Consider the following 144,179-nt stretch of genomic DNA (forward strand, 5'->3'; position numbering starts at 1 on the left):
TCAACTTAATACAAAAGCATCGGTATACACAAAAATATGCAAAAGCATCGGTATCAAACAACTTCTGGAAATTAGCAAATTAAAAGTACCTTCTTGGTGGCTTAGACAATTTAACAAACAAAAATCGCATCTAAAATACACAAACTTGAAGCTTTAAAATTATTAACTAACTAAATTTTATGTTTTGAAGAGAGAGAGAGAGAGAGAGAGCTTACAACTTCACAGAAGCTCACAAGCTCTTGCTTTGTGTTCCTTGCAGAAGCTCTGAATGGCTTGTTAGAAGCCACCTCTTTTTTTTTTTCTCTCACTTTCCACTAGTGTCTCTGGGCTGTGTTAGTGAAAATACTTGGCCTTGAGGAATGGGAAAAAATGAGCTAATAATAGGAAAAGGCAAGTGAGAGTGAGAATGAAAACTAGCCCCACCACCTAAGCGGCGAGTTCTAGAACTACCTCTACGGCCGTGTATTTACTACACCAAAACCCGTTCCCTATTTTAGCTTAGGTCGATTATCGACGGCCTTATGCCATATCACGGCCGGTTTTGCAGTTCTAAATTAAGGACGGTCATGCGGTCCTAAGCTACCGCATCATTTTTTAGCAATTACGGTGTAGTGACCATTAAATTAAAACAACCGATCAAGGTTACATACTAAATAAGTACTAACAACCACATATATGAAAGAAGTCCGAGATGAGAAGGAAAGCATCTTGATTTTCCGGGACAAAATCATTACAAAAGAACCCATGTAAGAGAAGTATGATTTTGAAAAGGACTATAGGGATTCGGTCATGCAATTGTAAACTCTGCAAATCCAAACAGAAAGAAGGAAAGTAAAAGCAAAGCGATACCCTCTTTTGTACCTTTTTCAAGTACCATCAAGGCATCAAGGCATTTGCAAGGAACCGATGATCGGTTCGTTTGTTACATGTCACGCTTATAGTAACAAAAAGAAAATGGGAATTGAACAAAACAAAAAGAGAAAATAAAACACTCTTTAGTAAAAGATCATATATATATCATTCAAACACGTACAAGTACAATAGGATTTGGTCTGTTAAACCATACTTCCATCATGACCAAATCTAAAAGGAATCTCACTTACCCATCTCTTCTAAAAGCTAAATAAACAAGCTTTCTATGACAAAAACTTTAAGAATATATATGAGAGAGAGAAGAATCATAAAGTACCTTTTTTCTATTTTTTTTTCAATCAAACAAGCTTAGCTTATTATCTCAAAGAAAGAGAGAGAGTGACTCACGTGTTTGATCTTGAACTGATGATCAATCCATTTCTTATCAGATTCAGATGAACAAGAGAGATGGTAGTGGCAGAGAAGTTTTCTTGTTTGTTGATAAGGTATGCACAACTCTATTCAATTTTTTTTTTTCCTATTGTTTGCCATTATCTGTGAAGAATTAAACAAATCAGAAAAATTGAATAACAGCTAGAACTTTAAAGTTTTGAAGAAAGAAAGACAAACCTGGTTAATCCACCAAAAATTAGTATTGCGGCGGTGATGAATTAGTTTTGAGGAGTGCGAAAATTAGTTTTGAGGAGTGGATGATTTTAGGGATCTTGAAACGCGGCGGTGAGAGAGAGAGAAGAGAAAGAAAGTTATGTTTTATATTTCGAAATTTTTCGTTTCTCTCTTTCGCGAAATTTCAAGCTTTTAATTTGTAACACTTTTCCAATGCTTTTTAAGCGTTAGCAATTAATTCCAGAAATTCACCCAAATAAAGCAACGCTTTACAACATTGCCAACGCTTATTTAACGTTGGAAACTTACTAACGGTAAATAACCGTTGCAAATAAAAAAAGGTGCGTGTTGCGAATATCCTATTATGGTGTAGTGCATTGCACATTGGTCAGGGATGGTACCGTCCTGAACCCTAGGCCCCCAAAACATAAAGGTTAAGCCACAGTCTGGCTGGATTGGGTTCGCCCCAGAGCCGACATGACAGTTGCCTGATTTTACTGTAATGGTTTTCTTCTTGAAGTTCGGTGTTATTGACACGTTCATCTCCCCTTGTATATTTGTATATATAAAAAATAAAAAAAATAAAAAATGAGGGGGGTTGCATTCTGTTTTTACAAGACTCACCCCCCCCCCCCTCCAAAAATAAAAATAAAAATGTTTGAATGTGCCTTTGTCATATTCCATTGAATGACATTTTTAATGCCGATCGTTTTGACATCTCATTCGTTCAATTTGGAGTTAAAAAGAATCGAAATTCCGCGTTTGAAATTTCGGGACATTTCAGAACATAAAGGAAATTTCCGGAATTCATTTGGGCTTGGGCCAAAAATTAGAACCCGACCCAAATCACGTGTACGGTCAGATACCCAACAGTCAGATTTTCTATTATAAAATCCAACTCTCCTCATCCACTTTCACTCATCCCATTCTCTCATTCTCCACAACTTAATCTTCATATATTTTCATCTTCTCCAACGTCATGGATCCGATCAAGAAATTCAACAAGGAGCAACGTGATGGGGCTTTCACAGTGATCCTGGTAACAATATTTATTGTGGTGATACTGTTAATCATGCATAACATCATCCAGAATATCTAGTATTTCCCTTCGTCATTTTGTACATTAGTGTGGCGTATTAAATAATTCTCAAACATTTGTACGGCTTATGTATTAAATGGAGAAGTTCACTATTTAATATTTGCGTGTATTAGTTGTATTTTTTTCCTTATCATAAACATAAACAATTATCCACACCATAACAAATAAGCAAAATCAAGAACTCACAAACATAATTCAATCTTAACTCATTGGGTTCTTAGAAGCTCGCGCACGCTACACGGTACGCCTAAAACTTGTCACGCACGCTGCTCGATTTATCTATCCATCTTCCATTATTAAGGTATGATCATCAATTCAGAAAATAACTGTAGGTCTAACTATCATGTGAAACCTTCCTCCGTGTTTTCTAACATTGGAACACCTCATTAATTGTTTTTGGAAATCTGACATGAAAAGACGTACTATGGATACCCATAGTTGCTGTACATACTTATGTGAAACAACATTACATGATTCACTTGTGTTTTCAGATTTTAATTATGGATCTAACTGCACTTGGCATATTGATTCGTACAGACTCATATATTGGCTATAAATCTCTTCTTTTCAGCCAGTTTCTTCTCACGCATTCTTCACTATCCTTCCCTCACTTATCCTTCCAAATGGATCAACCAAGAAAGATAGTGCCCGAGAAGAACTACCTTAATTTTTTTGATGATGGCCGATTTTCTCCTTTTTATGACACATAAATTGTACATCGAGGATGGATGCCTCTTCTATATCATGCAGAAGCAGCTTATTCCAGAGATTTGGTCTTGATGTTCTACCAATTTAGCGGACCTGAAAATGGAAAATTCTATTTCCATGCCTATGGACAATAATTTGAATTGACTAGAGAAATTATCTCTAACATACTTCAAATTCCAATGAATAACTCGGAGTTCCATCTTTCAAAGTCCACATTTAATTCCGTCAAAAATTTACTATAGGCCACCGTATCTCATGGCGAAGTCGGAAATAAAAATCACGTTGTTTTTCAACGCTCTTTGAAACAGAATCAACGAGTTGTGCTCCACTGGTTGGGACACAATGTGGTGGGTACGTCACACCAATCTGAAGTCACCAAGCCTTAACTCCACCTACTTTGGATTATGCAGAATCAAAGAGATGATTTTTGCATAATCCAACACCTCTGGAACGGGATCACCAGGAAAACAAAAAGGTTAGCACCTCTGCCTACTTTAGTCACGAAAATTATGATGCGTTGGGGTTATCCAGCAGTTTCTCCAGAAATACCTCTTCAAAGAGCGGCTGTTACTGTACTTCACAAAGACTGTGCCGGTGGTTCTTGGATGCCAGATACTCTGCCAGATGAAATGGACGGCCAAAACTTAAACTCTACACATTTCTTTGATGAAAATGCTATGCAGAACATTTTTAATCCCATGGAAGGTATTCAATTTCTTCATCAGGACATGAGGGAACTACACGCACGTCAGGAAATTCTCATCAACTCTCTTATGGATTTCCAAGAATGTCAAGCAATACACGATGTTCAACAGGAGGAAATCTTGGGAAATCATTCTCAGACTTTGCAAAATCACGATCTCTTAATGGAGAATCAAACTTCACTCTCTGTCAACCAAGGCAACATTCAACTGCAGCTAAGCCAACAAATTGATGCACTAACAAATCTTGTGCACGATCTGCGTCTCCATAATCATCATGATCCGTGATTTTCTTCTTAAAATAATAATAATAAATAAATAAATAAATAATCTAGTAAATTATTACATTTTTCATCGTGTGCTATAATAATCTAAAATTGTTGTTATCTTTGTGTCTTCTTTTGTAAGAAATGCCTACTAGGATTGTTATATTTCAAGTTGTGATAATAACAATTTTAACGTGTTCTTTTAAACTTGATTACAGAAGGTTTTATCTTCTTGCATACTCATTCCTCCATCCAGTCAAAATTTCTTGGACATATTTCTTCTCATATCTTTCCCCATCACTCCACTCCATCAAACATGGCATCTTCATCGAACGTAGCATCTTCATCAAACAGGACACCTCCGAAACTCATCCCTGAGCAATCCTTTCAGGCTATGATGGATTCCAGTACTTATGGCGATCTCTTCCGTGACTACATCACTAACATTGGGTGGTCTTCCCTAGTTCTTCAACCTGACCAAACTTATTCTCCAAGTTTGGCTGCATAATTTCATGCTAATATGGAAGACACACCAGCATTCAACCATGCACATGGCTTCTACTTAGAGGGTTTCACAATCCTAGTTGGTGGCACACGACATATTTTTTCTGAACAACATCTTGCCCTAACTTTGGATCTTTCATATCATGAACCAGCCGCATTATGGCATTACATCTATCACAATTCTTACCATTCCTTTCATTGACATGTTTTTCGTGAAGCTTACGGTGATGGTCTTAGGATTACACGAGAAGGAGATGGCCATGTGCCATGGCGGGACATCATCATTCCCTTAGCAAGCATGACCATGAACATGCATTGGGACTGCGATGTTATTTATACTCCTGAACATCATGGGAGATTGGCACTTTTCTACTGCCAATGAGGCTGCCTGCGTAGTATTCAATGCACTGGCTCAAGGTCATACATTATTTGATATCTTAGGTTGTGTTATCTCCAATCTGAAACGAGCTCGCAATGTTTGGGATCAGTATATACTGTTACCGATAACCGCTTGCTGAATTATGAGGACACATTTTCCGCAGTTTTCAGCTACATTTCATGACTGGGTTAAGATTGATTCTATGTGTCCAGCAAACAAAATAACCCGCTCATTGAGATTTCGGCAATGGCGACATCCCGCTCGGTACCTGAGGCATGTTCGTTGTTACCCGAAGGATGAAAAAATGATGACACATTTGAACAAATCCGGAGACAAAGAATGGGCAGAAATTTGGCAGACTATTATCTTTTGGCTCGATACTAAGGAAATGCATTTCATTATAGAGGACGCCAGACCAACACGTTCTGCTAGATGGTAAATTTGAGTATGCCATTGTACATATATCTAACTATAAATAGTTATGTTTCGTGTGCTACTGTTTTTCTTTGTTTATTTTTGTATAATATATTAGGTTATCCAAACTTTGTGTTCCAGCAATCCAGCCCTAATTTTGCTCACGTTTCTCAGGTACTTTCTTTCTTTATCTATTGATACTTCGAGGACTAAGCATCATTCGGTTTGGGGGTGCTTTAAACCTGTAGCAAAAATTAGGCAACTTGTAGGCTGTATATAGTTTTTATTTTCTTGTTAATAAATGTACTTAGTGACAAAGTCTTGTTTCCTTTTCAATGATGAAAATTGTCCAGAAATCTCATATTAGCATTCGAATTAGGGTTTGTTTTTAAGAAACTTAAGATAATATATATGAAATAGTTTTTACATCTTTTCATGAGTATTCATGCACTGCGTATCATCGATTGTACATAACAGTAAGTTTCTGGAACCCACGATTAGTCTACTTACACTATCAATCCTGTGAGAATCTAACAAAAAAGCCTCGATATGTGTGATATGTGAGTAATGACACAGAGGAGTAGTGTTCCGAGTAGAGAAAATCACGCGTCTATTTACTTGATCACCATCCGAACCCTAGGCGAGAATTTAGGCCGTCTTTGGATCGACATAACCAAAAATTCATACCTGTTATAAATTCTACCGCTAGCCACTCCACTGGACCTTTCAGCAAACCTTTTACGTTCACCAAAAATTCCTTACCCATCTATTAACCAAAAATAAAATAAAATAAAATAATCTACCTATGTGATGAGTATGAGAAATATGATGAAATGTAGAAAAATAAAGAGAAACACTTGTCCCAAATAAAAGTTAGTTACCTGCTTCATGAAAGAAAAAATAGAATCAAGTTTCATAAGCCTTGAAAAAAAATTTAAAAAAAATGAAATAAGTACAAAGGCTTAAGAGCAAAGTAGAAAAACTCAGGTAAAAGTAGAAAAAGAAAACAAGGATTTCTCTAGTGTAAGTGATAAGAGCCCAAAACTGTAGTTTTAACCCTGTAACAGTCATACTTTTAGACCAATTATGTGAGTAATAATTAAGAGTTAATAATCGACACGTGTTTTATGCATTTCAGGCTTCAAAGTCCATTATGTGCAGAAATGTGCCACTTTAGCGAGATAAAGGAGCAAAGGTCGGTTGCTAAGGAATTCTGTGATTAAAGGCCAGGATTCAAGAAGACAAAGCCTTTCTAAAGCCCGGTCAAAAGCTGAAAAGTCGACGCGGGCAGAAACAACACTCAAAGTCAGCAGAACTTTCGAAGGCCGTATCTTTGGACTCATACCTCGGAATTGGGCCTACCTTATGTCAAAACGACCGGCTCAGAAAGATCTTTCCAATGGTCTAAGCCTTGACCCAATCAGAGGAGCAGAAGTGGACGAAAAGTCTGCTGAAGCCAACTGCAGCTGAAGAGGCCTTTTTGGACTGAAAGAATTGGGTTTTGGGCCTGATTCTCTGGCCCAAAACATGGCTCCAAGCCCATGCATGAATTTTGGATCTGAACATATAAAAACCAAAGCTTAGCTCTTTGTTAATGGTAGATAGTTAGACCTAGATTAGTGAGCCTCCATTAATTAGTTTGAGAATTTCAATTAGTTAATTAATTAGTTTTTTCATATCTTGTTTTAGATCTAGTTCATATTTAATTACTTTAGAACAAGTAGATTATTAATTTAGTATTTGAATAATTGTTTTATTATTTATTAGATTAATAAAGTAGTGCTCTTGGTAATCTAGTTCATTTTCCATTTACTTATTTAGTTCAATTCTTAGATTCAATTGTTTGTCATTATTAGTTAAATTCAATTATTGCATGAGTAGTTTTGAATTGAGTTTAAACAAGCAAAGTTTCAATCTTTATATCATGTCTTGTTTGAATTCCATTGGGAATGACAGCGTGATGATTCTCGGCTAAACCTCCATTGAGGGGGTTGAGAAGCCTTGATGAAAGCTTGATTCCGATTATCGTAGAGTCGTCGTAATTTCCTTTCCACTCTAGAAATGATTAGTTCACCATGAGAATGGGTGTAATCGTTCACATGCTAGTTATGAATTGGTAGAAATGCCATGTGTAATTAGGGATTAGGAGTAACCAGATTGTTCTGCGAAGCAATTCAATTTCGGATTACGACGATTCGTCGTTAGTAGGATTAAGTCGAGTTAAGGTGGAATCAATCCCCCTCTAACTCCTTATCATAGAATCGACGTAGCATTCCCATAGTTGTTCTAATAGTCGACTAGTTGCATCTTGTGGGTAGTTGCATCGTAGTCTAGTTGCCATTTCGTAAATCTCTCATTAGACTTAGAGTTAGATTACTTATACGTAGAGAACACAGCATGCGGAAGGACTAGGAATGGAACGAATCATCTACTCCACTATATCTCATAGGATTGAGAGTAGAAATCTTTGATAAATCTTAGGCTCATAAAATAGTTTTAGTTTACTTACATTTTGAGTTTTATCGTTCATTTCGTAGGTAAACTATCTTTTTATGTTTTATCAGTAAGTATCTTGAAGACCCTATTCTTTCGTACTTGTCATTTTTTATTTTCCATTTCCATTTTCTTCTACACCAGCACCTAAGCCCCACAATACCTAATAAAGACCTCTAGCTCAATTAGGAGTAGGATGGTGTGATATTAAGTAGTAGATGTGATCGATCGACCTCGGCTCCTCTGTTGTCATTAAAATGTGAGGAAAATTGTGTCACTATACACTGGAGTTAGCAAAACCTGAGTGGAAAAATTATGAGCGAATTTGTGTTTCGACACATACCTGTGAGAACCCATTTAGGGAAGCTCTCCAAAGGATCCAGAAATGGCCTTGCTTGTACATTTCAATGAAAAGTTCACTATATGCATGTTCATATGTAGATGTTTTAATTATTGTATGCATATTAACTCGAGTTTCAAAGGAAGTAATCCTCGTTCCCTGCTAAGGAAATGTATAGATATCTGAGATTAATTTAGGAAACAAGCTTTTGTTACTGAGTTGTTGTAGTATAAATGAAATTTGTGAGTATCTTCTCTGGAAAACTCTCACGAGGCTATAACTCGTCCACTAGGAAATTCTTAGTGGTTTAAGGCCTTGTTGCATACGGTCAATGCAACCGCACTCTGCGAAACGAGATTTAGTTAGTACTACACATTTTTGGCCACTTATCTGTTTTAATGTCTCTTCTTTGCTTGAGGACAAGCAAAGTGCTATTTGGGGGTAGTGTGATAAGCACCCAAAATTGTAATACTAGACTCCATAGAGACATAGCAATTTGGTTAATTATATGTTTAATAAGTAGGAAATAATCACAGTTTTATGTTTTTGAAGGTTGGAGCTATTAACATAAAAATAATGATAAAACCAGCATTCAAGCACGAAATAGGGAGTATACATAAGCTTTCCGATTAAGCCCACATGAAGCCCAACAAAATCCGGACTAAAGCCCAAAGACTCAAACAGTACAAAATCCAGTTAGAAACGGGATTACGTGCACAGAAGCGTCAAACTTCCGAATCTCATATCTCTTGAACCAGGACTCCGAATGTGACGAGTGAGCTGCCCAGACGATCAGTGCGATGAACTCTACACATAGGTAGGAATTTATAAAAATTCCAAAAGACCAGACTGCCACTGGACACTGCACATGGACCCACTAGGCGGGCCCATAAGATTTGATGAGTCATCATGAAAGTCAAGACAAAAGTGCAAATAATTGGTGCAAATTTGACACCTTGCATGAAATTAATGAAGTGGTTGGATTTAGGTGATGATTATCTAAAAAAAGGAGAGGTGCCAAATGGGGGTTAGTTTTGGATAAGAGAAAAGTAAATGAGGGGGGAGTGTTTCACGTGGGAAAAGAGAAAAATGCTCTCTTATGTAAAGGGGAAATGATTTTGGGAGTGGGCTAGCATTTACTTTCTTGACTTTTATTTTCCTTTTACACTCTTTGTCTTTATTTTTTAGTTCTTAGTTCTTAGTTTTTTTTTGTAAAAGCTTGTAACATTTTAATGGTGGAAAACACTTTCTAGTTCTTGTGATAAACTTCTTCCTTAGGTAAAAACAAGTTGTTATATCTTGTTTCTCTCTCTCTCTCTCTCTCTCTCTCTCTCTCTCTCTCTCTCTCTCTCTATCTCATTTTTACTTATCTTACTTGTAGTTTTAATTCAATCCTAGGATCATGAGCTAGAACCCTTCCTTTGTAGAGGGTTAATGATGCTCATGTGAGGAACCCCTTTTGTACTGATTTTCTAGTAGTTGTTTATGAAAAACAAACTAGACTTTATATTCTACTCCAAAATGGTAGTGGTGTAGAGTCTAGTTAGGAATTAAGTTGATGACTTAGAGATAGGTCATTTCCTTGGTTTCTCATGCTAGCAATATAATCTTAGAGATAAGTTGTGTTGTTAGGGATCAAAAATACAATCTGATTAGGATTTGTCTATGAATTCTAAAAGAATGTAAGATGTAATAAATTAGAGTCAAACAATAGAAGTTGTTTTCACATGAGGAGAACTAACTCTCCACACCTTTCTATAAATCGATTTTGACTTTGTTTTTAGTGTGCATGTTACGTAACTTTAAAGAATCTAGAAGAAAACTAAATAGTTTTAGTATAACCAACCATAAAGTATAAAAAGAAACTTACTCACTATGTTTCCTAACTTAGAGCATTAGAAATTTGTATGTTGTCCTAGAACTTAGATTGGTTCGAATCCCTACTCTAGCTATAAAAACGAAGACACGTGAGTAGGAACTTGTATTTACACTAAACGGATAATAGAAACTTTCATTCTAAAGACTCCAAAGTGTAAAGATCACGAGGCGAGTAGTGTAACAACACGTTCACGCATCTTAACCCAGGTCGAGTCCACGCGACCTGGAGATGTAAGCGAATGAGATTGGTTTCCAATGCAGGGGTATTTATTTCGGGTGGTGATTTTGTTGGCAAGTTTTAGGACTCTTTAGTTTATAGTAAGTAGCACTCTGGAAGTTGGACTCTTTAGTTTAGGGTAAGTAGCACTCTGGAAGTTGGACTCTTTAGTTTAGAGTCCAACTAGATATAACAACATAAAAAACCAAGCTGCTTTATTATATAACTAGAAATTAACCTATGGTTACACCACTCGAGTCATAACGTTATTCATTTTTTTTATTAATTAAATTAAAAGCTGCAAAAGAAACACAAAAATCTAATAACAATTATTTACAAAATTAATATTGAGTGTTTAAGGAGGGTGTATGCAACTTAGATTGTTTTGGATTAGGATGACCTTTGTTATATAAACATATGCATCAAATTCATTCATTTATCAGAAAATTTAAGAAATCATTATCCTATCAAATATTATATTTTTTTTATCTAAAAATATCGAAAAAGCAAATTCCTTTATCTAGCAAAATGCTACGACATAACAACTAGTCAATATTTCACACTCGTTGTTAGCTGATCTAGATTCAAATCCTCACATACAATGAAGGGTTCCTTATTTCCTAACCATATGTATAACACCCCGTGTTTTTTATACGTATTTTTCTATTTAATTAATTAATTTAATTGTTTATTTTAAAAATTCGTCGGATTGGACTCGGGATACGTGGGCTTGGTTTTGGGCCCGAGTCGGTGTTTGGCTTGGGTTTCGGACCCAAGTATATAAACACATTGTTCTAGAGAATAGGGTTTTGAAGATAATAAAATATAAAAAAAAATGGAGGCAGAGAAAGAAGCTGGTTTGCTGGAGAGGTGGAGCACGACGATTCGGGCTAGGAAAATTCGTCGAGCTGTTAGTTAAGGTGAGTAGTTATTTTTACTATTTCACTAAATCTACAGTTTTCCGTGTATCGGTGTATACGGAGTTTTTCTCTGTCTAAGGTTTCTGTCAGTTATTACTATTCAATTTCTTGTTTTTATTTGGCGTTTTGTTGTATTTGGTAAAATCGGCTGGTGTGTTAAAATGTTGGAAACTGTTAGATATTAAACCTTGTTAGTTGATTGAGTGAACCTGTCGAACTATACTACCTTGGGGGTGGACTGTTGAAGCTTTTAACAGGGGTTAATGGAGGCGCGAGCTCATACTATTTTCTGTAATTTATCTTGGTTGTTGTTTTTGTTGGGTTTGGTGTTGATGGAATGGTGATTAGGGAAGGGGCTGTAATGCCATCGAGATTAATTGGTGTTCCTGCTCTGCTGAAGCTCTGTAAAACTCATTAATTAATGGCGGTCAGAGAAAATCGCCCTTTAGATTTGATTTAGTTGAACTGTTTGGTTGTGTTTTTGAATGTTGTGTTGGTTGTCGATTGAAGGGGGTGTGGTTGAGGGTTGTGTGGGGCTGTCGATTTGAGCTTGGAACAAGCTCTAATGGTGGCCGAAATTCCAGATCTAGATTTAGGAATAGTTTTTGTTTTATGATTTTCAGTTTTTTTTGCTTTTGTTAAAGTCGGTTGGTTTTTGATTTGGTGTAAAACCGATGTGATGAAGTTTGGAATGGGTGGAGGCTTGTGGTGGCCGGATTTTGGTGGCTGTAGGTGGTGTGAAGATGATGAACAGTAATTTTGGATTGGGCTTGGGCCTGGGTTGGTTTATTTGGGGCCCGAGGTTATGTTGTTTGGTTGGGCGGTTTTAGTAAGTGGTTAGGGCCGGACCACATTAAGTTATTTGGGCGATTCTATTTTTGTTTGGTTGGGCCCGATTTTGGTTGGTTTGATTGGGCTGAAATCTTGTAGTTTTGTTTGGGCCCGATTTTTATTAAGTTTGTGGACCAGTTTAACTTAACAGTTTTGGGCCCGTTTCTAATATTTATTGGGTCCAGTCCATAGGACTTAAAATAGATCTAATTGGGTCTTTAAATGTTTAGACTTCCGGGTTCTAAGGTTTGGGCTTGGCCAGTTGGGTCCGAACCATGGCCTTAACCATGAGCCCATGAGCCATGCACCTTTGTCCTTAGCCATGAACCATGGCTATGACCTCGAACCTGTTGAACATGGAAACGACAGTTTGACTTCGACCATGATGGTTGACTTTGACTTTGACCAGAGTTGACTTTGACCAGGGTTGACTTTGACCAGTTGACCCAATTTGACCTTTTAACTCGGATTATGATTTGGGTTATTAAGATAGGTCTAGGGCTATTAGCATACTTGACTTTAGGCTAAGACCTCTATATATACGTGTGTATGTGTATTAACTACTATGTGATTTTGCTGTATTTTATGATATGCAACGTTATGACACTAAGACATCCCTGAAATTAATAACGCGTAAATCAAAAATACAGGAAACAAGATACTCATTCGTTATCTTAAATGATATATAAAATAAAGTTCAATAATGCATAAATAAATTTACCGCACTCTTTTAGAACTCCACGACTCAAGTTTTGGAATTGAGTTTTATATTTGCATTGATGTCATATGTTAGGTGGGCATTTATTGAATGTGCCATAAATGGCCCGTTAGCGTTATATAGGGGTATTCATTGAATGTGCCATGAATGACCCGGGTATTCATTGAATGTGCCATGAATGACCAGATTGTTTGGACTGCCCTAGAGAGGAACTAAGGTATTCGCCTTGCGGGTTAGTGGTATTAATTTGATTATGTGAGTGTTTGGGTTTTCTTTTGAATACCTAATATAATATCTACATATGATATATAGAAGTTCTAACTTTCTTTTGCAGGAGGGTAGGACTTAATAACATTTTGTGTAGGGACGCGGTCCTACCCTTATACAACGGCGGATATCGGTAAGTGTAATTCAATGGTTTAGATATTAAAAGGAGTTATTAGAATGAGTTAATACAATGGAAGTTAATAAAATGGAAGTTTTGCTTGGGAAGAAACTATGCCGGATGAGATGACGGAACTAACTGTCTTCCAAGCTGAGAATGATTAGGTTATGATAGATTTAAAGTGTTAGTTGGATAAGAAAAGTTTGAAATGTTTATTTGTGTTCAGTCTACTCATACCAGCAAATTCAATTTGCTGACCCATGTTTGCTTTGTTTTGGCAACGTGGGTGTGTTCTTGGGAACAGGAATCGCGGCGTGTGATTTGGATTCTCGCCTGGAGCAGTCTGGGAGTTTAGTTTACTAGGTCTGATCTTTTGGGAGAATGTAATAATGTAGGTTACATTTTTATATGACATGAGAATACGATGTTGGAAATTGTTATTCTTAAAGCTTGTTTATGTTTGTATTGGGATGGAAGAAAGTTTTTAATAAAGTGGTAGTTGAGGAATTTGGAGATTTTTGTTGTTAAGTTGATCCTGTGGTGATGTGGGTTTTAGGTTTTGACATGTGTTGTATCCCCCCGTCATAGCCTGGGTTTTTAGACAATTGAACCAAGTGATGTTTGAGATATTTATATTTCAAATATTCATTTTTTTTAATTGTTTAGAAAATCGGGCTGTGACAATATGTATAAAAAGATATTGAGAAATAAACATCAAAGCACAAAAGTTACGAAATACACCTTCTCTCAAACTAAAGCAGGACTTCAGGATACACGATATTAGTTGTGTGGTTTCAAGAATCAGGAGGGAGGATGGCACTGATTCGTTTTGAAGAAGTGCATCTTGATAACGCCACGTATAATTGACCATGGCTAAACACCTGGTTTCACAAATCAATACCAACGTACTTAACAGACTGCCCTTGTGATTTGTTTATCGTCATTGCAAACGACAATCGAATCGGAAACTGTCGTCTGGTCATTAGAAATGGTATTTCATTGGTCGAGGGCGTTAATGATATTCTCGGGATAAAGCGTACGTTCCCTACTTTTTCTCCAGTTAAGATTAGAACTTGCACCACGTGTGGCTTTGTGCACACAATCATTAGGCGGGTTCCGTTACAAAGTCCATCTGTTGGCCCTATATTTCTCAGCAACATTACTGGGCATCCTTTCTTGAGAGTAAGCTTGAATGGAGGCAACCCAGAAGGATCGAGTGAGTTCAAGTACTCTGTCGGATAGCTATTTGTGTTACCACTATCAACAACACTGGCAGCGCCTAACTTGTTAGCACCTAAACAAACAATTTCTTCCCCAGGAAACATATCTAGTGCAGTATCATTTATAGTGCTAACATCATCGTTGCGTGCTGAAAGGATAGTCCGCTTGGTCAAATAATTTGGGTCATCTTCATACTGCTCATTTAGATCGGGATATACATTATTTACCAAGTCATGAAGATTGCTACAATTTTGAATCTCTGGCGGCAATTGAACACTTTCTTCTGGTTTCATTCCAACCTGAAAATTTCAAATGAGAGCATATGAGATGAGTGATTGTGTATAATTTAAAATGGCCAGAAAAAAGCATTATTTTTTTCAAGAAATTAAGTAATACCTCCATCAAGAAACTGGAGAACAACACGTTCTCTGGCAAGTCACTGTCTAATCTCATATTTTGCACCAAAGATAAAACATTGACGTGTTTCCAGAGCAAAGACCTTCTCAGTGATGCACCTACAATATCCTCACGTTCACCTTGTGGTACAACTGGCAGAATTTGTCGGAAGTCACCGCCTAGAACAACAATGATTCCACCAAATGGTCTTTCATTGTTACAAACATCTCGGAGTGAACGGTTAACTGCTTTAATACAAAACCTATGCTGCATCGAGACTTCATCCCAAATTATCAGTATTGTTTCTTTAAACAGACCTGCTTGGAGCGAATCCTTTTTGAAGCCGCACATAGAGTTCTCCAACACATCAAAAGGAATAGAAAAAGTTGAATGAGCTATTCCACCACCATCTAATAAAAGTGATGCAATACCAGATGAGGTAACTGCAATCACAATATGTCCTAGATGATGACATTTAGCTGCAATCATATTATACACAAATGTCTTTCCTGTACTTGCAGCTCCATTTAAGAAGAAAATTCCCCCTGCATTTTGCATGACTGAATCAACCACGGTATCAAACGCATGGCGTTGCTCATTGTTAAGATGATCAATATTACGGTTGATTTGTTCAGCTTGTAAATCAAACTGGAGTTGGCGTTGCTCCCAAATTAGTCTATTTCCAATCCCTTTGTTCCATTTTTTGAGTGGTCGGGGCATCGGGGGAAAGTCTTCTAGAGTTTTGTTTTTAGATTCCATGATGAACTGCTCCAATAGATGCAACCCGTAATCTATCACCTACAGAAAAATTGTGTATTAATTATATAATATAGGCTACATGAAGGAGGCATTAATATAATATCTGTCACCTGCTCTTTTGATGGATTGGGAATGTTGAAGATAGTTTGTAATTTGTGCGCTAGGTCGTCGCATATACTTGTTGAGAATCTATCCCACAACAGATGTGGTTGCACTGGATTGCTTTCCAACAAAAGAATGCTGAACAATCTCCTTAGCTGATATCCAGTATTCATTATCGCCACTTCTTCTAAACAATGTACCTACTCTCCATCATCTTCAAGAAGTCCACGTGCAACACACGTAGCCTTGAATGTTGGATGAGGAATACCTTCAAATTTGCAAAGATCCTCAAATGATGTTGGGCCCTTTACGATGGTCAATAGTAGATGCAAGTAAAACCTCTCTCCCTCGTTGGGCTTGGCAAAATACATCCTACCAATAGCATAACCACTACTTCTTTTAGTCCATACCTTTTCTGTTTTGTGCTAAACAAAGTGCTAGGGGAATTCTTGGTAAGTATAGGCTCGAGCATCTGGATTTGAAGCACAACAGTCGAAGAATGAAGTGAGACTCGACTTTTGTCGTTTTGCCCTCTCAAGAATATTCTCCATCGATTCCTTAGGGAATAACACAACATGATGCATACCTAGCAACAAATCATAACTTAACAGTATGGCATTCCAGTATAACTTAATAGTATATTGATGAAATTTGTTTAATCAAGTGTTAAATACCTGGCAAGTGAAGAGATAACCTTACAACAGTTGGAAACTCTTCATGTAAGGAAAACCCAAATAGCTGCCAAGCTGCTTCTAGTGGTCCAATATATCTGGCATCAATGTACTGTTTAATCTCATTTCCGTCGTCCAACACCATTGTTGTTCTGTCATTGCCCTTGTAGATGTACTTGTGGATGTACTTAACACATTGCAATCCAGCACACACTTCGACATTAATGTGACAATTAAACATCCTCACCAACTGTGGATTATATGGGACAACATTCCTATTGTCAACCTCTTTGTCTTTCACCATATAGACACGTCCCGTGTTGCGACACATATAAAGTGGATAACCGTCTTTTTGTATGGTTGTCGCGTCTGTAAACTCATGTGGAAAATGCTTTGTGCACTTGCCATTTTCCATACATGGTGAGTTCATATTTTTAACACCACACGGTCCATGGATCATACAACTCTTTATTGTACCAAAGAGCAAGGGATCCTTATCTGGGTCGGGAAATTCTGCAGATATAATTCGATCAATTTGGGCTGCGGTACGAATTTTATCTTCATGCTTAAGGAAAAAAAGTGCATGCATGTGCGGGAGGCCACGCTTCTAAAATTCAATGGTGTACACATGAGCTACTTCACGGCCAAACACATTTTTTTTCTTGATAAATTTCATTAAAGCTCTTCTCTTCAGTTCGAAAACACGGGCAAGAACATTAGGTTGATCAAACGCATTTTGGTTCTCCAAAAGGGCTTCTTGCACTTCTAGCCAGTGAGGATTAGCTGTCATCGTAAGGAATATATCTGGATGCTTATTGTAATGTGTTATAGCCATCGACTCTTGAAAGATCTCATACATGTACCTTGGACTTCCAATGAACAATGGTGGCAAAATAAACCGCTGACCAACCTGATCAGGATCCGTACCCTCAGCTAAATCTGTCAAACTTATATACACTTCAGCATGATGATCCTTTTGGTGGGTATAATGAGAGTATAGCCGATTTTGCTCAGTGAAAGCCCAAGCATCACACAAAAACTCCTGAAATAATTTTTCACCACAGAGTATTGCTGAATATTCAGTATGACGTTCAAACAAACGATATGCATAGAACACCATCTGAGTCAATCGCCTCGAATCGTCGTCATTGACATCATAAAGTTTCATTTCGGTTGACCATCCAAGCTCACCCCGAGGGAAAAACAAAGGATAATGCAGGGGTAGATAAGCAAGATTACATTCATCAATCCGCTTCAATGCATTGCCTGATCTATAATGAAGAATGATATCTCTTGTGCTCCTGATTTCAGTTCCATCCCCAGGTATAACAACTGCAATTTCATTTGCTGAAGGAAGATTGTATCGTCGTCGGTCAGTAGATGTATTATAATGGAGATAAGCTGCCACATCATTTTCCTCAGCTGCGCGAGCACTCAATATATCATATGCTTGACAAAAAATTTCAGCAAATCTATTACAATCTGACAGTGTACTCTAAATCAAGGCCCAAAATTTCAATATCGATGCATATATCGGTGTACCCAAAAACCGATATATATTGGATATATCGGATATTTCAGATATATCCCATTTTTTGGTAACCAGTCCAAACTATTTAAAATATCGGAAATATAGGATATATTGGAAATATCGGATATATATCAGAAATATATTGGAAATATCGGATTTATATTTTAAAATGGTCAAAAAGTCAACCGATATATATCGATTATATCGAAATATCGATTATATCGGCGATATAAAGTTTCATATCGGAAATTCTGATATATATCGAAAAAAAAGGATTCAATATTCGGTGGATATATGTCGAAAATATCGATATCGGTGTACCAATTTACCGAGATATATCAGCGATATATCGGATATATCGGCGATATTTTGGGCCTTGCTCTAAATGACATCTAAAACATCACATCTCAATTATGAATTTCGGCGATGATGCACATCAAGGGCAGGCTGGGTCATAAACATAGAGCTGAGCATAAGTCAGATCTTTCTCAGGTTCTGGTAGTAAACGATCTAATTTTATGGCGTAATTCACCATGAACGGTGAATGGAATAGGACCGCTACCGCTTAATATTCAGTCATCCGGTTGACAATCGAGACTGGTAAATGCATTAGCCAAGTTATGCTGACGAAGATGTTGTCTAAATGACCTGGCTTTGGCGTCACTACCATCATATAGACCTTGAATTGCAGGAGGCAATGGACTAAGTAGAGGAAGACTGACTTTTCCTTGTTTGCAACACATCCCGAAAAAGGGTCTTTTGACTGATGTATTTGCTAGCCTTTCATCTTTCCAGTGCAGAGCTTTACAAAAGGAGCATTCCACATCCATCTTTCCAAGATCATGGCAGACATTGTTGTGCATATTAGCAGGTTCTGCCATATTGACACCAGCTGTAAGAGGCTGAAAATAATCATCGACATCCATTTCGCTTTGGGTGTCACTAATATGTAGGAAAAAAATCCTAATGAGTTAGGAATGGAAATTTTTTTTTACTGAAAACAATGCTATATAAAACACAATGAAATTCAACTTACATATATGAAGACATTGATACTGGAATATTATGAAGGTCTACTTCTAAGTTCCTTCTAGTTTGCTTGTTCATTCTATCATTATTTATGAGCTCTTTTTCTCTTTTATTGCGTTGGGCCAACTTGCGTCGAGAATTCTAAGGTGTATAAGCATTGGTCGGACTAACACTAAGATCATCCATTTCCATTTCGTTTTGGGTGTCACTAACATGTAGAAAAAATAAATTCATAATGGGCTAGGAATGGAAATATTTTTTACTCAAAACAATGCTATAGAAAACACACAAAGAAATGAAACTTACATATGGGAAGACATGGACACAGGTATATTTTGAAGGCCTACTTCTAAGTTCCTTCTTGTTCGCTTGCTGCTTCTACCACTTATGAGCTCTCTTTCTCTTCTACTGCGTTGGGCCAACTTGCACCGAGAAGGCTGAGAGGGTGTAAAAGTATTGGTCTTACTAACATTAAGAGTGGATTGTGGAGTAACTACAACCTCATTTTGCACAAGAGGTGATTGGACTTGATGGCCTTCATTTCCTTGTTTTTCCAAAACCTGCATTTTATATTTGATAAAACATAACGATCATAAGGCAGTAAACAACCACCGCATATAATGAACGTATATATGTTACATACCTTAGCAAGGGTAGCAAGCACATGGCCAATGATCCGTTGTTTATGCTCACGTACTCGATTTATATATTCCAATTCTCTTTGCTGTATGATGCAAGTACATGAAAAGCCGCATAAAAAATAAAATGAGAACGTTGTCAAATTAACAAAAGAGTTTTTCTTTGTTACAAAATTTAAAAGTTTGAAATAATGTAAGAATCAAACATAAGCAAACTGTGAAAAAGGAACTTCAAATACCTGAACAGATGCAGTAGGTTCATTGGTAGATTTAGGTGGTGCGTCGACAACAAAAACATCAAATGCACTTGCAGGTGGTGACTTATCCATGGCTGATAATCAAACATTGATAAGGAAATTGCAACAAATAAATGAAAGTGGTATACAACTATGATCAAGACCAACTATTAAGGGAGGTTCGGAGTCGTGCAAAATGCAACCATGTCACCAGTACCTCCAATTAGAGTTATCAACTTTTGTATAATTAAAATATAAAGAGTTCCGATCCACTGGAACTTCTACCAAAGCTACACGCATGTACTATATTTTAGTGTGCATAGCAAAAGGGTCTAAAAGCATAAAAGAGGCAAAAAAAGAAAGTGCAAGAATTGAATAATGGCAATGTTCGTCTCGCAAAAGAAACAAAAATAGCATATATAGTCTAAAAAGATTGCTTTCGTTTTGCCTAACTACAGCCTAACATTTTTCAGAACACGGATCGCAAGAGATACACAATGGAACACTTCAACATTGCAATCCAAATGATAAATTATAGAAAAAGTTCGTATCTCGCAAAAGAAACAAAAACAACATAGTCTAAAAACATTGCTTCCTTTCTTCATGGGAAATCGAGTTTTCTAGTATTAGATCGGTACAATTATCTCCAACATTGGCTTTCTAATCTGATGGGTCATAACTTTTTAGTTCATGCAGTTATTATTATGCTGGGACAACAGAGTATGATAAAATGTACAATGCAGTATGAACTAAATTCGTCCCTGACTAATAAGACGCCCATTAGCCTTTAGGCACACAAATTAAGATTTTACGCTTGGACAAATGAACCTCCTCAGCTGACGTTCAAAGTTTATTATAGTATGAGCGATTCGATAAGTTAATACTACTTGAAGCTTATAGGTGTGAGAATGGATAGTGTATATAGAGCAATCCTGGCAATGCATCTGGGAACACTGCCGCAAACTCACTAACTACAGGAACAAGCTCGGAAGATTCGAACTTCGGCCCTTGGAGACTAAGACCAGCTAACAATCCGTATCTATCATACTTGAAATCAGACTTGGCCTTCACCACTCGAGATACCGTATTTCTAATCCCCTCAAACACAACCTCAGGCTGTCCTGGTACTCTAAGCGTCACTGTTTTGGCAAAACAATCTACATGGGCATGATACTTCCCTAACAAATCCATCCCTATGATGATATCGAAATCTTTTAGGTCCATCACCGTTAGATCGACTATCATCTCCCTATCACCTATCTTTATCACACAATGGTGACAAACTTCAAAGAACATAGTTTTCTTTCCTAGAGGAGTAGATAGAATAAGCTTCCTCCCGGTATTAACTACATCCAACCCAAGAATTTCCACCATAGTTTTAGAAATGAAGGAATGAGTAGCACCCGTATCAAACAAGACATGCACCTTATGAGTAAACAAACATATCATACCTTCCACCACTTGATCGGTAGCACTGATATCTGCCCCCATAGCATTATATACCGTGGCTTCCTCTTGGGTGATCATGGGATCCACAACTTCTTCCTCTGGCACTAAATAATACACCTTGGCCTGTGGTCTCTGTTCCACCCCTGAAGTGGACTTGGGACAAAACCGCTTGATATGCCCAGCTTCACCGCAATTATAGCAAACCACACTCTCTCTCCCCGACTGTGTACTCTGTGGTATTACAGATTGCAATCTAGCTCTCTGACCCTGAGGCCTCAAATTCTGCACTGGTGCTCTGGTCTGAGAAGGAGCAGGTACCCTCGGTGGCCTCTGTGATCCAGTCATCGGTCTCGCAACTGGTAGACTCTGTGCTGGCCTAACCACATTCAAACCACTATGTACAGCTGGTGCCCTCCACTGTGGTGCCTGCTGAATGACTGGCCTATACATCTGTTGCGACCCTGAACCACTACCTTGGTAAACCTGCCTCTTTCCCGTATCCTGCCTACCCTGAGATGCCGACTGTCTTACCCTTCCAACCTCTTGCCTCTGTAGCAATAACTGATCATCCACTCTTTCAATACCTTGAGCCCTTCTCACAGCCTTAGCATAGGAATCGATCTGAAGGACCGACATCTTGCTCTGCATATACGGTTTCAGCCCGTCAATGAACTTCCTCGCCTTAGCTTTTTCCGTGGAAATCAACTCCTTCCCATAACGTGAAAGAACAGTGAATTTCTCTTTCATCGCCCCACTTTGTCATGTTTCCTTGTTCTAACTTGAGGAATTCCATTCGCTCTTTCTCTCACTTTGCCCTCGTAACATACCTCAAAAGGAAGAGTTCCTCAAACTTAGCCCAACTCATAGGAAACGCGTCTCCACGCCCTTAACACCGATCCACCGGTGTTTGGCTTCACCTCTAAGCATGAAGGCAGCCAAAGTAACCCGCTTCGCGATCAAGACACATCATGGAGTCCAAAGATACTAGACATGTCTAACAACCGATCTTCGGCTACTTTTACCTCGAAGACCCCACAAATTCAGGTGGGCGAAAGCGATGAAATTTGCAAGCAGAAACCCCGATTGACTTTGCACTGGTGGTCTGAACTCCTCAACTCTCACTATGGTTGGGGATGCTACCTCTGGTGTTACACCAGGTGGAATAACAGTGGATGTCAGAAGAGGTTGGGGCTCGTTCCGGCTAGCCCTCAAACTTTCGATCTCAGCTCTCATCTCATTTTCTGCTTGAGCCATTTGATTCATCATAGCGAGGAGCCTATCCATTCGGTCCTCTCGACCACGATCCGTAGCATCATCACCACTAGTACTTTCCGGATCCATGGTGACTATTCTGCACATACACAAAGAGCCAACTCAGTGTATGATACATTAGAGAGAGAGTTCTCAAAATTATGCAAGAATCGTAGGCCGCGCCCTATGGAGCTCACATGCACAGAATGAGCGCGAGTAGAATTTCAAGATATGAGCGCAGGTCGCGCTCAGGTAAGGCTTGGGCGAGCGCAGGTCGCGCCCTGCACCTCGAAATGAAAATTCATTCCGACCTAATGGTGTCCGATTTGTCAAATTTTTCTGACTCGTGTCCGCGCTCTCCGCTGTGACAAGACGACTAACCGTACGACGTCTCGACATTGCTAAGCTATTATTAACGCTTAACGTACTAACTAGGGGTAGTGTATCTAGGATTTATCGGGTTCCGATGAAACTTTTGAAACGCGTCGCGACCGAGTCCCCCACTACAGCTCCCAGACGGATCTAATAGTGGACGCTCTGATACCACGTTCTGTCACGCCCCGAGACCCAACACACATCCCGAGGACGTGGAATGAATCTCGAGGCCGACACCTATCCCGATTCTACCGAAATTTCGACAGAGTTTCCTTTGTTTAATCGACGTTCGTAAACCCTAAAAACCTGTCATAAACCTGTCATAATCCCTGGACATCTCATAATTCATTCTTCCAACCATATATATATAAACCAACCATCTAAACAACATCAAATCCCATCCACCAACTATGTAAGTGTAACTGCTACTTAAATACATCAAATATTACATCAAAATGGCCTAGCTCACTATATATACAACCAAAGGAACTAGCCTCTTACTATACAACCAAAAGAAAAGAGCTATGCTCATTATATACAGCAAAAGAATAACCTAGCTTATCTCTATACTGCCCCAAAATATAAACTTGACTCTGCTCTCTCGTCAAGCATAAGGGAATCCTCCCAAATCCCCATAACCCCTCATCGCTAGGGTTAGGAAAAAGCCTCCTCCAAGAATTGGCTCGCCACGAAATGTTAAGTAGGATGAGCAACAACGATGCCCAAGAGAGAAACACACATAACCAATACTAGACTACTTATACAAAACATTTAAAACATGCAGGTTTTTATAATAATATCCAAATATCTTGACTATACAATAAATCACTAGCTAGCATAAATCATATCGGCATGCTTCTTTAATATTCAAAATATAGTTTTCACAGTCATCATACAACTATTGTGGCCATTTGATCCTATTAGAATGGTGAGGGTACGACCGGTAATTTTGCCCGATCCGCGGGCAATCTCGGTTCAAGATTCCCAATGTGAACCATGCACCGTTGTTTTCGATTTTACCGGCAGGGAGCTGAAATGCCGTTGTTGGGTTCTGCATTACACACAAAATCCCCAAAGCTTTTAGGGCTCGGTGGACCCCGTGACCACGACCCCATATCTGGCCGTCCCCTAACTTACGGTGGTCAACCGTTCGACGACCAGCAGATCGCGGGATCGACACACATCGAGGAGTGGACTAAACTCTCACTCTCCGGCGTCTAAACCTCATCGAGGTAACATGTAACCCCACACAAGCTAATCACCATCTGGCGGACACGCACAAGCATGGTTATCTAGAAAAGTAGAAAAGGAATTCCCGGACTACATCCAATTGATGCATCCCTTTAAAGGTGGCCCACCACCTTTAAAAGGTGTACACCACCGGTTGGAATCTTTATAATAACCTGTCGCGTCTCCGAAATGCGACAACAGTTCCTTCTTTATAGGAATTCACAGTTCCTTTTCTAAATCCCCTTGTGATAAACATAGTAATATCTATATATATATACTCGTATTACCGATTGTTTTCAAATACTTTAGTTACATATCTAGTTTTTTCTTTTAAAACTGTTGATTATATAGGTGTGAGTTCCTGGATTTCCCGAAATCGAATAGAACAACCTATGACTCCCAAACGGGCCAGTCATAGTAAATAACAACCGATGATTCCCAAACGGCGAATCATCGTAAATAACACAACCATCCCGGGAACAATCCAGAACCTCCCACCTAGTTACAAACAACCGGGAAATCCTTCCCCGCATTACAAAATCCATCTCTCTGTCTCCTTACTGAGACATGAGACGCGAACTTTTCCCCAAAACCAGTTTTTCACTTTTAACAAAGAAAACAATCCCTCGCTACCCCGATTTTACAGAAAACCCATTTCACACGAAAGCTATCTATATATATAGTTTATAGCGAGGAAATACAATGCAAAACATGAATATCATATATACATGCATGGTTGATACACAACTATCTATTTCCTAGTTAAACAATTCAAATCATGCATGAAAATAAGCAAGCTATATACTGGTATGTAGGTTCCTACCTTAGCAAACTCCTTCTCCTCAAGCCCACTTAACCAAATTGAGCCCGCTTACCCGAATCAACTCGAATTCAATCCTATACAGCATATACATATACGTCGGTTGTTAGAATTGATCGAACAACGAGGAATTCTTAACTTAGTATAAGCCGAGAAGAAATCTCAACGTTAAGAATTGGGTTTCGGGTATTTTTTTTTTCCTATAACTACTGTCAACAGAGCTACAGGCCCTTTCGGGCACTATTACTCTGACAGGGCTCTGTAGTCATTTACAGCCACTGTAGGACCGCACGTCAACGCCAATCATATCTATCAATCCTACTAACTATTATGATTTTTCCCAACTCCAACTACAACAAATTCCACTCTTCAATTCACATTTAATCCAATAATACTAAGTGGGTGTTCTTTCTCACTCACTCGATACTCGACGTGATCTTAAACGAGTGTGAACTAGCATCAATGCTCTAAAATAGATTGAATATTTAAAATTCTTACCGAGTCAGCAGCAAAATCGCTCCTAGCTCGCTGCTCCACCAAAATCGCTCCACTCTATCGCCTCCAACCGAAAGCACTGCGCGAGACATCACCCCAACTCAATTAATTCCATCAATACATCACAAGTTATCGACATCGAGTTTAAATTATTTGATGGAGGCGAAATCACTCACCTTTCACTTCAATTTCGCTTGGTATGCTTGAAATTCACTAGCTTCTCCAGCTGCTACTGCCGAATTATACAACCACCCCATTTAATATCTTCAGTAACACATCCAATCCATTGAAACGAGTTTAAACTAATTGTTTGAAACAAAATTACTCACCTTTCCGCTGTGTTACGGCAAAATCCGAATTTTTGTGAGTCTCCACACTTGAATTCACTGTTGTTAGTGATTGGTTGTTCGAATTCGTGGGTTTGAATTGATTGGAGAGGAATTCACTCACCCGGCAGCGGCGATTTGGCTTCGGGATGCTCGAATTTCCAAGAGATTTCAATTCTCTCACTTCATTCTAGTGTTTCTAGGTTTGAGGGCGAAGAATTTATGGTTGGATCGATGGAAATTGAGAGAATTTTGATTTCTCTCTCCTAAGGTTTTTGAAAGGGGCAAAAATTGGGGAAGAAGAAGGTAGGTGCGCTTTTTTTTTTTGTTCTGTGCGATTTTTTTGTGCGATTTTGTCTATTTTGTTGTCAAAAGACCATCCTGCCCTTACCTTCTAATTTAGCATCCAACCCGGTTTTGAATCCCCCCCCGCGTAACGCGCCCAAGTTTATGACGCGATAGCGATACGTAATTCGCGCCGCCGGTTTAATTTGTCGACTTGTCGGTTTTTACGGTTTCGGGTTTGCGGCTGACATGACTTTTATTGACTATTAAATTATTTAGTTAGGTGCCCACGAAGTTTACTCACGATCGAATTATTTTATCACTTCTTATTTATCTTCTTTTCGATTTTTAGTATATTCTAAGTAACCAATTATATGAAATCTAAGAACTTTTCAAGTGGTTTTCCGGAACTAATTAGATTTTCTCGGTCGGTGTTAAATTAATTTACGTTACGTCAGCTAACCGTCTATCCGACTGGCCCAGTACGTAATCGCCCCTAAGGTTCAAGTGTCCTTTACTAATTTACCCTTAATAATAATTTAGAACTTTACAGAACAACGTTAATTAAGAAAAAGAAGCTGAAATTTTGAAATAAAGGAGACGTACGTTTTAATGGTTAAAAGAAGCGTTTCATAACAAATTGAGAATAGAAGAAAACATGAATTCTTTTTACAAAACTAAACAAAAAGAAGTAAACAATTTGCTTATAGTAATCTCTGGCCTACAAACACCTTTTTCTTTATTATAAATAAATTAAATAACATAGAAATATAGTTTTGGTTTGAAAAGAAAAAAGGCTCTTCAAGTCAACAACAGTGTAGTGAGTACTAAAGTATTACACCACTAGTGTTGCATCAATGAGGTGTTGATTTGCCAATAGTGATTGATGACAAACTGAGCAATTGAATTACAATACAAAAAGGTGTTAGACCGTTTACATGCATCGAGATAAAAGACAAATACAAGGTATGGCGTGGAGATGTGTGCTATGTGCAGCAGCTATTATAAAAGATTTATATAGCGTTGGATCAATCAGTATCTTTGAGTAGTAGTTTCCTAATTTGAATCAACTTAGATTAGATTTATATAGACATCAGATATAATTTAATATATATATATATATCTATGAGGATTAATATCAATGGAATCAAGACGTACTAAAAGATAAAAAGATAAAATTGTTTTTATCCTTTATAATAGCTTATTCCTCTTTAGTTTAGTTTAGAATAAGTAGGACTCTTAAAATAAATTGATTAATGACGGTAGGATCATCCCAAAACTGCTTCCTCCTCGACCGCTCGATATAACAGCATAAAAAACCAAGATGTTTTATTATATAGATTTAACTACTGATATGAGTTGTTATATTCGTATGGGTTCCTTATTGACTGGTCATTTGCATTGAAATACGTACTATGTGGATCTCGAAGTTTAGATTTTAATTTGTAAGGATGGGAGTGCAGACTCACGATGGAGTTTTGTGAGGAGAGCTCATTGGATCCTGATTCTTCATATTTTAAGGTCGGGCTAGCCTGGTCTGGTCATACCAGGGGACCAAGGCTAAGCTTCAAATTTAAGGTTAACTCAGACTATGGCCGAACCCTTGTACTCTACGTACTCTACCCTTGTACTAGCTTACCAAGGAAAAGCCAGATTAATTCAGACATTGATAGAAAAGTGTTTGAAATTATAAAAATGATTTCACACATGGTTTAAAATAATTTAATGCTTTTCATACAAAAAGAATTGTTTTAAATACAACAATTGAAAATATAAAACATAAATAAAAACTAATATGAGTGCCAAATACCAAAATTATGAAGGCTACTTGTTGGTCTTAAGGGAAAGGGATGTGTAATAACAAGGCAAGAGGGTAGTTGTAGACTTTTAGCTTCATAATCCAACTAAAAATATTCAATCGAAAAACAAGTAACAACAAAATAATATGGATGAAAAAAAGTATGGATTATGTTTCTCTAGACTTACACCCTAATTTTCTCTTAGAATCTCATGCTTTCATTGCATTGGTGGGGGTCTCAAGCAGGGGCGGATCTATAGGTTGGCTGACCGGGGCTATAGTCCCCTCCCCCCAACTTACCCAAAAAATAAATATTAGTATGAACAGTTGAATGACTGAAGCTGTTGCTAGATAATTAAGTTCCACCTGTGATATCCCAAGAACTGATTTCAAATCAGATGAATATGATGAGAAATCAAAGTTCGTCCCTGTAAATGCTTGAATCCATATTGTTGCTACTAGTATCATCCATTTTCTTGATTGTCTTGCCGTTTTTTATTGGTGATGTCATTAAAAGTATGGATTATCCATTTTTTATTGCAGCAAGGGAAAACAGAGATGATATTCTTGTTTCGTGATTCTCCGAACACCACCACCACCACCAAGGCTGCGCCACCCTCTTTTTTCCCCTGCTGCAATACGTCTCTATTGTTTTTTTCTCCTCTCCCTTGAATCTGGTTTTTTTATATAAGAAACGAGCGAAACACAAGTTTTTGAAGTTGTTAAACTTCTATTTGTTAATCGTTTGTCTGGTTTTTGGAGAGGGACTATTCAAAGACCATGGGCTTATGTTACCTAATCTGATTTGGGTATTATTGTTCAATTTTTTTTATTTCACTATATATATATAATTTTCGATAATCGCTAAAAAAATATCTTTGGATGAGTTATATACCAGCCAACCCTTAAAAGAGTGGTACCACCATATACAACTAGTATACATAGTAGTGGGGGTGTGAGCGGAGAAGGGGTGGAGAATAACAATACCAAGTCCCCGGACACTCTTTGTGAGTGCAATTACCAAAAGGGAAGAGTGGGGTTCTCTTGTCCAAAACATTCTCAAAAGAATTCTAAGAACATCTCATTTAAGAAAACTACATTATTCGTCAAGAAAATTTCAAAGTATAGCATGCCTAGAAAGTTAACTGATTGAACTAAGGCAGACTAATGCATTTTCCCACCATAAAAGGATAAAACAAGGGAACTCCCGCTCATGCTATTTACAAGGTGGTTTGCGATCATAATGTCGACTATCAATGTATATTCCTTCAAAATACTAGTTATATTAGTGTATAATTCACCCAAAAAAAAATATATGTAGTGTATGTTAGTTGCAGTAGCCCCCCTTGAGTGGCAATCCTGGATCCGCCCCTGGTCTCAAGTCATCACATTTTTAATGTCGTCATTTATGACATTGCTAGGGCTCTTGAAGAAGACGCATTTTTATCTTTTATCATATCTTATCTTATATCTTATATATAATGGGAAAACTTGCTGCCATTTATTAGTCTCCATATTTTCGGTTTTAACCCAATCTTTTGGTCCAAAAGGATACCCAAAAGTTTCAACCATGAAATTTTCTACACTTCACGTTCGAAGGTTAAATCGGTAATTTAACGCATCCCCTGAACTATAAAACTCAACGGGTCTTCACAAAACAGAGACAGTTTTGTGGTTTCCCAAATAAAAAAAAAGTAAACCTTCACAAAACAGAGACAGTTTCGTGGTTTCCCAAATAAAAAAAAAAGTAAACCGTTCGTTCGTCTTCTTCGTTCCTGATATCAATATAACAAGAACAATGGGAGGAAAGTTTTATGACCAACAACTGGAATTCCATCCTAGGGTGGGCTGAGTAGTGGCTAGGATTGCCTCGAATGTGGTGTTGGCATTAAAACCCAATGAAACCCAAATGTTTTAAATCCTTACAAAAAACCCAACAAAAAAATTAAACTCCTCAATTTTGATCTCTCTTTTAATCAAGTAAATTTTCCAGTTATTTCTTTATGATAGCAAATATAAACATAAAGATGTAAAGAATTAATCATTGTTTTCTCTATCTTCCTTCGCTGACAAGAGGTGACTGTATAGGACGTATACATGACGTAGGAGGTTAGTGGTAACAATGGGACCGGATGCGGTATAGCTAGGGGAGACAGGTTGCACATGATCAGATCCGCGGTATCCCAACCGTTCTGGAACTGCTGCGAGACGTGGAGAGATGGAGAGCGGAACCTTAACTGCAAGGTAACTGCCACGATACGTGGAAGGAGGAGAGACCATGGACGAGGGAGGGGGATAAAAAGAGAGGAGAGAGAAGAAAGAAGGAAAGAGGAGGAAAAGAAAAGGGAGATCCAGAGAGAAAAGAAGGAGAAAGAAAAAGACTAGAGAGAGACCTGTGAGATTGTAGGTTGTGATACTAGTTTGTACATTTTGGCGCCGTCTGTGGGGAACTGAGAGAAAATGGCTACGGTAATGAAGAGAGGAGTAGGAAGACCTAAGAAAGGACCAGTCAGAGAAACCATTGAGGAAGTAGAGAATGCTGAGATGGAAGGGGTAGGAGAAGAAGAAGTATCAGATGTGGCGGCAGACGCCACCAGACTTCTGCAGGAGGAGATAGTTAGGTTGAGAGAGGAGAATGATGAGTTGAGAAAGGAGAGGGAGATTACACGGGGTGGAACGGAGCATGGGGAGCCCAGGGGTAGTGAAGCGGAAGGGGAGAATATAGAGTGCCCACTACCAGACGTCGAACCAACAGTGGGCATTACTTTAGGGGTGGTTCAGGCTATGATCGGGAGAGATCGAGAAGTGAATCGCGTAGCAGAAAGAGTGAACCAGAGCGCAGCACAGGAGGAGGTGGCGAGCCTCAACAAAAATCCGCTTGCAGATTCAATATGGAATTCCGAAGTGCCTAAGAGGTTCTCTCAGCCCAGGTTTGAACGGTATGATGGGAAAGGAGACCCTACTGATCATTTGCATCATTTTCGGCAACAGATGCCGTTATGGCAAGAGAATAAGTATGATGGGCTTCGTTGTATGATGTTCCCGGCCAGCCTTAAGGGGGGAGCCTCGGACTGGTATTATCGGTTGGCGTCGCGGAGCATAAAAGGGTTTGAAGAGCTGGAACGCGCCTTTGTTGATCACTTCATTCACCAGAAGAGAAGGGTGGTTGATATCGCGGCTTTGTTCAACATTAAGCAGAGGGCCGCGGAATCATTGAGGGAGTTTTTATGCAGATTCAAGGAGGAGACGCTGAGAGTGGAAAGTCTGGATGAACATACGGGCGGTCATAGCCTTCCAAAGATGGTTTGAGATCGGAACCGAGTTCATGAGTCTGTGTCTAAGATTGAAATTACTACGTTGCATGCCCTATACCCGAAGGTAGAGAAATACATACGATATGAGGATATAATGCAGAGAACGGCAAAGGAACAGAAGAGGTCGGGAAAGGCAGTGCAGGAGGTTGAGAAAGATGATCGAAAAGGTAAAGGTAGAATAGAGGAAAGAGAAAGAGGATCTTACAGAGGGGAGAAATGAGGGCCAGAGAGAGCACTCGATCGGGGCAGAAGAGAGGTGTGAGAGAGAAGGCCATACCGCGAAATGGAACAGACTCCTCTTAACCGACCATTAGAGGAAATCTTGACTCTAATTAAGGAGCACCAATGTTATGAGGGGCCGCGAAGTATCCCAAGGGAGATAGAAGGGAAACCATTTTGCGAGTATCATCAGATCCGAAACCATGCCACGAACGAATGTTATGCCTTGAAATGGTTAGTGGAGAGGATGATTGAAAAAGGAATGCTCAGAGAGTTTGTCACTGAGGTGCGTCAAGCCGATAGAGTGCCAGCTTCGGCTAGAGTTTTGGGTACGATCAATGTCATCTATAGTGGAGAGACTCTGGGGAGGAATGCACACAGGGACAAAGTAAGGAAGACAGCAAGCCTCCGACAGGTGAATGAGGTGGTGAGTGTACCGCGGTTAGTTAGCGGAGCTGCAATGGCCGACGGAATTATTATGTTCACCCCAAAAGATTTGAATTCGATAATTTCGCCGCATGAGGACGCCTTGGTGATTACCATAGCAATGGGGAATTATCTAGTTCGGAGGGTGCTAATAGATTGCGGCAGTTCAGTTGATTTGTTGTTTAAAGGGGCCATGGAGGAGATGAACATCGACAGAAGCCAGTTGAAGGTTCCTCAAACAAATTTGTATGGGTTCAACGGCAGTATGACAGAGCCCATAGGGGAAGTTACGCTGCCAGTGATTGCTGGCCCGTCGACGGTGTTCACTAGATTCATGGTGGTGGACACGGCATCGCAGTATAACGCAATTTTAGGAAGAAAATGGATTCACGAAATGAAAGCCATTCCATCGACATATTACCAAGTGATCCGCTTCCCCACCAATGGGGGAACATATGAAATCAGGGGGGATCAAGTGGCAGCGCAGAACATCCAGCAGATCACGGTGAAGAGTTTCGTCCGAGGAACAAAGGGGAAAGGGCCATCACAGGAACAAGGATTCGCGTAGCAACTACAGGAAGCGGCAGTGACAAAAGGGTGCGAGCCGCCGTTAGGACCGAAGACATTGGATGCTATTGAAGTAGTGAACTTGGGAGCGGAAGTTGAGGAGAAATTTACATCCATTGGGACTGACTTGCGGAAGAATGGAAAAAAGCTAGTCGCGATTCTTTGACGAAAATTCAAGTGTGTTCGCGTGGGCGATTAAGGATATCGCGGGTTTAGACCCAGAGTTTGCATGTCACCATTTGCACATGAATGAAAGTGCCAAGCCGGTTAGACAAAAAATGAGAAGTTTACGTCCCAAATATGCTGAGGCTATTCGCGAGGAGGTGGCACGACTGAAAGGGGCGGGGATAATAAGGGAGGTCGAATACACAGAATGGTTGTCTAACGTAGTCGCGGTCACGAAAAAGAATGGTAAGGTCAGGATGTGTGTTGACTTCACGGATGTAAACAAGGAGTGCCCAAAGGATTGTTACCCGATGCCGCGGGTGGACGAGTTAGTGGACAGAACTGCAGGGTTCAAAGTGTTCTCCTTTATGGACGCGTCCATGGGGTATAATCAGGTCGCTATGCATGGCCCGGATCAGGACAAGACCAAGTTCGTGGTGGAGGGCGGCACGTACTGTTACACCAGGATGCCATTTGGTTTGAAAAATGCAGGGGCGACATTCCAAAGATTAGGAGAAAAAATGTTTCAAGGGAAGATTCGGAAGGGGATGGAGATATATATTGATGATATGGTGGAAAAGAGCATGTCGGAGGAGGAACACTTGGAAGGACTTCAGGAAACCTTTCATATACTGCAGGCACATAAACTGAAACTCAACCCCGAGAAGTGTACTTTTGGGGTAACTTCTGGAAAGTTCTTAGGTTACATAGTTACACACCGCGGTATAGAGGCAAATCCTGAACAGATTAGATCGCTGATAGAAATGTCGTCCCCTCAAAATGTGAAGGAGGTGCAAAGCTTAGCAGGGAGAGTAGCGGCACTTAACCGATTCATTTCAAAGTCATCGGATAAATGTCGACCACTATATCGATTATTAAGGAAAACACAAGACTTCAAGTGGACCGCGGAATGTGAAGAAGCCTTCCAAGAGTTGAAGAGTTATCTAGGGAAGGCGCCTTTATTGTCGCGACCGGAACAGGGGGAAACACTATATTTGTATTTGGGAGTTTCGGAGTACGCGGTGAGTTCGGTCTTGGTGCGCGTGGTTGACAAAGTAGAAAAGCCAGTGTACTTTCAAAGCAAAACCATGTTAGAAGCAGAGACCCGATACAGCCGAATTGAGAAATACGCTTTGGCTTTGGTATTTTCTGCCCTAAAGTTGAAACCTTATTTCGAGGCACACTCAGTGATAGTAGTAACAAATCTGCCTCTCAAGCAGGCCTTGAGGGCAGAAAAGTCAGGAAGAATGCTAAAATGGGCGGTAATGTTGAGTTGCTATGAAATTCAGTACCAAATCAGAACCGCAGAAAAGGCACAAGCAATGGCGGAGGTATTGGCAGAGTTCCCAGCCGAGGACCCGATGTGGGGTGAGGAGATGGTAATGGACCATGAAGGAGAGACTAACCACGACCCATTGGACCCATGGGATGCCCGGAATGGATGGAGAGTTTTCGCAGATGGCTCTGCTACGGATACAGGGAACGGAATAGGCGTAGTCCTGGTAACTCCGGAGAATACTAGGCTGGAGTTATCAATGAAACTGGGGTTCGCGGCTTCAAATAATGAATCAGAATATGAAGCTGTGATAGCGGGTTTAGATTTGGCAAAAGATCTGGGCGTAAGCGAATTATCTGTTTACTCTGATTCTAACCTGGTGGTGTGCCAAGTGAACGGGGGATTTGTGGCTCGCTGCCCGAGGATGACAAGATACTTGGAGGTCCTACAAAGGAAAGCGAGCAAATTCAGTAAGATCAAATTTACCCATTTAAATCGCAGAGAAAATCGACATGCCGATGCATTAGCTTATGTTGCGGCGGTATTACCAGGTTCGGAGGGGAGATCTATTGAAATAAGGGTGTTGGACAAGCCCAGTACGGCGGGAGGAGAATATGTTTGTCTTACCACCGAGATTGATCATGATTGGATAGCTCCCATCAAGACTTTCCTGATGGGGGTAGAGATTGAAAACACACAGGAGAGGCGTAGAATGGAACAGATGAGCCAAAGATACACTCTGCTAGAGGGGAACCTGTATAGAAGAAGTTTCGGAGGACCAATGTTAAAATGCATAGGGCCGCCGCATGTTCAGGAACTGCTGGCCGAAGTGCACGACGGGGATTGTGGAAGTCATTCAGCGGGGCGAACAACCACACATCGTTTGCTCTCTCAGGGATACTTTTGGCCACACATGAAGAGAGATGCCACAGAATATGCCAAAAGATGCGCAAAATGCCAGAGGTTTGCACCGCTGATTCATGCGCCGGCTGAGCCATTACACAGTGTGCTCAGCCCGTGGCCGTTCGCCATGTGGGCAATGGATATAGTTGGACCGCTGCCCACGGCAAGCGGTAAACGGAGGTTTATGTTAGCGGCAACAGATTATTTTACCAAGTGGGTTGAGGGCGTAGCGTTGCAACAGGTCAAGGAAGATAATGTGATCAAATTCCTATGGGAGAATATCATTTGCAGGTTTGGATTGCCACATACAATCATAGCGGATAATGGGACACGCCATCGGGAAAAAGTCCGAAATTTCCTTCAAGCATTCAAAGTGAAGTGAAAGGGTTCTCAGCCCCTACAATCCGAGGAAGGGAACGGACAGGCCGAGGCTTCAAACAAAGTCATTATGGATAACCTTAAGAAAAAACTGGAGGAGCGGAAGGGAGCATGGGCTGAACACTTACCTCATGTGCTGTGGGCATACCGAACTACACCAAGAACATCCACTAAAGAATCACCGTTCGTAATGGCGTACGGAGTAGAGGCCGTCATACCAGTAGAGATGATAGAGTCCACGACGAGAACAAAAGCGGTGGAAAGCGGGCTGAATGAGAAAATATTAGCCGCGGATTTGAATCTTGTGGAAGAAAAAAGAGAGATAGCCCGTATTCGGTTGGAGGAATACCATCGGACTTTGCAGAGACAATATAATAAACGAGTGAAGCCACGGAATTTCAATGTGGGTGACTATGTGTTGCGACGTGTTACTACAACCACCAAGAAAGAAAACGACGGAAAGTTGGGGCCAAACTGGGAAGGTCCATATGTCATCAGTAAGAAGGGTACATCTGGAACTTATGGATTACAGACTACAGCAGGAGAAAAGATAGACAGACCGTGGAATATCAGAATGCTAAAAGAGTTCCATGTCTAGGACCTTTCTTTAATCTTTTCATAATTGATAGCGCATCATCTGTATTGTTTATATTTATGACTATGAAATAAACAAGCACTTCTTCCAATCGAGTTGAAGTAGATAATAGAAATAAAATAAAGGGTGAATATAACTGTCCCGTCAAGCTTCAAAGCTATACAGCAAGAGAGAGCGGGGGGGACGAGCCCTTCGCGGACTTCATGTCCGAATCAAACTGGGGGCAACCCTAACTAGCTTCACAGCTATACAAATAGAGTCGGGAAGAGCCCTTCGCGGACTTCATGTCCGAATCAAACTGGTGGCAACCCTAACTAGCTTCACAGCTATACTAATGGAGCGGGGAAGAGCTATTCAGGACAACCTTAACTAGCTTCACAGCTATACAAATGGAGAGAGCGGGGGTGGGGGGGGGGGGGGGAGGGGGAAGAGCCCTTCGCGAACTTTATGTCTGAATCAAACTGGGGGCAACCCTAACTAGCTTCACAGCTATACAAATGGAGAGAGCGGGGAAGAGCCCTTCGCGGACTTCAGGTCCGAATCAAACTGGGGGCAACCCTAACTAGCTTCACGGCTATACAAATTGAGAGTGCGGGGGGGAAGAGCCCTTCGCGGACTTCATGCCTAAATCAAACTGGGGGCAACCCTAACTAGCTTCACGGCTATACAACTAGAGAGTGCGGGGGGAAGAGCCCTTCGCGGACTTCATGTCCGAATCAAACTGGTGGCAACCCTAACTAGCTTCACAGCTATACTAATGGAGTCTGCTGGGGGAAGAGCCCTTCACGGACTTTATGTCCGAATCAAACCGGGGCAACCCTAACTAGCTTCATAGCTATACAAATGGAGAGAGCGGGGGGAAGAGCCCTTCGCGGACTTCAGGTCCTAATCAAACTGGGGGCAACCCTAACTAGCTTCACGGCTATACAAATTGAGAGTGCGGGGGGGAAGAGCCCTTCGTGGACTTCATGTCCGAATCAAACTGGGGGCAACCCTAACTAGCTTCACGGCTATACAACTAGAGAGTGCGGGGGGAAGAGCCCTTCGCGGACTTCATGTCCGAATCAAACTGGGGGTAACCCTGACTAGCTTCACAGCTGTTAACAAGAGCAGGGGGGAGGCCATCGCCAGCTGTACGTCCGAATACATGGGGGCGACCCTAGCTAATCTCATGCTAACTGAGTTTGCAAATGCAAATGAAAATGAGATTTAGTCAAGGTACCATATAGTTCAATGACTCCATGGTATAACGAAGTAGAAATATGACGAAATAGAAGTACAAAAGATAGTAAATTACACTGCAAAAAGAGTACAATGCAAGTCGATTGCAACTACTACACAATAGTAATATCTCGATGAAGCATTTGTCAAAACACATAACAAAAGACATTGTTTTTCACAAAGACACAATAATTGTTCAAAGTAAATTACAAATCCAAAGGCATTAGCAAAGAAAGAAATCCGACGAGGGTCACTGTTGAGGATTAGTAGGCGGTTCTTCACGAGAAGTATTTTCATTTTCACCAACAGCCATGATGGCGTCTTCATTCGTTTCCACTGGAGAAGGGTCAGCGCTGGTCATAGGAGTCGTCACGTCAGGGGTAGGCGTCTCGGCAGCTTCAGGATGCACGGTTGGTGATACCAAGGGCGGTGTATCGCCAATGAGGAGTGGTATTTGGGAGAAGTCGGCCTACTGCCAGTGTTGCCGATCAAAGCCGCTTTGTTGTAATTCCCGTGCAATCTTCTTCGCAGCGAGGCTCCGGAATCGATCCATAGCCTCTTTGACGGCCTTATCTACAGCAGCTTGAGTGGCAAGTCTCTCCGTCTCTTTGAGGCTTTCCATTTTAGAATTGACCCCCGCTACGTAGTCGCGGTGCTTGTCTTCAGCCACCTGGAGCTCCTTGTGACTCTTGACTGCCTTGATCCGCAACTCGTCCCTTTCCTTCTCCAGCGTGGCATACTTTGCTTTCCAGCCATCAGGGCCATGTATCTCTCGCTTAGCAGATCTCAAGTTCTCCACGGTCTTTGTAAAGGTCGCAGCAAAGACATAGCCGATATCTAGACTTCACCGCGAGACATATTGGGTTAATGGGTAGCACAAAGGATAATGAGCAATAGAGACAATAACACATACCTTTTCCCATCCAGTGTAAATGGATGCCCTATGGGAAGCAACGGTACCAGAATCTCCATAAGCTTGATCCCGAGGGAGATGAGAGCTAAAAAATAAGGAGGCGGCAACAGCTGGATTTTCCAAAGCTGAGTCTCGCGTCGTGACATCGCGGTCCCTAGCCTTAAACTTGGGATGCCAGACCTCGACAGGGCCGGATGTTAAAGGACCAGCTGAAGAAGACTCATGCAGGGCGGCGAAGATATAGCAGACCGCGGAGGTTCATTGCGGCCAATGGTAGGTGGAGGAGCAGTGGAAGAAATTTTAGCCCTTTTGGTGGGAGGTCTCTTGTTCGTCACATCGACAGGTGCATCTCCATCAGAGTCGCTGTCCCAAAGCTTGTACTTGTTCACGTCCATTTTGGTAGCGAAAGAGGGGGCGGAAGTATGGACAAAATCGTCCTCCCACTTAGCCACACGGGAGTACGAAGGATGGATGTTCTCTGCGGTAGTGGTCTTAGTTTTAGCAGCAGCGGCACGTTGGGCAACTGCTCGTGAATGAGAGATTTTGGTGGTATAGTTGAAAGACTTGTAGGTCGGGCGCTTTCTTTTTTGAGGTGGGGATGGTTTGGGCTTTCTTTGGGGGGGGGACGAGGCGATAGAGGGGCCTTGGTATTTGCCAATGTCTTTTAAAGAAGGGTCAAGTAAGAGAGGAGTGGCTTTTTCCGGATCAATGCCGAGGACTTCGCACTGGGCACTCCCTAGTTCGCGGAGGGATTGGAAAATTTCTGAGTAAACACCGTTGTATATCTAGGATCGCGAATCGGGTCTCCAACCTACATCACCAAGAATAAAGACAAGTTAACGAAAAGTGAGATATAAATACCGCAACTCAAAACGGCTTACTTACAACTTGTTAGGAAATGGAGATGCCTCAGAGAAACTTCCGGAGGGAGGTCCGCGGATAAAAAACTACCGGACATATACAACGGGTACTGGTGCCACACCTTGTCAGAAGTGGTGATGTGAAGAAGGAAAGACTTCTTTTGTGGACGAGTGCAGAAGGATTGATATCCCACACTCCCCAGTTTAGTGTTTTTTTTTATATATAGAAGTGGGCAAGGATATCGCGGAGTTGGATTTTGGGGGAGTGAGTTACATTGTAGTGATTGGCGGCATACATAACACGCTAGAAGTTACTTATGCCTTAGCACGGAGGAATGTTGAAATGATTACAGACCTCGACGTCAAGAAGAGTCAAGGGGAAACGCAAACCAGCCGCTATCTGTCCTACAGTAGCGACGAGATAACCGGGGTGCGGTGGTACCAAGTGAGGAAAGTGGGTGACGCCGGACACGTGTTCAAGAATAATGTCACTAGGTATGCCATAAGCGGCTTTAACGGCATCTAGATTAGGTCTGCGGTAGTAAGATGGCGGTAGAGGCAGAGAAGGTTTCCTACCAAAAGTAGATGGAACAGCGGTGGGATCGGTAGAATCAGAAGCCGGGGACTCAGATTGGTCCATGGAGTGCTAGCTAGATCTAGGGGTAGAGGATCCAGATTTACCGGATTTGGTGGCGGAGGATTGGGTGGAGGAGATAGCCTCACATTCCGATGAAGACATAATGGAAACAGTACTAAGAGGGTAGTTTACAAACAGATAGATGCGCAATCTTAGAAAAGAAGAAACTGATGGAAGCAAACCTTCCAAAAATAGTGAATACACAAATAATGAGAGGAAAAGAAAACAGTTTAAGGGGGAAGACAAACCTGTAACGAGAGAAGGCCAAAGCAATGGAGGGCGTAGAACCAAATTGTGCTGGAGAGCTATCGAAGAAAATGATGAGGGGCGATGAGGGAAGAGTTTGAAGAAAGGGAATTTGAAGAGATGCTGAGGGTTTACTGTTTTTGTGGGTTTTGAGGGTTTTGAGAGAAGAGAGATAATTGAGCGGGATTTGAAGGGGCAGGGGCATAAGGGTACTAACCAACAAAGAACCAAGGAAATGGGGACACGTATAGTCTCGATTTTCGAAGGGGCAAGAAACGAGGCGCGTGCGCCGTATTTCCAGGTGGTAGTACAGAGGAAGCACGTGGAGCACGTGCTGGGAGAAAGAAGATAGGGGGACAGAGTGAGAGGGTCAGGAAAGAGAAGTATTCCAAGAAGGTGTATGAAATGAGACCGGGCAGTTCTCAGCCCCATTGTCGTTCGCGGACCATCAATACGACCGAGAGAGGGCATCTGTATAGGACGTATACATGACGTAGGAGGTTAGTGGTAACAATGGGACCGGATGCGGTATAGCTAGGGGAGACAGGTTGCACAGGATCAGATCCGCGGTATCCCAACCGTTCTGGAACTGTTGCGAGACGTGGAGAGATGGAGAGCGGAACCTTAACTGCAAGGTAACTGCCACGATACGTGGAAGGAGGAGAGACCATGGACGAGGGAGGGGGATAAAAAGAGAGGAGAGAGAAGAAAGAAGGAAAGAGGAGGAAAAGAAAAGGAAGATCCAGAGAGAAAAGAAGGAGAAAGAAAAAGACTAGAGAGAGACCTGTGAGATTGTAGGTTGTGATACTAGTTTATACAGTGACTACTCCGTTATCTCTACAGATTCTCTCTTTTCTCCCTTAGTCTATTGTTGGAAGGAAAATCTATCACCAACGACACAAGTTTTATTGAATATTTCATTTTTTGAAAAAAGTTTAGCATTTCAATTTTTATTGATTGATTTTACTGGATTTTAGATCTATTCTATTTCTCCTTTCCACATTCTATTGTTTGAATTGGTTTCATTTGGAAATTATATTTTCCTTTGTGTTTTTTTCGACTGTCTTTCCTTTATTGCATTTATAGTTCGACTTCTTGCATTGGCTTCACAAATCATATGTTCTCGAGGATCTTTGTAGTATATATGGATAAATACGCCCAATACTTGGTATGCAGATTCTTTTATCTTTCATGGATAAATATGTTCTTTAATTTGATTAGAATCATTTTTATTGTTCAAGACATCCAATAGTAGTCGTGATTAAACTTTCAGGATTATTGTGGGCATGAATGATTATTAAATAGTATGGCTCAATGGCATATGCTATTTCTGTTTAGTGTTTCTGTTGCTTCTTTCATTATTGTTATATCATTGGGTAGGTTTCAAAGTTAAGCCACGGTTTCAATTTTGTTCAAGTTTCCATTGAACCTTATTTCAAAAGGGTTCTCTAGCTTATTAAAACGTTATTTGCGTCTCATGGATGGTTGTAAATATGCCGCAAGTACCAATGAAACAGAGTGTAGTTTTACTGAAGGGATTCAACATTTCTAATCTGAATTCTTCCGTGGTTCCCTTCTGAAAAATCTCTATAGAAGAATCTTCTTAGAAATGATGTGACCATAGCATCCCAAGTAGGAATGGTTTTATGGTGTAAGCCATTCAGGTAAGAGTAGCACCTGTCAATGATAATGGAAATTGACGAAGGCAAAAAGCCTCACTTCTGGCTCTATCCCCACATCGATGAAGGAAGAGTACCCAATGTTTCTCTTGCTCCACTCAACTTGAACAATAAGCGGCGTTGGTAGAAGTTGTAATTTGTGATTTACGTGGGCGTGAAAGACATTGTAGGAGAGCTTAATTGGAGTTCTATCATTCTGTTCAAGTTGCTTTGTTACACCATCTACTAATTTGCATTTTATATATACTTTTTACTGTTTTGACACTAATAACTATCGTTGATTAGATTACGATGTTTCGCTATGAACGAAGTTATGGAAGAGCAAAAAGATGTAGTAAATCATTACAAAATAGGTCTGCCATTTATTTCAAATTTTAATTACACTATTTATAATTGATTTTCATTCACTAGGTTTCTTGATCTTGATTCATTGGATAATTTTCGTGTAGCATTCATGGTGAGTCGGAGCTGTTGAAGTTGATGAAGAAGGAATAGTCATAATTGCAGAATCAACTACTGTTCTAGGACCGGCAGTGCTTTCTCCGACTGTGTGAGGTTAGTTACACCAATTATTTTTCTATAGCAGTATGCCATGAAGCTTTACGCAACTTTACTAACTTCATACTAAAGTTAGTTAATTGTTTTGTTCCCTCTTTCCAAACATCATTTCTTTTGTTCCTAGGTCTCAGAATTTTTTTTTATCTTATCTTATATATAATGTGGATATTGGCTTTTCCAATTAGTTCCCGTATTCCCGATTTTAGGACAACCACTTTCTTTTTGCTCTTCACTGAAAGGGTAAATCGGTAATTTAAAGCATTCCCATCGAGTATAAAACTCAACGTCCTCACAAAACAGAGACACCGTTTTGCGTTTTCCTAATTAAAAAAAAAGTAAACCGTTCGTTCGTCTTCTCCGTTCCTAATATTCCCAATTAAAACTTCGAAAGTTCAAATCAAACACTTTGCAACCAATGAACATAAATCTAATCCCTGTTTTCGATTTTCAGAATCAAAGGTAATACTTTCTTTCATTTTCGTTTTCTAATATTCTTTAATCCTATGATATAAGTCTGCAATTCTCCAACAGTTATGTCTTCTTGCCTTTGATATGGTTGGAACAATTGCTCCGGAGATTGTTTTCGTTCTTTTCGTTTAAAATTCAAAGGTACGTCTTCTATCCCCTTTTGATTTTTTGGTGATCTCAAGTTTTAGTCCCATGATATAATTGCGTCCAATTGGTTGACTTAGAGGAGATGCTTGATAGTGAGATGCTTATTAGAATAAGCACTTTCTGCCGTCACAACTTTACTGTCAAACTTGACCCAAGTTATTCAAGCATCTTCAATTCATTTCCTATTGTTTTTTTGGTTCTATATATGTTCTTTTTCACCCATTTTTTTTTGTTTTAAGTACTCATACCTTTTTGCTTTCTAATCGAAGAGGGAGTCATACAAAGCCATGGTTTGAAGGAACAAAGTATAATGAACATTCTAACACTTTGGTGTTATTATGTTAATCTGCTTCAAACAAAGACAAAAGGCTTCTCTGTAGGGTCTGATTGTCTTTTAATGCGCTATAAAGGATTCTATATGTGTTTGGCATGGGTTTCCTTAAGGGTAACTCGAATCAGATCGATCAATGCATTATATTTTAGCCTTCTTCATATGTGTTGGTTGATTTAGTCAATATTTTTTTTATGGAAATAATTGTTGGCTTACTGTAACTGTACCTGATTCCAATGTCCGTCTCATGCAGGTAGCCTCACATTTCGAGACAACAGACTTTCAACTGCCACATTTGGGTACATATCTTTCTCTTTCTCTTATATATTTATCGACTAATATCTTGGGCTCATCTATACCTGAAACTATAAAAAAAAAATAGTAATAAATCGTTCATATACCCGATGTTAATCTATCAACTTTCATCTTCATTGATCAGTTTCTTCGTTTTTGGTTTGGTGCTTGATTTAATGTATCTACTACTCCCTATTCCACAGGATCCCGTTAGTGATGGCAAACAAAGTTCAAGATGTCACAAAAAAGGAATATGAGATTAGCTTTGTCACTTTCAGGATTGCTATCTAAGGCTAGGGCTGCAACTTCTGCATGTAGGACTTATGCAAAGTTCAAGGTACTTATCTTGGATTCTTGGCAATTTTGTCGTATTTTATTTTGTACAACTTAGATACTCATGGTTGAAAGTTTCGTGCATGATGACCTAGAATGCATACTCTGTTGTAGGCATTAACAATTCTATTTATTGACTACATTTGCAATGTTTGCAAAACCAAAAAGGTACAAAATTCTGGATTAGAACTTCTGTTCGGAGGACTGTCTCATTGTTTTAGATTAGGAAGTCCCTCAACCAAATACTGCCATCTTAGTGAAAATATTAATTAAAACTTTGTATCCATTGCCATAGATTTTGACTACCATCGTGATCTAAATTTATACTAAGCCGCTATCTAGATGTTTAAATGAGAAATCCCATTTATACTTGGTGGGCTAGTTACTTGATGCTACTTTGTCCTCTGTCTAGGGTTTATAGGCTAGGTAAGAGAATGCATATATATTTTTAGCCACATTCATTCTCACATTTCAGTGTTGAGTGTTTGTGCCCATGAGTCTGTAGTCACGCACACATTTTCCTTTACCAATACTTAATTGGTAGGAGATATGCATTAGATTCTGATAAGTTTTTTAGCAGCGTGAAGTGTTTCCTTATCAAGATTCTACAACAAGTCACATGCTCTTTGCCCCTGCGCAGCTTTAGTGCATTATAGTGCATTAGACTACCAGTGACAAGCCTATACGGTTCAATCCCTCAATCAGGCATAGCTGTTTTTATTTAGAGCATATGTATGACTGGAATGTGGACTTTAATTATATGGTGCAAGTTGAGATTAATTAGGCTATACCAAAGTCCTCGGAACGCTTAGTCCATGTTTGATTAGTTGCTGCACATTTTATGTATCAAGTAGTTATACTTGAAACTCTGTAGGCATTTTGTTGATTGTTGAATTTGCCGAGATCTCCCATGTACCATGAGATTTATTAAGTCTCCTCCCTGAATATGGATCATTTTGGATCATTTTGTATATCCTTTTATGTCAATTACTATATCTATGAGTTAATACTTTTCCTTGAATTGTAGACATTAAATTTATATCTTAAATAGTATACTGATATTTTATTTGTTTACCGGCCTATTTAAGTGTTAATTAATCAAGTTCAACTCCATTTTCTATTCCACATTATACAAAACCACCCTCTTTATTATTCACTTTCTGTGGTGGTCATTGCAGTAGTTGAGGTATTATATCATACTCAGAGTCACAATCAGACCATGGTGTGCGCGCTCTTAAACCATCTTTACAAGATGTAAAAAAGAAGAAGAAGGTTATGGTGCTCGGTAATGGATGGGCAGGGGCATTACTCTCCTGAAAGATCTGGATATTTCCTCCTATGATGTTCAGGTGGTGTCACCCCGTAATTATCGCAGCATTGTGGAGCCAGTACGGAAAATTATAAAGAAGGTATTGCAAGACTCATGGGTGGTTTTATTGTTATGGCTAGCCGTGGTTTTGTAAGAAGGGTGCCTGGTATATGAATTTGTTTGCTTTTTTTCGATTCTGTAGAAACATCTGCTGCTCTGAAAAATGTGGAATTCAATGGATATGTTGAGAAGTCCGCAAAGAGAAAAGGACGTATCAGTACAGACTATAGAGGTATCATACATCGTCCATGGGGGAAATGGGCAATAGAGATCAGGGACCCAGGAAGGGTGCAGTGTCAGGGTGTGGCTTGGAACCTTCAACACTGCTGAAGAAGCTGCAAGAGCTTATGATGCTGAGGCACACAGGATCCGTGGAAACAAAGCTAAGGTTAATTTCCCTCGAGAGAATTCCCCCACTGCTCAAACTCGCGCTGTGAAAGCAAATCCACAGAAAGCACTGCCTATTGGCAGCCACACCTTGCAGAGGCCAGTGTTTAATTAGGATTTTATTTTAATGAACTACACGAGTGATGACCTCTTGGGTAGTTGGGTTTGTGCATTTTGCACTTGCAAAATAATGCTCTAAAGCTGTTCTGATGGTTTTTACCACTAACTTTTCCATTAAGCAGTCCTATTGATGAAGGTTTTTCTCCTTTTCATTTTTTTTGGACTGCCTTCAGTGTAAATCGTTTCCTCATTTCTCCCATACTGAGCTTTTTCTAAATCTTGCAAGTAATGTCATTGGGCTTCAGCATGTCTTCTTTACAAAGTTGGATTTAAGCAGTGACTAAGCTCTTTATTCCTCTGTAGATAAGAATATAAGCCGGACATAAATCCATTCAGTATTTTAAGTATTTTACATCTCGGACAAACGAGGAACAAAAAGTCACCGATAATATCGGAACCCAACAATTTTCCACCCCTACGTACCATCTTCAATACTGAAAAAATTCAAAAGAACACGGAAAGATGCTGCTAAATTGGTTGTTCAAACCAAAGATATGCCGAAAGGTGAGTGAACAAGATTTGGAGGTCGTTTAGGATTTCAAATGTTTGCAAAAATAGCAATTGGACTTTACCTCCACTTATATGTTTTGTTAAACATTATTTCAATCAACTCGTTTCATTTATACATGCAGTAGAAGTGAAGAATTTAGAAAATGAAGTTTAATTGGTGGTGAGCAATCGTGATGTTGCAGCGTTGCTGGTCCCGTTTTAGATGGTGTCTTTGATTCTGTCTTTATTTACTTTCTGACGTGTGTAGCCTTTTTAGTTGCGTGTGAAATCTTCTCTTTTTCTTTACTCTGTTACGTGTCTTGCCTTTATTTTTTTTAAGTAAAAAGAGATACTGCTTCAAATGGTCTCAAGTGACATGCTGTGAAGTGGGTAAGCAACTAAGCAAGTCTGCAAGTGATATGTTTTGGCGTTTTGCTACTCATTCTATATTTCGAAGTATAAGTAATTAAATATGTATATAATATTATTAAACCGATTAAATCCCCGATTAGTGCCCGATTAGTCGCATATGGTTCTTATACGGATTACTTCTAAAAACCGATTTTAACTGCTTACATCTCAAGACACTAAAGTAAATGATGAGTCTATTATTACAGGCGTGTAAACGGTAAACTGATTACTAACTAATGCTAGATTGTTCTTGACTTATCCGAGAGTTATGTTTAGTCACATACTCACATATACTTGGCCTTGCTATTAAAGGCACCTTAAACCTCCTTAATGCTTGCTCAATAGCAAAGTTCGTGAAACGGGTTGTTTTTACCTCATCCATTAGTACAATGACATCTCAAGATATCGCCGAGAATATCATATCCGTAGTAGATGAATCATGCGAAACTCCGATCAAATGTGTCTGTAACAGGAAGGCAAGCGGTTGGGTAATGTGCTACTCCTTTTGCTGGTCCAAATCATTAACACTAAAAATTTGATCTGATAAATTATACCCGCTTTTACAGCTCCACCAAACAAAACATCAAAAACTCTATATACTACAAGGAACAAACTATTAATAATTTGTCCTAGCAAATTAAATGTATTTTCTTTTTGCATCTTCACCATCTCTAATCACAATTTTTTTTTCTCCCAAACTCTCTCTAGCATCTTGCAGAGTTTCTGCTGGTTAAGTAAGATTCGTTTGGCATTCTTAATCATAAAACCAATGGACTCGATTGATCATTTCAAATACAATAAGGTAAAAGTGGTGCTTATGATTCATCATATACATCTTTTACAATGTACATCGGAAAAAAAAAAGTTTATTACAAACAAACAAACTATTAACGTTTTTTCAGGACATTAATTCACTAGAATCTAATGAATTTGTTCAGTTCAATGCACAACTTCAAGAACCAAGTTATAATAGCAACAACATCAAGGTCAATTCGAGTCATTTATTCTCATTTTTTTCCTTAGTTTATATATGATTTTTTTTAATTAAATAGTTCCTTGCACAAGTACTAAAAACTTACTAATAGAAAATAGACAGCTAGATATCTTTTCAAATATTTTTGTTCAGCACGTGAAAAGGCAAACATGCGGATGACTAAAGATGAAGCTACTGTTGAGAAAAACAATTAGCATCTCCAAATTCAAATCCAAAACAATAATGCTGTCAAATTATTGTACTTACAATTATCTTATTATTTTGTCATATTAAATTCTATATAAATAAATCAACTATATGACTTACACGTGCAACGCACGTGGCCATTTACTAGTTTATATAAAATAAAAATATATATGTTAGGTTTTCCATGTCTATGAGCACCATTAGGTCCACTAGCTTGTGATTTTTGTTATTTATATGACATACAATTGAGAGGGCTATTAATGTTTCATGTTTATGGTTGACGTAATCTAGCTTACTTTTATCCAATATTTATTTTATTTTTATTGATTTTGTTTTATAGTTTTTATTTTCATATATTGGCTAAATGGAATGATAACTTTTTTGGTATATAGATTATGATGTAAATCGATTGTTCCACTAATTGTCATGTCTATGCATTCTATTGCCTACATCTCATGATTTGGACTAATTTCAACTATACGAAGCCATTCATGATCAAGGTTTTATTGCAAAATTTGAACTGTTGCACAATCTATTTTGATTTGCAATTTCATAATGTTTTGGGTTCACAAGTTTAATTTGCAGTTACATACTAATTCTATTAACTCCAACAGTTAGGATTCCACCTCAAGCAGAGAGAGAGAGAGAGAGAGAGAGAGAGAGAGAGAGAGTACCCCATCATCCCTAGCAAGAACATATCTCCTCCAATATCGATGCCTCCGCCATACCATCTCTTCCATATCATCCAATAGTACATCGTTTGTCTCCGGTACAAAGAGGCAGACGAACATAATCATTACAAGGAAATATGCTACAAAAACTACAAACACCCATTCCTTTAGAACACACATCATGAGGTATAAAAATTGAGTAAGAAATACACTTGTTGCAGCACCCGCATTCATATGTATTATAAGCCATGTCCATCTCCACGAGATAACATTAATTGCTAGTGGTAGAGGTTCATGCAGGAGGTATTATTTTTCTTAACATAATTTTATTTTTATATTTCGTACAAAATGGTCTGGATCGATCACGATGAGAATCATACTCAGGGTTTCAAAACAAAATTTAACATCACCAACATTATAACATATATGTATTGAATAAAAAAGTTGAATCAAACATCCAATTTATTAGTTGGAAATAGCTAGAAAAACAAACTAAAAGCAAAAATACAAAACATCGTGCATGATAAAATTAAATTATTTTACATTGCAGCTATACTCATGAATACAATGTCGTCATTTATGACATTGTTAGGGCACCCGAAAAAGACACATTTTTATCTTTTATTTCTATAAAAGAAATAAAAAAATATATGTTAGGTTTTTCATATTTATGATAGGTCCACTAGCTTGTGATTTTTGTTATTTATGTGAGATACGATTGAGAGGGCTATTATTACTTTTTTTTTGCATCATGTTTCATGTTTATGGTTGTCGTAATCTTGCTTATTTTTATCAAATATTTATTTTATTTTTATTGATTTTGTTTTATAATTTTTATTTTCATATTTTGGTTAAACATAATGATAACTTTTTTGGTATATAGATTATGATGTTAATCGATTGTTCCACTGATTGTCATGTATATGCATTCTAGTGACTACATCTCATGATTTGGACTAATTTCATGTCTAACAAAGACGTGTCTCTAGATGAAATGTTAATAATGCTATTATAGATAACATTAATTGCTAGTGGTAGAGGTTCACGAATGAGGTATTATTTTTCTTAACATATATGATGTCATTTTTATCTTTCATACAAAATGATCTGGATCGATCACGATAAGAATGATACTCAGGGTTTCCCAACAAAATTGAAGAAGTTGGATAATATAATAGAATCAAGTTAGAGAAAAAGAATACGTAATCCATGAATCTGTGCCAGTAATGATGTCGTCTCCAAACCCTCTCTTGCATCTCACCCAGAGGTACATCTTTAATGTAGGTACAAGATAATAAATGAAAAAAACCATTAGAATGTCAAATCTAATATAGAAGGAAAATAATAGAGCCTTGAAAACACATAATAGCTTTGGAATGAATACAACCACAATAAAGCTATCTAAAAGCTACATTCCAATTCGAAGACAACATTGATGCAGTGAAAAAAATATCTTCTTAGAACGTCGAACTTAGCCATTCAAGTGTCCTGAAGGATGTGTAGGAGATAGAAGGCATGGATATGGCAACTAGAGGAATAAGGGTTTGAGCAAGAAGAGAAGGATAATCAAGAGTCGACATATTAAACATTATCAAAGGGAGAACCTGAATACCTAATAAATAGAATCAACCCATTTAACCAATAAAGGAAAAGTAAATCTAGAAAACTTAATATAAGAAATCAATAATTTTCACATTAGATGAAATTAAACTACTTTACTTGAGCGAGCCAGAGTAATAGATATGAATTGAAGCACCAAATAATGAACCACACCCTTCTTATATTGGATAAAAAAAAATACAAACTCACCAAGCTAAACAAGCTCACCAATGTGAAGAGACAAAATACCCAGTACGTCTTATTGGGGAGCCCCAATTGTGTAACAAATGAAGGCATAGAAAACGCGATCACCTGAGACCCCAACAATACACCAGAAGACTAAGATATTGTAGAAATAATGATTGTTGGTACGTGTCTTTGTTAAAAAAATAGCCCAAAAAGCATGCTGATCGAATTGGATGACATTTTGGGATCTCAACAACTAAATATGAAGACAAACAAAGAAGTGTAGAAACAACAACAACTAGAGCAGCCTCCAATCTCCATCCCCAAGTGTGTCTAGATGACATTGCATAGTTCAATATGCTACTAGATAGGGTTCTAATAATAACTGAATAGTTGAATGCAATCTCAATTGTTCTTCTATGATGAATTGGAAATGTCGTACAAATAAACTTGCAGTATCTATAAATATTGAGACAAGTTAAAAAAGCATATAAGTTTAAAACTAACAAGATGGAAGATGGGGTACACATCTTTTTCATATGAATCATTTTTTGGAGTGTTATGTAGTACGTAAATACATAAATGCATACGAGACAAAACATGCAAATAAGATATAAATAACAAATCAATTAACTTGAGACCCTACCAACGCAATGGAAATGTTGGATGCTCGAGGAATGTAGAATGTTGGTAAGAAAATCTCAAAAACAAAATCTTAATTTACTGAAGGCCAAGATTCACATTTAAATATTATAAGAATGCTAGTATATTTTTTTTTAGCCAAACACATCATTTAGATTTATATATCTTTACCATAATATTTTCTGCATTACAATGTATTAAACGCAATACAAAACAAATAAGATATAACAAACACATCATGTGTCACAAATGCTAATCATTCATAAATATATATAAAAAAAAATGTTGTACTATGTTCATATTCTTTTGCAAACTTACTAATAAAAATAACAAAAATAACAGTCTTTCAACTAAAGTTATTGTGTTTTATGTACAAATATTGCATGTGTATATAACAAATCAATTATGTGTCTCAATATAACTTGAGACCTTGCCAACGCAATGAAAATGTGGGATGCTCGAGGAATGTAGAATGTTGGTAAGAAAATCTAAAAAAAAAAAAAAATCTTAATTTACTGAAGGCCAATATTCACATTTAAATATTACAATAAGACTAGTATAATTTTTTTTAGCCAAACACATCATTTAGATTCAGATATCTTTACTATGATATTTTTTGCATTACAATGTATTAAACGCAATACAAGACAAATAAGATATAAAAAACACATCATGTGTCACAAATACTAATCATTCATAAATATATATAAAATAAATTAAAAAAATGTTGTACTATGTTCATATTCTTTTGCAAACTTACTAATAAAAATAACAAAATTAAAATAACAGTCTTGTAACTAAAGTTATTGTGTTTTACGTACAAATGTTGAAGGTGTATTGACGATGTAGAGATTACTTTAAAAACGGGAAATGCAAACAGGTCTGTCAGAAACAGTCGCATTTCTTGATAATGTTAATTACAAACTTGGGAACGCAGATGATTTTTTATAACAACTGATTCTTTATAACGCCTCATATCTCGTGAAAGAATGCTTGGAAGAGTACACATTTTGGAGAGAGAGGCTGAAGTTGTAGAGGAAAGTGTTTTAGTGATGCATCATGAAGTTGCTGAGGAAAGACATATTATGAAGGTGCTATTTTAGTTTGGCCCAATGTCCCACTTACTCCATATCTCCAACAACAAAAAAATTAATTATCCACATATTTCGCTCAAGTAAGACCATTAGAATCAATTGATAAAATGTAAGAAGATGTGCAGTCTAATCTCACTACCTTTACCTTGAGGGAGAACACATCAACAACTTAGATTTTACAACCCAGTTTCGTTGTGATCCAAGCCCAAGCCCCAAGACCACGCCCAAGCCCAAATAGTCATCCTTTGAACTTTTGAAGGCAGTTTTTTATGTGGAGGCGTGGAGCAAAAACCCGATTTGAATGGGCTCGGTCAAAGACTGACCAAATCCAGAAAGGCACAAGCGCGCAAATAACGAACAACGACCTTTTTTAGTACTTTCGCAAAATAAGTCGAAGTTGAGAGAAATTGAGGTGACGATGAGTCATGGTGGAATTTATCATCAGATAGAAGTATAGAACTAGTAGAAACGGTGCGTCAGTGCCTGGAGTGGTTGATGTGGCTTGGAAGAGCAACAGTCAAAATGTCGAGCATGCAGCATCTAAACTCCTGATGATGTAGCCTTCCACCAATTCTTGTTTGTCTTTAATATTTTTCATTATTTAGTGTTTGTTGCATTTTATTTTTCCGAACAGTTTCTCTACTTATATAAGTAATGGGATACTTATATAAAAGAGACACTACTTGTTAGTTGCAAATATGTAAAAGAGACACTACTTGTTTTGATATTGTAAAAAATGTTTTTGAGATTCCAAAGAAATTGGAATCCTAAACCGTGCTTTCTAATCGCGTTTTATGCTAAGGCAGAACCGCAGAAGGATGATTCCTTGCTCTCTTTTAAAATGAAGAGATCAACAATCCCCATTACATAAGCTTATGAATGACATATCAAGGCAAACTAATCCAAGGCTAACTACTTGTTTAAGTTTTTTTTTTTTGGGTTAACTAGTATTACCTCCCTACTAGATGAGCCAATTAGGATTGCCCCAACTAGATGGTGAAATTAGGGTCTCCCCCCTAAGTACACACAAAAAAAAAGTCAACTTGGGTTGACTGTATTTTTTTGGTTGACTGTGTTTTTTTTTGTGTGTACTTGGGGGGGAGACCCTAATTTCTCCATCTAATTGGGGGAAATCCTAATTGGCTCATCAAGTAGGGGGTAATACTAGTTAACCCTTTTTTTTTTTGCTCTATTTAACTTTGGAGATAGGAAGAAGCTAGTCAGTGTGGCAGAAGAAGTAGAAACATGAGGAACGACATAACTGTATTGGTGGTGTTGATGTTCTTGCTCTCAACTCATATTGAGAACATTGAACCCGTAGCCACCGACTGTCATGACATGTGTTTAATTGGTTGTGTTCAAAATGACTATTAATGTCCTTAATCTCTTTATGTTTCGTGTTTCAAAAATGCACAATTGGTGTTGGTTATAAGTCGTACTGCCTTATGGATCCATAATTTATGTTATTTATAAATTCATTTTTCAAAGCATACAACAACTCAAAACATGTCTAAGAAGACAATGAAAAGAATTACAGAGCAACACCATGAACTATGACAATAACTTGACGAAAATTCCAAATCATTATCAACAAGCAATTCAAACCACACAGAATAAAAAATATACAGTAAGCACCCACATTAGTTATGATGGCACATGAAACCATATGCAGATCTAACTAATAAGCATCACAGATTAACGGTAAGTATGGATAGGTTTCTCTATTGATCAATGCTATTTATTCATAATTTTGAAGTTGAAAAACAGAGAGGCTTCATTTCACATTTATCTGATTCCCTGCATCATCACACAACCAATTAAATAATGGCCAAAATTAATCAATGTTCAAATTGTACCCCACAAAAACAGTAGTGCTTAGTCTTCACTGATCATGCATACTCCTTAACTTTCTAGTGCATACACCTTTGATAGAAAGAGTGTGAGCATCCAACACAAATATTTTGGTGTCTAATGTACAATAGAAATTTTGAGATGAATTGGTGTTCCTAGCTTGGACGTTCCACAATGTAAATACATGGTACTATTGAATTAATAACCTTTTGAATAACATTATCTCAAAGTCATGCAAAATATTAAAAATTGAGTCCATTCCTTGTGTGAGATAACCTGCCAAAACACTTATTTTAAGTTTCTGATAAGTTCAATCATACACTAATTTAGAGGCTCCATTCTAGATTGTAAAGTTGATTGATACAAAAATAATAATAATAATAATAATAATAATAATAATAATAATAAATACTCCAGCTAGCTTTCTCAAGGAATATGGTGGACTGTAGTCGCCAATCGGTATAAGTCGATGGGGTAGCATAAGTGAATTGCTAAGAAGAAGGCAATAAAGTGACAATCAAACTAAGAATTAAAGACTTTGCATAAGAATTGGATGAAAACACCTTCTATTGCCATTAGAAAATATTTTTTATATGTAAATTATTTACATGAACGTAAAGAGGTACATCTAAGATGATGATCTAAGATGCAATGTGTTATGATAACTATTATGAGCAGATTTGGTATAGGCAGAGTTTTAGAAGCTTAGGTAGGCTTTGGCGCAACCTAACTGCCTAGAGTAGCCTTAAGAAAGACGAAAAAACTCTAGCAGATTACAAATTTTATTGTTGGGCCAACTTGCGCCTAGAAAGTTGTGAAGGTATGAAAACATTGGTGGGATTGACTCCAAGAGTTAACTGTGGAGGTGTCACAACAATCTCTTGAGCTAATTGGACTTGGTGGTTCTCATGCAATTGTTTGTTTATAACCTGTACATCACAAAATTAACGTACGATAGAAAACAAACATTATATATATATAACAATATATTACATATATACCTTATCAATAATTTGGTCGGAATAACTGTAATAGTTGACTGTGGAGGTGTGAATACTACCACATGAGCTGATTGGACTTGATGTGAAGGTATTTTTGAGGTTGACGAATTAGCACTTATGCACTCTCTCTATCTTCTTGTGTGTTGAGCCAACTTGCGCTTAGAAGGAGTAACACTAAGTAGAGTTGACCATAGAGATATCTCGACAACCTCATGAGCTGATTGGACTTGATGGTTTTCATGTAACTGTTTGTTCATAACCTTTATTTTTTAATTGGTGAAAGGTTAAATACATAAAAAAAAAAAAATTAACAATATTAACGTAAGCATAAAACAAACATTGTATAGATTGTGGAGTTTTACAATTCATGTAAGAAAAAAAAAATTAAAAAAAAAAAAAAAACTTGAAAAAAACCTTGAAAAAATAAAAGAAAAAAACGGTTGAAAAAATACCTCAACAAATGCAGCACGTTCACTGGTAGAAGTAGTTTTGTGTCTTATCCATGCTGAGGAGAAAATGGAAAACAATAAAAAATTTATGAGAACATGGCAGACTACAAAATATTGATAATCAATGACTTGTTGAGCAAAAAAGAAAATAAATATGACTGCAAAGAGTTAAAGGAGACACTTTCAGTAGAAGATAACTGAATGTTAAAAATCAATGAATAGCTTAAACCAAGAAATATTAGTTTTCTACTCATCCTAATGAAGGCTAGAAGTAAACTTTGTGACAAAAGATGATGTTTCTACATGATAACCATTTATAGAATGAAACATAGTGCACAATCATCTAAATTTGCTTGGGTTGATGTCTAAGTATGGACACAATGGACACAATATATGCTCTGAAGAGCCTCCAGGAATATTATCATATAGGTTTTTTCTGTTAATGACTTGATGTAAAAATAATCACTCTCAATAGGTTTGTTAGGAACAGAGAACTACATAACAGAACAATAACCAAAAATTTGAACAACAAAACAATTCTTCCTAATAGAACTTTGTTCTTATGAAGTGTGAACAAAGGTTCAAAAATTACATAATTGCACATTTTATGGAAAATATGAAACTGAATAGAAATACACTCATTGTCAACCTTCACTCCTATGTTTACGGAATGCAAAGAATCCATGGGAATCATCATTCATACCATGCTAAGATAAACTTAAGTAATAGGGACCATGTGAGGTGCGTGGATACAGTTCATATAATAACGCCGGAATCAATTACAAATCACAGTCCAACTTATTCTAGAATTACGTGCGGCTGCCTACATTATCAGCAAAGCAACCATTCAAAGAAAAAGTAACTAAATACCTAGTTCGAGAAGTTAAGTAATGTGAAAGTAGAACAAAATATCAATTTTTAACTAAAAGCAATTTTTTCATATGAAATCAGTAGAACAAAATATAATATAATTATTTCGTTGAGGGAAGGAAGTCCTCGCTTAAACTTAGAGATGAGAGAATGTATCGAGATAGAGAGAAAAACATTTAACGTATAGGCAATATGCAGAGAAGATTGAGTGTTAAAGGTATACACATTAATAAAAATTAGTAGAGAATACAATTTAATATGTGAAATCACGTCACTACACCTGTTGAAGAAGCTTGGAGCGGTGGAGAGAACTTGGAGCAATGGAGAAGAATCACCTTTGTTGAGTTTCTGGTGGTGGAGAGTTTTTGGTGGTGGAGTCTCCTGTACGTTTGTTTCAAACGAAGGGTGAGTACGTTTTCCAAACGAAGGTTTTTTTTTTTTTTTTTTTTTTTTTTTTTAGAGTCTTTGTTTCCTAATTAAAATCAACTTGGTCTTTGTTTACTAATTAAAATCAACTTACTATTAACTCTTAATTGTACTATTAATCATCAAATGTACTAATTATATAAACTTTTAGCCGTCGGATGTAGGCTTCACACAAAGCGCTTAAAAACCAAGTTGTTTTATTATGTAGACTAGAATTTAACCCATGGCTACGTCACTCAAGTCATTATGGGTGTAAAAATTACATCTAGTATTCGTGGAGGCGATAAAAAATTACATATGTTTCCAAATAATCGTACAAAATTGATCTAACTTGAATGACATTTTTACAATACGAATGTATAGTAATGTTCTCAGCTTGGCCAGAGGCATCGTAATGTTCCCAACACTTCTCATGCCACTCATCACCCATTCTATTCTTCCCCCACTTGTCTGCAGTTTTCTCCATATATAGTAGGCCACATTTCCAGTTGCTTTGCATGAGTTTGGCCTCTGTTCAAACTAAAACGACAATATGAAGAAGTTTATTGAAGAGTTTGGCCTCAAAGAAAAGGATGTCACTGAAAACCTTGAACAAAGAATGAATGTAAATAGTTATGCTTGTCGTAGTATGTTAATTACATTCAAAGTCGCTAATGATGTGGCATAATAAGATAATTCCACCGTAAGAAAAATATTAATAACTTTAGAAGTAATTTTGTATAAACTTTAAATTTTGTATAAAAAGAAATTGAGAAATAAACATTAAAGCTCAAAAGTTACGAAATATACCTTCTCTCAAACTAAAGTAGGAATTCAAGATACACGATATTAGTTGTGTGGTTTGAAGAATCAGGAGGGAGGATGACACTGATTCGTTTTGAAGAAGTGCATCTTGATAACGCCACATATAATTGACCATGGCTAAACACCGGGTTTCGCAAATCAATACCAATGTACTTAATAGACTGCCCTTGTGATTTGTTTATCGTCATTGCAAACGACAATCGAATCGGAAACTGTCGTCTGGTCATTTGAAATGGTATTTAATAGGTCGAAGGCGTTAATGATATTCTCGGGATAAAGCGTACGTTCCCTACTTTTTCTCCAGTTAAGATTAGAACTTGCACCACGTATGGCTTTGTGCACACAATCATCAGGCGGGTGCCGTTACAAAGTCCATCTGTTGGCGCTATATTTCTCAGCAACATTACTGGCATCCCTTCTTGAGCGTAAGCTTGAATGGAGGCAATCCATAAGGATCAAGTGAGTTCAAGTACTCTGTCGGATAGCTATTTGCGTTACCACTATCAACAACACTAGCAGCACCTAACTTGTCAGCACCTAAGCAAACAATTTCTTCCCCAGGAAACGTATCTAGTGCAGTATCATTTGTAGTGCTAACATCATCGTTGTGTGCTGAAAGGATAGTCCGCTTGGTCAAATAATTTGGGTCAGCTTCATACTGCTCACTTAGATCGGGATATACATTATTTAGCAAGTCATGAAGATTGCTACAATTTTGAATCTCCGGCGGCAATTGAACACTTTCTTCTGGTTTCATTCCAACATGAAAATTTCAAATGAGAGCATATGAGATGAGTGATTGTGTATAATTTAAAATGGTTTGCAAAAAGAATTATTTTTTTCAAGAAACTAAGTAATACCTCCATCAAGAAATTGGAGAACAACACGTTCTCTGGCAAGTCACTGTCTAATCTCATATTTTGCACCAAAGATAAAATATTGACGTGTTTCCAGAGCAAAGACCTTTTCAATGATGCACCTACAATATCCTCACGTTCACCTTGTGGTAAAACTGGTAGAATTTGTCGGAAGTCACCGCCTAGAACAACAGTGATTCCACCAAATGGTCTTTAATTGTTAGAAACATCTCGGAGTGAACGATCGACTGCTTCAATACAAAATCTATGCTGCATCGAGACTTCATCCCAAATTATCAATTTTGTTTCTTTAAACAGACTTGCTTTGAGTGAATCCTTTTTGAAGCCGCACATAGAGTTCTCCAACATATCAAAAGGAATAGAAAAAGTTGAATGAGCTGTTCTACCACCATCTAATAAAAGCGACGCAATACCAGATGAGGCAACTGCAATCACAATATGTCCTAGATGACGACATTTAGCTGCAATCGTATTATACACAAATGTCTTTCCTATACCTGCAGCTCCATTTAAGAAGAAAATTCCCCCTGCATTTTGTATGACTGAATCAACCATGGTATCAAACGCATGGCGTTGCTCATTGTTAAGACGATCAATGTTACGGTTGATTTGTTCATCTTGTAAATCAAACTAGAGTTGGTGTTGCTCCCAAATTAGTCTATTTCCAATACCTTTGTTCCATTTTTTGAGTGGTCGGGGCATCGGGGGAAAGTCTTCTAGAGTTTTGTTTTTAGATTCCATGAGGAACTGCTCCAATAGATGCAACCCGTAATCTGTCACCTGTAGGAAATTTGTGTATTAATAATATAATATAGGCTACATGAAGGAGGCATTAATATAATATTTGTCACCTGCTCTTTTGATAGATTGGGAATGTTGAAGATAGTTCGTAATTTGTGCGCTAGGTCGTCGCATATACTTATTGAGAATCTATCCCACAACAGATGTGGTTGCACTGGATTGCATTCCAACATAATAATGTCGAACAATCTCCTTAGCTGATATCTAGTATTCATTATCGCCACTTCTTCTAAACAATGTATCCACTCTCCATCATCCACGTGCAACACATGCAGCCTTGAATGTTGGATGAGGAATACCTTCAAATTTGCGAAAATCCTCAAATGATGTTGGGCCCTTTACGATGGTCGATAGTAGACGCAAGTAAAACCTCTCTCCCTCGTTGGGCTTGGCAAAATACATCCTGCCAATAGCATAACCACTACTTCTTTTAGTCCATACCTTATCGGTTTTGTGAAAAACAAAATGCTCGGGAAATTCTTGGTAAGTATAGGCCCGAGCATCTGGATTTGAAGCACAACAGTCGAAGAATGCAGTGAGACTCGACTTTTGTTGTTTCGCCTTCTCAAGAATATTCTCCATCGGTTCCTTAGGTTTGAACACAACATGATGCATACTTGGCAACAAATCATAACTTAATAGTATGGCATTCCAATATAACTTAATAGTATATTGATGAAATTTGTTTAATTAGGTGTTAAATACCTGGCAAGTGAAGAGATAACCTTACAACAGTTGGAAACTCTTCATGTAAGGAAAACCCAAATAGCCGCCAAGCTGCTTCTGGTTGTCCAATATATTTGGCATCAATATACTGTTTAATCTCATTTCTGCCGTCCAACACCATTGTTGTTCTGTCATTACCCTAGTAGATGTACTTGTGGATATACTTAACACATTGCAATCCCGCACACACTTCGACATTAATGTGACAATTAAACATCCTCACCAACTGTGGATTATATGGGACAACGTTCCTATTATCAACCTCTTTGTCTTTCAGCATATAGACACATCCCGTGTTGCGACGCATATAAAGTGGATAGCCGTCTTTTTGTATGGTTGTCGCGTCTGTAAACTCATGTCAAAAATGTTTTGTGCACTTGCCATTTTCCATACACAGTGAGTTCATATTTTTAACACCACACGGTCCATGGATCATACAACTTTTTATTGTATCAAAGAGCAAGGGATCCTTATTTGGGTCGGGAAATTCTGCAAATATAATTCGATCAATTTGGGTTGCGGTACAAATTTTATCTTCATGCTTGAGGAAAAAGAGTGCATGCATGTGCGGGAGGCCACGCTTATGAAATTCAATGGTGTACACATGAGCTACTTCATAGCCAAACACATTTTTCTTCTTGATAAATTTCATTAAAGCTCTTCTCTTCAGTTCGAAAACACGACCAAGAACATCAGGTCGATCTAACGCATTTTGGTTCTCTAAAAAGGCTTCTTGCACTTCTGGCCAGTGAGAATTAGCCGTCATCGTAAGGAATATATCTAGATGCTTATTGTAATGTGTTATAGCCATCGAGTCTTGAAAGATCTCATACATGTACCTTGGACTTCCAATGAACGATGATGGCAAAATAAACCACTGACCAACCTGATTAGGATCCGTATCCTCAGCTAAATTTGTCAAACTCATGTACACTTCAGCACGAAGATCCTTTTGGTGGGTATAATGATAGTATAGCCGATTTTGCTTAGTAGAAGCCCAAGCATCACACAGAAGCTCCTAAAATAATTTTTCACCACGGAGTATTGCTGAATATTCAGTATGACGCTCAAACAAACGATATGCATAAAACGCCATCTGAGTCAATCTCCTCGAATCGTCATCATTGACATCATAAAGTTTCATTTCAGTTGACCATCTAAGCTCACCCCGAGGGAAAAACAAAGGATAATGCAGGGGTAGATAAGCGGGATTACATTCATCAATCCACTTCAGTGCATTCCACTTCAGTGCATTGCCTGATCTATAATGAAGAATGATATCTCTTGTGCTTCTGATTTCAGTTCCATCCCCAGGTATAACAACTGTAATTTCATTTGCTGAAGGGAGATTGTATCGCCGTCGGTCAGTAGATGTATTATAATGGAGATAAGCTGCCACGTCATTTTCCTTAGCTGCACGAGAACTCAATATATCATATGCCTGACAAAAAATTTCAGCAAATCTATTACAATCCGACAGTGTACTCTGAATGACATCTAAAACATCACGTCTCAATTCTGGATTTCGGCGATGACGCAAATCAAGGGCACTAGCCAGGTCATAAACGCAAATCAAGGGCACTGGCCGGGTCATAAATATAGAGTTGAGCATAAGTCGGATCTTTCTCAGGTTCTGGTAGTAACGATCCAATTTGATTGCGTAACTCACCATGAACAGTGAATGGAATAGGATCGCTACCGCTGAATATTCGGTCATCCGGTTGACAACCGAGACTAGTAAATGCATTAGCCAAGTTATACTGATGAAGATGTTGTCTAAAAGACTTGGTTTTGGCGTCACTACCATCATATATATCTTGAATCGCAAGAGGCAATGGACTAAGTAGAGGAACACTGACTTTTTCTTGTTTGCAACACGTCCCGAAAAGAGGTCTACTAAGCGATGAATTTGCAAGCCTTTCATCCATCCAGTGCAGTGCTTTACAGAAGGGACAGGCCACATCCATCTTTCCAAGATAATGTCGGGCGTGAATATGCATATCAGTAGAAGATTCCTCTAGATGAATCGTAACATTGCTAAAAATTGTTAAGTCGGGAAAGAAATAAAAAGTATGTCAGAGATAATATTTTGATCGAGAAAAAAAAACAAACCAAAAAAAAATAGACAAATAAATGAACTTACGTGTGGGACACCGCTGGAATATTCTGAAAGTTTGATGCTAAGTTTCTCCTAGTCCGATTCTTTTTAATAGTAGTCAAATCATCATTGTCTCTTTGCTTTCTTTTGCTCCTCACCTTAAAACTTGTTGCTAAGGGGAATTCTCTTGATTCAGAAACACTAATAGGAAGTGGAGTAGTTACATTTAATGCCACATTTTGAGCTCATTGTCTTTCTCTTCTTGTCCATTGTGCCAACGTTCAATCGAAAAGCGCTTTTTGAGTGTGTTTCCTCAAGCTTGAGGCTAACGAATTAGCACTTTTGCGTTCTCTATCTCTTCGTGTACGTTGGGCTAACTTGGGGTTAGAAAGCTGGGAAGGTATGAAAGCACTGGTTGGACTGAATTTAAGAGTTAACTGTGGAGGTGTGACGACAACCTCTTGAGCTGATTGGACTTGATGGTTCTCTTGCAACTGTTTGTTGACAACCTGTATTTTGTATTTGATAAAATAATAAAGACATCACAAATGAACGTAACAAATATTGCATATATTGTGAAAATATAATACATACCTTAGCATTGGTCGGACTAACAGTAATAGTTGACTGTGGAGGTGTCACCACCTCCCCATGAGCTTATTGGACTTGATGTGAATATTTTTCTAAGGTTGACATATTAGCATTTATGCGCTCTCTCTCTCTTTTCTTGTGTGTTGGGCCAACTTGCACCTAGAAAGTTACGAAGGTATGAAAACATTGGTGGGACTGACTCCAAGAGTTAACTGTGAAGGTGTCATGACAATCTCTTGAGTTAATTGGACTTGGTGGTTCTCATGCAATTGTTTGCTTATAACCTATACATCACAAAATTAGCGTACGGCAGAAAACAAATATTGTATATATATGAGAATATAATACATATATACCTTAGCATTAGGATTGGTTGGAATAACTGTAATAGTTGACTGTGGAGGTGTGACTACTACCTCATGAGCTAATTCGACTTGATGTGAAGGTATTTCTGAGGTTGACGAATTAGCACTTATGCGCTCTCTCTCTTCTTGTGTGTTGAGCCAACTTGCGCTTAGAAGGATTAACACTAAGTAGAGTTGACCGTGGAGGTATCTCGACGACCTCATAAGCTGATTGGACTTGATGGTTTTCATGTAGCTGTTTGTTCATAACCTTTATTTTGTAATTAGTGAAAGGTTAAATACATTTAAAATTAACAATATTAACGTAATCATAAAACAAACATTGTATAGATTGTGGAGTTTTACAATTCATGTAAGAATAAAAGAAAAAAAAATGTGAAAGAATAAAAGAAGATAAAAAACACTTGAAAAAATACCTCAGCAAATGCAGCATATTCACTGGTAGAAGTAGTTTGTGTCTTATCCATGCTGAGGAGAAAATGGAAAACAATAAAATATTTATGAGAACATGACATACTACAAAATATTGATAGTCAATAACTTGTTGAGCAAAAAACAAAATAAATATGACTGCAAAGAGTTAAAGAAGACACTTTCAGTAGAAGATAACTGAATGTTAAAGATCAATGAACAACTTAAACCAAGAAATATTAGTTTTCTACTCAGCCAAATGAAGGCTAGAAGTAAACTTTGTGACAAAAGATGATGTTTCTACATGATAACCATTTACATAATGCAACATAGTGCACAATCATCTCAATTTGTTTGGGTTGATGTCCAAGTATATATGGACACAATGAACACAATATATGCTTTGAAGAGCCTCCATGAATATTATCATATAGGTTTTTTCTATTAGTGACTTGATGTAAAAATAGAATCACTCTCAATAGGCTGGTTGGGAATAGAGAACTACATAACAGAACAATAACCAAAAATTTGAACAACAAAACAATTATTCCTATTAGAACTTTGTTCTTATGAAGTGTGAACAAAGGTTCAAAAATTACACAATTGTACCTTTTTTGGAAAATAACAAACTGAATAGAAATACACTCATTGTCAACCTTAACTCCTATGTTTACGGAATGCAAACAATCCATGGGAATCATCATTCATACCATGCTAAGTTAAACGGTAAGTAATAGGGACCATGTGAGGTGAACAGAATAATGAAACTTTCTAATTTAGTTTAGGTAGCAGTAAAATGTCGTTATAGGTGATGAGGTATTTGTCTAACTTTGTTCTTATGAAGTGTGAACAAAGGTTCAAAAATTACACAATTGCACCTTTTCTGGAAAATAACAAACTGAATAGAAATACACTCATTGTCAACCTTCACTCCTATGTTTACGGAATGCAAAGAATCCATAGGAATCATCATTCATACCATACTAACTTAAATGGTAAGTAATAGGGACCATGTAAGGTGAACAGAATAATGAAACTTTCTAATTTAGTTTAGGCAGCAGTAAAATGTCGTTATAGGTGATGAGGTATTTGTCATTCAATTCAAGACTTCATCTACCATTGTGACTTATGACTTGTGAGTATGCTTCCTATATGAGTTAAGAAAATGAGTATATACGGGAGATGTTGGATTACCTGACAGACAGACAGACAGAAAAATTCAGTTCTAACTCTATATTACCAACCTTCATCCTTTAATCACCACATATATATTAATCGCCTTTTCGACCTCAAAGTGCTATATGTCTAACACCCATCTTGGTGTATTGTAAATCTAGATCCATCTTGTCATGTTAGCGACCAAGCTTAGTAATAAAGAGTTATTTTATTTGAAGTCAGGATCATACTTAATTAAATGTATTGCAGATTCACAGATACCAAACATATACAATGGATATAAAAAACCTAAAAATGCTGACTAAAAGAAAGTAGTGCCGAGTGGAAGGAAAAGGATAAAACTACTTGATAAAAAATAATCAAGAATTTCTTGTGCAGTGTTGTAATATATCTCGAAGTCAAGCCCCGTCCATTAGCTAAGAGAGAGGATCAAATTTAAGTCTCAAACAGCAGTATAAAGGACAATGTGGCTCTATGCAATTTGGTCCATAAGCTCAACATTTTGCTTCAGTTGAACATCAATAACCCTAGACTAAAAGTTAACGATAAAAAAGTGATATAATCAGCCCTACCTTACTCACAAACTTCCATTTATCTCATGAGTAAAACTATATCATATATGGGAATAAAATGGCTTATTAATGTTATTATGTTGTTATAGGCGCCATAAACTTACCTTAAGTCCATAAAGCTCGAGCAAGCACTTCATTTGCAAATCTTCACCTCTACTCGGAGGCAACTCTATCTGTTTCAAAGTTATGTGTAAGTTAGTCATTAACATAGAATACATACATTAATGGCTGCAAATATGACAATCCTTTTAGTGGTGGATCATAAGAGTCGATGTACTGAACCAACCTGCAGTTGAAAAATGATAAAAAGGTGTGACAATTTTTATTTCTTAGGACACTGACAATTGAATAGTGAAATAAAACTAATCATCAGTAATCCAACGCAAAATTCATGCCTCGGTTAACCAGAACAAAGAGCTAAACATAGGAATTAATGTTACGTCAAACACTCTTTAGTCTTACCCACTCCCAAGTCTCAATCTTTCAATGTGAAGTGTCCGTGATTAAGTTTATTCATGGCTTATTCATTATGTAACAGGACATGATTCTCACTTCAAATATATTTATGGCGAAAAAAAACAAAAAACAAAAAAAAAATTATAGGCCACTAATGTAGTGTCCATGGCCCTGCTATAATCTATACTTCATTGATTGGTGTGAGTGATGATCGACACCTCTATATGATTTTACTTACCCAGGGCTTGTGCTTTGTGGTAATTGGATAGTGATTCCACTGCTTCAATTTCTTGTTTGAGTCAGGCTTCAATGCTTCTAAAGCGGGAGATTAAAGCACCGAAACTAAACTTTGAGCTTTGTATATACTAATTGGAATCAACTTAGATTAACTCTACCACATGTACTACCGTGTTGCAATAGCCAAAGACACATACTACGTCAGTCTGGATTAGATTTATATAGCGTTGGATCAATCAATATCTTGAGTAGTTTCCTAATTGGAATCAACTTAAATTAGATTTATATAGTCTTGGATCCCGTGGATATATATCCGAATGAAGATATGAGATATAATATCAATTAATATCAATCAGTATCTTTGAGTAGTTTCCTAATTGGTATCAATCAGTATATTTGAGTAGTTTCATAATTGGTATCAACTTGCTCTTCAATCGTGTCGGTCTACCGTCAGATGTACTGATTGTATTAACTGTTACCCATCCGATGTAGGCTTCACACAAAGAGCTTAAAGACCAAGCTATTTTATTAGATAGACTAGTCATGACCCGTGCCTACAGCACTCTGCTTTTACAAAAATGCATACAACATTTTTTATATTGTATAATTTCACGCTAAACAACTATATTAAACATCTTGAGAAAAAAATGATCCTCAGCATCTCCTTATGCAATTGATACTTTCACCAAATGAGGTTCTTTAAGGTGGGTTCAAAAGTTTAAGTTTAATCTCATTTGCAACCAAGACCCGCTACTAAACAAAAAAAAAATGTTTTACCAATTATTTTCTAATCCTAGAAACATACTTTTTTCGAATTTTTTTAGTACGGGTGGGAAGAGTTTCAATTCAGAAGGACTACTTTTCTAATAGAGATCCATGTGGCTATGCTACTCCGGCCATATGGTCAAGCAATCCAGCACAAATACTATGGCAACTCAAGCGAAGGATGTACGCGTCTAATGTATAATATGATATTGTTGATGTAATGGTGTTCCTAGCTTGGACATTCCACTCCATATTATTATGTTAATGAAGTGCCTCTCTACATGCCCCCTCCCAAAGCCTTTTTATTAGTGGACATACAATGTAATTCTGTCGCACACTAATTAGCTCTACATATCTTAATAATACCAGTGAAGACAGATCACTAACTTGAACCCACTGTGCAACCCTTTGAATCCTTTCATTTTGAGTTTTATCAATTTGATCAACTTAGTACAACTTTTTTAGGAGATAACAAATGAAAAGAGTGAGAGATGTGTAGTACGAAGTAACATATCAGAAAAATGAAGAGAAGAAGAATAATTACACTATGGACTAAAAGCAAGACAACTAACTGAATTTCACTTTCACAATTAGGAGTCATTACTAATGGTTCAATTACCATCCTAAAAAGAATGTAGTGGTGGATATTGAGATTCCTACGTGGGAGGTTTGTTGGCGGTATTGATCTTTGTGATGTCAAATATATATGGTACGGTTTTTATCAGGCCAGACTATAACGGTGCTTCTATTTCTAAAAGTATCCAACGGTAGCAAGTTAATTTTTTGAAGAAGGTATGCATACGGAATCACCATGGATTATGTTTTCAGGTAAAGTAAGGAATCATCTTAAGTTTAATGCTATAGACCGAGGAATGAAACTAATTGTACACACAAAAGCAAAAACATATAAATTTCATATATTATTAGATTGTTATTGTATGGAACTCCAAATTAAACATGCATCAAATATGGAATTGGATACCATAGTTATATAAAGTTATAAAAACAAACTACCAATTGACCATTGCTCGTTTAAAGATCAATACTGAGGTAGTGGATGAACTACAACTATAAGATTGTATAAAAGGGACATATTTACAAAATTGACGGACCTAGAATAAAAATTAATAATCTCCAGTTCGAATTGGTTGGGGAGAAAATTCAGGGACGTCATGCACTTTGGCAAGACATGTGTAGAACTAATTTTCATAACAATTAACGCTCACCTTGCAAACTCAATTATTAGATCTGATTTTCATCTTGAAAGAAGCTTGCCACTAGAGAAGATGAACCAAAGAACGTAAGAAGCTTTAAGCCTTTAATAAAGACTCTTAAAATAAAGTTATGGAAGAACTATCCTTCGAGTTTCTAAATCAATAAAGATTGCTTCCTAAATTATAGGATTTTAATTTTAAGAAAGTCTACCTACACAGATCCCGAGGAAATCAGGACCACCACTTAAGTCCTTATAACTTGCTTAAAAACTGAGTTGTTTTGTATTATAGACTAGAATTTAACTCGTGGCGATGCCACTCGATTGTTATTATGGGTGAATTTATTGAATCAAATGCCATTTTACATCAATTTATTTTTTAAAAATTTGGCATGATTTCCCCTTTTTTTTTTTTACATATGAAATGAACCTGTATGCGTCATATTGATATTAGACATGATATGGATTATAAATAACTTCACACGACAATGTGCCAGTTTAGTTATTTATAAATTCATTTTTCAAAGTATACAACAACTCAAAAAATTTCTAAGAAGACAATGAAAAGAATTACAGAGCAACACCATGAACTATGACAATAACTTAACAAAAATTCCAATTTGTTATCATTAAGCAATTCAAACAACCAAGAACAAAAAATATACAGTAAGCACCCACATTAGTTATGATGGCACATAAAACCATATGCAGATCAGACTAATAAGCATAGCAGATTAACGGCAAGTATATGGATAGCTTTCTCTGTTGATCAATGCTATTCATTCATAATTTTGAAGTTGAAAAACAGAGAGGCTTCATTTCATATTCATTTGATTCCCTTCATCATCACACAACCAATTAAAAAATGGCCAAAATTAATCAATGTTCAAATGGTACCACAAAAATAGTAGTGCTTAGTCTTCACTGATCATGCATACTCCTTAACTTTCTAGTGTATACACCTTTGATAGAAAGAGTGTGAGCATCCAACACAAATACCTTGGTGTCTAATGTACAATAGAAATTTTGAGATGAATTGGTGTTCCTAGCTTGGACATTCCAAAACGTAAATACATAATACTATTGAACTAATAATAACCTTTTGAACTACATTATCTCAAAGTCATACAAAGTATCAAAAATTGAGTCCATTCCTTGCATGAGATAACCTGCCAAAACACTTATTTTAAGTTTCTTAAAAGTTCAGTCATACACTCATTTAGAGGCTTCATTCTAGATTGTAAAGTTGATCGATACAAAATAATAATAAAAAAATACTCTAGCTAGCTTTCTCAAGGAATATAGTGGACTGTAGTCGCCAGTCGGTATAAGTCGACGGGGTAGCATCAGTGAATTGTTAAAAATAAGGCAATAAGGTGACAATCAAACTAAGAATTAAAGATTCACATAAGAATTGGATGAAAACACCTTCTATTGCCGTTATTGAAGAAACCCACTAAAGAGTGGAACTTGGAGTGCTCTTGGAATACTTGTAGAAACCACTAAAGAGAGTCGAACTTGCTCTAATGGGATTTTTTATTTGGGTTGTGAAGAAAAGTTTTTTGCCGGTGAAGAAAAGTAAAAACAGGGGTTGAATGAACTGTTTTTTTCTAGGTGGTTAGTAGTATGTTTGTTTTTTGGAAAGTTTTACCATACGAAGGATTCTTATTCTTATTTCCTAATTTCGTGGGTACATATATTTTTGCTCGAGTAAAGTGGGGAGAAAGAGAGTTATTTCAAATAGATGTTGCGACTTTCAATTAAGGTGCGTAGAGCAGACAACAAAAATAAATAAATAAATGGTTAAAAGACACTCATTTATAATTAGCTAACTTAAACATTTATAATCGTTTTCAAGAGGGTGGAGTCTTCTTCAATTCCATCCTTAACTAACCTGCTTTTCAAGTTCAATTGTGCGTGCATGTGCCTTTCCGACCTACTCCTCAGTAGCTACCGAGCCCTTCTTCTACATATATAGACAAACCAACAGTGTTAAGACAAAATTCGAATTACTTATTATATTTTGACCAACTATATGAAAGATTGTTGGAAGACTTCCTAAATATTTGTGGAGAAATATTGTGCTAAAACTACTGAAATATATTCATCAACCTGCATAAATAAACCCAAACTGTTTGGTCCAACATCTTAGACCCTGATAACTTCTTCGAAACCATTATTACAAAGAAATGAATTCACCGTGATACGTCAAACACCCAAAACAACAGCAATCATAACAAAAATAATTACACAATAAATATAAGCCAACTATCAATCTAGTATCGATTGAATTGATTCTCCAAAAGTTGGGCATAAAATTAAAGGTGCACGATATTTATACTCATTAAACAATAACAAATCGACATTGTAAAAATGCTACATTTATAACCAAGTAATGATTGAATAAATAATACTTAATGTCACACTAAAACGTTTACCTGAATCAAGTAAATCTCTCCCTGCAAAGATGAAATACTACCAGCTTTCTCATCAACAACCTCACAATGCTCAATGAAGTTATTAAACTGACCTAAGACAGAGATCTTAGATTTAAGTTGTTATATTTCCAATTTCGAAGATGAATCAGAAACAACATCAGATTCAATTACAATTTCTACCCCAGCATCTCCGTTAACATTAACACAAATGATAGCAAAAAAGATTGATAAAACCAACCATTTCACTTTCATAGTCGCCATTGATAGAAAAAAACTTTTTCTGGTTCCTAAAAAACTACTAAAATGAAAATCTTTTTTTTTCCCCATTATATATATATATATACCAGAAATTAGAGTAGAGTTGAACTTGGAGTGTCGATTAGCATGAAGACAAAAAAAAACTTGAGTGCTTGCGTGAAGAGAAATAACAAAGGGTTCTTACTGATGATTGCGTGGAGATCCTTGTGATTGAACGTGAGAGGGTGAGAAGAAAGGGTGTGCCGCCAGGTGTTAGCTTACTGGAAGAAAAAAGGGTTGGCGAACTTGTGAGGAAGAGGAAAAAGTGAAAGAACGAAGGGTTTTGCACTAAATGCCCGTTTCGCTAAAAGCCCGATTGTTATTATAAACTTATAATCACCGTCAGATCATCCCAAAACTATTTTCTCCCTTACTGCTTGATATAACAACATAAAAAAACCAAACTATTTTATTATATAGACCAGTACTCATACTCACATAAAACCTTTATGAAAACGTACTCAAAAACCAATCTTCCATAAACGTACTCAAATCAGAAGCAATGGAATACGCACGCAGGCTTTCTCTATCAAAATATATTTTGACATACGGCTTAATTTTAGATATATGGGTTTATCTATTGAATTGGACTATGGAATTGCAACTTAACATATATTACAAACTAAAATTTAGTTGCTAAGTTGGAGCAAAAAAGAGCACCTGGAAGGACTATGTGAAGATCCGGAAAACCAACCTTAGAAAATTTGCTGACAAAAAAAGAAAAACAATTAGGAACTACTTTGATTGACCAAATTTCTCTAGAAAGGAAACATATTAAGCAGAGAAAAGACAGTAGCAATACTCATGATGACATGGTACTTGCCGAATTTGAAAGCTGACCTTTGTTATTGCAGTTTATGTAAGCATTCTCTTTTAACAATGGCATGAAACACTATTCATTAAAACCGGAAGTTCAAAATCATAGATCATCAAAGATTTACCAAAACAAAAAGGAAATAACGTACAATAAAGTTTTCTTCCATGTGCACTAACCCGGCCAAGACTCACCAATAAGGTAACTCCGCCATGTGCTTTTTGGATCTCATTTCCTGGGAAATGACATCGATCAATTGAAGAACGATGCGAGCAGCAACTCTTGCTATCCTTTTTTTTTCTATGTAGGATTGAAGAAAGTATTGGTTTCAGAACCAGATAAGTAAGAGAATAGAATATTTTGCACCCGGGTAACTAATGGATTAACCCAATCTCTACTGAATAGGGGAAAGCAAATTTGCATACCAGCTAGGATTAGGATGACCTGACCTGTTTTGAACCATAGGCCCGGCTGCGAAGGTTGAGATTCTTGTTCTGCCTAAGAAAGAGTATAGCGGCGCAAACTTTGATTGATTAGAGGCGAGCCCCCTCCTAATAATTTCTATTTTGTACTGTCTTCAGCTTCCCATCTCATCCTGCTTTCGACTATCCTTTTAGCTTTACACACCTTTAACTATTAGTTCAGCTATAAAGAGGGGAAAGCAAGGGTTTTTGGGTTTTTATTTCGGTGGCAAGTTTTTAAGAGTAAGTAGTACTCTTAAAAGAAATTGATTTATCACCGTAGGATCATCCCAAAACTATTTTCTTCCTGACCGCTCGATATAACAGCATAAAAAACCAAACTGCTTTATTATATAGACTAGAATTTAACCTGTGGCGATGTCACTCGATTGTTATTATAGGTGAATTTATTGAATGAAACGTATGTTTAAACACACCATTTTACACCACTAAATACATGGACGCAACTGTATAGCAATTAAAAGTGTCTATTTAATCTCAATTTCAAAAGTTGAAAAGTTGACCCATGTAATATTTATTTTGTAAACAATGAAACAATTATATAATTTAGTATGTGAAATAACTGTGGAGAAGAACTGTGTTTGCGTCATATTGTCATATTGTCATATACTGATATACATATATAATAACTAAATTAATACAATTTATATATATAATTTCCTATGCTTAGCCTTTTGATTATTTTGAATAGAATATTACATTTCTCTGGATCATCATTGTTGTGCAATAGTGTGGCTTATTATTAGTGTTCCATTGGCAGGAAAAATCCATTCAGACGTGTAGTTGATTTCTAACACCATTTATAAATCTATCCATCACAGGACTTGATTCCTCGATGGACTTCCTCGTTATGAACTTTACATGCAACCACTGCATCCATGTGTTTGGATGTTGTTTTTTATGATTTTAGAGCCTCTGTACTTACCACAAATATAGAATGTTGTCTTATCCCAGTGTAGTAGATTCAGGTCATGGCCGGTTTGCATCTGATGAACTACTGCGATCTAATTGAAACTCACCCACCATTGCAGTACAGCTGAATGTGATAGCGGGCGCGGAGCTTCTATCAAGTTGGTAGGATATGCATATGCAAGACGTACTATGCCCCTCTATTTCCACAGAGCTTTTCTTAAGCATTCAATATCTCCTATATAATTACAATCTCTTTGAAGCACACTGCAACATTGTATTGTTCTTAGAGTATTCATACGATCTTTAGCATGTAACTTTATTCTTAGCTTCCATTTCTAGTGTGTGTAAATTCATCGACACTTCATTCATATTTTTCCTTTAACCTCATATTCTTTAACGTCCAGAACTACGTCCATGCAATATTCTGCATTCATTGTACACTTTTAAGTTTAAATGTGCTTGATTCTAAATCACATCCAAGAATTGTTCCTCTTCATGGATAGATAGTGCTACTGTATTGATATTCTTTACAGCTAAAATCTGTTATGAAAACCACAGAAAGAGCTTGCTTAATTATCACATTTTACTTGAAAAAATATGTTACTTATTAACAATAAGTTTAGTCGTCAGATCATACTTGGGCATCTTGAAACCCTGCATTGAAAACAGAACCGAGTGATCCCTCTGCAAGAAGGTGATCCTCGCTGAAACTGTTTGTAGTTGATTGCAGCTCTGCAACGGTATAAGTTTTAGCAGTCACCGGGTTTCTGGATCTCTTTGTAAAACATGCTCTTTTATTCGAAGTTTCCAAAGGTGTGCCATGGGAACAGAGGGTCGACTCCTCGAGCAAGCATGGGAGGAGACATATTAGGCAAGTTTTCGGAATATCTTACGGAATGTCAAAGGCATAATCTGTAATAAACCGGAGAAGCAAAGAAGTAAGAGAACATTTGTAACATTTTGTAATAGGTATTCTTGTTGAGAAAAGAAGGTCAAACGGTAATGGATGGAAGCCACGCTCATAATTATATTGTAAGTAGAAAAGATGACATGAAACAAGTATGAACCGCAGTATTATCAATTATCAATTGCTTCCCTACTTCGAGAACATGGTAATATACCAAAACATTAGGTTATAGAATGGTACGGAATCAAGGTCATGTTCCAAAAAACTTAGACTTATCGGGTTTTCGCAAAGGGGTAAATGGTATTAACTAACCATCTAAGAACCATACAAGAATTCAACCCGAGGAAAATGTATGCAATGTAAAGTATTTATAATAGCAAAATGGCTGGAACACCTACCATACGTTGTACTGACTGGTAATGAATTCCCATCACCTTCCACGTTGTGCATTTTATATTCTCTTGATCATTTTATACGAATTGCAATAATAATTGCTGAACAGGTCGCCACTAAAGCTACTCCAACAACGGTAAAAACTATTCCTGCAGGGTTACATTTGAGCAGTTTTGTCTTTAAAAGCACCTCTTCGGTGTGTTCATCCAAATGCTTCAAGTGGACCTATAAAAGTGGACGTCAATTAAAATCATAAAAGGGCAGTTGCATGATATCGTCTTTTTTCCATACATCATGATGAAAGGATCAAAGACTGCTAGATGTCATAAGCAACAAATACTGCAATTAAAGGAAAAAACTCAAATATATTCTGACCTTGTAATCTTGCATAAACTCATAATGCAGAACCGTTTCTGGCTCACTGCTGGCAGCCTTTAGGAACTTTTCTAGTCCCTTACGAGTACCATTGTCCACTAACAAAAAAAAAGGTCTTAGTATTGAACTGAAGGTTATGTATTTTTTAAGGATTCCTGATGATCTGGAGCTTCAATTACACAACTGAAAATGCTTTGATCATCTCTTAAAAAGATGTACGTACATATACTACTAAATTATATATTTACATACTCAGATTTTTCAGTCGAAAGAGACACAGATAAAGAGAATGGTAAAAACTAAAAAAATAATTTTCATTACCACAGTTGGTTCCAAGAACGCATGAGCTTTTTCCAAGTTTAAATGTTGCTCTCTCGCTCTTAATGCTTTGCAGATCATAAAGAAACCACTCTGCATTAAAATTGTGAAGTTTGTAACACGAAAATTTGAACATACAAAGGAATGTTGAGAACATAACCCATAACCTTGCACTTGGCACCCTACACCACAGAAGAGAAGCCTCTTTACACCTGCCGCCTGACATTGGAATAAAAGACAAAAAAGGTCATCTTCAAGATGATGTTAAAATGTATCCCACATTATTGAATTGTCACAATAACAGTGTGAACAAAAAACCGTAGAAAATAAAGTGCAACCACTAATCACTCATTACCAATATTCTTTACATCATAGAATGACTCTCCATGAATATATATTTATATATATGCACTTGGGGATCTTTCTTTCTAGGTTCTCATTAACTCCTTGGGAGAATTCCCCGACAATACATACATGAACCAAAATAAAGTTCTAGAGAGACTTCTAGACTTCTAGCACATTGACCATAATCCCAAAAACACCTAGATACTTCTAGTACAAACAATCATATATTACGTTTAATTTCCAATAGAAGTTCATTTCATGCTTCATAATAGAGATAAGGGAATGTAAGTAATGCACCTCCATATTACTTATAAGTTACATGTAAAATAAGTTACATATCCTATCGGTAGCTGGCGGGCTGTTGATTTTTTGGTCACTTGGGATAATCTCCTCCAATTTGGAATGCGTGCTCCCCAATCCTAACATATAGTAAAATGTAGTCAGTGCAACTGTATGAGTAATAATTCAGATACGATAAGTTGAAAGCAAGTTTTGCATCTTACCATATGTTAAGGCGTGATTCAGCTTTCCTTTACATACACAGTTGAATGGGAACTGGAAAGGGTTATTATTGGGACCGAGTTCGGCTTAGGAGTGAACTGCCTACGTATCTTGCTCTCGATTCTGAGGGGAGAGAAGAACCAGGTCTGGCATAGTTCATAGGAGGAGTATTTATAGATGTTGAGAGTGAATCCTCGCCCACCACGTGTAAAGTGTATCACAAACGTGGGGTCTAGATTAAGGAGGTGTGTGAGTACTGTCTTTATAGGTCTGCTATGATGATGTGGATTATTAGTCTGAGCAAGTAGCTTGCGGCAGTGGTCAGTAGCTGGTCGCAATGATTTGTTCATGTGCATCTCTATTCATGATTGCTTCTAGAAAATAAGCTGAGTTACGTTATAGCCTGGTTCGCGTGCTAGCGCGAACTGTTCTAGAACGTTCTCTTAGCTTGGGGACGCGATCTAATTCTACAGGTCGGTGTGGTATTTGCATCATGCTGAGTACGCGCCTGATATTCTTGAAGGAGGATATCACTCCCTTACACAACCCCCTCTCAGTAGGGCGTGCCGGTCATGGAAGCGGCTTGCTGAGAGAAAACGGTAGCGCATGCGGAGCATGTTAGAGTTGGAAATACCTGACGAGCTAAGGAGAACGACCTGTGTTATCATGTGAGCTAGTGGGCGTAGACGTTTGACACGTGTTCGTCACGTGAGAGGATCTGAGTAGTTGCAGAGAAAATGTGCCGCCCCATTTTTTCGGGATTTGAAAAGACAGGACAACTTGTTGGAAGTCGTGTGCGGTTAGGGCTAGGGTGTAATCATAATGCCTTGGAAACTGGAGGGGCGGTTGTTCAAAGATTACGCTTGCGATTTTTGAAACATCACTTTGTTGCTTCGCCTTGTAAAAAATAAGTCAGTACCGCAACAACCTTCAGGTTAGTTTTTTGCCATTGTCTTCTTGCTTCGTGCTTAATCTTTGCTCTAGAGTTGTTAGGACGTTTGCTTAATTACTAGTGGTTAGAATTGTTAGGGCGAAAGAGAGATGTCTAACTCAGATGATACGCAATCTCATGAGGTTCGCGAAGTTTCTCTTGGTTGGGCTAATCAGGAGGAAAAGAAAGATGAGTCGGTGTGTGGGGTGAGTGAGACTAGTGATGAAGATGAAGCAGTTGAGGAGGCTGGAAGTGGGGAAGATGAGGCTTGATCTGCATCTGTGGGTGCTGAAGCGAGCACTTCAGGTCGCTGTGAGGGGTCGGCATCCAGCGGGATGCTGCCTAGGGCTGTGGACAGACACGCTTTGAGGGCGTTCCCCTATTTAAGGAAAAAATATGGGATAACCGTAAGCGGTCTGGAGATCCATGAGCCCGAACAGAACGCTTTGGTCTTTAGCAATATGTATACCCCACCGAACTATGGAGTTATTGTCTGTGAGGGGTAGCTGAGGGCGCATATGACGATACCGTTCTCTAAGCTGGTTTGTGAGTTCTTGAACCGCTGTGGCAAAGCGCCTGTTCAGTTTGTGGGTAACACGTGGCGGTTGTTCAAGGTGTTTGACCTGCTGAACGCCAGCGGTGAATACCGGATAGAGGTCGCTGATATTATTGAGCATTACTCCCTAAAGCGATCTCAGTCGCTTAACTTTAGCTTGCAAACCCGAGCTAAGCTGTCGAGCATTCTGGATGGTGTGAGTAACGAGTCTTAGGATAAAAGACCGTTTCTGCTTGTGGGAAACTACTGTGCGAGCAGGTTCAGTGTGGAAACTAAAATATGCGACTTTACTGGTGGGTACCAGTACGCTCTTTGAGAATATTGATCTTGCGTTAATTAAGCCATACTAATATTACTATTTTGTTGTCTTTGCAGATATCCCCCTAGAAAAGGACACGAGCCGAAAGGTGATTGAGAAGTTCGCTAGGTTGACTCGAGCTGAGAAACAGACGAAGCTTCCGAAAGTCGCACATTTCTTTAAGGAACGGGACGGACCTACGATTAGGGAGAAGAGGGAGGTGCAAAAGAGCAGGGCGCGGGGTAAGGTGGGCGGGAGAACGTCGAGGAAGACTGTGATAGAAAAATGTCAGAGTGATCTAGTGACTAGGAAAGATAGGAACCGCGGTCGTACTGGGGTGAAGGGACCCGCCGGAGGTGCTGGTGCGTCTGGGTCGGGAGTTGGGCAAGGTCAAAAGGACTCTCCATTCGATTTGGAGGACTATCTCTTTGAAATCCCTGAACCTCGCTTGTCGATGAGGAAGGGTAACGACCCCGAGTCTCGACCTTCCAAGGTTGCGAGGGTAGCTAAGTCCACACTAGGGGGTGGTGAAGGGCAAACTGGGGGAAGGGTGGCTCGTAGCTCGAAAGCGAGACCGATGCCCGACTTCAGCGTTCTGGGTGAGGACGCCCCGGAGGTCGCTCCGACCAGGGTTGTTGGAGATGCTCCTGGCAAGATGAAGGGGAAGGTTGGTATGAGAGAGACTGGTAAGGGGCACTCCAGTGCTGGGAAAGATGAGCAGGAGCGCAACCTGATTTATGTAGATGAAGTGACTGGGAAGAAGCGTTATGTGAGGAGGTCGGACTGCAGCTACAAGTCCGCACCCATAGCTGTTTATTTGCTGGAGAGTATGACGTGGACGGTGATAGGAAAGACCTGGATGCGATGGAGCTGGAGTCGAATCTGAGGGGGATATATAAGGCGATGTGCCTGGTGAGTAACTTTTGCGTTAAAACTTGGTTGTTTTGTTGTGTTATATGATGTTGTTTAATGCTAACGTGATATGATGTGCGAGTTGTCGCAGCTGATCGCTGGGTAACAGAAACTGAAGAGGGCCGCTCAGTTCGTTGACCTGGAGAAGACGGAGGTCGAGTCTCTGAGGGACGAGCATTCAAATCTTTGAGTTGTGCAACAGTCTGAGAAGAAAGAACTGGACGCTTTGAAGCCCCAACTCACTGCCTTGACGCTGGAGAAGAGATCTGCGCTGAATGAGTCGATCGGGCAGAAGCATGAGGTGGAGGCGTTGAAGGGCCACCTAGTCGCAGTGAAAGCCTATGTTGAACGATGTAAGACTTCCACATTGCAGGCGAAAGAGGCCTATCTCACCATCCGTGCTGAGGTGGAGGAACTGGAGAAGAAATGTGACGACCTGTAGGAGGAGCGAGAGCGAAGAGCTTCGGGAGAACGCGGGGGCGGGCCACTCGAAGATGCTATCACTGTTCCTGCAATCGTGCTTCCCCTTATTACTGGTGTGGTGAGTGATCAACTTCAGGTTTCTGGCAAGCTGAATGTGCCCGTTACCGAGGCAGTTGTGGCATCTACTGGTGATCCGAGCTCTGCCCAAGTGTTGAATGTCATTCTTGCAGAAAACTTTGATGATGTTGTTTGAAAAAGTTGTTGGTGTTTGTGGTTGTAATTGGCCTTTTGGCCGTAAACAAGAAAGCTGGTTTCCTGGGTTGACCTGGGCAGCTCGTTTTTCTTCTTTGCCTGTGATTATGATGACTAGTGGCTAACTGAGTTGGATTTCCTAAGTATTCTCAGCAGCTCGGTTAGTCTGCGAACTGAGGCTTCACTGAGGTCGTCAGTTCGCTCCTTTTTGTGGATGTGAAATATGTTGCTTTGCTTAATATAAGTAGTATTGTGTATGATATGAATGTTTGCATTCTGCAAGTATGTGTATGCTGTTGCGACTTGTCGTACGGAGGGTACGGTGTCGACGACCTGTGACTTTGCTGGTCTGTCGTGCTTGCTATCCAATTTAAACGGTGTAGGTCGCACATGTCTGAGGACGCAAGGGGCGTTCTCCACCTTGGAGCTGCCTGAGTTACAGTGCGTGCGTGGCACGTGTAAGAATATGGGTGGTCGGGAGACATGACATGATGGCTGCTAGGTAGCCTGCCGTTTTGGCATCTCGATGCCATCATGACCTTTCTTGGGAAGATACGTTACTTTACCATAAGTAGTAGTGTTCTTGGAAGAGCAAAGGCATTTGCTCTTCCTTTGCTCTTCTTCTTGCTGTCGCGTCTCTTCTCTCGACTGTGTTGCGTCGTTTACTTCATCAGTTTACTCAGGTATGTTTGGCTTCTCTGTTTGACTGTCCCTCTCTTTTGTTTTGTTGAAAAGGAACTTGAGGCTTGTTTATTTAACTGCGGCCCCGCGTAGGTTTCTTTTAACCCGGGTACCGCCGCAAATATGTCAGGGGAGAGGGGAGTTTGAGAGAGAGCTCCTCTCTGATAATGGAGGAAATGGAGTTCCACCCGCACTTTCATGGAGATCGTGGCAAAAGAAAAGTTGTAGCGTCAGGGGCCAAGAGCAACAAGTGACCCAGGAGTTCAGGTCGCGCGACGAGTGGCATTGTCTTTAGTTCGCCTCGGCAAGCTGACGGCACTGGTCGAGCTGCTGAGGGAGCTAGCGACCTGGAGCAAGGTCATCACCTCGCTGGTGAGTGTTCGCCTCCTCGTATCGGGGATGTGGGGAGCGAATTCTACTATACGGAGAGAACGGGGAAGAAGCGTGCGAAAAAACGCTCTGACTGTAGCTTCCACTCGGCGCCCATAACGACCAGTCTGCTGAAGGAGATCGTGCTGGACGGCGACAAAGCTAAGGTTGAGGATGAAAATATGGACACGCTACTGGGCACCATGGACATGGCTACTTGTTTGGTGAGTGTTTACTTCTTAGGCTTGTCGCTCTGTTTTGTAAGGGATCGTAACCTTGAACTTGTCCTTGTAGTTTTTGGCGGGGTACGACAAACTGAAGAACGCTGTGCAGCACGTTGATACTGATGTCAACTCCCGAGTCGAGCTGGGATGTCTGCAAGCTGCGTGGGGAGTTGACAAAACGAAGCTGGACGTGATGACAGATAAGTACTGTGCGGTTGTGGATGAGAACGCTAAGCTTGTTGCAGCGATGACTAATCTGCAAGGGAAGTTAGCGGTAGTCACCGAGTACGCCAAGCAATGTCAGGGGGTCGCACGCAAAGCTCAAGATGCGTGTACCACGGCCTGTGCTCAATATGCCGAACTGGATGAGAAATACTTCCAGTTGAAGAAGGCACAAGGGAACTAGGGTACAGGTATGCGTGTTGTGCTGAGATCGGCAAGGCACCCTCCGTCGACCAGTGCTGCCCCAGAGGATAAACATGTTATGGTTGCTCTTTGATGGTGATTTCTCATCTTGTTTTTGAAAAAAGTTTAAGTTGGATAACTGTTTTGTGTGTTCTCCTCTCTATGAGAGTTAAACAATAGAGCTGTGTTTTCAGGCTTGCCTAAACAGTTAGCCTTAGTTGATACTGAGATCTAGTTTCCACAGAAATGGCAGTTCGTTAATTTTGCTCCCATTGTTCAAATAACCGATCTGGATTTTCTAGGTAGACCCAGCAGATCGGTGGATTGGAACTGGCTTCCTGGCATTGGCCGGGCAGTTCGATTAGTGAATGTACATGTAATGTCATGTTTTGCTTGCCTGCTTGTAGTTATTATTTTGTGTATGGCACTTTTGGTACACCTGTGATATTTAGTTTAAGAAAATGTTATGCTTGAGAAGTATTGCTCAGGAGAGCGACCTCCCTGAGCTGATCTTAGAGTATAGGTCCCCCACTAGTGAGAATTAGGGAGGCCATGAGCCGGTAAGCTCCTGAGAGCATTCTGCTTGCGAAGAGCGTATTAAGCCTCTTTAGGCGTGTTGTTTTCGGGCCGAGAGCGTTTGTAGCCCCGAGTTGCGCTCGCTCATCGGAGGCGTTCTCACAGAGTTGATCCTGAAAGTATAGGTCCTCAACTGAGCGAGGTTTGGAGAGGCTATGAGCCTGTAAGCTCCGAGGCGTTACGCCTCAAGAAGCGTGATTTGACCTCTGAAGGCATGTTGCTCACTGAGAGCGTTTGTAGCCCCTGATGGCGTTCTGCTCACTGAGAGCGTTCTCACAGAGTTTATCCTAGAAGTATAGGTCCTCGACTGAGCGAGGCTTGGAGAGGATATGAGCCTGTAAGCTCCTAAAAGCGTTTTGCTCGCGAAGAGCGTATTTGACCTCTGAAGGCGTGTTGCTCGCTGAGAGCATTTGTAGCCCCGAGTATGTTACGCTTCACTGAAACCATTACGCTTTCGCTAAAGGCGTATTTGACCTCGAAGGCGTGTTGCTTTCATTTGAGAGTGTTTGTAGCCCCGAGGCGTTACGCTTCATCGAGAGCGTTCTCCGCGAGTTGATCCTAGTAGTTTAGGTCCTTAACTAAGCGAGGTTTGGAGAGGCTATGAGACTGTAAGCTCCTGAGAGCGTTCTGCTCACGAAGAGCGTATTTGACCTCTGAAGGCGTGTTGCTCGCTGAGAGTGTTTGTAGCCCCTGAGGGCGTTCTGCTCACTGAGAGCGTTCTCATGGAGTTGATCCTAGAAGTATAGATCCTCGACTGAGCGAGGCTTGGAGAGGCTATAAGCATGTAAGCTCCCTGAGAGCGTTCTGCTCGCGAAGAGCGTATTTGACCTCTGAAGGCTTGTTGCTCGCTGAGAGCGTTTGTAGCCCCTGAGGGCGTTCTGCTCACTGAGAGCGTTCTGCTCGCAAAGAGCGTATTTGACCTCTGAAGGCGTGTTGCTCGCTGAGAGCGTTTGTAGCCCCTGAGGCCGTTCTGCTTGCGAAGAGCGTATTTGACCTCTGAAGGCATGTTGCTCGCTGAGAGCGTTTGTATCCCCTGAGAGAGTTCTGATCACTGAGAGCATTCTCACGGAGTTGATCCTAGAAGTATAGGTCATCAACTGAGCGAGGTTTGGAGAGGCTATGAGCATGTAAGCTCCTGAGAGCGTTCTGCTCGCGAAGAGCATATTTGACCTCCGGGCGCGTGTTTGGCCGAAATGCGTTTGTAGCCCCCGAGGGTGTTTACGCTCACCGCGAGGCGTTCTCACGGAGTTGATCCTAGAAGGATTTGAATAGAGTGTTTGACTATACGAATGTAACTAAACTATCTGAATTGACAAAGATTAAAAACATGACTGTGTACAAGACTGAATTTTTATTGACAAAATCTCTTTAAGAACGCTTGCTCGAGGTGAGTGAGGTGGCCACCTGCTTTTTTGCTCTTGATGACCATGTCATCAATATATACTTCCATGGTATCGCCTAACATGTCCTGGAACATGTCAGTTACTATTCGTTGATACGTCGCTCCAGCGTTCTTGAGGCCGAATGGGAGAACGTTGTAGCAATAAACCCCTCTTTCTGTAATGAAGGATGTTTTCTCTTGATCTTCCTTAGCAAGTGGTATTTGGTTGTACCCACTATAGGCATCCATGAAGTAGAGTAGCTCGTGGCCGCAAGTATGGTCCACAAGCCGGTCGATCCTTGGTAACGAGAAGCTGTCTTTGGGTGTTTCTTAGTTGACATTGGTGAAGTCAACGCAAAGGCAGACCGTGCCATTCTTTTTTGGAACAGCCGCTATGTTAACGATCCAATCTGGGTAGTCGACCTTTCAGATGAACCCGACTTGCTTGAGTTTATCGACCTCATCATTGATTGCTTTTTGAAACCGTAGTGATAGTCTCCTAGGTCGCTGTCGAACTGGTTTGGCACTAGGGTTGAAATTCAACTTATGGCAGGCAACACTAGGATCTATACCTAGCACGTCAATATACGACCAAGCAAAAATATCTTTATTCATGGACAAAAAGTTTACAAGCTGGGTTTTGAGTGTGGGTCGAGGTTAGCCCCTACATAGACGAACTTAGGGTCATCTTCCGTTCCTAGATTCACTCGCTGCCTCTCTTCAGCTGGTGTCATAGCTTGTGTTGGGAGAGCGTCCTCTGGGGGGTTGAGCTCTGTGGATGCGTTGTTGGTCTGATAAGTGATTGGAGTTGGAGCATTTTCTGTGGTTATGACCATAGAGTCTGGGATGACTTCTGTGGTTATGACAACAGAAGCTGGAGTATGCTACAGAAGCTGTTTTTGTGGTATGGGATCTGGTGGGGCGACCTCAACAGATGGAGCACTGATTACGGGAGCGATCTCTAGTGTCTTGACGAGTGAATTAGTGGCTACCTTGGCGACTTTCGGGGTCTGTACAGATGGATAGGTCTTCTTGTTGGAGCCTCCAGCGCTCTGAGTTGGTGCGTTGCCTCTGACTTTGGCGACCAAGTCTTTGGCCATAGTGTAGCTGGTGGGCTCATCTCTTATGTTGATTGGGGCCTCAGCGGTCTTGTTCACTGAGACGATTTGATTACAGTGATAGGCTTCGAAATGGGTTGCTCTGAAGCTCCATCATCACCAGGGCCTGGAAAACGAAGGACTTGATGCAGTGTAGACGGTACGGCCTGCATTTGATGAATCCAACGCCGTCCTAGGATGGCATTATAGGACCACTTGATGTCCAAGACGCTGAAACGCATATTGAAGCTGACTTTATCCACTATTGATCCCACTGAAACTGGGAGTATAATGTCACCGATTGGGTCGGCTCTAGAGCCATTGAACCCATAAAGAGGAGTGATAGGATCTATGAAGACTGACTTGGGTAGGTTCATCTCCTAAATTGTGCGGTAGAACAAAATTTTGCATAAGCTGCCAGGGTCTATCAGGACGCGCTTAACTGTCCAGTCGTTGATCATGACGCGGACGACAAGCGCATCGTTGTGAGGGAGGCAGACCTTGGTGAAGTCAGCCTCTGTGTAGGTGATATCACCTGAATGGCGACCCGAATGTCGCGGGGCGTGTGCTGCTTGTGAAGAAAAATGATAGACTTCTTGGAGAGCACCGACACGCCTTCGTTTCTCTCTGGAAGAAGTAACAGAATCATCTGGGAAAGTGATCATATGGATGGTTCTGACGTTGTCACAATCTGACGAGTGCGGGCAGCGATCATGACGAGAACGGTCGATGGGGCGTCCTCTGCTGCGGGAGCGAGCTTGGATGCTTTGGCGTTCCCGGCGGGGTGGAGATCTGCTACGCACTCGGCGAGCCATAAGCTTGTGGCGCAAGTCGCCGTCAGCAATGTTGGTGTACTGTTTTATCTGTCCAGCTTCAATGAGATCTTGGAGATAATGTTTGAGCTCCCAGCAAGCGTCGGTCTCGTGACATTTTGCTTTGTGGAATACGCAGTAGGGCATGTCAGGTCGGTCTGCGGGTTGCCATACGTTAGGCTGGAAGTATGAGGCTCGCTTGATCTTTTCCAGTATGTAGCTGGGAGAGCGTGTCAGGACAGCGAACTCTCTGTTGTTATCCAAGCGGTTGCCTGATTTGGGTGCTTGCAACCTGGACCGTTTTTTGGCAAGTGGAGTGTCGTCAGAGATCGCCGCGACTTCTTGGTCGTCTGATAGACCGTGGTGTCGCAAACCTTCTTGCTGCTTAATATATTTGTCGATCCGAGCATACAGCTCTGACAGGGTTTCTGGACGCGACCTCATCAGCGACCTTGAGAGGTCTGTGTTACGCACCCAACAGGCGTTGGAGAATGCCAGTGTGGCAAAAGAGGCCACTCTCCATGCATAACAGTTCGGCTTTGAACCGACCTAGGAACTAGCGAATGGTTTCATCCTCTCCAAATGATAACTGGAAGAGTGAATCCGAGACCGCTTTTTCGCCTGTTGTGCACGCATCGACCGCAAACGGATCGGTGAGTCGCTTTCGAAAGTCTTGATCGAATCTGACTCGAGTGAAAAGAACCAATCAAGTGGGCCATCTTTGAGGCTGGCGGGAAAGAGCCGACAGTGAAGATGGTCAAACTCCGGGGAGCTATAAAGCGCCCGGCTTTGAATGTAGCGGGCTATATGTTGGCCGGGGCATGTGCTGCCATCGTACATTGGGAAACGTGGATGGACAAAATCTTGAGGAGAGGATTTACTGAGTACCTCTGTGGTGAACGGGGAAGCCCGGTATATCTTGAGCATTTTCTGAACGATCTGGGATGCGTCTTTGCGTACTGCGCTCTGGTCAATCCGTTGCGACAACTCATTAATTTGCTGATTAACTTCGTTGATGTCGTTCTCAGCGACGTTACCAGCTGGCTGTTGTTGAGCATCAACTTTTGCACGAAGAGCAGCATTTTCTTGAACTTGAGCTCTCATTGGTTAAGCCTAGCTGGTTTGCGAGGCCTTGAACTTGAGCTTCAAGGCTTGCCATGCTTCGTAGGCTTGAGATATTTGGTTTTTGGCGTTTGGTTCTTTTGGTTTGTGTGAAGATAGTGTCTCAAGTAATCGAGACCACAGACGGCGCCAATGTAAAGGCGTGATTCAGCTTTTCTTTATATACACAGTTGAATGGGAACTGGGAAGGGTTATTATTGGGACCGAGTTCGGCTTAGGAGCGAACTGCCTTCGTATCTTGCTCTCGATTCTGAAGGAGAGAAGAATCAGGTCTGGCGTAGTTCATAGGAGGAGTATTTATAGATGTTGGGAGTGAATCCTCGCCCACCACGTGTAAAGTGTATCACAAACGTGGGTCTAGATTAAGGAGGCGTGCAAGTACTGTCTTTATAGGTCTGCTGTGATGATGTGGATTATTAGTCTAGGCAAGTAGCTTGCGGCAGTGGTCAGTAGCTGGTGGCAGTGATTTGTGCATGTGCATCTCTGTTCATGATTGCTTCTAGAAGATAAGCTGAGTCATGTTATATCCTGGTTCGCATGCGCGAACTGTTCTGGAACGTTCTCTTAGCTTGGGGACATGATCTGATTCTACAGGTTTGTGTGGTATTTCCATCATGCTGAGTACGCGCCTGATATTCTTGAAGGAGGATATCACTCCCTTACACCATAGATTTGGCACATGTTGAAATTACGTTGGAATAACACAACAAAGCTATTGTTTTGGATGTTACTGACAAATACAACACACTTTGAATCGGAAATTTAATAGAAGCACCAACAGTGTGTAGTAAAATGCAGTGTATTTCCGTGTAGCACATACATATCAATAAGCTGGAGGTTCGCTAGGAAAATAACGGAGTCAGTGAATTCGTTATTCTGCAAGTACCTGCAATTCTGTCCACAGTAAGAACCAAAAATACAAACACTACAATGATGCCTCGTTAAAGGAACTAATTAGTTATCGGTACAAGTGTATGACTCACAAGCCAGTGAGATTCGTTAAATTCTGAAATGAGCTAGGGAGATCTCCAGTGAAACTGTTGTATGACAGATCCCTGAAATGAGATAGCGATAAATTAAGCTAGTATGAAAAAGGCCCACAGCTGGTAGTAATGGACTACCTGAAATGGCAAACACAGACCTAAGCTTACACAGCACCACGTTCTCCACCCTGTTTAAAATTATGAGAAGACAAGCTATAACTGAACAAATAAGAAACATGCAGTTTCTCCAAAATATAACAGGAACTTCGCTTACTATTTAATATAACGCTCAGAAAGCGTAATTGAATGAACTATTTTGGGCATGATATCACAACTTCAACATCCAGGCTATTTAATTGAAATCATAACTGAATTTCTGGTTATAAAATAGCAATAAAGCTTCCTGTACAAACAAATCACACGGGCCAGTGGTTTTACATTTCATAAGAGCAAGAAAAGTATTACCTTCCCCTTACATCTGTTAACCTATTTCTGGAAAACAATACTCATGGTGCAGCAAAACCTCTATATAGGTTTAGAATCGGAGAGGATACCCTCATAACCTCATTATAAAACAATATATAGGGATGGTGCATCAAGCCACACAACAACAGTTCACCTTCCTCCTCTTCTTTTTCCTATCATATATTCCATGTGGTATACCCCAAGAAAAGCTTCAAAGCACTGGAGAAGAAACCTTGTCCAACTTCCAGTCGTTCGTTTATATTTTCCTTAAAAAACACACTATGTTTACTATTCAGATTCAGCTTCCCTCTCAAACCATAAAGAAAATTTGTTTTGTAGAGAGCTCATGAAATCTGTCCACAGTCAAACTATTTACAATACATACTTTTCAGTATGAAACCGTTCTCTACATTTGTCGATCGCCAAGGGAACTCCTTAATTTCCACGCAAGCATGCTACGGTTTCATTTTCTTAAGGGCTAGCAATTAAACATAGCGAGGTTTAGTTGTAGCAAAATTGCCACGTTAAAAACAGGTTCCAGGAAATCTAATTCCCTTTGCTTTGAGCAGAAAATGTCGTGAAAGAGTGACATAAGTCTGAAGGGGCTGCCACTTCTGTTGTATTAATTTGATAGTCTAGTTAGTTTAATGTTGATGAATGTGCGTGGATATTTGGAGGTTTATATAGAAGATGAGTGGCAAGATAGGATTGTTTCATTGGGTGACAGTAGTAACTTTTCATACAACTCTCTATTTCCTAGGACTCTCTATTATCCTAGGACTCTTCCGACTCTCTATTTCAAGTATTAATATATTATCTCGATTTTCTCCTAAATTCAAGGATAATGCTAAGAATTAGCATTAGATAGGAAGAAAAGAATTACATTAAGAATTTAATAGATATTAGGAAACTCTAACTACACAGATCCCGAGGAAATCAAGACCACCACTTAAGCCCCTTATAACTCTGTTTAAAAACTAAGCTGTTAAAAACTGAGCTGTTTTGTATAACTCTCTATTATCCTAGTACTCTTCCGACTCTCTATTTCAAGTATTAATATATTACCTAGATTTTCTCCTAAATTCAAGGATAATGCTAAGAATCCTACGAGTCCGAATTTGTTCACCAGCACATTTGCTGGTGAAATCTACCAGCGCTACTTAGAGCCCACGTGTATTACCAAATCTCTCCTATTTTCTTTTTTCTTTTTTTTTAGAGAAATAAATTAAAAAAAAATAAGTATATAAAAAAAAAAACCAAAAAGGAAATAACAATTTTTCCCACGATTTTCTCCTCAAATCATTGGCGTACTCTCTCTCTCTCCCACTTCCCTCCAGCTTCCATTTTCTTATACCGTACTTTTCTATATTTTTCCTCTTTTAGTAATTAAATATGGAACCTGATGAAAGCGAAACCGGAGAAAAATCATGGGATGCCAAAAAAAATCGACAAGCTTATTTTTGCAAGTTTACTTTCTTGAAAGCAAGCTCTACTGCATATATGTGTTGGGAAAAAAAAAAACGGGGTTAGATTTTTAAAATGCTATAATTGCCTTTTGTGTTTGAACCAAAACAAGTTTACGTGAAGCAGGTATATGTAAGTGAACAGCTTCATGAAAGTTGATACAGGAAGAGCTTTAGAAAGGGATTAAGCTCCTAAAATAATTGTTGCACTTGCACCAACTGCTACAATTGGCTTGTTGGGTATTAATCTCTTTTTATCTGAATTTTTTAGAATCCATTTATAAATTTATTCAATGAAAATAGAAGAGTGGGGAAGAAGAGGGATGGAGGGAGAGAAGGAAGTTTGAGGGAAGTGGAGAGAGAGTACGTAATGTTTGGGGAGAAAATCTTGGAGGGTTATTTTCTTTTTGGTCTTTTTGGATATACTTACTTTTTTTAATTCATTTATTTAAAAAAGAAAAAAGAAAAAAGAAAATAGGAGAGATTTGGTGGGGAGAAAATCTTGGAGGGTTATTTTCTTTTTGGTCTTTTTGGATATACTTACTTTTTTTAATTCATTTATTTAAAAAAGAAAAAAGAAAAAAGAAAATAGGAGAGATTTGGTAATACACGTGGGCTCTAATTAGCGTTGGTAGATTTCACCAGCAAATGCGATGGTGAACAAATTCGGACTCGAATCCTACCTATATTAATATCGGTTTCTCCCAAGATGCTCATAGTGAGCCACATCAGCAAAGTTTTTAAAATAGTCCCTATTTGAAAAATAATTACTTGCTTTCTTACCAAACTAACCCTGAATTTGGCCAGCTCTCTAATTTAATATAAATTAAAATTGTCATTTCATGTGTTATGTTAAAACAAAAAACAAAGCTACCATTATTTCAAATGTACGCATGGGATAAAAAAAAAACAAATTCTAAAAAACAATGGATTAGTTAATTGATATGTATTAGTTATTGGATATGGATATGTATTAATTAATAGATATGGATATATATTAGTTAATAGATATGGATATGGATTACTTATTGGATATGGATATGTTAAACTTCCAAGTGCTTCCCTTAAATATAGGCCCACCACTTAAGCCCCTTATAACTCTGCTTAAAAACTGAGATATTTTGTATTATAGACTAGAATTTAAGCGATGCCACTCAATTGTCAATGGTTAAATTCATTAATAAATTTGTCATTTTACACGATTTAGCTTCGCCTATTTTTTGGCATATAAACAAAACATGTTTGCATCATATTGTCATATACTGATATGTTTACATATATAATTTCCTATGCTTAGCCTTCTGGATCATCATTGTTGTGCAATAGCGTGGCTTATTATTAGTCCTCCTATATATTTTTGGTGTTCCATTGGCAGGAAAAATCCGTTCAGACGTGTAGTTGATTTCTAACACCATTTATAAATCTATCCATCACAGGACTTGATTCCTCGATCGACTTCCTGGTTATGAACTGTACACGCAACCATTGCATCATATCCATGTGCTTGGATGTTGTTTTTTATGATTTTAGAGCCTTTGTACTTACCACAAACATAGAATGTTTTCTTGTTGACGATGACGTACAATGCACATTATATCCCAGTAGATTCAGGTCATGGCCGGTTTGCATCTGATGAACTACAATGATCTAATTGAAACTCACCTATCATTGCAGTACAGTTGAATGGGATAGCGGGCGTGGAGCTTCTGTCTAGTTGGTAGGATATGCATATGCAAGACGTACTATGCCCCTTTATTTCCACATAACTTTTCTTAAGCATCCAATATCTCCTATATAATTACAATCTCTCTAAAGCACATTGCAACATTGTATTGTTCTTAGAGTAATCATACGATCTTTAGGCTGTAACTTTATTCTTAGCTTCCATTTCTAGTATGTGTAAATTCATCAACACTTTATTCCTATTTTTACTTTAACCTCAGATTCTCAAACGTCCAGAACTACGTCCATGCAATATTCTGTCTTCATTGTACACTTTTAAGTTTAAATGTGCTTGATTCTTGGGAGCAGACAAATAAAAAAAAACATACTCACTATAACTTGCACAATTTAGTGTAGAACCTGTTCTATATGGAGTGATCAAGTAATTACAATGGTGGCAGGAACGTACATCCCTGTGACTTGACACCTGAGATGTATCTAAAAAAATCTGTACATTTGGCCATCCCCATTGAACTGAGGTGATTTTAAAAGTATGGGACATCCATGAACAATGAAGCCTTGGAATAATTCCCAGACTCACAGATCCAAGAGGTCTCATTCTTGTCGTCAATTTGGCTTTGATTGCAGCGAGTCCTCCAAGCAGAATATATCATAGCAAGAACGCCTATCATATTTACTTTACATTAGATTTTTTAAGGAGAAAATATAATGCAAACCTTCAAGGATAGCACCAAACAGTGATGACGTTGTATCCTTAGCTACAACTGTGAAGTAAATCATTCTAACCAAATTTAGGTTAGGTAGATTTTGTGTGCCTATACAACTTATATAGCACATCAGCTATGCCACATCCACATCCACACCACGTGCGCATTCACTTACAGAGTAAAGCTGCAAAAATTAAAACAATTAAATCAATATTGTAAAAGTTAAAATTAAAAGGCTTAAGAAAGGGGAGAAAATGCGTCTCAGTGCAAACAATTTCAAGGTAGAGATAGAGTACAAATGACTTGTTCAAAAAGAAAAAAAAAATGGCAATTGCTTTTGTTTGACATGGATAAAACAAATAGAAAGTTCAATCATATAACTTTTGTTTAATTACACCCTAAAGTACGCTATGGGGGATGTGAATAACCTTGAGCCACACCATGCTTTGCCATTGTATCACCTCCCTCCAAGTAGAGGACATCACTACATGGTTGAGCGACTTCATTGCTTGTTCCTATCTACTTCTCATGACCCATAATACTTCCTAGTTACCAAAAGACTGAATTACTGACGTGGAACCTATTGCGATCCATTAATTCAACCACCTTTGCTGAACAATTACTCAACACCAAGCACTATAACCCAACACTGTCATATAAACTGTAGTGTTTAGCAATATTCTACTAAAAGCATGCACCCATGACTCGTCCAGCATTAACACAACGTTGGTAAAGGCGTGATTCAGTTTCCTTTACATACACGGTTGAATGGGAACTGGAAAGGGTTATTATTGGGACCGAGTTTGGCTTAGGAGCGAACTGCCTACGTATCTTGCTCTCGATTTGGAGGGGAGAGAAGAATCAGGTCTAGCGTAGTTCATAAGAGGGGTATTTATAGATGTTGAGAGTGAATCCTCGCCCACCACATGTAAAGTGTATCACAAACGTGGGGTCATGATTAAGGAGGCGTGCGAGTACTGTCTTAATAGGTCTGCTGTGATGATGTGGATTATTAGTCTGGGCAAGTACCTTGCGGCAGTGGTCTGTAGCTAGTGGCAGTGATTTGTACATGTGCATCTCTGTTCATGATTTCTTCTAGAAGATAAGCTGAGTCACGTTATAGCCTGGTCCGCATGCTGGCGCGAACTGTTCTGGAACGTTCTCTTAGCTTGGGGACACGATCTGATTATACAGGTCGGTGTGGTATTTCCATCATGCTGAGTACGCGCCTGATATTCTTGAAGGAGGATATCACTCCCTTACACAGCCCCCTCTCAGTAGGGCGTGTTGGTCATGGAAGCGGCTTACTGAGAGAAAATGGTAACGCGTGCAGAGCATGTTTAGAGTTAGAAATACCTTACGAGTTAAGGAGAACGACCTGTGTTATCCTGTGAGCTGGTGGGCATAGATGTTTGACACGTGTTCGCCACGGAGAGGATCCTGGCGATTCGCGAGAAAACGGTCGCCCTCTATTTTTCGGATTTGAAATGACAGATCGGCCTTGTTGGTAGTCGTGTAGCGGTTAGGCTAGGTGTAATCATGGTGCCTTGAAACCGGAGGGGCGGTTGTTCAAAGATTACGCTTTATGCGATTTTGAAACATCACTTTGCTGCTTCGCCTTGTAGAAAATAAGTCAGTACCGCAACAACCTTCAGGTTAGTTTTCTGCCATTGTTGAACTCTTGCTTCTTGCTTCGTGCTTTATCTTTGCTCTAAAGTTGTTAGGACGTTTGCTTAGTTACTAGTGGCTAGAATCGTTAGGGCGAAAGAGAGATGTCTGACTCAGATGATACGCGATCTCATGAGGTTCGCGAAGTTTCTCTTGATTGGGCTGATAAGGATGAAGAGAAAGATGAGTCGGTGTGTGGGGTGAGTGAGGCTGGTGATGAAGATGAAGCAGTTAAGGAGGCTGGAAGTGGGGAAGATGAAGCTCGATCTGATCGTGGGCAGCCGGGCGAGCACTTCGAAGTCGCTTGCGGAGGGGTCGGCGTCTAGCTGGTCTGCCGCTGAGGTCGCGGGACGAACACGCTTTGAGGGCGTTCCCGTATTTGAGAAAAAAGTATGGGATAACCGTAAGCGGTCTGGAGATCCATGAGCCCGAACAACACGCTCTGGTCTTTAACAATAGGTATACCCTACCAAACTATGGGGTTATCGTCTGTGAGGGGCAGCTGAGGGCGCATATGACGATACCGTTCTCTAAGCTGGTTTGTGAGTTCTTCAATCGCTGTGGCAAAGCGCCTGTTCAGTTTGTGGGTAACACGTGGCGGTTTTTCAAAGTGTTTGACCTGCTGAACGCCAGTGGTGATTACCGAATAGAGGTCGCTGATATTATTGAGCATTACTCCCTAAAGCGATCTCGGTCGCTTAACTTTAGCTTGCAAACCCGAGCTAAGCTGTCGAGCGTACTGGATGGTGTGAGTAACTAGTCTTGGGATAAAAGACCGTTTCTGCTTGTTGGAAACTACTATGCGAGTGGGTTCAGTGTGGAAAATAAAATATGCGACTTTACTGGTGGGTACCAGTGCGCTCTTTGAGAATATTGACCTTGGCGTTAATCGAATTTCGCATCGATATATTCTTTTTTCTTCGTCTTTGGCAGATATCCCCCTAGAAAAGGAGAGCAGTCGAAAAGTGATTGAAAAGTTCGCTAGGTTGGCTCGAGCTGAGAAACAAGCGAAGCTTTCGGAAGTCCCGCATTTCTTTAAGGAACGGGACGGCCCTGCGATTAGGGAGAAGAGGGACGTGCAAAAGAGCAGAGCGCGGGGTAAGGTGAGCGGGAGAATGTCAAAGAAGCCTGTGATGGAAAAACGTCGGAGCGATTTGGTGACTAGGGAAGATAATAACCGCGGTCGTACTAGGGTGAAGCGACCCACCAGAGGTGCTAGTGCGTCTGGCTCGGGAGTTGGGCAGGGTCAAGAGGACTCTCCATTCGATTTGGAGGACTCTCTCTTTGAAATCCCTGAACCTCGCTTGTCGACGAAGAAGGGTAACGACCCCGAGTATCGACCTTCCAAGGTTGCAAGGGTAGCTGAGACCACACTAGGGGGTGGTGAAGGGCAAACTGGGGGAAGGGCGGCTCGTAGCTCGAGAGCAAGACCGATGCCCGACTTCAGCGTTCTGGGTGAGGACGCCCCGGAGGTCGCTCCGACCAGGGTTGTTGGAGATGCTCCTGGCAAGATGAAGGGGAAGGTTGGTATGAGAGAGACTGGTAAGGGGCACTCCAGTGCTGGGAAAGATGAGCTGGAGCGCAACCTGATGTATGTAGATTAAGTGACTGGGAAGAAGCGCTATGTGAGGAGGTCGAACTTCAGCTACAAGTCCGCACCCATAGCCGCTTGTTTCTTTGGAGAGTATGATGATTTGACGGTGATAGGAAAGACCTAGATGCGATGGAGCTGGAGTCGAATCTGAGGGGGATGGATAAGGCGATGTGCCTGGTGAGTAACTTTTGCGTTCAGACTTGGCTGTGTTATTGTGTTATACGCTGTTGTTTGATGCTAACGTGGTATGCTGTGCGAGTTGTCGCAGCTGATCGCTGGGTACCAGAAGCTGAAGAGGGCCGCTCAGTTCGCTGAGTTGGAGAAGACGGAGGTCGAGTCGCTGAGGGAGCTGTGCAACAGTCTGAGAAGAAAGAACTGGACGCTTTGAAGCCCCAACTCACTGCCTTGATGCTGGAGAAGACATCTGCGCTGAATGAGTCAATCGGGCTGAAGCATGAGGTGGAGGCGTTGAAGGGCCAGCTGGTCACAGCGAAAGCCTATGCTGAATGATGTAAGACTTCCACATTGCAGGCGAAAGAGGCCTATCTCACCATCCGTGCTGAGGTGGAGGAACTGGAGAAGAAATTTGATGACCTGCAGGAGGAGCGAGAACGAAGAGCTTCGGGAGAACGTGGGGGCGGGCCACTCGAAGATGCTATATCGCTCCCGCAGTCGTGCTTTCCCCTATTACCGTGTGCGAAAGTGATCGCCTTCGTGGTTCCGCAAGCTGAATGTACCCGTTACCGAGGCAGTTGTGGCATCTACTGGTGATCCGAGCTCTGCCCAAGTGTTGAATGTAATTCTTGCAGAAAACTTTGATGATGTTGTTTGAAAAAGTTGTTGGTGTTTGTGGTTGTAATTGGCCTTTGGCCGTAAACAATAGAGCTGGTTTCCTGGGTTGATCTGGGCAGCTCGTTTTTCTTCTTTGCCTGTGATTATGATGACTAGTGGCTAACTGAGTTGGATTTCCTAAGTATTCTTAGCAGCTCGGTTAGTCTGCGAACTGAGGCTTCATTGAGGTGGTCAGTTCGCTCCTTTTCATGAATGTGAGATATGTTGCTTTGCTTTATATAAGTAGTATTATGTATGATATGAATATTTGCATTCTACAAGTATGGGTATGCTGTTGCGACTTGTCGTACGGAGGGTACGGTGTCGATGACCTGTGACTTTGCTGGTCTGTCGTGCTTGCTATCCGATTTAAACGGTGTAGGTCGCACATGCCTTGAGGACGCAAGGGGCATTCTCTACTTTGGAGCTGCATGAGTTACAGCGCGTGCATGGCACGTGTAAGAATATGGGTGGTCGGGAGAGATGACATGATGGCTACCAGGTGGCCTGCCGTTTTGGCGTCTCGATGCCATCATGACCTATCTTGGGAAGATACGTTACTTGACCATAAGTAGTAGTGTTCTTGGAAGAGCAAAGGCCCTTTGCTCTTCTTCTTGCTGTCGTCAGCTCTCTTCTCTCGACCGCGGTTAAGGCCGCTTAATTTCGTTGGTTTTCGTGCACGCGTTTGGCTTCTCTGTTTGACTGTCTCTCTCTTTTGTTTTGTTGAAAAGGAACCTGAGGCTTGTTTATTTAACCTGCGTCCCGCGTAGGTTTCTTTATGGCCAGGTGCTGCAAATATGTCAGGGGAGAGCGGAGTTTGATAAAGATCTCCCCTCTAATAATGGAGGAAATTTAGTTCCACCAGCATGTTCATGGAGATCATGGCAAAAGAAAAGTTGTAGCGTCAGGGGCCAAGAGCAACAAGCGACTCAGGAGTTCAGGTCGCTCGACGGGTGACATTGTCTTCAGGTCACCTCGGCAAGCTGACGACACTGGTCAGGCTGCTGAGAAAGCTAGCGACCTATGGCAAGGTCACCACGTCGCTGGTGAGAGTTTGCCTCCTCGTATCGGGGATGTGGGGAGCGAATTCTACTATATGGGGAGAACGGGGAAGAAGCATGCGGTGAAATGCTTTAACTACAGCTTCCACTCGGCGCCTATAGCGACCAGTCTGCTGAAGGGGATCGTGCTGGACGGCGACAAAGCTAAGGTTGAGGATGAAGATATGGATACGCTACTGGGCACCATGGACATGGCTACTTGTTTGGTGAGTGTTTACTTGTTAGGCTTGTCTCTCTGTTTCGTAAGAGATCATAACCTTGAACTTGTCCTTGTAGTTTCTGGCGGGGTACGACAAACTGAAAAGCGTTTGTGCAGCACGCTGATACTGATGTCAACTCCCGAGTCGAGCTGCGATGTCTGTGAGCTGCGTGGGGAGTTGACAAGACGAAGCTGGACGTGATGACAGATAAATACCGTGCGGCTGCGGATGAGAACGGTAAGCTTGTTGCAGCGATGACTGATCTGCAAGGGAAGTTAGCGAAAGTCACCGAGTACGCCAAGCAATGTCAGGGGGTCCACGCAAAGCTCAAAATGTGTATACCACGGCCTTTGCTCAGTATGCCGAACTGGATGAGAAATACTTCCAGTTGAAGAAGGCACAAAGGGGACCGTGGTACGAAAAGTATGCAGGCAGGTCGAGATCGACAAAGGCACCCTCCGTCGACGCCGCCTGCAGGATAAACATGTTGTGGTTGCTCCTTGATGGTGATTTCTCATCTTGTTTTTGAAAAAATTTTAAGTTGGATAACTGTTTTGTATGTCCTCCTCTCTATGAGAGTTAAACAATAGAGCTGTGTTTTCAGGCTTGCCTGAACAGCTCGCCTTAGTTGATACTGAGAACTAGTTTCCACGGAACTGGCAGTTCGTTAATTTTGCTCCCATTGTTCAAATAACCGATCTGGATTTTCTGGGTAGACCCAGCAGATCGGTGGATTAGAACTGGTTTCCTGGCATTGGTCGGGCTGTTCGATTGGTGAATGTATATGTAATGCCATGTTTTGCTTGCCTGCTTGTAGTTCTTATTTTGTGTATGGCGCTTGTGGTACGCCTCTGAGATTTAGTTTAAGAAAGCATTATGCTTGTAGAGTATTGCTCAAGAGAGCGACCTCCCTGAGCTGATCTTAGAGGTATAGGTCCCCAACTAATGAGAATTAGGGAGGCCATGAGCCGGTAAGTTCCTGAGAGCCTTCTGCTTGCGAAGAGCGTATTAAGCCGCTGGAGGCGTGTTGCTCGCTTAGAGCGTTTGTAGCCCCTAAGGGCGTTCTGCTCACTGAGAGTGTTCTCACGGAGTTGATCCTAGAAGTATAGGTCCTCAACTGAGAGAGGTTTGGAGAGGCTATGAGCCTGTAAGCTCCTGAGAGCGTTCTGCTCGCGAAGAGCGTATTTGACCTCTGAAGGCGTGTTGCTCGTTGAGAGTGTTTTACCGGGTATGCTTTCGCTCATCGAGAGTGTTCTCCACGGAGTTGATCCTAGAAGTATAGGTCCTCAACTAAGTTTAGGTTTGGAGAGGCTATGAGCCCCGTAAGCTCCTCGAGAACATTCTGCCGCCGCGAAGAGCGATTTGACCTCGGCGTGTTGCTCGCTGAGAGCATTTGTTGCCCCTCGGTATGTTTCGCCATCGAGAACGTTCTCACGGAGTTGATCCTAGAAGTATAGGTCCTCAACTGAGCGAGGTTTGGAGAGGCTACAAGCTCCTGAAAGCGTTCTGCTTGCGAAGAGCGTATTTGACCTCTGAAGGCGTGTTGCTCGCTGAGAGCGTTTGTAGCCCCTAAGGGCGTTATGCTCAGTGAGAGCGTTCTCACGGAGTTGATCATAGAAGTATAGGTCCTCAACTGAGTGAGGTTTGGATAGGCTATGAGCCTGTAAGCTCCTGAGAGCGTTCTGCTTGCGAAGAGCGTATTTGACCTCTGAAGGCTTGTTGCTCGCTTAGAGCATTTGTAGCCCCTGAGGGCGTTATGCTCACTGAGAGCGTTCTCACAGAGTTGATCCTAGAAGTATAGGTCGTCAACTGAGCTAGGTTTGGAGAGACTATGAGCCTGTAAGCTCCTGAGAGCGTTCTGCTTGCGAAGAGCGTATTTGACCTCTGAAGGCGTGTTGCTCGCTGAGAGCATTTGTTGCCCCTGAGGGCGTTCTACTCACTGAGAGCGTTCTCACGGAGTTGATCCTAGAAGGATTTGAATAGAGTGTTTGACAATACGAATGTAACTAAACTATCTGAATTGACAAAGATTAAAAACATGACTGTGTACAAGACTGAATGTTCTCTAGCTGGTTTGACCATTGGTTCTTGTTCTTTTCAATCTTTTTCTTTAAGTTTTCTAATATGGACTTATTGCTGGCCTCTGCTTGACCATTGCTTTGAGCGTACTGTGGAGTGGAGAATGCGTGAATTATCTTCCACTTGGCCAAAAATTCTTTGACCGTTTTGCCTTTGAACTGGGAACCATTGTCCATCACCGAGGTGTTTAGCAGACCAAATCTGGTGATAATGTGAGTCCAAATGAAATTTCTAACATGTGACTCCTTAACATGTGCCAAAGGAATTGCTTCGATCCACTTAGTGAAGTAATCGGTTGCAGCTAAAACAAAGCGGAACCCTGTGTTTTTCTGTGGGATGAATGGTCCCATGATATCCATGCCCCACATGTGGAATGGCCAAGGACTTGCGATGTTGATCAACTCGCGAGCCGGTTGGATGATGTTGTGGCCAAAGGTTTGGCATTTGATGCATTTGAGAACATATGTTTTGGCGTCGATCTGCATGTGAGGCCAAAAGTATCCTTGAAAGATTGCTTTGTGGGCCAAGGAACGACCTCCAGCATGATTGCCACATTCTCCTTCATGAATCTCAGCCAAAATCAATTGACCTTGAGTTGGACTTATGCACCTCAAGTGAGGTCCTCCAGCAGATTTTCTAAACAACTTGTTATTCATAACACAATAGCGACGTGCTTGATATGGTATATGCCTGGCTTTGCTCGGTTCTGCTGGGAGTGTGCCCCTCTAAATGTACTCTATGATGGGCTGCATCCATGTCAGGCTTATCTGATCTTCAAAGAGTGGGCATAGGTCGCTGACTTCTAAGACGTGCTCTACTTGGTAGGCAGGTCGGTCAACTACTTCAATGAGGAGTTGCCTCGGGGAGCAGTTCGGTATTTGAGTAGCCAAGTAGGCTAAATTGTCTGCGTGGCAGTTCTCGTCGGGCAAAAAGTGGTGCATGGTGGCCCTTTTGAAAGATAGAAGTAACCGATTAACAACTTTAAGGTATTTAGAAAGGTTACCTTCGTGGGTAGTGTACTCTTTAGCAATCTGGCGAACGACCAATTGCGAATCACTAAAGACTTGAAGCTCTTGTACACCCAGCTGTAGCGCCATTCTAAGCCCCATAATTACTGCCTCGTACTCCACTTCATTGTTGGAGGTCGCAAAGTCGATGCGAATTGATTTCTCCATTACTGCTCCGGCGGGTGATCCTAACACGACGCCAACGCCACTTCCGCCAGGGTTGTTGGAACCATCTACAAAGATGGACCAAACAGTCTTGTCGTTGTGCTTGGGGGGTATGATGTCTGTCTCTGGCTCCCAATGTAGATCATCCACAGGGAAGTCAGCAAGGAAATCAGCCACGACTTGTCCCTTCTACGAGGTGCGTGGGACGAACTCGATGTGATGTTCACCGAACTCTTCGGCCCAAACCGCCATGCGAGTTGTCTTGTTTTCCTTGTGAAGTATTTTCTTCAACGGGAGTCGGTGAGTACTTTGATTGGGTGTGCCTGGAAATATGGCCTGAATTTCCTTGCAGAGTATAATAATGCTAAAACTACCCTTTCGATGTAAGAGTAGTTCTTTTCGGCTAGAGTTAGTGTCTTACTTGTAAAGTAGATTGGTTTCTCTGAGTTGTTGTCATCCTTGAATAGAACCGAACTAATAGCAAAGTCTGATATTGCTAGATAAAGCCCCAGCGTTTCGCCGTTTGTTGGTTTGGCTAAGACGGGAGGTGTTGTGAGATACTCTTTGAAAGTGGAGAAGGCCTGGTGACATTGATCATTCCATGAGAACTGCTCGCCTTTTTTGAGGAGTTGTAGGAACGGTCGGCACTTGTCTGATGCCCTGGATATGAATCGATTGAGTGCAGCAACCATGCCTGACAGCTTCTGTATATGTTTCTTTGTCTGCGGGTCGGGCATATCCAAGAACGTTCAGATTTGATCTGGGTTAGCTTCGATCCCCCGCTGTGAGACCTGATAGCCCAGAAATTTGCTAGAGGAAGCTCCGAAAAGGCATTTTTCTGGGTTCAACTTCATGCGAATTCGGCATAACCTGGAGAACGCTTGCTCGAGGTGAGTGAGGTGGCCACCTGCTTTTTTGCTCTTGATGACCATGTCATCAATATATACTTCCATGGTATCTCCTAAATTGTCCTGGAACATGTCAATTACCATTCGTTGATACGTCGCTCCAGCGTTCTTGAGGCCGAATGGGAGAACGTTGTAGCAATAAACCCCTTGTTCTGTAATGAAGGACGTTTTCTCTTGATCTTTCTCAGCAAGTGGTATTTGGTTGTACCCACTATAGGCATCCATGAAGGAGAGTAGCTCGTGGCCGCAAGTCTGGTCCACAAGCCGGTCGATCCTTGGTAACGGGAAGCTGTCTTTGGGTGTTTCTTGGTTAACATTGGTGAAGTCAACGCAAAAGCAGACCGTGCCATTCTTTTTTGGAACAGCCACTATGTTAGCGATCCAATCTGGGTAGTCGACCTTTCGGATGAACCCGACTTCTTGAGTTTATCGACCTCATCATTGATTGCTTTTTGAAACCGTAGTGATAGTCTCCTAGGTCGTTGTCGAGCTGGTTTGGCACTAGGGTTGACATTCAACTTATGGCAGGCAACACTAGGATCTATACCTGGCACATCAATATACGACCAAGCAAAAATATCTTTATTCATGGACAAAAAGTTTACAAGCTGGGCTTTGAGTGTGGGATCGAGGTTAGCCCCTACATAGACGAACTTAGGGTAGTCTTTCATTCCTAGATTCACTCGCTGCCTCTCTTCAGCTGGTGCCATAGCTTGTGTTGGGAGAGCGTCCTCTGGGGGGTTGAGCTCTGTCGATGTGTTGTTGGTCTGATAAGTGATTGGAGTTGCTGCAGGAGTTGGGGCATTTTCTGTGGTTATGACCACAGAGTCTGGGATGACTTCTGTGGTTATGACAACAGAAGCTGGAGTATGCTACAGAAATTGTTTTGGTGGTATGGGATCTAGTGGGGCACTGATTACGGGAGTGATCTCTAGTGTCTTGACGAGTGAATTAGTGGCTGCCTTGGCGACTTTCAGGGTCTGTACAGATGGATATGCCTTCTTGCTAGAGCCTCCAGCACTCTAAGTTGGTGCGTTGCCTCTGACTTCGGCGACCAAGTCTTTGGCCATAGTGTAGCTGGTGGGCTCATCTCTTATGCTGATTGGGGCCTCAGCGGTCTTGTTCGCTGAGAGGATTTGATTACAGTGATAAGCTTCTAGCTGGTTGCTACGAAGCTCTATCATGCCCCGGGGGCCTGGAAAACGAAGGACTTGATGCAGTGTAGACGGTACGGCCTGCATTTGATGAATCCAACGCCGTCCTAGGATGGCGTTGTAGGACGACTTGATGTCAAAGACGCTGAAACGCCAGCGTATTGAAGTTTGACTTTATCCTCTCTTGATCCCATCAAACCGGAGTATAATGTCACCGATTGGGTCGGCTCTGGAGCCATTGAACCTATAAAGAGGAGCAATAGGATCTATGAAGACTGACTTGGGTAGGTTCATCTCCTGAATTGTGTGGTAGAACAAAATGTCACATGAGCTGCCAGGGTCTATCAGGACGCGCTTAACTGTCCAGTCGCTGATCTTGACGTGGACGACAAGCGCATCGTTGTGAGAGAGGCAGACCCTTGTGAGGTCAGCCTATGTGAAGGTGATATCCCCTGAATGGCATCCCGAATGTCGCGGTGCGTGTGCTGCTTGAGAAGAAAAGTGATAGACTTCTTGAAGAGCACCGACACACCTTCGTTTCCCTCTGGAAGAAGTAACATAATCATCTGGGAAAGTGATCATATGGATGGTTCTGCCGTTGTCACGATCTGATGAGTGCGGGCGGAGATCATGACGAGGACGGTCGATGGGGCGTCTTCTGTTGCGAGAGCGAGCTTGGATGCTTTGGCGTTCCCGGCGGGTTAGAGATTTGCTACACACTAGGCGAGCCATAAGCATGTGGCGCAAGTCGCCGTCAGCAATGTTGGTGTACTATTTTATCTGTCCGGCTTCAATGAGATCTTGGAGATAATGTTTGTGCCCCAGCAAGCGTCGGTCTCGTGATATTTTGCTTTGTGGAATGCGCAGTAGGGCATGTCAGGTAGGTCTGCGGGTTGTCGTACGTTAGGTTGGAAGTATGAGGCTCGCTTGATCTTTTCCAGTATGTAGCTGGGAGAGCGTGTCAGGATAGCGAACTCTCTGTTGTTATCCAAGCAGTTGCCTGATTTAGGTGCTTGCGACCTGGACCATTTTTTGGCAGGTGGAGTGTCGTCAGAGATCGCCGCGACTTCTTGGTCGTCTGATAGACCGTGGTGTCGCAAACCTTCTTGCTGCTTAATATATTTGTCGACCCGAGCATACAACTCTGACAAGGTTTCTGGACGCAACCTAATCAGCGGCCGGGAGAGGTCTGTGTTACGCACCCGACAGGCGTTGGAGAATGCTAGTGTGGCAAAAGACAGTTCGGCTTTGAACCGACTTAGGAACTGGCGGATGGTTTCATTCTCTCCAAATGATAACTGGAAGAGTGAATCCAGATCTGCTTTTTTACGTCTGTTGTGTACGTATTGGCTGGCAAACAGATCAGTGAGCTGCTCGAAAGTCTTGATCGAATCTGAGTCGAGTGAAAAGAACCAATCAAGTGGGCCATCTTTGAGGCTGGCGGGAAGGAGCCGACAGTGAAGATGGTCAAACTCCGGGGAGCTGTAAAGGGCCAGGCTTTGAATGTAGCAGGCTACATGTTGGTCGGGGCATGTGCTGCCATCGTACATTGGAAAACGTGGCTGGACAAAATCTTGAGCATTTTCTGAACGATCTGGGATGCGTCTTTGCATACTGCGCTCTGGTCGATTCGTTGCAACAACTCATTAATCTGCTGATTAACTTCGTTGATGCCATTCTCAACGACGTTACCAGCTGACTGTTGTTGAGCGTCAACTTGTGTACGAAGAGCAGCATTTTCTTGCCTGAGCAAGGAAATACTCTCATTGGTTAAGCCTAGCTGGTTTGCGAGGCCTTGAACTTGAGCTTCGAGGCTTGCCGTGCTTCGTGGGCTTGAGATATTTGGTGTTTGGTTCTTTTGGTTTGTGTGAAGATGGTGTCTCAAGTAATCGAGACCACAGACGGCGCCAATGTAAAGGCGTGATTTAGCTTTCCTTTACATACACAGTTGAATGGGAACTGGAAAGGGTTATTATTGGGACCGAGTTCGGCTTAGGAGTGAACTGCCTACGTATCTTGCTCTCGATTTGGAAGGGAAGAATCAGGTCTGGCGTAGTTCATAGGAGGGGTATTTATAGATGTTTAGAGTGAATCCTCGCCCACCACGTGTAAAGTGTATCACAGACGTGGGGTCTCGATTAAGGAGGCGTGCGAGTACTGTCTTTATAGGTCTGCTGTGATGATGTGGATTATTAGTCTGGGCAAGTAGCTTGCGGCAGTGGTCAATAGCTGGTGGCAGTGATTTGTACATGTGCATCTCTGTTCATGATTGCTTCTAGAAGATAAGCTGAGTCACGTTATAGCCTGGTTCGCGTGCTGGCGCGAACTATTCTGAAACGTTCTCTTAGCTTGAGGACGCGATCTGATTCTACATGTTGGTGTGGTATTTCCATCATGCTGAGTACGCGCTTGATATTCTTGAAGGAGGATATCACTCCCTTACAATGTTAATGTTAACATGCTAAAGTTTTTTTTTAAAGCTAACATAATCAAGGGTTTATTGAAACATAAAGGTGCCATCAAATAATATTTGTATCAAATTCAATAGTATTACAACAAAGTAGCTAACTAAGCAACCATTGAACCACCACACAGCAGAATTCTACGACCTTTTAACGTATGATTGAAAAACTGAAATCTTAACACAATTTAGTTGCTTATTAAATGCATTGAAAGCAGGTTTACCTGAAGTTAACAAAGTTGAAATTTTAATCTAAGTCAAAAATTGAAATCGAACAACTAACAGCTCTATACTAAATTAAAATTTGAAAATATGGCAGTGATAGTTACATTAAGGTACACACAATGTGAATCGGTAAAATTCCCAATCTAGATTAATGGATCGGAAGGCTGAAGTGTCAATGAACTGATGTACTATCATAATAACACCGCTTTTAATCAAATAAAATTATTTGGTAAGCAACCTCTAGCCAGTTAACTTTTCAAAGTAGTTGAAGAATGAGAAAGTCCCAAATTGTAATAGACATACATGTGATACTAACAAATTTATAGTTCATTATGCCGTTCATATTCTCCAATTATATGACAACGCCAAAGCCTAAGCCTAGGAAACAAAATTGTATAACGTGAGGTTAGGAATTAAAGGTAATGTAACAAAAACGAAAAACAAAAACAAAAACAAAATACCTTCTAAAAGGAAAGTCACCCCTGTAGAGAGTTTCATCCTTGCTATCAAAAGACAATAAGAAAATAAGTAACTGTGCCCTATAAAGATATAAGAATAAGATAATATACCTTTGATATAGAAATTCTACTTACACAAATTGAAGGATAACATGTTGTAAAAAGTGAGTACCATTGCCTATTTGTAACATGTTCCTGCAAAATTTTGAGTATCCACAAAATGTCTAAATGTTGAGATAAATATAATTAAGTATCTATATTTAATGCTATGGAGAGTTTGTCGATAAGAAGGCTATGAGAATTAATATAGAATTTGTCGATAAGAAAGCTAGGAGGATTAATATCGAAGAGTTTTCTTTGAATACGTTTTCATAAAAATTGTTTTCTAATTGGAATTAACTTACTCTTTAATTGTGTCGGTCTACCATGAGATGTACTGATTGTATTAACTATTAGCCATCGGATGTAGGCTTCACACAAACCAATTAAAAATCAAAATGTTTTATTATATAGATGTTTTAAATGGAACAAATTACTGAGTACATAAATTTTATTGTTTATAAGAGTTTAGGTACAACGGAGGTAAAACAGAGGCGTGTTGAGGCTGCAATGCTGGTGCTGTGGTTCAGTATGAATAGTGTCAAATGCATTGTGCATTCAAAAAACGCCAAAAACAAGTACGTCGGGGAATTGCATACCCACGATTACTGCTACACTTTGTAACGTTTGAACCTGTTTTGGGGATAATCCAGAATCTTTAGCCTATCCCACAAGGTGGTGGATGCTTTCTCGAGCCGAGCATGCATTAGTGGTTGCTAGTCATTTGAAAGTGTAAGGCATTTTATAAGGAGAAAAGGCGGAAGATAAAAATTGAATGATTGATAGAATAGTTCGAGACGATTTTGTGGCACATATATATGGAGAGAGAGATGACTCGTGGAATTTTTTATTTTCTCAACTCAAAAATTGTGATAGCTTTTATTCAAATTACCTACAACATTTACATTATTACCTATGATCTCTTTGTCTTTGTGACCACCCCATAGGCGCGTAAAGGGGGTGCCTTTTGTCATGAATGGCATAGCCAAGCAATGCCACAGCCCACAGGTCATCAGGCTTTTTCTTAAACGGATGTCCGATTACAAACATGTTATTAAATTAAAAAATTGTTCAAAACACTATATAAATTGTTTCAAGACACTATATAAATTGCCCCACGAACATGCCTGATTTCGCATCTTGTCACAAAATTTGACTTTATAACAAACTTTTTTTACATGTTTGTTTCCGGTCAACATACAGTTTAAACATCGATTGATCTAGGGCTCTAGGCACACAACTCTCGTTTGTTACAGTTTCTTCATAGTCCTAAGCTATATCAAGTGCATCTAATATTCTAATCATGCAGAAGTATTCTATCGCATCACGCGGGTATGCATATCTACTCATGCAAATAAAATGCAATGCAATGTTAGTATAAAACAGACCGTACCTCTCTTTTACTTATATTTTTCACTAAAGTATAAGCTAAACTTACAGTTCTACTATTTATATGTTTTCATAGTTTTTACCGTGAAGAAAATTAATATGCTACATAATGATAAGATGTTGGAGGAAACTAACCATTGTGATCAGATTGTTCCCAATCATGCAGTGATGGTTCTTAGTATTTGAAGATGCCTTATTAGGCGGCTCCATTTACCTGTGGTTTATTGGGAAACCTAGAAATCGATCACTTATATCAAACGAATCCTATCTGTCCTCAGAATTTTTATCTTGAAATTCAGAATTAGAATTTGAGTTGTATAGAAATATCCTCAATTTTGTAGGCAGCAATTTTATTTCTGTTTATTTTTCTGCAAACAAAAGATAGAGTTGTGTAAACATTATGATCGCTCTAGGTGAACTCACTCCCATTTTACGACCACCCATTCTTTCATTACTCCAAACCATCACAAACGCTAAAAAACTAAGAGAAATCCACGCCCAATTAATTGTATCCGGCACGATAAACGACCCGTTCATGGCGAGTCGCGTACTTACGTCCCCTGCTCTTGTGGAAATTAGTTACACACATTTGATTTTCACTCAAATATCTTCACCCAAAATCTTCATATGGAATACCATGATAAAAAAACTAGTCGATGACAAGTCGGGTTCATTGGGTTCACCTCTTTTAGTGTACAAACAGTTACTTGTTTCTAGTATTAGACCCGATGGACATACTTTTATGTATCTCATTAGAGCTTTAACACCCAAAATGAACATTATTGAAGGGGAAGAAGTACATGCACATGTTGTAAAATTTGGAAATGAGTGTAGTCAATTTGTTTGTAGCGTGTTACTTGGTTTCTATGTTGGGTGTAGATGTGTGGGCAGAGGGCGTAGGTTGTTTGATGAAATGTGTGAACCTGGACTGATTTTGTGGACTTCGATGATACGTGCTTATGTTTGCGCAAATTGTCCAAGAGAAGGTTTGGGTGTTTTTAGGAAAATGAGGGAAGCGGGTATAATGCCTGACTCAGTAGCATTAGCAACTATTGTTTCTGCTTGTACACAGTTAGGGAATTTGGACATTGCAAAGACAATGCATGGATTTATTAGCAAGGCAGGTATTAGGGTTGATGACTTTGTGTTTAGTGCACTTTTAAGAATGTATGGTGACTCTGGTAGTTTGGATTGTGCGCGACGTCTGTTTTATGAGGTGTCTCCCAAAAATGTTGTAGTCTGGAACACCATGATTCATCAGTGTGTCAAGCATGAGAACTTGGGCGAGGCCCAAAACTTATTCAAGACGATGCCAGATAAAGATGTGGTATCATGGAATACGATGATTGGAGGATTGTCTCAAATGGGTCAAAGTAAGGAAGCGATAGTACTATTCCATGAGATGGAATCAACCGGCATTGAACCGAACAAAATGACCATGTTAAGCACCCTCTCTGCCTGTGCTAGTCTTGGGGCACTGGATACTGGGACTTGGATTCATGGTTATATAGAGAAGAACAGGTTGAACTCAGATAGGTCTTTAGATCCTAGTTTGATCGATATGTACTCCAAGTGTGGAAGCATTAACAAGGCAATTCAAGTATTTGAGACGGTTCCTAGAGTTGATGTTTTCTCCTGGACATCAATCATTTGTGGGTTAGCTATGCATGGACATGGTAAGCAAGTCATAGATCAATTTATGAAGATGCAAGAAGCAGGAGTACAACCAGACGATGTTACGTTTGTTGGCGTCCTCAATGCATGCGCTCATGCAGGATTGCTAGATCAAGGGAAAATGTACTTTGAGTCAATGGGGATTTACAACTTGAGACACAAAATTGAACACTATGGATGCATGATCGATCTTCTATGCAGAATGGGTTGTTTGAGAGAAGCATATGATCTTATAATGGATATGCCCATGGAGCCTAATGTAGTTGTGTGGGGGGCTTTACTGAGCGCATGTAGAGTCCACAGGGATGTGAAACTAAGTGAACTCGTCGCAGAAAAGATGCTTGAACTCGATTCTTCAGATCCATGGATCCGAGTTATGCTATCTAACATATATGTGGAAGCCAGTAATTGGGAAGGGGCAGTGAAGCTGAGGAAAGAACTCAAGGAAATTGTATCTGAGAAAGTGCCTGGGTGCAGCTCAATCGAGGTGAACGGCATGGTTCATGAATTTCTAGTTGGTGATAAATCACATCCTCAACATAAGGAGATTTATTCAGTGTTAGAAAAGATCCAAACACAATTTTATATTGGAATAAACCAATAAGTTATTCAAAGCTTTGAAACAATTTTGAATTTGCAATGATTCGAATACACCGTCTACCTTACACTCCTAAAGTTATGAATCGTTTGTATCTCTTTGTTGTCATACATATTAAACACTACAGAATTATCATACAAAATTGTACTCAAGGAAGTGCAGCCTTAAGGGACCTCGTAAAGGCTTCCAGCTCCTGAAGACCTTCCTCGGGGCTCTTTGCATCACCGAGCAGCTTCACCATCGCACTACCAACAATTACACCATCAGCTCCCCATCCTACGAGCTGTATTAGACAAGTTTGAAAGGTAAATAGAAATCACGACCTTCACATGACTAGCCTGTTTGCAGTCCTCATAATGACTAACCTGTTTCACATGATCTGGTGCCGATATACCAAAGCCTACTGCCACTGGTTTATTTGAAGCCTATTATAAATCCAAAGAAAGCATCAGTTATGAGGAGGAAATGGTGTGGACTGATATAGTAAAGTTTGAAGAGAAAGTTGTTAATGTTAATGGAGAAGAAAGTTTGGAGAAGAAAGAGAGAAAAGAGGATAAGGCCTTAGTTACTTTCGGCCTTGTATCACTTCAATACATATCTATAGACCATTGGGAGATGTCCTTTAGAACTCTAACTAATATAATGGAACAGATACTGATTCCGGTAACAGCCATCAAATATTCAAACAATCAGTCCGGAACATTAAAGAATGAGTCATGTCCTAGGTGGGTATTGGCGTATTGCACCGTCAATGATCTTGACCATGCAAATATCTCCTGAAGCTAACTGACAGACCTGACTTTTACCAAACAAACAGTTGGATGTTCCTAAATGACCAAGTCCAATGGGATTGCAACCTCTTAAGCGTGTCATAGACTCATACCGCTTAACTCACGGATTCTTAACTACATAGTTGTCAATAAATTCTATTATATCCTTGCTACTACAGCATGGCGGCCATACACATTTTAGAAACTTCGTCAATTGTTACTTACATAGTTTGACTAATTACCATTACATGTACTGGCTGGAGCTGACTTTCAATTTTAAAGAAGCATAAGCTAAGAAGTACACAAAGTAGAGTTATGAACAAACCTCCTTGATTTCCTGAAGAAGAGATTGAACACGTACACTCACAGATGAGCGGGTACCAGTAACTCCAATGGAACTGACCTGCTCGGAAGTAGCAATACATAAATAAGGGTTGGGACTTAGGAGTTAATATTTATTTTGACAAAGCCAAATCTAAATAGGAATTCACTGTTTCTCAAAAATTTAATAGCAAGTTCGCAACGTGCTGTAGTATTTCAAATTCATAAAACTATGCAAACTACACACGAACAGAATCAAGGGACATAAACGACTGTTCTTGGGGAGAAAGGAACTCACAAGATAAACAAATCCTTCTGAAGCTTCAACAATGGCTTTCATTCGATCTGTTGGAGTGGTGGGTGTTGTGAGCAATACCTTCAACCAAGCAACAAGAATACGCTTAGAATGTCATTCCACTAACTTAACCATTGAACAAGAGCATGTCATATTTAACAAATGCTCACCTGCATGTAGTTTTGGATGTAATGATGTAAACTACACATTCCTAACGCCGTGGATTACGTACGGTCCCTCCCAATTAACTTCATTATAGTTAAGTGTCTTATACTCATTTTTTTTTCTCCTCAGATACTGTTTATTTTTATTATTAATTTTGACAATTGTCACTCAACATTTATAAAAAATTAAAAATAAACATATACAGATGTATTTCTTTCAGTTTATATGAGACACAGAAAAATGCTAAGAGTCGATGCCCTTGATATATTAAACTGTGCAAACTCTGATGTGAAACAGTGTGCTATCTGTTTTCTACTATTCACCATACAGATGTAGCCTATTCCTTGATCAGCCATCAAGTCCCTATTACCATTATTTCTAGCTTTTCCATAAGTTATTCCAAGGAATATTTTAAGCACATGGATCATACAGTAAGAAATGTTAATAAGCTCTCAGACTTGTGTGCATTTTGTAACCTACTAGTATTTTAATTGACATATATTTCTAACACACCACTTCTTTACATCAAAGGTTGCACGACTTTAACTCTTCAAGGGGTTTGCTTCTACCCATGTTTCTAATCTTGTTAAACATGGAAGAACTATATATATTTTCAGTATGTCGTGTGCAAATCAAAACTACATATTGCAATTTGTTCTATCTTCCATGCAATTACAAACAGTAAGTATTTTCAACTACAATAAACACTAACTGTATACACAGTTTTATAGAAGAAAAACGGAAATATGAATATGTATGCTTATATGGTTATACTATTTTTATTTTAAAGGTACTTTTGCTCTCAAGGGACCTTATTGTTGGACTTAAAACTGGGGGTTGCATTAGCACATAAGCATATCTATATGTTCAAAATCTAAATCTCAGGCAATGTACAATACGAAATCTAACTTCTTGATCTGAAGCTTTTGAGTTGACAGTTAAAATGTAAACCTAAAGCACAAATAGCAATGCCTCGGATCAGCTCAGCCAAGAGAGTTAATGTGACAACTAAGCTCGAAGATTTTAATTTTGTACTTAATACAAAGAATATGTACAGTTTAAATAATAATATGTACAGTTTAAATAAGAATATGTAGTAACAACTAACAAATCAAACATAGAGAACAAGGAGAGGGGGAGGGAGGAAAAGAGGAGGAGAGTCTTGTACATATGAGAGAACCTACCAACTCAATTTCATTCTTGAGGGCTTCTTTTCTCAAGATTTCAGTTTCCTCCAAAGGAACATCTGGTACCACAAGTCCTGAAAAGAGTATTTGATCACAACATTATATAGCAAACCAGGAGAATAAAGGTGATATAAGAAAAGTATCTATTGATCAAGGGAAACTTTAACTATTTAATTTACGTATTTATCTATCTAAGGTTTTTTACAGACGTGTTTTCTAGACTTCAACAAGTAAGTTAAAAGAGATAGAATAGGCATGTAATCTCTAAAGCCATTTTACAGAATGAACTGCAGTAAGTTTGTCAGAGAAGTAAAACAGAGCCATCTGAATCTGAAAATTATAAACGACGAACATCATTAATTTGTAATTAACCACCCAACAGGCCGGTGCATGTTGACTTCTGCTTTCATCACATACGAAATCTTTTACGGTTTTCAAAATTGAGTTCTTTTAAAGGATATATTGCAAAACAATATAATCAATGAACAAACACTTCTGTAAAGACTAGAAGCACAAACAACAGATGAAATTTTGGAAATATGAATTTCGTTAATTAGTAATAAAATATCTTTAGTAAAGAAAATATCAAATAACACCGTGAAAATGCCACAAAACCAAGGATGGTCCAGCACGGAAGCATGTACAGTAAAAATTCATCAGAGTATGAGCAGATTTACCGAGAAAATATAAAATGTGAGCAGAATTTTACCGTGTACACCAACATCTTTTATGGTAGCCATGAAGTTGCCAATGCCACGCTTAAGAATTGGGTTGTAATATGTGAACAATGCTATTGGACAAGACATTTGTGGGATGATCTACATAAAAAATTTGAGTAATCACCATATTAGAACATCACAGCAAAGCAGTCATACTCGTTGAATAGAAGTTTAATGGACATATCAAGAATTACTAAAGTGAAACCAAACACATTAAAACCCTTTGGAATACAAACGTATGTACTTACCTCTTTTAACATGGAAAATATTGCATTAAGATTGGTCCCTTTCGCTAAAGCACGCGTTGCAGCAGCCTAGTAAACAATTTTTTTTTTTAAAATCTTACAAATGATAACATAAAAGGAAAAAAAAATAAAAAAATAAAACCTGAATAACTGGACCGTCTGCCAAAGGATCAGAGTATGGCACTCCTAGTTCAATTATATCAGAACCACATGAGTCCAACACTTTGAGTGCTTCTGCTGTTGTCTTTAGATCGGGATCCCCAGCTGTAATATAAGGAATAAATGCAACCTGTTGAATCAAAAAGTGGATAACAATGGGGAAATAATTAGTGATAGAAATACACATTGAATAAAAAAATGACATTGAAGGAGAAAGGATGTGCATACTTTGCCTTGTTGTCTCAATGTAGTGAAAGTTTGAGAAAGGCCAACAACTGGAGTAGTAACGGAAAGAGAAGCCATGACGGGAACTAGAGACAGAGTTCTTGGGAGTGAGTTGTTGAAATTCCTGTTGGATGAGGGCAGAAAGCAAGTTGGTTTTAGAGCTACAGCCATTATTATTATATTGTGAATTCGACTGATGCTCTCGATCTCCAATAGTTGGGTTTTATAGGGAAAGCCCTTTTGTTTTTAGTAGGTTCATAATCTCGAGATACCGATAGATAGATATATTGAGGAATTTACATTGAGAGAGACCAACAAAATAAAATGCAATGACTTCACTATCCATAAATCCAAACATCATTTTCTTCAACTATTCTCTTAGACAACAATTACCTCTCTTGTTTTTTCCTCTTTTTGTCATATACCTTTAGAGGGTATATGGATTTTGGTAACATGACAAGGCCGAACAATTGTAACATTTTCACAAAATATCAAACGAGTTCAATTTTTGTAGAGACGTTCTTTATCTTATATATAATGGGAAAACTAGCCGCCGTTTATTAGTCTCCGTATTCTCGGTTTTAACCTAATGTTTTGGTTCAAAAGGGTACCCAAAAGTTTCACCCACAAAATTTTCTGCACTTCACGTTCGAAGGATAAATCGGTAATTTAAAATATTTCCAAAGCTATAAAACTCGACGTTTTCATAAACAGAACACTGTTTCGCGGTTTCCCAATTAAAAAAAAGTAAACTGTTAGTTAGTTTTCTCCGTTTCCTGATATTCCCAAACACTTTATCAACCAACGAAACATAAATTTAAACCCTGTTTTCATTTTCCCAGATCACAATTTCCATCCAGTTTCTTCAATTCTTTCCAATTCTCCGTTTCTGATATTCCCAATTAAAAGCAGTTGAGTAGGAAAGTTCAAATCCAACTAAACATAAATTTAAACCCTGTTTTCATTTTCACATTTCCAGCACCTCGAAGAAATAAAAAGAACTATCTCAGGAAACAGGAAACAGAACACCGTTTCGGGCTTCTTTTCCATTTACAAAGACTAAAAAAAAGAAGCAATTCGTCTTCTCCATTCAATTCTTAGGCTTATCCCCTCTGTAGATCCCCAATCTCTAACTTTCTCTGTTGAAACTTAACTTTCTCTGCGGAAACTGCGTTGTACATTATTCCTTTCTCTTTTACCCTCTCACAATTTGGATGCATTGCCTTTGCCAATACCATTGCAGAGGTAATATAAGTCGCATTTGGTTCGCCAATAACCATGGAAAAGTTTAGATTTTTTTCCCCACATTCGTGGTATTCCTATATTATTATTGTTTTGGTTTATTTAAGATTACCATTCTTAAATGCATCTTAGCCAATAACTAAACACTATGAGATTAGGTTGTTCGTAATTAATTTCTATTAGTTCCTTCCCCAACTTCTTAACTTGAATAATTTATTGTTCTATTCTAATATATTGGTTTTTTGGTATTAGTTTTGTTGTGCTTTGAATTCGTTCTCATAAAGGTTTGGTTTTCTTATTAGCAGAGGTCGATAAACGATGCAGAATGCTCAACAAGAACAGAATCGGAGGGGATAATCACTATTAAAGAAGAACCTATCAATACATTGCCGATGACCAAGTACAAAGTACAAATTTTCTCACCTTATCAATATTCAGTTTAACTTCTTTGTCTTTTTCATTTCCTAAACAAATTTAAGGGTATACTGCCCATGCGAAGACTGAATCAGTAGATGATTAAGAAAGAAAAATGAGTAAGTAGTGACAACTTAGATTGTTGCAACTTTAATTGACAATCAGAGAAGGACAAATGACTCTATTATCTATAATCCCATTTTTAATATTCATCACATGCGTTGTGCTCTAGTTTACATGGAAATTACAGGGTTCTTAATGTACAGGATGCCTTCATTGAATCATCTGAATTTATTATAGTTTCTAACAATTTTATTGATCGATGGTTTCTGATATGCAGATTTCTCAGGATGAAATCTTGGTTCAAAATTGATTTGTTTTGGATTTACGTTGTCAAAATTTTGAGAGCTCCTTTGTAGAAACAAAACATTGTCAGGCACGCTTTTTGAACCCAATTAATTTATTTGATTTCCATTGTTATTTTTAATTGTGTGGCATATAAATTTTTACCTATTAATTATATTCGAGAAAATGTCATGGCAACTTTAACATACGCTTTTGCAAAACCAAAGTCACCCCCCTTACATACGCTTCATAGTGAGCTATGTTTTTCCCTCATCATTATATCCCCATATATTGCTATAAATGATTGTTCATTTTTTTGGAGATTCTTTTTCCCTACATCCTTCATATGTTTACAAATTGTTTCATGATTCCTTTCCCCCTCGCTTATATATGTCAACAATGTAAAGAATAGATTGAGCAAATATGCTATATGATCACTCTGTCTTCAATGATTGTTTTATACTTTTAGATTCATGGGAATCATTGAAGTACAACTGTTGTACCGTGTCTTAGATGATTAAGATCTTAGTAAAAGGAAATGCCATGACAGAAATTTAGTAGTACTGGAACCGGCCAACAATATATCCTGGGGTTAGCCACCTACCCCCGCATTGCCAACCTAGCATAACGTGGGGTTCTTTTGGAAGAGAAAACAATTGAGGTCGTGCACTTTCACTAACTCAGGTAGTAGAGTTTAGTTTTTTTTTTTTTTTTTTTTTTTGTCACTTATGATTTAATACGTACATAGCGGTCCTCACTTTCTCTTATATCTCTCTCTCTTCCAAGCACAAACGATCTATACGTACAGAGCGGTTCTCACTTTCTATATTTTTCTCTGAGTGAAACTTCATTTGGAATTTTTGTTTTTGAAGACTCACAACATCCCAATTTTAAAGGTAGAGTTTTTGAAGACTCCATGTTCAGTTTATTCTTCCTATTTCGCTCAGCTAAAGGTATCCAGGTATGCCCTCTTATCCATTATTTGCTGTAACTTCATGTGTGTGTGTGTGAATTTTTCATCTCTTTGATGTATGATTTGTGTGTTTTTTTTTTTCATTTCTTATGATTTACGGCGATAATCACAAGTTTTTCAGTTATGAGGGAGTAACTAACTTATGGCTATTTGACATACTTTTTTCAGAAGGATCAGAATTTTTATCTGGTGTAATTGTTAAGAGAGATGACTAAGAGTGAAGATTCTGGTAGCCCTACATGGAGTGCTCCATATTTTATGCAGACTACTGAGGATGTTGCGAAAGGCATTGCGGCCGATAGCTCTACTGCTGCTCACCCTCATTCCCCCATACGCTATATTTTCAATTAAAGATGACAATAGCCAATTTCAGAAATTTCAATGCCAGTTCACATGGGCATTAAAAGGCGCCTCACCTCCTGCTTTCGAAGTCAAGAAAGCGGCATACAATCCCAAAGTTTTGACTAGTCTGAAGCGTCAGTGGGCAAGGTTTCAGTTGCATGCCATGGTATGCTAATCTCTTTCTTTGTTCTTCTTCTGATCAAGTAGTTGACGTGAATTACGCTTAAATTTTCACTTATTACACTCTGTAGTACAGCATAATCAATCATTGATAATCGTTTGTGTTAATGAAATCGGAACTTAAATATCAAAGTGTGAATCTTCTTTATGGAAACTCCCGACAAATTTGATGGCAATATTGTTTATCAATCTCTTAAAAAGAGTAGCACTTTAGTCGGAAAAATGAATATGCAAAGGTGCCTTCCAGAGAGTTCATTTGTTGCAAAACGTAAAATTCATTTACCTTTGTGTTTCTTATTTAGTCTTAGTGTGACTGTCAGCTCTGATTATCTATGTTCTGCAGGGTAACATATATGTAAAAGATCCTTCGAGGCTGTTTGAGAGCATGGTAGTTCTTGGACTGCATCCTAATAATGATATCCGGGTACTTGAACAGCAGATTCTTGGGAGAAGGTCTGAATTTTGATTCAAATTTCATTTAGGTTCATTTACCACTTCCTTTGGTAAACATAAATCTGCTTGGTTCTGTGGGTTTTTTTTATTCATTGCCAATGATATGATGTCGTACCACAAGAGGTTAGTTCAATTCTTATTGGTGTTGGTTTGTTTCCTCCCTAATTTATATGTGGTATTTCCTTTGGTTGATTTGATATTTTTTACTTAACAGTGCATGTGGAGAGAGGGGGAAACATAAGCAAGCAGGTGACCATTTGCAATTTTTGAACATTTTCTTAGTGTTTGATTTGATTCGATTTTTACTGTTTTATTTTAATTTATTTTATTGTGCTTTTATTTGTGTTGTTGTTGCAATTGTTGCATTCCGGTGCATTTATTTTCCCTTAAGTTTGTTATTGGCTTCTTAATGCAAATTATAGTTGCTATCGAGATCGAACGATCGAGTACCACTGAAATCCAGGTCCATGTCTTAGTTTTTTATAGAATTCAATGGTTAACTATAGAATTAAGAAAGTACATAAAAGAAAATTGTCTTTGCTGGTAGTGTCTATTTAGGATTCTATTTCTCTTCCCTCCATCATGTTTTCTCCTAACTAGACATGTTAAAGTAATTCCTATGTTGCTGTAAAGTTTTCTGATGCAAAAACTTAATTGGATTGTATACTACGCAGTACATGGAACCAAGTTCAATCGTTGCAATGGAGAAAATTACACCTTACATGACCCACTCTTTCCAGCGCCTCTCTTTAAATGCGTGACAATTGATATACAGAGGTAAGCACTCTCCTAAGTCCTAACCGCTTTTGATATTGGTAATATTGTTTGTTTTGTTGGTTATTATTTTTGCAACTCTGTGTAGGATGCTTTTTTCGTAACTCCTTTTCAGGTCCTGCATCTATTTGGTGGTTAGTAATATTGCAATTGGTGTTAATTTTACTTCAAGCTTCAGTGCTACTAAAGTTGTTTTTTTTTTGCAACCTTTTTACTTATTCTTATGTCACTGCCTGCTATATATATGGTAGTTTGAATTTATTAACAACCATGACTACTCTTAGGGTTGATTGAATATTTGATTAACATTAAGGTAATTTTTGGTCTCAATCTAATCAACAATAACAGATGTGGTTATTGTGGTTCCTGTAGTTGTTTAGATATGTTGATTAGGGATTAGAATTTTTTAGTCCCTTCATGTTGATTTGCTTGCTTTTCACTGTTTATTATGTCAGATGGCTTCCAGTATGGAACTATGGATTCTATGGCTTGATCGTCATTGGATAGCACGCATGCAACGAAGTTCAATAAGAACTCACTGGTACAATCTGATTTTCTTATAGTCCTTTATCTATTGGTTCATCATATCGTATATGTATGCATCACATCTTAGAATATATGAAGAAACTTAAGTGACTATAGTGAGCTTAAATGCATCTTGGCCAATTCTCAATGTTTGAGCTAAATATGTGTGTATGGCTTCCTCATTGATGGTCACAATATCAAACTAATCAATCATCTCTTGCAAGTTTGTGTTATTTATCGTGTTGTTAACTGTTCTTAGACATACCTTTCATTTCAACTTGGACAAAAATTTCATTTCAATTTGGTCTTGGAGTCTTCCATGTATATGAGCTTAGTTTTTTCACGTATGTGTCCTGGAGTCATCTCAGTCAAGGAATGGCTGAGATTTTCAAGTATTGGTTGAGGAGATCAAAAACCATATAGATGAAAAAAATAGTGGAGGTACTATTAAAATTTTGTTAGTCACAGGCAAATAAATTTACGTTAATTAGTTGCTGATAGATTGTTCTTTAAGCTAAGTTATATATTGTGATTCTGACATGAGTAACCACAAAATTAGGAGTAATGAATTGTTCTTTTATCACATGTTTTTTTGCAAATTTTCTTATTTTGTGGAGTCGAAACAATTTTGGGTTTTAGCTTATTCGATTAAGTCGAGAACTGAACATTTAGGGGGAAGGTTACTGGTTGTGGGCCAAGTTACTGGTTACATGAACATATCCTTCTAAGACATGTTAGAAAAGTTTTAATATAATAGAAAAGAAAAGGTTGGGAAAGAATTGTTGACTGTTTTTAAGGGAACAACGAGATATTTATATTTGGTTGGTCTATATGGATTGTGTTGGGTGATTGTTGTTATGTTGGATGGTTTTGATATGAACTAATGAGGAGATTGAAACTATTTTTCTCTATAAGGATATGCACCCCATGAGCGAGATCAAATGGTTCTAAAATACATCTGCTTGATTAAGGTATTAAAGATTTAGCGCTTTGAAGCGTGTTGTTGGTTTCTGTTTTTCCATAAAGAGAAATGTAATGAAGTTAGAAACACATGTAGTTCTTGGTGATACAAATTTAGCTCAGTACTAAGTGGGGGTTAGGAGACTTTATGTGGTTTATTTTTATACATTTCTTTTATAGTTCATGAAGTAGGAGCTTAACCTCTGACTAATTTGACATGACTGAAATCACTACATGTCCTGTCCACCCCAGTTATTGTTACCCATCTTTCGGTTTGTAAATCTGGTTTAGATTTTAGTGTTGAGTATATATATTTCTGAGTGTTTTGATATTATTTTCAAGAAGGGTGATTTTCATATGTTTTTGGTTGAGCTTGGACAGAGGCTGGTTGGAAGGAGGCCTCTGAACGCACGTTGATGGCTTAAAAGTCTGATTGTATACTATTGTTATCAACTGTATTTTCTTCAGTGTATGAAAACTATTTTTAGTCTTAAATCCCCAACCACGAAAAGTTATGGGAGCCCCTTCTTCAAAACTTTCTTGAGTTGTTGTTTTACTGGGTTGTTTAAGTGTTCTTTGTTGTTTACTTCTCTTAGAATTAGGTAACGTAAGGATTGTACTCTTTGTTTAAGGTTAATGTAGTGGCACTGAGAACCGAACAAGACGCGGCAGTGAAAAGTAGTAACAGTAAGAGACAAATGCGTGCTTACCAGTAAGAGCCATAGAGATTTCTATGAAGGCAATACATAACTGATTGGACAATAATGTTTGTATCCGCGAATTAATGAAGAGATTGTTGCTCAAAATTATATAATATTAAAGGCCACTCCATATAATATCAATTTACACTCTCAATCTACGTTATGCATGAAATTCATAGAGGTATACTTTTCTATTGCACATCTTTATGCTGTATTTTATACTTTCAGTTTTCTTTACTCACTTCATATACTAGCAGTGTTCATCGTTACATACTTATTAATGGAACCTAATCTATTTTTGTGATTGCTTCTTATTGATTAGGAACAAAATTAATGATTCACATATTGATTGAAATTTGATGGTATGTGTAAGGGCTTCGACACTGCTAACGTAAAAAGGCATTAGTTTATGTACTTCTCAAGTGGTTTCAAATAGCTCAATTTGAATCCTCGATATTTTTTTCTCCTTCTCTCTCCAATTTTTCTATGATTTCTCTCTCCAACTTTTCCATGATTGGAATAATGAAAACTAGGTTTACCAATACATTTAAACTTTAGAACAGTGTGTATGAATCAAGCAAGGCGGGAATGAATCTTTTGTTTTTCCAGAAATAGGAATAATGGTTTTCAATTTCTGTAATTTGGGTGTAACTGTGTAAGTGCGGTGTTGCAAGAACACTTAGATTTGTGATGACGTAAGGACACTTATACTTGAGGCCTAATCCCCTATCTATAAGGTTTCTAGCATCTTGCATTTGGTAACCCATTTAGGTGAGTTACAAAAGATTTTATGCGTAATTTCATTGTCCCCTCTCATCTCTTTAATCTTCCTCTCCATTTGAGGTTGGGGACTATAATGAGTCAGTGACAATAGGTTGCGTACCCTCAATCACCATCTCTCCCCAATGTGTCTTTTGCTCCCAACAATCATGTTTATGTTGTAAGCAATCTTTTCGTGCTAGGCTCTTTCTTTGTATGTGTATAGTTTACTACATACCATGAGTATTGCATGTTTTAAATCCTTGCACTTTGTTTCTGCATCTCTATTTTTATATTTGCATTTCTTTTGGAAACTGGAATTTCAGACAATTAAAGTTTTACGCTTTAAGTTTTGTTTTCTTCAATTAGTTGTATCAGATCATGTAAATTCTTTAGCCCATTAGCAAACTTGACATTAATAATTCACGCTAAATGTTAGAAGCACTCTAAGCTCTTTGCCCCCTGAATTTACGGTGTGTTCTGTCTTTGATATTTGGGTTTTGATTTGAAGTGTTGTCCTTGCCATGGTACTTCATTATTCTCACACTACACAGTAAATATTATATCTGCCATGGTACTTCATTATTCTCACACTACACAGTAAATATTATATCAAGCTACATAAGAGTGAACTGCCCTTGATGAAAGGTTGCAGTATATCATATTGTGATTGCTCCCAGTAAAACACTAAATTTTGCCAAGACTTAACCATATATTAAATTTTCCATTCTATATTTTACTCCCATCTTTTGGCTTTTGAGTACTTGGATTTCTATACATAAATGATTCTTAGCAACAGTCCCCTCAAGCGTTGATTTGTTAATTTATTTCTTATATGTGAAACTCAAGCATGGGAGCCTTGGATCTTTGGCTTCCTTTTATATTTTTGATAATGGGTTTGAATGCAAATTCTTGAGGGTTTGAAGCCTATACCTGTGGTTGGTTGATTCTTAAAATTTGGTATTGGAGCTAGGTTTGGAGTCATGGTTAAATGCTTTGAATTGAAGGGAAAATGATGTTAAGGGAGAAGGGAATCTACCTAGACAATAATGAGTGTCATAATGGAAAGAGTTATCACTGCCATTGGAATTCTTAAGCTAGACGTGGCTAAGGTTTATTAGAACATGGCTGTAGTGCATTTAGGTTAAAGTCGAAGCTGCTAACATGTGTACCTTGAAAATGGCGTTAATGATGTTGTGACACTTTGTTGTTAGCAAGCTACTTTGTGATGTGGTCTTGGGACAGTAAATATTTACTGTGCGAGCACGACGCATTAGCTCAAAAAATTTGTTCTATCTCTTTAGAGTACTAATACGTCATCTTTTAAGCTTATTTTCCAAATTTTTTAAAAATGAACTATTTAAAAAGACTGGCAATCGTGGGATCAGATGGTAATTGTTCTTAAAAGAAACAAATTCAAAATATCATGAAGAGAAAAATAATCAGACTTTGTTTGTTATCGTGTTAGTAAAGTATGTTTTTTTACTAAATTACATTTGAATGGTTTATAAGCTTATAGTCCTTTTTATTTTCTTAGAATGTAACCATGTAACCATTCTATCTTTAGTTATTCTACTTCTCATCTTTTCGGATTGTTATTTTTGTATTCCTTGATTTGATGTTCTCAACTACGTCTTATCTTCCTGTAGATGCGAAGAAACAGATTCAAGTTTTTGCCTCTCGGACTATTGCATCCCGTTTCTCATCTACATTCTGATCTGCTTTCGGCGTTGTGCGAATTTTTAGTTGAAAAATACTATTGGTTTGCATAGTAAACTGGAGTGAGTGAATAAGAGAACGAAAAAAAAGGGAGGGTTGTACCTGGTTTTGTTTGTATCTGTATTTTTTGATACCTGCTAGGCTATTTCAGACTGTGAATAGTTTTGCCACAGTTTAATTTCTTGATCACTAGGCCCAAACTTTCAGTCCTTTGTAAGATGAGAATACGAGAAAGCTGATAGAAATTGAAGTTCCAAAAAGTGTATTGGCTTGGTTTGCTGCATTTGTATTACATGGTACTCGTAGTTAAGCCTATGTGTAAATGGCACTCCTTATATCTGAGAATTGTTTTTCATGTTTGTTTATGGAAATGGTTCTAGAGCTTTTCAGTTGCATTGACTTTTAGTTTCTATTTATTTTCATTACAGGGTTTCTCTATACACTCAAGGGGAGCCAAAACAATGGATCATGTCTTTTGTTATCAATCTGAAATAATATTTACCTCATGCTTTTTCTTGAATTTACACTTCAGATATCTGTACTCTCTGTGTAACCTCCCAACAGTAGTTAGCAGTTCAATCCTAATCTATCTGTAGAAGAAAGTCAGATACCGAAGTTTTTTTTTTTTTTTACTGAAAGTTCAGTATTAAATTAACCAACTAAATGAATGATTTAGAAGCCAATTAACTTTTTTACAGTTCTTAATTGATTCAAAGGTTGTTGGAACGCAAATAAGCATTCAGTACTTTTTGTATGTTTGAACTTCGAAGTTTCAATTTCAAAGTGGGCTACTTTTAGTTTAGAAGCCCAGATCCAAAAAAAGTCATCAATTCCTAAATCACTTCTCATTTCTAGGAGAGAGATAACAGTGAAAGGAGCAAGTAGCTAGCTAAGCCCCATTTCTTTAGTCAACTTATTTAGCGATCTGGGTTTGTAGTTAAGCTTAATTTGGGTGTTACAATTTTAAAACTTTTGGATTAATTTGTTATGGTGATTAATAGGAATTGAAGTTATGCCCTAAGCTGCATGTGCATACTTGAAATTACCAATCATGGAATGTCTCATCTTTAGTTGAAGTAATATTAAAGTTTTTAATATGAGTCCAACAATTTTTTTTTTAGGAAGAGCACTACCATTTTTCCCAGTACACCAGTCTGTATTATGGATGTTTCTATAATCAAATTGTTGCCGCCTGACAAAATATTTCTATAATCATTTAGGCATAGCAGAGTGATTATGCACAATGGATCACGCTTATAATGCCTCTTCACTCTTTCACCGTGCACTTTGCACCTTGTTTCGACCAAATATGATCAAAACACCAAGTGTTGATGAAAAAGACGAAGAACGTAGAAAAGTAATTAGAAAAATGATGGTGATCGGGGGAATGATGAGACTGTACCTTGCGGTTGCCTACGTACCCAAATTATTAGTGGGATCAAGTCTCAAGAACGTAGTTCTGAATGAAAAATAGTTTGGTATTTATATAGGTAGAGTAGAGAGTCCTTGTAGCTCAAGTAATCTTGTAGCTTGAGTAATTGTGATATACTATAACTTTCAACTGATAATTATCTCTTTGAAAAGAAACGAATCTGGACATAAATCAACGTACATTAGTGGCAAGCCATGTGGCTAAGGTTCAGCCTTAGCTACATGAGTTAATGGGCCTGTACATTGATCCATGATATTGCGAATTGAGCTTTAGCCCTGTCGATTAAACGAATAAAGTGGAGACTCCTACCAATGGACGTTTGCCACGTAGGTGGGGGTCGAAACACCGCCCCCTCTTTGGCATGCGAACAAAGTTCATATGGCAAAGAAGAAAGAAAAATGAGCAGAATGTATAACGAAGTGTCGTGCGAAAAGAAATAATTGGAAAATTGACTGTCGAAAAAAAAAATCGTGAATTAGCGGTAACGAAATAATGTCAAACTAACGTATACGGGACGCAATGTAGTTAAATAAAAGATGGCCGAAAATGCACAGAAAAAAATAAAATATGCACAGAAATAAAATTGCAAAAAAAAAAAAAAAAAATCGATTGGCGAAAACTGTACCGAACGCGTCACGTAATAATACGAAATTTGAATTCGACGATGCGTGCCAACGGAATAGTGATATTTGGATTATACCGTTGAAAATTAAACGTAGGGGCAGTTTAGTAATAATAATAATAAAAGGTAGTTAAATATGAATTGGACTCAAAGTGTTCGGATGAGATAAGAATTGAGAGTGTAGATAAAGTTGGAGTTGAAGAAGAATCCCACCAGCACTGGAAAACCCGCTCGTAATCCTATATAAGTGTTGGGGCCGCATATCCCAATCCAGAAAAAACATTGTAAGCTCATCCAACAGAACAGCCGTAGGCAAGAGAAGTTTTGAAGTCGCATAAAGCTCGTCTTCTTCCGTATTACTGCCGCTCTAGAACGCTGTGTTCCGTCGCAATCAGGTACGCTCTCTCACCATCAGCTCTTCGCATATATCTCGTTTTGACACGGTAGGCTCTTGATGACTCACACTTGGGGCTCTAGAACATCCTGCCCTTGAAAGTGGAGAAAACCTTAGCTTGACCTTCAGTCGCCATAGCAATCCGTTCCACGCTACGTTTCCGCGTAAAAAAGCGGTAGAGGGTGCGACAAAGCGTACTCCCCAACACCTCACTCATCAAGCATGCGGGAGTAGGAGATATCACCAAACACCCCTTGGCCCATGAAGATTCAACCTGTCTAGGTGGGGAGCTCGGGTGGTATGAGGTAGATTTCTCTCGCTGACTCGGAGAAACCAGGTGTGGAAAAAATGCATGGCGGTGCTGATTTTCGTGGGTCGTTACCATCAGCAGCGAGCATGCGAAAAAGATAGAGAAAACGACCTTACCTTGGCTTGTAAGGGTCAACATAGGTGGCGACAAACATATTAACTTTGGTTTGTTTGTAGACCCTCTGAAGATTGGAGAAGATGGTGAGGTGGCCATACTGATTTGTTTTGGCACTGAAGATGGCGCTCACATTCAAACTCATATTAACCAATATGATACGGTGCAGCGCTAGTTAATAAAGGGCACCGTACCTGCTCTTTATTAATATGGCCAGGTGCATCCGGAACTGAAATACAAACCATGATAAGGTGTCGTGCCAGCCAAGGAGGGGCACCGTACCTGTGTTGCCTTGATCTGACCCGGTTCACCCTTGTGGAGCTATTGCATCCGGTTTTTGAGCTATCTGACCTTTTTTTTTTTTTTTATTTGTGTGCAGGTAGAAACGACTATATTACACGGATGAAAGATAATCGAGAAGAAAAAAACTCGATGACGATCGGAGACTTGGTGAGGTGGAAAGAAGGTGATGATCTGGCTGACTACACGAAACCGCGTCGATGATCGCTTTAAGGAAATCTGAAAAATACTAGGACTCGAGAAATTTGAGATGGAAGAAGTGTACGAATTTGAAACGAAAGTTGAAGAAGATGAAGTAGTAATGGCTTACACACAATTAAATTGCAGGAATACAATTCCGTTGAACAAAGAAATTGCGCAATTATTGGAGTGGTGGCAAATTGCACCGGGACAACCGCCGAATCGTCGCTCGGGTTAATCTTTACGAGAGCGCTTGTTTACAAAATGAATATAACGAAGGTTTGGGGCTCAAGAAATCTTGGCGTTGATACGACCGAAAAGCCATAATCGACGAAAAGGGTACATAAAATTTGAAGTTGAATTCAAGGATTCAAACAGAACTTTTAAAGGGTTCCCAAAAGTATACACCGGATGGGATAGATTTGTACGCTTGCGAGGAAGTGGAATCCGGCCGAGTTTAAAGTACCGAACAAATTTCGAGGTAAGCCAAAACATAAGTATTGAAAAGTGTACTACGAGTAAACTGTTGACTAACACGAGTTATTTTGTGTCTAACAGAAAATGCGAGTACACTACCAACATTGAATTGGACAAGGAAGTGGAGAACAACCTTTGTTTCTTCTTTCATGAATATTCTGACGAAAGATTGGTAGATCTGAGCTATTTCGATGATATTGTTGATTTCCAACACTATGGGGGTATTGAACAACAGCTCGATAGGTCCAAGGGGACACATAGTGAAATGGCGAAGAAGAATAAGATTCTCAGAAATGCAATATTTGGCAGCGATAGCGATAGTGAAAAAGAAGATGGAACGGAATTAACACAGCGAGAATTAGTGCTGAGCTTGCCAAACACAAATAGCGAATTGTACAAAAGAAGATGTTCCATAAGAAAACGGGCGAACGGAGATCAAGAGAGACAACCAACGTTACAATGTATGATGCCTCGAGGGACGAGACTACAATGCACAAAACAGCCCAGACGAAACAAAGTACATTCTCAACACAAAGAGGAAAATGTATGTACCGTAGAAAACATATATATGTAAAAGTGTGGGGAGATGTAATATCTTGCTTTGGTTTGGTATATACAGGAAAAGAATGGCGGGGAAAAGAACGAAACCGTGATACTTACAAAAGATAGTGCAGCGAAGAACACAAAGTTGGTGAAAGAAAACAAACGGCAAAACAAAATGCAGGAGCAAAGAATCCAACCCCCACTGGCAAGTACTGTCTGGGGTAATACTACTCATGGAGGAAAACCACAGAATCTGTTAATAGTAAGTGGACCGTTGACTTTTACTATTGCGTTAGGATGGTAAAGAAATTTATGTCCGACACTAAATCGATGAAATTGGTATATGAAGCAAAGATGTTCAAGTCTGGACGACGAAGCGAAGGTATCGCCAGAGACCACGTCAATGGAGGGGCTCGAAAAATATCAAAACTGTGACCAGAATACGGAGAACATCGGAGAATATGACAGAGCAGTGTCAATGATTTTCGATACTATGAACCAAGTATGATAGTATTTTTTTTTTAATCATTTATTGCAAACTTGTGTTTAAGTCTGAAAGATTGATGAAAACAGATATTTTTCGCCGCAGGTTAAAACGGCGGTAGTACGGGCCAAAGAAATTCATGAAAAAGTTGCGAAGAAAAGTATCGATCCGAATGAAGTCAATGCCGTAGAAGAAATATAGAAAGTAAAAAGATTCAACCGAAAATTGGAAGAGGCAAACAAAGCGTTAAGCGAAACCAACAGAGAGTTAGAAGATGAAAACAAAAACTTAACCGAGCGGACGGAAGAAGCCGAGCAGAGATCATACGAAGACTTTGAAAAAGCCTGTGAGATAATGGAAGAACACAAACACTTAAAAGCAGATGTGATAGAATTAAAAGCACTCGTGGCGACCAAAGATCAGGAACTTAAACGTGCGCAAAAAGAGGCAGAGAAAAATAACAAGCGAATGACATATTTAAACGAGCGTCTCGGCCAAGATCACGTGCAAATGGCACATTGTGAATCGTCCGTAAGACAATTGATGAGACTTTAATAGAAAGCGGGAGATGAACTAGAACGTGAGAAGATGAATTACAAATATTTGTACGAGTTGTATATGCGAAAAGTTTGTAAGGAACCATTGGATTTGCCCAAACCAATGATCATGTGATTTTGCATTTGTAATACTATAGAGCTAAAAATTCTTTTTGAATAAAATAAAGTATGTGTTGGCAATTGAATATCATTGTGATGTCAAATAACATACCTGTGGAAAACTGACAATGTTGTTGAATTGTATAGATGACACGAAATAGAATGAAACGCCCCCAATGCTAACTTTAAGCTTGCAAAATTAGACTGAGCGAAAAAATGCTCCGACGCTAACCCATTTAAACTTAAACGGGTAACGTCATCAGATGTTGACATAGCGTGAGTAACCGACTAAGCGAGCGTAAAATCGTTCAATTTAGATTGATGAAATTAAACGTGGTAATTTCGTCATATTTTGTCGGAGCGATATTAACGACTAAGCGAGCGTAAAAGCGTTCGACTTTAGACCCCATCTAAATTAAACGTGGGTAATTTCGCCGATTTTGTTGTAACGATAGTAACGACTAAGCGGCGTAAAAGCGTTCGACTTAGGCCACGAAATTAACGCGTGGTAATTTCGCCAGATTTTGTTGTAGCGATAATACGACTAAGCGGCGTAAAAGCGTTCAACTTAGGATGGCGAAATTAAACGGGTAATTTTGCCGATTTTGTTGTAGCGATAGTAACGACTAAGCGGCGTAAAAGCGTTCAACTTAGGATCCATTTAAATTAAACGTGGTAATTTCGCCGGATTTTGTTATAGCGATAGTAACGACTAAGCGGCGTAAAAGCGTTTGACTTAGGCCAATTTTAAAATTAAACGTGGTAATTTTCCGATTTTTTTTTATAGCGATAGTAACGACTAAGCGAGCGTAAAAGCGTTTAACTTAGACTGACGAAATTAAACGTGGTAATTTTGCCAGATTTTGTTGTAGCGATTATAAGGTTCGCTAAAACCAAAATTATACCATTGGAACTGAAGTGAAAGAACTGTTTCTTTATTGATTACCGAGTCTTAAAAAATGCAAAGATAACAACGGAAAATACATGCCTGAACTGGAAACAAAATATTGTATTATTTTATTTCTCCAGGATAACGGAAAAACACAACTAAAATCTACTTATAGAACTTGCGCAGATGAAACGCATTCCACGGCTTATCGAGAACATTCCCATCTAAATCTTGGAGAAAATAAGATCCTTTGGTGACAGGGCGATCTATGATGTATGGACCTGTCCAGTTTTCTCCAAATTTACCGGAATCTATCAACCTCGTCTTTCGACAGAGTACCCAGTCATCTTTCTCAAACACTTTAAGTCGAACTTTCTTATCATATTTTCGTTTCATATCAGCTTGATAACGAATTAACTGTTGAAGACCAACCTCTCTTGTCTCATCTATCAAGGCTTTGGCTTTAGCAAGTGCTTGATCATTCGACTCCAATTCCACGTTAGAAGTTCGTGTGGTTGGTGTCATCAACTCTGTAGGCAAGATCGCTTCCATACCGTAAGCAAGATTAAACGGAGAAAATCCAGTTGAATGTTTAGGTGTGGTTCGATAAGCCCACATAACCGCAGGAAGTTCATTAACCCAATTTCCTTTGGCTTGTTGAAGTCGTCACTTGAGCATTGCAAGAATGGATTTGTTAGTAGCTTCAGCTTGTCCATTAGCTTGAGGATGGTATGGTGCCGAAAAATTGTGATTAATCTTCAAGTCAAAACAAAATTGTCGAATTTCTTCAACATCAAATTGTTTGCCATTGTCGGAAGTCAATGATGTTGGAATACCGAAATAACAAACAATGTCTCGCCATAAGAATTTTTTAACATCTGAAGAATGGATCTGGGCTAAGGGCATAGCTTCAGCCCACTTGGTAAAATAATCAGTTGCGACGAGTAAGAAACGAACACTGCCAGGAGCTTTCGAAAGAGGACCGACGATGTCAAGACCCCACTTTGCAAACGGCCAAGGGCTCAAGATTGGATGAAGTTCCGTTGCTGGAAGATTTCCCATATTAACATATTTCTGACTTAATTGCCGCGGATAAACATGCGAGAGAATCCGCTGATGTCGCACGTCATGAGGCAGACGCTGCACAATACTGATAGAATCAAAATTTCGAGCAATCCGATGAATTAAGTCCACATAAGCCGCCATTCTATCGTCACGAGCTGCATACGATCCACCAAACTGGCTAGCGACTAACTTAGAATCTGTGAATAATTGTAGCTTAGTCACCCCCAAATGAAGAGCAGTGCGCAAGCCGCAAATGACAGCTTCGTACTCGGCCTCATTATTTGAAGCGTCAAAACCTAAACGCAACTGACTTCTCAATTTTTCTCCATTCGGTTGCAAGATTACACACCCAATACGAGCCATACTTATTATGCGAACCATCAGTGTAAACAATCCAACAATCAGCAGATACATCTGATAAGTTTGGCAAATCATCATCCCTGAGAGGTAATGGCGTGTTGTCGACGACATTCTCTTCGTCTAGTAACGCGTCAGACATAAGAATATCCTCAATTGGAAAATCAGCCATTAGCGAAGCCAAAGCTTGTCCTTTTCTCCAGACGCGAGTTTCAAACACAATGCTATAAGTTTAAGGTAACTTTCCCATTCGCAAGGCGACTTGATTCCCGAAAGCATTATGAAAAAGCTTTCGCGCGATGGATATTCCGTATAAACTTTGACGACTTCGTCCACGGAAATAAGGTTTAAGGCGTCGCAAAGATGAACCAAAGCCAATGCAATTTTCTCTACTCGAGAATATCTTATTTCAGCAGTTGTAAGAGTCTTGCTAACAAAGAATATAGGACGCCCATCGCCACCGTTGACAAATAAGACGGCACTTACGGCATGATCAGTGGCGGCTAAATACAGACCTATAGGCTGCCCCGTTACTGGACTGGCAAGAACTGGAGGTTGGACTAAGTATGCTTTCAAATGATGAAATGCAAGTTCACAGTCCTCCGTCCAAATTACTGCGTCTTTCAATGTTTGGAAAAAATGACGACATCGATCAGAATACCGAGAGATAAAGCGATTTAGGGCAGCCAAGCGTCCTATAAGTCTTTGAATTTCTTTCTTTGACGTCGGAGAAGGCATTTCAAGGAAACCTCGAATCTGATCCGGATTTGCTTCAATTCCGCGTCTAGTCATCATGTATCCTAAGAATTTACCAGATGATAAACCAAAAGAACACTTTGCCGGATTCAAACGCATGTTGAAATTGGAGAGTCTGTCGAAAATAGCTTGCAAATCAGTAAGATGATCAGGTGCTTCTGTAGATTTGACAACCATGTCGTCGATGTATGCTTCGACTGTCTTTCCGAGTAGGTCAGAAAAAATAGTGTTGACTAGCTTTTGATATGTGGCTCCAGCGTTTTTCAGACCGAAAGGCATTACCTGGCAACAGTAAATGCCTTGGTCCGTAATGAATGCAGTGAACTCTTGGTCCTCAATGAATAACGGAATCTGATGATAACCAGAATAAGCATCCAAAAAAGACAAACGCTGAAACCCAGATGTTGCATCGACCATTTCAGATATACGAGGCAATGGATACGGATGAACCGGACAAGCCTTATTGAGATTTGTGAAATCGATACAAACACGTAATTTGTCGTTATTTTTAGGCACTGCGACAACATTTGACATCCATGTTGGATAAGTCACGAGGGCCTTATAAAGTTAACGGACAAGAGGACGGTCGATTTCGTCTTTCACTTTCATCTTTCTAGGGGGCCATTCTTCGGGCTTTTGTCGAAACCGGGTTTTGCATTAGGATCAATGTCGAAGTTTATGACAAGCCACCGAAAGATCTATACAGGCATTTGCTCTATTTGTCAAGCAAACACATGATTATTCTTCAAGAATAACAAAATAAGCTCTTGTCTCTCCTCTTCCTCGAAGTTAAATTTTGAAATAAAAGTAGTCTCTTGAGGGAGTTGGCCAATTTGAACTTCTAAAAGTGAATCGATTTGTCGGGGTCCTTCAACATTTCTATTGGCAGAGTAAAATGAAGGTCGGGATGTCGTAATTGCTATTTGATGGCGTTGGAACTCAGAATAGTTAGATCCAACAACTTCGGACTTCTTATAATCATCGAGAACATTGTCGTGGCAAATTAGATGATGCGGTTGATCAAAGACCACCTATGACTTTTTTATTGAATGGGAACTTGATGGCTTGATGATATGTTGAGACAACAGGTTCCATATAATGAATCCAATCTCGACCAAGGATGACATTGTAAGGGGATTTACAATCCATCAATAAGAAATCAATATTGACTTCCTTCCTCGTGATAAGAGTGACCGGGAGAGACACCTTTCCAACGCAATAAGTAGCGGTACCATCAAAACCAACGATAGGCGCATTTTCAGGGGTGACCAAGTTATCAATAAAAGGAATACTGCGATAACACCCAGAAAACATGACGCTAGCTGAACTACCAATGTCGATCATTATACATTGTACACGATACCGATGATAATGCTTGATTATCACGACAACATCATAATGAGGAACATGCACGCCCATTAGATCTTGGTCGGTGAAACATAATGGTTCATCTTCAATAGTCTCCGTCGGCGAAAACCTTCCACTAAATTGATCCCCGTTAACCGTTACAAATTAGGCGGATATTTGACTTTAGAACGACGAAAGCGGTTTTCGAGTATGGACAATGAATCAATGATGGCATGTCCAACCTTAATGACATTGTGATCAGTGATAATTAAAGCTTGAGTTGTTACTTTCTTTCCGCACATATTGATCAAGTTTCCCATTCGTACAAGCTTTTCAATTCTTCCCCAAAGACCGACAATTCTCCGTCTCATGACCATAATCATTATGAAATTTCCACCATAATGATTTATCGCGAAGTTGTTTTAGTGTCGCCGCAAGGGGGAAACGGTGGAGTGAGCGGACTCTTATCCTTGATTTTGTCGTAAACTACCGCGATATTTGGTATTAAGCGGAGTTAATTCAAAATCGATAAAAGGCTTTTCGGTCCCCGCTTCGGAGTCTTCTTTCTTATCTGAGGCTTTCGACTAGGTTCTTTGTTGATCAAAAGTTGGATTCTTACGTTTATTTTGCTGATCATTGAAATCCTTTCCTTTATTATCTTTGTCACGAGAAGTTCGAAAGTACCGTCGTCTTCAACATTGATAAATTGTTGAACTCGCTGGTATAACGCACGTCGGGAAGATGGAATATCCCGAACAAGAGAGTTGTATAATCTATCTTTATCAAACAAGATAGCTTCTTTAAAAGCGTAAACCACCATTAGATCGGATTTCTCAGAAATCTCAGTTGCGACTTTTGGCGAAAACAGCGATAAAAACTACGGAGAGTTTCCTCACGTTGTTGCTTGATGTTGAAAAGAACTCGGACTCCATTTGGATGTTTGAGATTATGATGAAAACGTCTTGAAAACTTTTCGATTAAGTCCTTGAATCGACGTATAGAGCACGGAGGTAATTCGCTAAACCATACCAACGCTTCCCCTTTTAATGTAGAAGGGAAAAGTTTGCATTTTAAAGCATCATCACCTCCCGATAAAACCAGTTTGTTTGTGAAATTAATCACATGAAGCATAGGGCAACCCTCGACATCATCATATTAATCAAACTCTGGTTGTTTGAAGTCTTTGTTATGAGTAGCCTGATAAGCACCCAAAACTGTATTATAAAAACATGTAGAGACATAACATTTCGGTCAATTTTGTGCTTAATAATCATGAAATAATCGCATCTTCGTGCTTTTTGCAGGTTGGAGCAACTAATATAAAAATTATGATAAAGCCAGCATTTAAGCACGGAATAGGGAGTATACACATGCCTTCCGATCAAGCCCATGTGAAGCCCAACAAATTCAGACTAAAGCCCAAAGACTCAAATAGTATAGAATCTAGTCAGAAACGGGATTACGTGCACAGAAGCATCAAACTTCCGAAGCTCATATCTCTTGAACCAGGACTCCGAATGCGACGAGTGAGCTGCTCCGACGATCAGTGCGATGAACTCTACAAATAGGCGGGAAGTTGTAAAAATGCCAAAAGACCGGACTGCCACGGGACATCAGACGTGGACCCACTAGGCGGGCCCATAAGATTTGATGAGTCATCATGCAAGTCAAGACAAAGGTGCAAATAATTGGTGCAAATTTGACACCTTGCATGAAGTTAATGAGTTAGTTGGATTTAGGTGATGATTATCTAAAAAAATGAAAGGTGTCAAATGGGGGTTAGTTGTGGATAAGTGAAAAATAAATGAGAGGAGAGTGTTTCACGTGGGAGAAGAGAAAAAGGCTCTCTTATGTAAAGGGGGGCTGATTTTGGGAGTTGGAAGCTTTTACTTCCTTGACTTTTACTTTTCATTTACATCCATGTCTTTAATTTTGTTTTTAGTTCTTAGTTTTTAGAGAAAAGCTTGTAACTTGTTAATGGGGAACTCTCTCTAGTTTTTAATAAACTCTTCTTCATTTAGGTAAACAGGTTGTAGTTTTCTTGTTTCATTCTCTTTCTTTTTCATTTCACATATCTTCTTGTAGTTTAATTCAATCCTAGGATCATGAGCTAAAACTCTCCCAAGGGAGGGTTAATGATGCTCATGTGAGGATCATGCTACAAATTTAGGATTCCAAAATCACTACTTAAAAGACTTAGGTTCTATTTTTCATCCCGTCCCAAAATGACGAGATTGACAATTATCGATCAATTGTTGTAAAGTAGAACTAGGAGTTGGAATGATATTTCGAGGAGATGAAATATCATTTCAATTCTACATGCTAGCATGATATGTTTAGAGATAGGTATATTATGTTAGGGATTTGAGATGGTAGTGACCTGTTTCTAAAAGACTTGTAGCTAGGCCTTGCATGAGTAGGATTAATCATTCCCTATCTCTCTCTCTCTTTCATTTAACTATAAACAAACTTACAAATTTTAGATAACTTGTATAAAAAAAATCTATCTATAAAATCCTTCTCACTTAGTTCTCCAAAGTGTAGATTCCAGTTGTGATCATTTAAATTCTTGTCTTAGAAGTTGGAACGAAACCCCTACTCGAACTAGATTGACATTCTCAAAGAAAAAAAAATAGTGAGTAAGGAATTATTGAGTTTTAGCACGTAGTAAGTCAACTTCTAAAAACACTGAAAAGTGCTAAGATCATAGCCCTTTGGACGGCGAGAGAAAATTTGTCCAAAATACCATCTTCAACAGCCAGATTTTCTAGTGTCAATTCAAAAGGATCGCTGTCCAGAAGAGCTTTTTTAATCATTTCTCTGACACGTTGAGGAGTCATCAGATCCGTATATGTTGGATCGTGATCATAGTCACGATGATGCCTATGGGAGCGAACATAACGAGAAGAAAACGACAAAGATTCATCGTTTCCGTGTCGAGATGATTGTGGATGGTACGTTGGGCTTTCAGTACGATAATGTTCAGAATGATAAGAACCGCGTTGCTGAAGTGTTTCACCATACTGATGGTTCCGATCATGAGTGCGATCATTATTCGCTCGCCACTCGAATTCCTCGGGACTTGCCGATAATTTGTAGGATCGTGGGGTGCATTCGGACGATTATTAGCAGTACCTTGCCTACCGAGAACGTGACCAAGTGGGTGGAGATTTCTCGACTGAGGTCGGGGAATTCGTCGCCCATTACTCTTAACTCGTTGATGGCTGTTGCGAATATCGCGAATCTCATCCTCACTACTTAAACGATCCCACACACTATTATGTCGTTGGCGTGTGTGACGTTGTGGTGTGACAGATACAACATCATCTGCGAGTGGAGCTGCGTCGTTTAAGATGGCCAGAGTAATTATTTCGTTTCGCGAACGTCTTTAACTTTTGAAGAAGTGCTTCTCGAGACATATGACTTACATTATCCGCATCAGATACTGGAGAATTGTCAGAGGCAATAACCTCACGTTAAATAATTTGGCGCATTGGTGGAACGACAGTATTAGAAGGTATTATGCTGTCAGCGCCAAGTTGTCCTTGACCATCATGTTCGTGATGATCGTCAGTAATCACATCGGGACCTTGATCACGCTTATAATGCCTCTTCACTCTTTCACCGTGCACTTTGCACCTTGTTTCGACCAAATATGATCAAAACACCAAGTGTTGATGAAAAAGACGAAGAACGTAGAAAAGTAATTAGAAAAATGATGGTGATCGGGGAATGATGAGATCAGCATCTACGCGGTTGCTCACGCATTACCCAAATTATTAGTGGGATCAAGTCTCAAGAACGTAGTTCTGAATGAAAAATAGTTTGGTATTTATATAGGTAGAGTAGAGAGTCCTTGTAGCTCAAGTAATCTTGTAGCTTGAGTAATTGTGATATACTATAACTTTCAACTGATAATTATCTCTTTGACAAGAAACGAATCTGGACATAAATCAACGTACATTAGTGGCAAGCCATGTGGCTAAGGTTCAGCCTTAGCCACATGAGTTAATGGGCCTGTACATTGATCCATGATATTGCGAATTGGGCTTTAGCCCTGTCGATTAAACGAATAAAGTGGAGACTCCTACCAATGAACGTTTGCCACGTAGGTGGGGGTCGAAACACACCTGCTGCTAACTACTCAATCATTATACTTAATTTGACTCTCAAAGAACCAACATTGCATTGCATTATGTTAATTAAGTTGAAGCTCAAAACCTGCTAAAGTTCTGCATGTGGAGTTGGGTGCTAATAACATTTTCATAATGGAGACCAATAACCAATGTAAGAATTCAGCGATGCAACTAGCTAGCATCCATAATTTCTTCCTTTGGTCGCCTCCATATAGATGGATTGAAAAAAACAACACTCCATCATTTGAATCATTCAATCTCCATACACATGAAATAAGATCCACATTATATTGAAAGTTTTTAAATTGTAATCTTGCCACATAACCATCTTCCGGAAAACTATTATTTACACATTTAATTCACTCCACATATTCACTCTAAATATTAACAGTGTCCAATACACTTTTTTCTAATTGTTTCCAAATCCGATCGTTTCTAAATAAAAATAATAATAATAATAATTGTTTTTTTAAGCTAGCTACAAATTCTTTCTCTGTCCAAGCTACCTACTTATTTAAACCAACAAAAAAAAAAATTGATGGTAGAGCATCAAAAATCTAATTGAACAAAGAAGTTTTTTCCTTATTGAACTTTTTAATTTACTATTCTAATTTACATGCATTCATTCCTTTCTCCAATTTTTCTTTCCTAGCATGTGCAATGCACGTGCCCATTTACTAGTGATTAGTAGATCATATACACAAAATATTAGGTTTTAAATCATTTTATATGTGAAGTTGTTGGTTGTTTTAGATTTGATCCTTATTTAAGATACTTTTAGGAGCTGCGCTGTATATGAACAGATTTCGTTTACCATACTTTTTATACCATAGTTTATACCATGCCCAACAACTTCACCTACAACGCGAATTATAACATATTTTTTTGTGGATGTGTTCAACTAACCATGAAGATCACTTCTATAAAATTTCAACTCATTTGATACTATTTAACTATGTCAAAAGACGATTGCGAAATTGAATAATCTGAGCCGTTAAAAAAAATTCAAAATTGACAATAATTTTTAACTATGTTAGAAATTTCCAAATGAGCTGAATTTTTATAGAAAATCTATCCATAGTTAGGAGATCATATTCACAAAAATATTAGCTTTTAACTCATATTGTAAAGGGGCATGGTATAAAAAAACCATGGTAAACGGATCCCTTATATATATATATATATATATATATAAACACGAGAAAGAAATCAGCATATAATGGGGGCTTACTATTTGGATATCAATGATTGTCAAGTTACAGATCTACAAGAATTGGTGATTGTTTCAGGAAAGAAATTATCATTGAAGGAGTTGTACCATAATGTTTTGTCGAGATAAATTTGAAATTGATGAGAGCGAAAAATTGAACATTATCATGGGTACTTATATGTTTTTGTTTGTTGATGACTTCAACTCAACTTTATTCATTGAGACTCTCGTATTAACAAAAAAAAAATTGAAACATGAAATTTGATAAAATTTAACAATAAAAACAATAATAGTCATTTCGGGCATTTTATATAACAAAAAACAGACAAATTGCTATAACTTTTATTTTAGTTATTGAGAAGGGTTGTTTATTTATATAGTTAATTAGCGGCTCTATTAAACAGAAAAGCAACAACAATAGCCCGTGAAGCTTAAAGGACGGTGGGACACTTGCTTGAAAAAAACACTCAATCTATCTAACATTTCCTTAATTTTCAATATAAATTTGAACTTACCTAGCAAAAATAAATAAATAAATAAAAATGGTATAAAAATATAGAGGGGCAACAACCCAACAAAACTCTCTACTTTCTGAGCAAGTCTCATACTTCAACTAATGCTATATTTTTTAAAAATGGAAACAAGAGTGAAAAAAATGGCAACTTTAGGACATCACCAATACGTGCAAACCCTCAAAATAGAGGGCCACATCAGCATTTTAAAGGTTGGCTTAAAGGAGAAATTTGAAATGAAGGACCTATAAATGAGGAGTTCTACAACACAACTTCTAAAATCAACAATAAATTCCTGAGAGATTTAACAATCCAGTTGAAATTGGACTGGTGGTAATGTTTGTGACTTGGGTAAGCTGGGGAGTGGACATGTTGCAAATTCCAAGTCTTAGAAATAACAAAGTTGTATTTTTTTTATGTTTTCGAGTGTTTTATATCATAAACAATTTTAAAAAACAATTGCAAGCTTCTCGTCAGTTGAAATCTTCATGGATATACTTATTTCACGAAACGGGCTAAGTCTTTTAAAACTGTGAGTATGGTAAGTTGGAAACTATAGAAGTCTGTATAGAGACTATATTGGAGTCCAATTTTTTATCAGGGAGAAAGTAACTCTTAAGGACATTTTTTTTTTGTAAACACTGACAAGAACCGGGTAGATGAAATGTCAAGTATACCCTTGACGCGAAATTAAAAACGGTTCGGGTAGATGAAATGTCAAGTATATCCCTAATGTGAAATAATAAGTAGTCCGACCCCACCGAAACGACCCAGTATATATAGTACGAACAATCATTATTCATACCTATTTAGTGTATGTATAAACAATCATTGTTCATACCTCATCATGAGCTATGATCAATCATTGTTTATATGAACAATCATACCTATTTGGATAAACAATCAATGTTCATACCTTAATATAATGTACGATTAATAAGAACACCTATTGGAATATTGTTCATACTTATTTGGAGTATGAACAATCAATGTTTATATATATCTCAACATAATGTATGATCAACAAGAACACATATTAAAGTATGAACAATCATTGTTTATACCTCAACATATTGCATGAGGTATGTTAACCTGTTTTGGTATGAACAATCAATGTTCATACATCAACATAATGTATGAACACTTATTGTTCATAGCAAAACGACTGAAATAATAAAATTGGAAAATATTTATTTCAAATCTGAACTATTTGTCTTTACGAGTTATTTTCACTTGAAAATTCGTTTTCCGAATGATTTACACCTAAAAATTGTCTTTGAGAGTGATTTAAAAAACACACTGGTTCTATAAGCACAAATGGGCTATGGGACGAATGTCTTGTGTTTGTATTCGGCTCTCTTAAATTAACCAGTTTTGAATTCCCGATTTTGAGGCGACACAATCTGCGACTATGTTTCACGGCTAGGTGTGTTAGGCCGCCGGCAGAAAATATTTCGAAACTAATCTTTCAAAACCGATATATTTCGCCCCAATTCGTAAAATATCAGCGATATTTTTGGTCTACTCATCTCTACATGACAAAAGAAAACGTTATCTATCTCCTTATAAAATCTCCTAACTTACAAACCAAAGAAAAATGAGACACCTACTAAAAAATCAACAATGGAAATCTCTGCAATAATAACTTGTTCAGTTCCAAAAACGCCCTTTTCTTCATGCAACTCTTCCTTATTCAACAATGGTAGCAGAACTATTCTCTTGAACAACAACAAGAAGAGGACTAGTTGTTTGGTTTTGAACAGAAACAGAAGTCGAAAGGGTCTTACAGTGAGAAGTTTGTTTGGTCTTGGTGTTCCTGAGCTTGTTGTTATAGCTGGTGTTGCTGCTCTTGTTTTTGGACCCAAGAAGTTACCTGAAGTTGGAAAGAGTATTGGCAAAACTGTTAAAAGCTTTCAACAGGTTAGTTTTGTTTGACTTTTTTGTTTGTTTGTTTGTTCATTTCTGTGATTAATGTGTAGTTTAAATGGTTTGGAGTATAAAGATTAGATTTTTATGTTTGTTTGGCATTAGTTTTGAAGGGAAGGTTGGATGTTTTCAAGTTTTTTTGGAATTAGAGAGAAGCTGATATGTGGTAACTCTGCTTGTTTATTGAATTATATTGACTTGAGTGACATTTTTCGCCTAGTTTGGGTAGTATCACTAGGAGAGGATCAGGGGAGTAGTGATCTTATTATGTTTTTACTAAGTAAGAGAGGAGGAAGTGCAATGGTTCACTAATTTGTGTTTTCCTATAAGTTGGCTTTTGTAACCCAATCCAACCATCAAGACAGACTGTTGATTGGTTCAACATTGTTTCATAAATTGTAATTATGGTAGTTTGATATTTCAGTCAGAGTGAGGGTAGCCGTTAGAAGACCGTATCCATTTAGGTTTGGACAACTATAAAGCATGATTCTATTAGGTAGAACAAGAATGGAGTTCTGAGACTCCCTTCTGAAGGCCTGCTGGTTTACTGCATAATAAGTACCAGTGCTTTAAAGAGTACAAATGATTCCATGTGGGACTTCTTTTAGAGGATGGAGTTGTAAAAAGTACAAGACCTGGAGGGCATTTGAGAACTTAAAAGTAGAACGATATGGTTCGATTTATAGGCTTATAGCAATAATGAATTTATGATCAAGACCAGACTGAAGTTTATGATGACAATGAAGATTCTTAAAGAGATATATATATCTGGAATCAAATGGCATAGTAGGAAGCTTATTCTTTTTGTGAACAGGTCTTATGATGCTACAATAAATTAGTTTGACAATCTGAAGCATAAAGCACTATACTAAACTTCAAGGAAGATCATCCTTGATTGATTCAATGAAGATGAGAATATCAAGAAATGGTGCCTCCTTCCTGACTTTATCTTATCAACTCAGGTTCACTGAAAACGTCCTAGGTTCTGTTGAAATCTCACAGGTTTCTATTTAAATCAAAAGTAACCATCATGTCTAAAGACTATTGATCTAATACAATCATAAGTAGCAACTCTGGTGAACAGGATTAGCTGCTATTGCTTTCATTATAACAAAGATTGAATGAGGTGTGGACTCTAGCAATAAGCCAAGAACAGAAATTTTCTTATTTCTATAAGTATTGCCCATTTGTGTTGCATCCTCAAGTAGGCATTGTGGTCTTATTCAGCCCACATTTAATCCCTTCTCCCTTATATCTGTGCCTTGGCAATGTGGAAATCGAGAAATTCAACTGCAAATTACCTTTTTTCAATTGGACCACATCATCACTTTCAAAGCGTTAAATGGTATGCATTCTCATAATAGTGTTTCAGTCTCTCCATGTAGAGGGTACTTTTCATTATGTATAATGTCGTGTCCTTGCCGTTGCCACTTCTAAAGCTTTAATCATTTTTGTAACGTTCTACTACTTCGAGGATACTGCCTCACCATCGTTTGCTCTGAAACTTTTATCTTAGCAGCTATTAGCCTATTCTCCATAGTGAGTTGTAATTCTATTCCAGCATCTAATATGTGTATGCTTTAGTTGTAACTCTATTCTAGTTTCTATTATGTGTATATTATCGTTAATCACTAATCAGGAATGCCCAAGTTATTCCCTTCTAATCATCAATGACCTCTGTTTCTTGCTTAGTTGAATCTCTCTACTCGTTTTTTCTCTTGTTCAGTTGAGGTGCATGGATATGCAGTTCACATTCCCTTTTCTTTTCTTTTCTTTTTCTTTTGGCTGTAAACTAGTAAGCTAAATGAACAGTCCATCGTTGTTTGTCTTCCATGCCCCATATGATCTTAATTGCATAGATAGATGATCATCCTGATTTGGATGGAGAATAGAGAAGTAAGATAAGATCCTGATATTTATAAACTATAAAGATAGACACTCATCTAGAACATGGTCTGATTACCTTGCCACCTTGTATTAAATGGATCTTCTGGGGTAGAACTTGTTGGGGCACAAAGTACGTCTGTATCTTAGCTTCATTTTACTGTATTGTAATACATTGATAATTCTCTACAGATGACACCCATGGAAATGTGAAGAAAGGTTTTGCTACAAGAAACTTTCTAGTAGGCTGGTAGTAAGTGCTTTGTAGAAACTCATTAGAGTGAGCAGCAGCTTGACTAGAATGTATGAAGGAAAAGACATAAAAACTAGCTGAGGAAACACCATTGTACAATATAATATTGACTGGATGGGAAGTTTACTTTCCAAAATCAGAACCCTTGGAATTCAAAGAGAAACGCCATTGAAAAATATAATACTGACTGGATGCTGGTAATAATAGATTGCGCATACAGGACATGCAACTTTGGTAGCAGGTCATCCCCAAATAATAGAACGTTATTCTTGTCATTAGTCTTTGTCGTGGTTCTGCAATATCTGAATGCTATTTTCCACTGTCACGAGAAGTGATCATTCTCATTTTCTTTGCAGATATTTATTATGCTTGACTATATATTCATTATTGATGGTTTCTCTCCTCATCTATATACTACCCCTTTCCTAGAAACATAAATTGAATATTACAAAATTTGCAGGCAGCGAAGGAGTTTGAGTCGGAACTGAAAAAAGAACCCGAGCCACTGACTGAATCCTCTACTGAGAAGACCACAACTATCAGTGAAGAGAAGCAGAACGAGACCAAGATCCCAAGTACAGAGGAAAGTCTGTAAAATCTTCAAAGCATGTTCATATCATCTTGGCTAATGCAATTGTAGCGTGACAGTTTTGTAACAAGCTGTTTGAACTGGTGTTTCTCAATTCTTTTTCAGCACTATGTATAACAAGTGGGGATTTTAGTGCTTAAATGATATTCAAATATTGTTTTGCGACTTGGTAACCATTGGATGTCTCTTTAGCCAAATTTTCAGGCAGGGTTTATTATCCTTCGAACATGGTAGCTTCAATCCAAGTGACCTCTATTTCTTTTAACGATCAACTGGAAGTAGGTATGCCTGGCTCGTCCACCTAATGTCTTCTGAAGATTTGTTGTCCCGTTATCACAAAAATCATCAGAACCTCTAATTTCAAGCTTTGAGATTGCACATCTCAAACAACGTGTATTTCATATAGGGGCGGAAGAGGAGACAACAAAGAGGAGAAAGATGATAGCAGTAGCACTGCAGAAGGATAAAGAAGGTGAGAAGAAACTGATCTTTGTACGCGCTTAAAAATCTTCTGAAAAGATTGGACCGGTTGGTTCGTCATCGATCCACACTGTGTTATATGCATCTGCCCTATGGAGTAGGTGCTGATCCTCTAGGAATATATATAGTGGTCTTATTATGGTTTTGATGTATAAGAGGGGTGGCACTGTGGAAGTACAATGGTCCATAGAATGAGAAGCAGTGGCAATTTGATGATTTGAGTTCACTCATTTGTCTCCTTTTTTAAGTTAATTTTTTTCTAATCCAATCCAACCATAATCAAGATAGACATTGATTGTTCAACAGTATTTGATAAATGGTAATTGGGCCAGTTTGATATATCAGTTAAATGAGAGTAGCCATTAGACGACCGTATCCTTTAGGTTTTAACAACAATAAACATGATTCTATCATGTAGAAGGTGGAGCAGTGAGATCTGAAGGCAGACTTAGTTATAATTTTCAGTGCTGTGAAAATGTACCAATTATCCAAAATGGGATTTCTCTTGATGGTTGGACTTGCGAAAAACCCATGATCCTGAGAATTTGAAAATTGAACAATATAGACTCATTTATACTGACGATGAATCTATGAATCAAGACCAGAAATGAAGGTTAGGAAGTTGATTAAGTTGAAGAAGATTCATAGACATATCTGGAATCAAGTGGCTTACAGTAGGAGGTTTTATTTGGACAATGGGACTTGGATCTTTTGATGGTTGTGGAAATCTATGTTTTACGTACATACGCAGATACGCTAAAGAAGTATTGATAGTCTAGGTAAACTACCAACCTAAAATGCAAGATTGATCTTCCTCGATCTATTGATTATATGAAGCTGAGACTGATGAGTTACATCAAGAACCTACATGACCTATCTTATCAACTTAGGTTCACTGGTAAGCGGCGACATCCTAGGTTTTGTTGAAATCTCAAAGGTTACTATTTAAATAAAAGTAAGCTCTTATATTCATATCTAATAATCTGATAAAGTAATAATTAAGGAGCAACCCTGATGGTGAGTGCCTATTACAGTATTACTTTCCCTATAACAAAGAGTGAACGAGGTGTGGACTCTATAGCATCCCTGACGGACAAAATTAATTCCTATTACTCTCCTTACAACAGAGTGAACAAGATGGTGTACGTGGACTATATAGCAAAGATAGCTTCTATTCATTCGTTCATTTTCCTTTTAATTTATTTGTTTTCTGTGTACCAATGTGTTGCATCTTTTTGTGCCCAGCAGTTTATCCCTTTTTCTACCGTTTGTGCCTTGGCCCATGACGTATGGAAGCCGGGTTTCAACTACAAATTACCTTTTTCATTTGGACTACATTATTTGGCAAAAGGGTACCCTTTGCGAAAGCTCTCACCATATTATGGCTTATTGTGTGACAGAGAATTGGGAATCAGCTAAACATAGATTCCTTTAGGAACTGGTTGCTGCGTCAGAATGCTTCAGCAATATCTCTCAATGTAAACTTCTGTTCGCTGGACCAAATAAATATCTAAACTATTGGTTGCTTATGCCAATATTTTGTCATTTTAATTTGTTTGTCTTTCTTCTCTAAGGAGACTGTAGGTTTGCCATCCTCTTTCTTATTATTATTTTTATTCTAGTAGTTTGATTTTGCAAGCAATACCTCTTCTTTTAATCACTTTAGGATTTAGCAATACTGAAATTTTTGATAATGAGTTACAGTTAAGAAAATAAGTCATGTACTCTTAATCAAAGTGCATAATAGTTGTGTCCTCACTAGTGCCACTTCCAAAGCGTAAAGAT

The 144,179-nt window shown here is 38.9% G+C and overlaps 9 protein-coding genes, 3 long non-coding RNA genes and 1 pseudogene across 12 annotated transcripts in view; 6 read left to right on the forward strand and 7 right to left on the reverse strand.

Moving 5' to 3' along the window:
- The window catches only part of LOC147518445 (uncharacterized), a 2,158-nt gene extending 312 nt beyond the window's left edge, over positions 1 to 1,846 (reverse strand). Inside the window, exons 1-2 of the long non-coding RNA XR_015214062.1 lie at positions 1,483 to 1,846; positions 1,261 to 1,407 (exon numbers count right to left, since the gene is read on the reverse strand). This is a non-coding gene — a long non-coding RNA (uncharacterized LOC147518445). The remainder of the gene's footprint in view (positions 1 to 1,260; positions 1,408 to 1,482) is intronic.
- Positions 1,847 to 4,057: 2,211 nt separating this feature from the next.
- On the reverse strand, positions 4,058 to 16,911 carry LOC147518446 (ATP-dependent DNA helicase PIF1-like). Its single transcript, XM_086593916.1, has 5 exons — positions 16,485 to 16,911; positions 16,341 to 16,396; positions 14,950 to 15,747; positions 14,373 to 14,852; positions 4,058 to 4,174 (listed from the first exon to the last, which is right to left on the reverse strand). Exons 1-5 carry the CDS (start codon positions 16,909 to 16,911, stop codon positions 4,058 to 4,060), a joined length of 1,878 nt encoding a protein of 625 aa, XP_086450042.1.
- Positions 16,912 to 17,088: 177 nt separating this feature from the next.
- On the reverse strand, positions 17,089 to 18,938 carry LOC147518447 (uncharacterized). The gene is made up of 2 exons (XM_086593917.1): positions 18,692 to 18,938; positions 17,089 to 17,930 (listed from the first exon to the last, which is right to left on the reverse strand). The coding sequence occupies exons 1-2, from the start codon at positions 18,936 to 18,938 to the stop codon at positions 17,089 to 17,091; spliced, it is 1,089 nt and encodes a 362-aa protein (XP_086450043.1).
- Positions 18,939 to 33,957: 15,019 nt separating this feature from the next.
- LOC147518448 (uncharacterized) lies at positions 33,958 to 35,196 on the forward strand. The gene has a single exon (XM_086593918.1). The coding sequence runs from the start codon at positions 33,958 to 33,960 to the stop codon at positions 35,194 to 35,196; it is 1,239 nt and encodes a 412-aa protein (XP_086450044.1).
- A 186-nt stretch (positions 35,197 to 35,382) lies between these two features.
- On the forward strand, positions 35,383 to 35,790 carry LOC147518449 (uncharacterized). Its single transcript, XM_086593920.1, has one exon. The coding sequence runs from the start codon at positions 35,383 to 35,385 to the stop codon at positions 35,788 to 35,790; it is 408 nt and encodes a 135-aa protein (XP_086450046.1).
- A 6,438-nt stretch (positions 35,791 to 42,228) lies between these two features.
- LOC147518450 (uncharacterized) lies at positions 42,229 to 43,147 on the forward strand. The gene is made up of 3 exons (XR_015214063.1): positions 42,229 to 42,360; positions 42,433 to 42,510; positions 43,101 to 43,147. It is a non-coding gene; the product is annotated as an uncharacterized LOC147518450 (long non-coding RNA).
- A 1,309-nt stretch (positions 43,148 to 44,456) lies between these two features.
- LOC147518451 (uncharacterized) lies at positions 44,457 to 45,594 on the forward strand. Its single transcript, XR_015214064.1, has 2 exons — positions 44,457 to 44,883; positions 44,986 to 45,594. It is a non-coding gene; the product is annotated as an uncharacterized LOC147518451 (long non-coding RNA).
- An 11,832-nt stretch (positions 45,595 to 57,426) lies between these two features.
- LOC147518452 (uncharacterized) lies at positions 57,427 to 58,456 on the reverse strand. The gene is made up of 2 exons (XM_086593921.1): positions 58,201 to 58,456; positions 57,427 to 57,770 (listed from the first exon to the last, which is right to left on the reverse strand). The coding sequence occupies exons 1-2, from the start codon at positions 58,454 to 58,456 to the stop codon at positions 57,427 to 57,429; spliced, it is 600 nt and encodes a 199-aa protein (XP_086450047.1).
- A 498-nt stretch (positions 58,457 to 58,954) lies between these two features.
- LOC147518453 (uncharacterized) lies at positions 58,955 to 60,356 on the reverse strand. Its single transcript, XM_086593922.1, has 4 exons — positions 59,867 to 60,356; positions 59,652 to 59,773; positions 59,428 to 59,567; positions 58,955 to 59,336 (listed from the first exon to the last, which is right to left on the reverse strand). The coding sequence occupies exons 1-4, from the start codon at positions 60,354 to 60,356 to the stop codon at positions 58,955 to 58,957; spliced, it is 1,134 nt and encodes a 377-aa protein (XP_086450048.1).
- Positions 60,357 to 72,747: 12,391 nt separating this feature from the next.
- Positions 72,748 to 85,809, reverse strand: LOC147518454 (7-hydroxymethyl chlorophyll a reductase, chloroplastic-like). The gene is made up of 5 exons (XM_086590293.1): positions 85,799 to 85,809; positions 74,252 to 74,467; positions 73,931 to 74,028; positions 73,561 to 73,780; positions 72,748 to 73,167 (listed from the first exon to the last, which is right to left on the reverse strand). Exons 2-4 carry the CDS (start codon positions 74,403 to 74,405, stop codon positions 73,628 to 73,630), a joined length of 405 nt encoding a protein of 134 aa, XP_086446419.1. The 5' UTR covers positions 74,406 to 74,467; positions 85,799 to 85,809; the 3' UTR covers positions 72,748 to 73,167; positions 73,561 to 73,627.
- A 20,561-nt stretch (positions 85,810 to 106,370) lies between these two features.
- Positions 106,371 to 108,011, forward strand: LOC147518455 (putative pentatricopeptide repeat-containing protein At3g15930 pseudogene; annotated as a pseudogene).
- On the reverse strand, positions 107,942 to 112,510 carry LOC147518456 (Aldolase-type TIM barrel family protein). Its single transcript, XM_086590294.1, has 9 exons — positions 112,095 to 112,510; positions 111,850 to 111,996; positions 111,711 to 111,776; positions 111,453 to 111,561; positions 110,741 to 110,817; positions 109,395 to 109,472; positions 109,101 to 109,178; positions 108,371 to 108,430; positions 107,942 to 108,288 (listed from the first exon to the last, which is right to left on the reverse strand). The coding sequence occupies exons 1-9, from the start codon at positions 112,260 to 112,262 to the stop codon at positions 108,154 to 108,156; spliced, it is 918 nt and encodes a 305-aa protein (XP_086446420.1). The 5' UTR covers positions 112,263 to 112,510; the 3' UTR covers positions 107,942 to 108,153.
- A 26,318-nt stretch (positions 112,511 to 138,828) lies between these two features.
- On the forward strand, positions 138,829 to 142,090 carry LOC147518457 (sec-independent protein translocase protein TATA, chloroplastic-like). The gene is made up of 2 exons (XM_086590295.1): positions 138,829 to 139,182; positions 141,786 to 142,090. The coding sequence occupies exons 1-2, from the start codon at positions 138,886 to 138,888 to the stop codon at positions 141,918 to 141,920; spliced, it is 432 nt and encodes a 143-aa protein (XP_086446421.1). The 5' UTR covers positions 138,829 to 138,885; the 3' UTR covers positions 141,921 to 142,090.
- Positions 142,091 to 144,179: the final 2,089 nt, after the last annotated feature.

The sequence above is a fragment of the Coptis chinensis genome, chromosome 2 (assembly GCF_015680905.1).
Source record: "Coptis chinensis isolate HL-2020 chromosome 2, ASM1568090v1, whole genome shotgun sequence".
Taxonomy (NCBI): Eukaryota; Viridiplantae; Streptophyta; class Magnoliopsida; order Ranunculales; family Ranunculaceae; genus Coptis; species Coptis chinensis.

Bases quoted from the DNA above. Each gene is read 5' to 3' on its own strand.
- LOC147518446 (XM_086593916.1), bottom strand. From the start codon at position 16,911: ATGAACTCACCATGTATGGAAAATGGCAAGTGCACAAAGCATTTTCCA. The intron at 16,397-16,484 runs GTATTTAACACT...ATTTGTTGCTAG, and splicing joins GTTATCTCTTCACTTGCCAG to GTATGCATCATGTTGTGTTA. The intron at 15,748-16,340 runs GCAAAACGACAA...ATTTTTCTGTAG, and splicing joins TGGAGAATATTCTTGAGAGG to GTGATAGATTACGGGTTGCA.
- LOC147518447 (XM_086593917.1), bottom strand. From the start codon at position 18,938: ATGGATGTCGATGATTATTTTCAGCCTCTTACAGCTGGTGTCAATATG. The intron at 17,931-18,691 runs GTCTATATGATG...TTTTTTGTCAAG, and splicing joins ATTGCCTCCTGCAATTCAAG to CATATGATATATTGAGTGCT.
- LOC147518448 (XM_086593918.1), top strand. From the start codon at position 33,958: ATGGCGGAGGTATTGGCAGAGTTCCCAGCCGAGGACCCGATGTGGGGT.
- LOC147518449 (XM_086593920.1), top strand. From the start codon at position 35,383: ATGGCGTACGGAGTAGAGGCCGTCATACCAGTAGAGATGATAGAGTCC.
- LOC147518452 (XM_086593921.1), bottom strand. From the start codon at position 58,456: ATGGTTGATTCAGTCATACAAAATGCAGGGGGAATTTTCTTCTTAAAT. The intron at 57,771-58,200 runs GTCTGTTTAAAG...GAATGAAACCAG, and splicing joins AAAGGATTCACTCAAAGCAA to AAGAAAGTGTTCAATTGCCG.
- LOC147518453 (XM_086593922.1), bottom strand. From the start codon at position 60,356: ATGAGTTTGACAAATTTAGCTGAGGATACGGATCCTAATCAGGTTGGT. The intron at 59,774-59,866 runs GTATGATCCATG...ATGAGTTTACAG, and splicing joins CTTTGATACAATAAAAAGTT to ACGCGACAACCATACAAAAA. The intron at 59,337-59,427 runs GTTATCTCTTCA...CATACTATTAAG, and splicing joins GAGTTTCCAACTGTTGTAAG to TTATGATTTGTTGCCAAGTA.
- LOC147518454 (XM_086590293.1), bottom strand. From the start codon at position 74,405: ATGTTCTCAACATTCCTTTGTATGTTCAAATTTTCGTGTTACAAACTT. The intron at 74,029-74,251 runs GTAATGAAAATT...TTTTTTTGTTAG, and splicing joins CGTTCTTGGAACCAACTGTG to TGGACAATGGTACTCGTAAG. The intron at 73,781-73,930 runs GTCAGAATATAT...CCACTTTTATAG, and splicing joins AGTTTATGCAAGATTACAAG to GTCCACTTGAAGCATTTGGA.
- LOC147518456 (XM_086590294.1), bottom strand. From the start codon at position 112,262: ATGGCTGTAGCTCTAAAACCAACTTGCTTTCTGCCCTCATCCAACAGG. The intron at 111,997-112,094 runs GTATGCACATCC...TTGATTCAACAG, and splicing joins CATTGAGACAACAAGGCAAA to GTTGCATTTATTCCTTATAT. The intron at 109,179-109,394 runs GTGAGTTCCTTT...ACTTCCGAGCAG, and splicing joins CAGAAGGATTTGTTTATCTT to GTCAGTTCCATTGGAGTTAC.
- LOC147518457 (XM_086590295.1), top strand. From the start codon at position 138,886: ATGGAAATCTCTGCAATAATAACTTGTTCAGTTCCAAAAACGCCCTTT. The intron at 139,183-141,785 runs GTTAGTTTTGTT...CAAAATTTGCAG, and splicing joins CTGTTAAAAGCTTTCAACAG to GCAGCGAAGGAGTTTGAGTC.